Source organism: Passer montanus, unplaced genomic scaffold (genome assembly GCF_014805655.1).
Source record: "Passer montanus isolate IOZ18808 unplaced genomic scaffold, ASM1480565v1 scaffold11, whole genome shotgun sequence".
Taxonomy (NCBI): domain Eukaryota; kingdom Metazoa; phylum Chordata; class Aves; order Passeriformes; family Passeridae; genus Passer; species Passer montanus.
In genome coordinates this window covers 3,112,744-3,235,471 of record NW_024357613.1, presented here as the reverse complement: position 1 = coordinate 3,235,471, position 122,728 = coordinate 3,112,744, and the positions used below count along the sequence as shown (strand labels likewise).

Here is a 122,728-nt window from a genome sequence, read left to right as displayed (position 1 = left end):
CTCTGAACTGAACAATACAAAGAGTGCCTCTTAAAATAAAAAATCCTCACCATTTCAGATTTTTGGCGCTTTCTTTAGATGCAGTTCTCTAAAATTTTGTTCTTCCACTTATGTCGCTCTTCTAAATTTAGCATCTGGGACTTTTGGTATGTTTACAGTGTCATATCCATGAATAATCCTAACAGATAATAGTTTGTTGATTTTAACTTTGACTGCTCCTTTTATTATTGCTGTTGATAGACAGCTGTTAAAAGGAGCGCTTGAAAGCGGGAACCACCAGCATTGAAACTCCTCCGATGAATCACTCCAACAAGGATGGATACATTTATTAGCGAGACAAGTGTTCTGCAGTTAGCGCATCCTTCTCTCTCCGGAGATAAAGAGCACTACCCGCGAACTTTTCTGAGCCTGTTAGCGCTGTGAACACCCAAGTTTGGGTATGGTTTGTCCCCTCCTTTACTGGAAGGATAATGGAGGCTTTTCTTAAAGGGTGCCGTATTTTAACACCCGGCCCAGCTGCTAAGTAGGGCTAGATTTCCGATGGATTTACTTGAACGCGTTACTTAGTGGGGCTAAGGAAAGGCAGCCATAAGGCAAGAGCAAGCCAGTGGAATCCCAAACTCAATTTCAGAGCCCTTGAGAAAATACCTTGGCAGTTTGAACTCCACCTCATTTCTGCTCTATAGTGCTGGCCTGAGGCATTGTAGCTACTAGGGACTCAAGCCCAGGAGGAGACCTGAAGGGCCTCAGCTAAGCATAAAGCAGCACGAGCATATTGTTGCAATAACAGTATTCAATGGAAAGGGAGCGAGCCAAGTTGTCTCCAGGCAATGCAGGTAGCAAGCTTAGATTGGCTTCCCAGCCAGACAAGTCCCATTTCTTTTCACCATTTGAACTTGTGCTATACACGTCATTTATTCAAATGTTCATCTTTCCCCCACTTTGTGCCTTTGGCTCAAAAACCACTCTGTGACACTGCGGCAATCTGTGAAAAATTCCAGGTCACCGGGGAGGGGAGTAGTGGTGCCCTAGCGAGAGAACTCTTCAGTAAAATAATCACCACTGCTCTGGAATACAATGAGCCATTACTGACTTGAGCAAACTGCAGGAGACTTCAGTCACCAACACCGATGTGCTCAGAACCCCAGGGAAGCTGAAAGCACTGTCTGCACTTGTATGTAGTTCTCGAAGGGTGGGTATGGCAGATCCCTAGACCTTCACCTGCAGAAACTCGAAGGTGGCAGCCCTCCCCGGAGAATGCCTTCTCGGAGTTAGTTCAAAGGATCCAGTCGGCTGGAGATTCCCCTGGGCAGGGGTGAGGAGCCACGGTGGCTGGCAGGGAGGTGGCAGCGCTTGTCCCTGAGCTGGGACTCAGAACAGCTCACTGTGCTGGTGCTTGGTACGATGACAAGGAGCAGAAGAATGAACCTAAATTTAGAAGCCTTTTTGCTTCCTGTGCTGCAAACATTTGGGATAAGCAAGAATCCAACTCGAAACCTTCAGCAAGGCTTCTTTCTTGTAGATCTTTGCAATAGCCCACAGCAGCACTCAGTAGGCAGAGATGTGGCATGAGATGTCAAAAGCACTTTCAGCAGGAACTAATTTTGGCAGTTTCATTCTGTAAAAAGTATTGCTATGGTACGAGTACATCGTCTGTCACTTCACCACATCTTGAAACTAGGCCACTGTGCAGCCAGACACAGGAGTTATGGAGCCCGGAAAGAAAGGAGATGAGAAACAGCGGGGTGTGGAGCCAGCTCCTTGAAACTTATATACCTTTTATGTTAAGACTCTAATGAGCAGACAAGCCCCTTGTGCAAAAAGAGAAGCCCACAGCGGTAACCAGATCCCCTGTGCTGCTCTGGGGCTGCCTTTCAGCGGTTCCTGTGTCGCTGGCCACCCTGTGTGTGCAGCAGGCAGGGGAGGTGCCCGCTGCCGCCAGGCAGCACAGGGCCAAGCGGCTGCTTTCTGCATTACAGCGCCATTTCTCCAGCCGAGTGTGGCTCCAGCCTTTGCTGGAAGGGTGCTTGTCCCCGGGGACAGCCAAGTGGATGGAGTCTCGGATTTCCTGCGGGTTCCTGCTCGGGTGCGGCTGGGCTGGACGGGACGGGCAGGATTGCCCTCTAGAGGGACGGCAGGGGGGACTCGGAACGCCAGCGGTGCCACGAGTCAGGCACTGACTCACCCAAATCGGGCAGATTCTTAAATTAGGCAGCTTGGAATTCACCTTAAATCATTTAGGCATGTATTTGATATAAATAAACTTCAAAGAGACTGAATATATTAGGAAAAAAAAAAAGAAAAGAAAGCAGGTTCCAACATTTTCTGTCTTGAAATAAAAGGGTCTGAAAGGCACCATTAAAAAATCGGTCCAATTAACTCATCTGATTTGCAGTAAAATGCGTCCTGCAATACAAAGTTTATAAAATGAAAATAGTTAATGGCAAATAAAGCAACTTGATAACAAACTTTGCACACTTTCATGGTCTTCACAGCCAGTCCCACTCAAAGGACATGTATGGACACATTGCACAGGAATATTTGGAACCTCTGTTGGCCCACAGGCAACAATACTGAACAAGTAACACGCTGCAGGCAATATCCATACATTGCTGTAACCCAGGCAGAGATAAACAGTGGCAGACATCTGAACTTTATTTATATTTTTAAACTTCCTGTGGCTGCAAGCAGTGTTGGAGGGTTCTGCCAGCAAAATACTACACTAGTTGGGAAACATTGGATTAGACTGCCAGTTAATATAATTGCTTTTTTTTTTTTTGCTTTTTTTTTTCTCAACAAACAGAATTTTTGCATGATACTCTGGGGATTTTTTTTTAATTTTATAGCAACACTGCTTCTTGTTCTTAGATATAATGATAGATGGCACTGGAAACTTCAAAATTTGCTGTTTAGCTAGACTTCACAGAGATGGGCAAGATGTAATTGTGTTGCTTGCTGAAGCAAGGATATCAAAATAGAGAATATATATAAATGGCATCTTTGGATTTTAAAAACAAGACGGTTCATCTCCAAGTGCATGTGGGTTGGAAATCTTAAGAGTTTAGCTCACAAAGAAAAAGTTTCTAAAAAATGAACACTCATTATATGAAAACCCTTTTCTAGCCTGAAGTAGGACCAGAGTGTCCTGGCAAGACAGCAGATATGTAACACTTGAGCACCAAAGGAAGAAGAATTTTATATAAAAGCTTAAAATAAAAACCAGATCGAAGCCGAAGTGGAAGAGCAGAACAGAAATGTAAAGGAGCTTCAAGAATAGAGTAACTCAACCCAGTGAGCAACCTAAATTCTCCTTCTGTGCTGCAGCAGTTTACTTAGACATCAGTTGCATCCATAACTGTTTAAAAACTGACAAATCTGAGCAACTTCACTCTTGGAAGCATAAGCCTCTTTTAATCTCTTGGCAATGAAATCACAGTTCTCTTTACTCTATGTTAGTTCAGCCAAGAACTGCGCCATTGTGAGCTATTTCACAGCTTTGCATTTAAAAAGAAGTAATGCTCACTTAATGCACAGTCATCCTATTATTGACACCATAACTAACTCTGAAGGATCAAACATTTATCCCCTAAAGGTCTGTTTGCCCAGTTCTGTTTTACATCCAGAAGAGGTAAACACAGCCTGGAAAGTCCTTTCTCCCAAAGACGTCCACATCTGCCAGCCAAGTGCAAACAGCACGCTCTCCTTTGTGTGCTTAACACTCGGTTCCATATCTTGCCCATTATATGGAGAAAGAATATTTTGGACCAGTTGCATAGTCTCATACCTCACTTAGATATGCAAGTTTAAGTGCTTGCAACAATATTCCAAAAAAAAAGAATTGTGAAGCAATGTGTAAAACCAGGTTTCTCGGAGAACTCCGATGGACGATTTAGCTTATGATGATATTATTATTATTAGTTTGCAAACAACTGTTTTTCTTAAATCAAAGAAGCAATATTCAGATTGTAGGAATCCTCTTTGTTTCAGGTCCCAAAACTGAAACAGCCTTTCAAGGTTTTTTGAGGTCCAGCTTCTTCTGTCATGGCCAACATATTATACGGTCCTTTTCACAAAAAATAGTCACTGTCTTAGAAGCAGCTAGGGATTCCCCATACTTGGTCTTTACCCTCACTACTGTTGGGAAGCTACTCCTGAACCTTGCTCTTTGGGTGGATAGGAATCTTCCCTTCTGAACTTGCATTAGTGTGGATCTCTGGCTCATGGCTACTCGATGCCCTAGTTATAACCCATTTAGTACAACCTAGTCATACCCTACAGCAGTGCCTTTGAGAACAGCCATGAATTTAAAAGGTGAATGCATTTTGTCCAGCAGGAATTTCCCTTTGATATTGGTGAAAATTCAATCTGGACTGAAGTTTTAATAAAAAGTGTAGCGGTGGGGACCTGGGTTTACAATAAGAAAAAATCCACCTGCTTCGTGTTTATTACTACAATAGAATGTGAAAGCAATTACTTTTCATAAAAGTTTATGTAAGAAATATTTCTAATCATTAGTAATGTGACCACTTTTAGCAGCATCAGTCATCTTCAAGAGATACTAGATGTTTAAACCCTGTTTATTTGTCTGCAAAGATATCTCAGCATATTCCATCTAAAAGCCATGTATATTGCTTGTGGTCTTACGTAATGTGAGCAGAGGTAGGGACATTCACAGTTTTTATACTTTGGATATAAATAAAGTTGTTTGATTAAAAATAAATCTTACCAATACAGACATTTTTCTGTAATGTTCTCCCTCTAAACCCATTTTTATGAAAATAATGATGCAAGCAACTAAGTGTAATTGTAGAAAATTATTGGTAGTGATTTGCATATGAAATACACACCTTTTACAGCTTCTAGTAGCATTGTTCAACGAGCTTATAAATAGTACAGCTGAAATGCTGCAAACAGAAAACAGTTTTCGATGGGCACATGCTATGAATGAAGAAATGTTCAGACACAATGTGCAACTTGGAGAGCTTTCATCAAAACTAGCCAAGAGGGAAAAAAGCCTCATTTCCTAACCACGCTGTGTTTTGGATAAGCTGGTCACATAGAAAAACCATCACGCTCCTCTACAGAGAGTAAAGCTTTTTAAAATAAGGGTTAATATTTTTTATGGGGGAAAAAAATATAACCTAATCTATTGGTACTTGTTGAGATTTTTCTAATGGCTTCTGCAAAACATTTAATTTCTATAATTTGATATTTAATAACTGCTAAGGTTTGAACCTTGCAATTGAGGCCAGTCATTTGCGGTAGTCATTGAAGGTATAGAAACGTCTAGTTTTAAGATATTGTTTTTGTTTCAAGTAAAATACTTCTGTGTACAATTTTAAAACTAAAAATTATGAGCATTGTTCTAATAATAAAGCAGAGTATTTTCAATCTTTGATATTTGGGGAAAGGGGTGAAGGGAGGAAGACAAAGTGGAATAGGGTAAAGAAGGAAATGTCAAAGTAAGATTTTTTATAATGTTGCTGCAAAATTGCAGTTCTCCTACACAATATATCAAAATATGCCTCAAATGGAATTTAATATAGAAATTTCTTAAAAAACATAAATCTGAGAACTATTGTTTCAGTTATCAGTGGACACCTGCCTGTCACTATTAGCCAAGAGGAGTGTTCTTGTATGATGTGATCCCTCTTTTCTCCTGCAGACGACTTGCAATTTCACCATGTGAAGTCGGTGGAACACTGCTTTCCAGTTTAGTAGGTAAACCGCCTTGTCGCTCTTTCTCTTTTGGAGAAAAAGGCTGCCTTGCCTCAAGAGAGGCACACTGACTAAAGCATTTTGCAAACAGGCATGAATTTAAGTCAACTTCACGCACTGCAGAGAGGGAATCTCCTACACAGGGGGGAGCCCGAGCATTCTCCGGCGGCTGGCGGGGGCTGGGAACGCGGCAGAGCGCCGGGAGCCGCGGGCAGAGCTGTGCGTGAGGGGCTGGACAGAGGTGACTGCGGGAGCTTTGGTGTAGCGAGGCCAATTTGTTTGTCACCTTCTTCTCAACTCAGAGCAAGCTCTGTACTTTATCTTTTTGCTTATTTTAAAGGAATTCGCTGTAGGAATTTTAGCTTAATGGCCACTTTCTCTTAGCTTAGAAAACCAAGCTTAGCCTAAAAGAGAAACATGTGAATGCTAATTATGTAAATAATTAATGCATTTTAGGGATTGGTTTCCAAAAGGTGGAACAAAAAAGGATAATTTAATTCAAAGACCGTCAGAACAGATGACTTTCAGAACTGGAAATATTCTTTCCTTTGAACTGCTTTGAGAGACTGAAAAGCTTTAGCTCTTTATTTTTGGTAAGACACTGTGCAGGTAAAAGACTTTGAAGACTACAAAGAATAAAAAAGTTTGATGCCTCACTCTTCTGTGAGATTGAAGTAGCTGACGAGAGTAGTGACAACCAGTGCTCTGACCCAGAAGCCACTTCCTTGACAAATCTGCAGCATGGCACAATTGCCTGAGTTAGCCTTTTGTGCTGATGAAAATTCAAATACTGCTCAGAAGAACAAGCCACGGGGAGATCTCACCAGCAGGTGTACCCCTGAGAACACTGCTCTGGCATCCTTAGCACTGCTTGGGGCAAGAAGCACTCCCCAGCAGCTCCAGAGAATGCCTCCTTAATGTTCCATTAAGCCAAAAAGAGCTTTTCAATCTTTTAGCAACTTCTGTCAAGTTCAACACTAGGTCAAATATGGGCCACGTGTGCATTCTCTCCTGCCAATACGGCAAGGCACATGGAGGGCTACATTAAGAGAAGCACAGCTGATCAGGTGTGCCAGGCCATCAAATCCATGCACTCCAATAAACCTGGAAATCCCTTTCCTTCCCTGGCCAGAGGCAGGATCCCTCAATTTCTGGATGGTGTATTCATCACCTGATCCTTTTTCTGCTAACCAGAACTTCCACACTGGGGTCAAAGGCAGTACCAGTCCTTCTGTGCTGCTGGGGAACTGCTCAACAGCAACCGGAGTGGTAATTCTCCTGTATGGGCCCTTTTTAGCCACTAAATTCCTCACAATTCACATACCCCAGCTTCCACTTTTGAGGGCTCTCACTGCCCCATGGAGATAATGCAGACAGAACCACAGCGTGACACACCAGTGTGCACATGGTACCTCCCCCCTGAGCAGAAAACATCTCCTTTGTCAGCCTGCATGGTGGCTGGTGGGGAGGAGGAGGAAGCCTTTGAACAGCTGGAACTGTCGGGAGTCCCTCCCCAGCTGAGGCACGGGCCTGCAGGAGTGGGTGGGAGAGAGATTCTCTTTGAATTGCTGGAGCAGACTGGCCAATCTACCCACAGCTGGGGCCCTGATGTCTGGCCAAGTCACGAGCACCAGGTGCTGGCATATGGTGACAGTGCTCCATGCAAACTTCCACTGCACTGGATTTCATTTGGGTCTTCAGATGCCTGGTTGTTATCCACGCTGCTGCAGATCACCTCCACCACTGCTAACTCCCCCACAGACTGGATGCTCTGAGTGGTTGTCCACTCTTGCCTTAACAGTTTGCAAGACCTTCTTCACGATGCTTCTTCACACTCAATGCAAGCTGCCTCCAGAGGCTGCTGATTTTTGCTCCTTTTCCAATCCTTTTGTTGATCCCCCATTCCCTTGTGAGGCATCCCAGCTGCTGGGCTGCCTTGCTCTCTAATTCCTCACGGTTGGCTCCAGTAGCACAGCACTGCAGCAGCCAGCTGATAATTAGCTCACCAGGCTGATGGCTGTAATATTTATGTGTATCTTGCAGCTTACTCAGGGCTAAGGAGTTGATGATTTCTGCCTTGTTCATGATTTCTGTCTCTTTCCCCTCCTGTTCTTGTGACTGTTCTGCTGCACAACAGGCTGCCTCTCCAAATCCTCCTCCTGCTCCCTCTTGGGAGAAGCTTTCTCCCTGACTGAGGTAATTTGCTTCTGCCTCCATTGTTTCTTTGTGATAAAAGTTGAGAGGTGGGTGTCTGGCTTAGCCATGGTGCTTTCTGTGTGTCTTCAGACACAGAGACCCTCTAAGGGTGCTGAAGAGTTCTTGGCAGCATTAGGCCAGGCCCAACACAGTGTGAGAAGTTGTGTCCCTTTAGCACAGCCAGGGCATCCTTTTCTCAAATGTACTGTTGCTTTTTCAGGATCCTGCACTTGTTTGGCAGTCAGGTGCCACACCATCAGAAGTAAAAACTGTTCTAGATACCTCACCACCCACGACCACACAACCTCAGAGCACATCCCTGTGTGATATTCCTAAATACTGAGTTAATCCTAGGAAAAGCTGGATACAGATTCTTGAGACACATTCTGATTACCCAGGAGTGTTCAAAATACTGAACAGTCATTGTAACAAGGTGGAAAGCAACCCTGCAGGAGGCGAAGGGGAAGGTGCTGTTGTTTCCTCCACAACTGTCTCTCAGAGGAAAGGAGAGAAAAGGTGTAATTGTTAATTATCTCCACAAGATGGTTCCCGAAGTACTGGGACAGCAGCAACGCATAGCCCAAATACCAGATTAGGCTCAGGGCCAGTGCTTTCATCATAGTTCTCCAAGGGAAAACACAACCAAGTGCCACACAGCACAGCAAACTGCAAAAGACAAACCCAGCCCTCAACATGCTCTCAATTGTTGTGTTTACTCTTGAGCAAGACAGGGAGTGGGTCCCTGCATCAAGAGTGAGTAAGTCAACATCACAACCAGCAACAGCTGAACAGGCATAAAAGGTTCCCTGTAGCACACTCTGGTAAAACATCTTATTATCTTGAGCCCTAAGTGTCCATCCTGGGTACCAAAAAGAATTGTGTTGGACAGCAGCTAAGCACCTCAGAGCAGCTCAGTCTGTGCCCCCCACCATGGGATGTACTGTGGGCTTTTAGCTCTGTACAGACAAAGGATGAATACAGTCCCTCGTGGAGGATTTCCTGGGCTGAGATGAAGCACATCTGGGGTTAGACATGCCCATCCAAGTTCAGTGTGCTGCATCCCACCCTCTGTGCCCAGCACACAGGAGCAGGGAGCAGCTTTCCTCTCTATCCAGCTGAGGCAGTGTGAGGCCAGGGGCAGGCAAAAAAGGGTTTTTTGTATTTGTATGATTTGCTGCTTTACTAAAGGAAATGCAAAATCATTCGAAGCGTGTTTACAAGCAGGTGAGGGAGATTTGAAGAATATAAAGGTAGTCTACTGAAGTGCCTTATGATTAAAGCATACTTCCCCTTGGTATTTCCTCTTGCTTCAGCTTAGTGAGCATGAGTGGGGGTAAGGAGATCCTCAGATGAGAAGAGAAAGAGCTTTTTACTGAACTACTTCTGTTCCTGGAGCAATTTGAGGCTACAATCCTAAAGGTCAAAAATATTGTGGGAAACTGAAATTGATGCCACCAATAAAAGACACAGTTTTAGTAGATTCTTCTAAAAATCCCTAACAATTAACAGAAAGAGAAGTGTCTCTACACTCTACCCCAGAGAAGAGCAAGTGAGAAAATTTGTGGGTTGAGTTAAAGACAGTTTAATAGATAAAAGGGGAAAAAATGAAAACAAAACCATGAAAAGCAATCACTACCACTTTTTTGACAGTCCCCAGCCAACAGACTCCTGGAACATCCCCCCTCCCCATCCCCAGTTTTTATTACTGAGCACGATCTTGTACAGCACAGACTATCTCTGAGGTGAGCTGTGCCCCCTCCTGCCCCTTGCCCACAGCCAGCCCCTCAGTGGGTGCTGGAGTGAGGAGCAGAGAAAGCCTTGGTAGTGTGCAAGCACTGCTGAGCACAGTGGGTGAGCAACGCTGTTTTAGTTACACATCCAAAACACGAGACTGCATAGGATACTGCCAAGAAAATTAACTCCATCACAAGTGGGATGCAGTAGATCAGGATAACTTTTTTATTTAAATTTGGTTTAAAAAGCAGCTGGGACCTTGTCCTGTATTTTGTGCATCTGTGGAATGGTGCAGCAATTCCATAGTGGTGATAAGCCCAGAGGAGCAGCCAGCAGGAATGTCTGGTTGAGTAGGTGGGTGACTGAAGTAAAATGGTGTGAATGCCTTCCTCAGTCCACTGGCCTCCCTCCCCCTGACCTGCTCTAGAGGTAGGTGAGGACAAGGAACCAAGGAGACAAAAATAAGACCATGACCAGACCAGAACAGCCCTAAGGTTACACATTGCTCAGAAACTGTGTGAGGAGTACATTAGTACACAGCAATGACTAGTTCACCCAGAGTCTGACAGACAAATACAATATTTTGCTTATAGGTTACCTGGAGGAAACAAGACAACAAAAACTTCTGAAGAATTACAGGCAAATACCTTAAACATAAGATTACTTGATAATATTGATAAGGGACAATTCACATTGTTTGTTTGCTATTTTTTAACATTAAGGTTTAATTATTTAAGAGCAATCAGAACATTGTGGTGATAAAAATACCAAAAAAAAGTCATTAATTTTTGGGGATTTCCCTTTATTGGTAACAAGTACAAATAAAAACTTGTATCTGCATGAAAAAATAAGCGAGGTGTACACAGTTTTGTGGTATGTTTGGTGTTTCTTTCACACAGCTGAGGTGAAGTGACTCAGAATATCTCCAGCAACCCAAGTTTTTTGCAGCCCTAAATAATTATGAACCAATTAACATAGATGTAAGACTAAGAAAAGATGATGAATGGCTCTTACTTCATGTAATATGTAAAAACAAGAGCCAAAGAAAGCTGAAATGTGACTCTGGTTGAACTTAGGTAGTTCTTTCAAGCACATTTTTTTTACAACTTCAGGGAACTTAATGGGTAACTGCCTGGAATAAACCACAATTCTCAGTGCTTCTCTTCTGTCTTCAGCCTTTCTGCTGCAGTAACAAAAGTAACTCAGGGAGAAGTTCCAGTCTTGGGAAGAAAGAAAATGCCAGAGCAGGAAAGAGAAAAAGTGTAAGTAAGAAGGGGTCTGGTGTTGAAGCCATTCTCCAGAACAAAGTGAGTCCTGAGTTCTGGATGCTGCTCCTAAACAAAGATTGGGACTCAATCTTATTATACATAAAATATCATGGTATAATGTGGGCAGAATGTACACAGAATATTATGTACACTACACAGGATATATTTTCAGTATATTTTTTAGAGAACAGAGTTTTTATTTATATTTTGCATTTGGTGGAATGCAACACTCTGATCTATGACAAACAAGCTGTGTGGCAGGGAGGGAGCACAGGGGGAAAAGGAGGGAGGAGAGAATTTAACAGAAATAACTCCACTTAGTGTTTGAGTGAGGGATGTAATGAAATCTGTTTGCTGTGCTAGCTGTCTCCAGATTGGGCTGTAATTACACCACAGAAGGAAGAAAGGTAGCTGAGTCTCAATCTAGATCATTTATGTAAACTCAGCCTTCTTGTCAACGGCATTCTCAGATTGCACGAGTGCAAACCACAAAAATCATCTCCTATGAACAAAACAGAGACGGTCTCAAATTGCAGGTTTCTGATACACCTTATAAGCTGTCTGTAATTGGACTTGAAAATCCAACAACTGAGGTTCAAAACTTCTCCAGTATTTTCTGCATTTTATTCAGTGCAATGACTACTCACAGAGGAGCATTCCTGCTTCCTTTTTGCCAAAGGCTGATGTCTAGCCTTACAAATTAACATTTATTTGGCTTAAATTAACACAAGTGTCACAAACATAGGAAATTCTTTTGTGTAAGACTCTGTTGAAACAAACTGCTGGATCCGAGGGAGGGATATTCCCTCCCCCAGAAGAGTTGGAAAAACCTCATTCTTTGACCCAGAGCAACATTTTACATAGGCACAGTATAAACTCCAGGCACTCAGTTCCCTTAACAGAGCCAAATTAATATTTGATTAAATATTTTAAAGCTCCTACTTACCATGCTTGACACATTTTCTCAGCAAGTTTCTCAAATACAGAACTCATTAGGCACAGGGTAATTTTACATTTGAATACATAAAAAGAGTGTGAGGAGACATAACTGCGTGCAGACAGAGAGGGATTTTCCCCCATTAATCCCCCAAACTGCCCTTCCCGTTGGAAAAGGGAATGTTAATTCCCGGTTTCGGCAGCTCACTCTCTCTGGGCAGGTTTGAGCGGGTTTCTCGTGACACCTGGATCTTCACGCCCTTCCATCCATCCCTCCCTCTGGCAGGAAAACCACCGGCCTCCGCCCTGGCGCCGTCCCCGCTGCTGCCCAATCAATACCGCCTTATTTCCTGTCCATTTGCTGAGGTCACGGAAACGGGACTCATTAATTATTTCTACCGGTGCAGCCTCAAGTGCGCTTCTGGCACGACAAGCGAAAACCGTCTGTGACCTTTTTTCTTTCCCCTCCCGAGTTTTGCTGGTGGCGGCGGCGGCGAGCGCGCGTTCCTCTGCCGGGACGGGCTGAGGGGGCAGAGGCGTGAGGCGGCACCGGGGCTGCTTCCACCTGTGGAGGCGTGAGGCGGCACCGGGGCTGCTTCCACCTGTGGAGGCGTGAGGCGGCACCGGGGTCCCGCCGGGCTGCTTCCACCTGTGGAGGGAGAGACGCTCGTCCCGGAGCAGCAGGTCAGGGAAACCTGGTCACGGCGTAGACAATGTTGGCCAAGGCGTCCCTGGCCTCCGAGGGAGGGAATCGCTCCAGGGCTGCCAGCGCTCTGTTTCCGTGGCAGCGGCAGAGGTCGATGGCAGAAGTGACACCTTTGCCAGCCTTGATCGCTTCCTGCAGCTGTTGGAAAACACAGGCACATCGGTGTGGGGGGCGTTTCAGCCGTGCACAATTATCTCTGGGAGCACAGGGCTTCCGCCGCCTCTTCCCGAGGTAAAGGCAAAGCCAAAGCCATCAGACAAAGCCCTTAAATCCTCTCAGCTGCTCTGTTTAGCTCCCCACTGCAGCGAAACTGTGTAATGGAAACCACACCACCCGTTACTTATCACCTGAAAGATGCTGATCTCCAAAGGGCACGCTTAAACTAAAAAAATAAAATTAAATTTTTAAATATCTGAACATTTCATACCTCAGCCACCGCCTGAGAGCTTTTGTTCGGAACTGGCAAAGCAGCCATTTGCTCACACTCCTGTTTTCTGCAGTGAAAACCTGCATTTTGTGAACACCCATTCCATCCCCTGCTTTCAGAAACCAGCACAGGACGACACAGGTGGAACGACTGTGTTTTGTAATAAGGGTTTCTATTTATAGACCATGCAATTACATTGCTCATAGTGGACAAAAGCAAATTTTGTCAGTAAAATGTGGTAAACTATCATACTGAACTCATGCAACCTCCATCTTATCAATAAGGCTAGAGAATTTGACAAAGGCTTGGTGACACACCATATGAGAGAGAATACTTTCATGGAATAACTGACATTTCATAGCAGGTTGCTGGAAAGATTTGGCACCTTAAAAACTTGGGTAAATGCTGGGTAAAATTTCCTATAAAATAATACAGACAAAATTGACAAAGTAAAGCATGTTATTTCACCCATACCTGAACTTAGCAGAACTCTAAACAGCTTTTATTAAGGACTTTTTTCTTTTTAATTAGTATTTTTTTTTGAACAGCATAATGAGACTGTCATGAAACACTATTATATTTTCTACTCTAAAATGCAGGTGTTCCCAGACCAATTCCAGCCTGATGCCTCATCCAAGAGCCTGGGAACAAAGGCCAGGTGGATCTTTGGGATTTGATTTTTCTAAAAGCTTTACAGCATTTCATGACCTTTAACACGCCCTACACAGCTTTCACAACTGTCTTACATCACTGCACCAGCTCTTTTAAAAAAAGGCTTTTCTTAGATACAGGTACCTACAGTAACAAACTATACAGGGTTTCCTAAGTCATGTTTTTCACCAATGTTTTCACAGCTCAGTGCCCAAATTATTTAAAAAATACATCACTATGGTTTCTACCTATCCAGTTTAAATCATATATATATATATATATATATATACACACATATCTTAAGAAAAATCCCTATATATGACTAGATTGTATGTCATCCCCTTTCTATACATACTTGCAATCATACGGAATGAATGACGCTTCTTATCTGAAAGTGGATTCATTATCTGTATTTAAAGATGAAATTAGCTGAAAGCATATTACAGTACTTGAGTGTTCAAGTCCCAGTTCATAAAAATTTTATTCTCCTCTTCAGTTGGAATCTTCCTGCACTGTGTGCTGGAAAGGAACTTGCCTTGAGGCATAAATGCATCACATAGCTAATTCAATATGTCTTCTAATGAGTGGGAATCAGCCACATCTCCAGGGCTCTGCAGCAAAGGTGAGGGTAGGTGAGATGAGGTGCTCTAGCAGTGTGCAAAGGTGTCCCTTCCTCTTCTTTGAGGCACAGCCTTGTGGGGCAGTAGAACCCCACACATCTTGAAGCAAACTCTGCTGATTTGCTAAAGCTTATTAAAAAGCATTATCATAAATCTAATACTCATGGAAGCATATACTGGGATGTAAACAGGAAAGACAATAGCTCCTAGAAGGTCTTCAAATTGGTGAAAAGCCAGAGAAGCTTGGCTTAGGCATATATATGTTCATATGTATGTACCATGACTTAGCTGAAAGAGCAGAGTCTGGAAAGGGGGAGAATCCTGACACAAGGGCACAATCCATTTACACGCCTGTCTTGTGTAAGCTCTCCAACACATGCACTGCTTTGAAGCCAATACAATCGCCAAGCTCGTGCCAAACTATAGGCAGAGGAAGCACTACACAAAAATCAGACTAATCCGCTGTTGAATGTTTCCCAGCGAAGCTCAAGGAATGTCAAAATGGAAAATACCTGCTTATATGGCAAGCTTTTCAGTTAGAGATCATTCTACGTAATGAACAATTTATAGGCCTCAAAAACGTACCTGTTTTGTATTCCGTTTGCAGAAGCTGCTGGTCAGCTCAAATAAGCATACACAGAGGCAAAGCAGACTGAACTAACCAGACTACACACTAGCTCTAGCTCAGCAGGGGTTGTGAAAAAAAAAAGGGAAAAAAGAAGTACAAACGACTTGCTGTAGTGGGAAAGTTCTTAAAGAAATACAGGAACCAACTCTGTAACAAACCAGGCTTCAGCAGCCCTGCTGCATGCAAAAGCCCCCTAATTTAAGACTTTAGTTGTACTCTTGGTTATATTACAGTTACGTTTTCAGACTCTCAGATTTTGAACTTCAATAATTTTATGTAAGAACTTCACAAACTAAGGCCACAGAAGAAAAAACCAGCCCTGCTGCATGCAAAAGCCCCCTAATTAAAGGCTTTAGTTGTACTCTTGGTTATACTACAGTTACATTTTCCGACTCTCTCTCTCAGATTTTGAGCTTCAATAATTTTATGTAATGAACTTCATAAACTAAGGGCACAGAAGAAAAAAATCAATGTATCCAGTGTAGATGCATTATTTTTAAATTTGGATAGGAACAGCTGATTTTCACAGCAAATGAATAGAAAAGCAACATTTACTGCTTCTACTTTTTACTTTATAAACTTTAGTTAAGCTGCCTCATTGATTTCTTCTAAATATAAGAATCTGCTCTTTTAGTCTCTACTTATATGGCGTATTTAATTTTGTGCATATTTCCACTTGTAGGAACAATTTAATCCACACAACCTTCTTCAGAATGATATTCAGTAATTAAAACTGAATACAAGTCAAAACACAGATTGTTTAGCTACACTTTTCTCCAGTTGAACTGCTAGATATGCTGGAATACTGCATTTTTGCTTTTAAGCTTTTGTTCAGACCATTGGCATTAAAGCCTTACTTCATTCTACAAGTGCCAAGACTCTGAAAAAAATCACCAACTGGGTTTTGGTTATTTAAATTCAGCTTAAAGAATAGTCTTGCAATAGTGCAGCCAAGCTGAGGCTCAGATGAGACATGATCTCCTCCATAACGTGTCTGCAATCTGTGCCCTTGCAGATAAACTCAGAACTTAACTGAGCAAACCCACACTGGCTCTGCTTTGAGTGGGAGGCTGGACCAGACATCCCCAGAGGTCCCTTCCAGCTTCCATTACTGCATGATTCTGTGGAGAGTTCAAAGTACCACGTTTCTCAGTCTGTTTGTTTTAAAAAGGCAAAGGGAGGGCTTCTCATCCATACCACAGAAGGGAAGGATTTGCCTTTCAGGCCAGCGGCTCTGGACTGCTGTTGGACAGAACAGCTGGTCTGAGGGCAGCAAGAGGTCAGAGAGGAAAGCTAGGAACTGCTGGATTTTGGAGACTGAAGAACTAAAGGAGTCAAAAACTAAGCAGGTGTTCAAGTACAAAGTCAACTAATTTCAAGGCTTCTCTGTTGAGACATTTCTGCTTCATGAGCCAAAGGAAAGAAGACTCACACAGCGCTGCCTGTAGGGAGCAACAAATCGGGGGCAGGGTGGGGCAGGAAGACTCACTGAATATGTGGTGAATATTTTGGCTGTAATAGACTTTATATGCAAAGGGAGAAAGAGAGCATTGAAATTCCTGATTTTCTTTTTCCTCCTCCAACGCAGGACTAATTATTTCAGTGGCAAAATGTCAAAAGTAACTTCAGATTTTTTTGACATTGTTTTAAATGGATGATCCTAAACCAGAAAATTTGTTATCTACTGAAATCTATGAATATCATTCATTCTCTCTGATCCTGAAGTGAGCTAAAACATTCTACATTTCTGAAGTACACAGTACTTGCTGAAATAAAAATAAACTCCAGAACTCAAAATCTAAATTGATCAATGGCCAAGTGATGGAATAATGCTCAAAATGTCTGCAGTGTTCTGCCCTGGCTTTCCTAAATTTGTTTTCCCTTCTGTGGAAACAGCAAGCTTAATAAGTACTGGTGTTTTAGACTGCTGAAACATTAACCTTAAAAAAGTATCGACATATTTCATAGGTAGTAGATCAATTTTGTCAAATTTTTTCTTTGTTTTCTAAAGAAGTACTTTGGAATGTTTCAGCATCCATTCTTGTGGCTGGACAGAGGGTTGAGCTCTTGCTTCTCAAAAAAACCCTGGACAACCATTTATTTGCATGACTTCATACCATCATAGGATATAATTTTTTTTAATGTCTATTTTTTAAAATGTTTTGTTTGCTATATGCAGCATGATATGCCAGCTGAAACTGGGGCAGTATTTATCAAGTATTTTCAGCGAAACTTTTTCTGTACAAAGGGCCCAAATGCCCTGCAGAAGCCTCCATTAATAGAGTAGAATTTATATCTTTATTCATCTGACAAACAGAAAAAATTTCTTTTTACTTCAAATGGAAACACCCACTATATATAGGATGAGACCAAATGTGGGGAGGGTTGTCCCCAACAGGAAAGGAACTGCTTACAGGGAACACTACTGTTACACAGCTCTTATAATACTCTGCCAAATAATTACAACCCATCCTGAGACACTGATTGATTGTACAGATTCTTTATTATTTTGGAAGGGACACTAAAGCCTTTCTATTCTTTCACAATGAATTTAACAAGACCCACTAGTTTTTAAATCTAAACAACAGCAGTTGTGAAGATTCTTTACCCAAAAGCATAATTTTCTTAAATCCCACTAATACAAATAGTGTTTGTTAATTCTCATCTTAGCACACACAAGCAATCAACTTCATATTTATGTTAAAACATATTATTTGCTTAAATGAAACAAAAGTTATGCTGGATTTATACCCCAAAGAAGTGGGAAAATACCCACTGATTACAAACAAAGATGCAACTGATTGTTGGTACTGGATATGCACCTTGATAATTCAGATATTAATTCCAAAAAAATAAGAAAATTGCTTCATGTGAATGGTTTTGAATGCTTTTGTACTGCTAACACATCTAAAAAGCCCCATTGACTATGCTGTGTTTTTTTATTACACGTAACAAAAGGAGCTAATAGCAGTGGTTGCTCCAAAACAAACAAGACAAATCTTCATGCAAAACCAAGAGTCATAGGCATCTACAGACAACAACCCTCTATTTTGAACTCTCTGCTGCATTTCAGAAGCAAGAGGGTGAGCAGCCTGTGGCCTACAGTCCCATGACACACCTCATGGTGACTCCCTGGCATGGTAACAAAGCCATGGGATGACTGTCCCCTACCCCATGGGCTGCAGACCCGCAGCCAGCATCTCTGGCTGGCACTGTGCTGTTGTTATTTATTAGCAGCATGGCAGTAGGCTACCACTGAGAAACCTCCTTGTAACCAAATGTGACCTTTCCCATTCTTCTTCTCTCTCTCTCTTTGCCACCATCTGGGAAGTCAAGACTTTAGTGCCATGCAGTGTATGAACAGCTGGATCTGCCCCATCCTGACTCATGCCTTCCAGCACTGTACAAACTCAGCTCCTGGTGTTGATGCAGTGCACAATATTTCATACACAAACCAAGAAAGTATGTCACAGCATTCCATGGCAGACTATGCCATACTTTCCATGCCAGTTTGGATGAAAGGCCTCTATAACAGACAGCAGAGCAAATGGACAAAGCTACAGTGGAAAAAAAAAAAAAAAAAGAAAAGTTTTGCTATGTCCTCTTTCACTTGAATTTATCTTTTCTGGATATTGCATTTAGAAAAGTAACAAATCATTGCATAGCACAGTCATCGGCTGCAAAATACAAGATTTATTTATTTAGTATTATAATTTTTCTACAACCTTGGCCAGAAAACAAGAATTACTCCTAGCTTACTTATTTCTGCTACTAGTTGAGCCTTTGTTACACTCCTTTAACAAGCTTGTAAAATGCCAAGCACCATTAAGGCCTCAGCTTTAGCAGAGAGTTTTTAATCAATATTATCAGGTAGTAACAATTAAACTGAGACTCTCAATTTGTTGTTTGAGAATTACACAGCTTATCTTGCACGCAAGGTATGTGCAACATGGATAACAGCTTCTTGATTTTAAAAAGTCTGAGATTTTTGCTACATACATATGAGTGGGACAGGAAAGTTGCTGTTTCTTTCCATCACATACATGAAATTTGTCCCTTACACTGGTACTTTCCCTTGTATTATCTGAGAAACACCACAAAAACAGCTGAAAGAATTTTTTCATCTCTGGAAGAGACTCTCAAACAACACAGCAATGGATCAATAATTTGTCTGGATGCAGTGTGATAGCATAGGAAAAAACAGAGTAAAACACTCAGACACTAATGTGACTAATAAATATATATTCAGAACACAGACAATATCAAAAATCCTTCTGATAAAAAGATTCAATAAAGCTGAGATGAAAAATCCCTAAAAAATTTTGCAAAACATAGCGACCTTATTGACCTGGCAGTCTCAGACCTAATCAAATTAACAGAAAGCATTTCACTTCTATATTTGTGCCAGAGACCTGACCAAACTTGCTAGTATGACACAGGCATTTTTTTGTCAGTGAAAAAAAGCAGGGGTACCATTTTCATATAACATGCACCAAAAGAACAATTCAGAATTCTTAAGCAGTCTCAAAATTGAAATAAAATTTTTGCCTTTTAAGAAGGCATGTTAAATGTGTGGAACTCAATTTCTCAAATGTATTTTCATTATTTTAATTGAAAGTGCAGCAAGCAAGCAAAACTTTCTTAAGTTTTCGTATACATATGAGTTTAACTAAGAAATAATATTTTTATCTCAATTAAGTGGCACTGAAGTTCATAATAAAAACTAAAAGAAGAAAAATAATCAAATTTTTCAGAAGTTCTACAACTAATTTTGGTGAGCTTCGCTTTTACAAAACTAAAGAGGAGATATTTTGAAGGCTCAAAGAGACACAAGATTTGATTAGGAATGTTAAAGTAACTGTATCAACGGAATAGAAAGATGAGAAGCGACTGTGATGCTGAGAAGAAAAGACTGTGCAATGTGCAAAAATGTGACTCTAGTGATGGAAGAGGAAAGACGACACAGCAAAAAGCAAAAAATACTAATTTGTACAGCACAACCTGCCCTCTAATTGGCTGTATGCACGTGCTGGTCAAGTCATTCTGCTGGGGACAGCTACAGGTTCCTGAGTTCATTTAGCATAGATATAACTAATGACCACTTCTACTTTAAACCAACAGACACAGGAAAGAGGGATATGATAGCCTAGGCTTTTGAAACTGACCTCTAAAAAAAAAAAAAGCTGGAAGTTGTTTGAACTCACAAAAATAATGCACAATTTTTCACTATCATTCACCTCATAATATCTGTGCTTGTGCAAGAGATAATTACCCAAAACCAGCAAAAATCATGTGCTTTCTGGTAGCAGCCAATTGCTCAAAATACAAAACTTGAAGGGTTTTCTCTCTTTCTTTACCTTTTATTCAAGTGTCCAAGTTGCCTAAGCATAATGTAAGTTTTTAAATTTCATGTGAAGGATCCAAGATCTGAAACAATTTCAGTCAAAATACAGAATAGTCTGACAAATGTTTGATTTAGTAAAGCAAATTTAGATGCTTTTCCTTCCCCTTTGCCTTTTCTTTTCAATGTATGGAAATTACACTGTGTGGATTTGTGAAAATGACAATTGTGGAACACAATTATAACAATTTAAAGGAGAAAACTCATTCTGGACTTGCAAAAGTAACCTAGCTTAAATATTCACAGGAGTGTCCCCAAGACACATCTGAAGAATAAATTTGGTGCCCTCAGTGGTGATTTAGAAGAAAGAAAACTGATACAACTGTGACTGGTGTAGAGAACAACCTAAAAGCACAATGATTTTAAATGGCAAAGTAAGTTGAGATCCCTCTGCCATTCTAAGAGGAAGGAAGGGCAGTGAGGTTTTTAAATAATCCAAATTGTAATTTTTGTCAATACAGAATAATTACAATAATCTGACCTGTACTTGTGTGTTAGCCTTCCATATGAGCAGCAATCAGTCTGAGCTGTAACACTCTTCAGGCCCCACTTCAAGAAGCAATTCTCAATCATGCAAGTGGCTCAGTAATTTATATGTATAGTTATATATTTATATGTTATTTCCCACTGATGCTGGAGAAAACTGACTGGACTTCATGATCTGCTTAAGACTCAGAACCAGTCAGGCTCATGCTCAGTGAGCTGGGGACACAGTGTCACCTCTATCCACCACGAGTGTGCTTCAATATTTAACCATGTGAGCCATCTCCTGCAGCCCCTTAAGAGTTTCAAGGTGTCCCAGCTACTTCCAGTAAAGCTACTTAGTTCAGGTCTGCTTTTATTGCAGAGAAGGAGCAAATACAGTCTTGGAAAGCTAGAAGTTGTAATGGGGACTGGAAGAAACCAAATTATTGTATGTGTATATTTTTAATAGATGGCATGGAACAAAGGAGAGATAAAAAAAAAATTAGCAGTGTACTCTACCAATAGAGAGAGACCACTGATAGGATCTAACCTGCAAATGACTCCAGAAAAAAAAACCAGCAAAAGCCATCAGAAGGCTGGTTTGAAAATTGAGTTTGGGGAAATAAGTGGGAGAAATGACAGTAAAAATAATAATTCAATAACTACATTATTAAATTACTATTATTAGATACATTATTAAATTACTATTATTAAATAGCTACATTGTATAGTTACAGTACAGCTGTCTATTTATGGCTTTTTAAAATCAAGAAGTTGCAGGAGCCATTCTCCCTCCCTCCATATACACACATACACCTTACAACCTAGCTTTAATAAGTACCTCTCAGCTGTCAAGAATATTCTTGAAAATATTTTTAAAAATATTAAAAATGAGATATAAATATAATTTACCAACCTTCTTATAGTCCATAATGTTTCCTTTTCCTTGTGCCTTAAAAAGAAAGAGATTTTTTTTTATCAGACACTACATATTACAAACCAGAATTACAAGAATAAAAATGCAATTAAATGAGCTACTACTTTGAACATAACTTACTTTCTTTAGGAATCTGATACAGAAAACCCTAAAATACAACCAAATGTGTTACCAGCTTACACAACATGGTTCTGTTTCAGATGAGAGCTGCAGATACTCAGTGTAATTTTTAGGCTTTTTTATTATGATTTGTAGTTAAACATTTGGTGAATCCAAAATGTTTCGGTCTTAAGAAATCTTGCTGTTTGCATTAATTAATCTCTCCCATGAGATTCTGTAATAAACTCTACTTCCTATCAGCAACAACAGGATTTACTTCCTTTAAAGAGAACTCTCTGTATACTTACACTGGCTTGCATGAGGCAATAGTCTAGAGCTCCCAAAAGGGGCTGCTGGACCCTGTCAGAGCTGTTACCAGGCTGGAGGTGCTTTTGATTTAAGTATCAGCATCACCTTTTGAGTAAGCAACAGATGAATACAACCTGTAATTCCTAATACATTCAGAAAGAAATACAAACAAATTTTAAATTCCTTATTGCCCAGATGCAGGCAAATATGCTGTCCAACTTTCTGAATTTTGTCATATAATGATGTAGAAGATGTCCTTGTCACTTGTGCTCTGACAGAACCAGAGCATTAGCACTTAACCAAACTGAAAACCCTCCCCTGAGGTCTGATCTGGATGTGCCATTATCACTTCATCCAACTCCAGCTTTTTTTTCCAGATTCATTGAGGAAAAAAAATAACCTGTTTCTTTCTCTCTAGCTTCCTCAAGGGAAGACCCCAAATCTCAATTCTTCTGCAATGTGTCTCCTGAAAAGATGTTGATTAGGACTGCTGCCTCTCCATGTCCTCTGTGGGGACTTCAGAGATCAGCCCAAAGGAGCAGAAAACTGGGCTAACGAGAAGAGCTGAGACCTGCACTGAAGAGGAACACCATGTGGCAAGCACAACTTCCAAGAGATGTTGCCAAGCTGGCCCAGACTTGAAAAAAACCCCTAATTTTTGTAAAGGAGGAAATATAGAATAGAGAAAAGAACTGATGAGAGACTAAACAAACTGAACATGAAGGAGAACAGTAGATAACAGAACTGATTCCTCTGAAGGATAAAGGGGATTGATCCACAAAACCCCTTTGATTCTCTCTTTAGTCTTCTCAGGAGCCAGCTTTTCTGGAATGCATGTTAAGAAGACAGACTGATAGCATTTGGGAGTAGCAAAACCACTGCCAATTACTGCTTCCTTATTTGTATATTCCCATCTTCTTTGATTTGTCAATTTTTATTCACCTGATTGGATCTTACAGCTTCTTCAAAATATATCTAGTAGTTATATTGTATAACCAGAAACATATTCCTTAACAAGTGGTTGCCTATATGCAGATTCACACTGCAGCAAAGAATCTGACAACATGCTTGAGGAAGATGTTTTTCAGCTGCAGCAATAGCAGGAAAGGTGTGCTCAGTGTGCCTCCTCCTGTGCTTATTCTCATTACCAACAGCAAGAATATTTTCTCATGACCTGCTCCTGTCAAGCACTCAAGTCAATGGCTGTTGTGCTCCTCCAGGCAGCAACCTCATACAATCTGTCTCCTAAGCCTTCTTTACTACAACTGCACCATTGCTTTCTTTCCTTTTTTTATCCTCACGGTAGTACTTTGACTCTAACTTTTTCTGACCCTCATCTCAGACACACAGATGGTTTTTTTACCTTTTACATCAGACTTGCTCAACTGGTTAAGCTTCTGACATGGCCTGAGTGCACTGCATGTGCTTTACCTATTAAAACCACACAAATCACATTGCTTGAGAGGGTGGCTTATGAGTGCACCCTTACAAGCACTGCCAACATGAGAAAGTCTCTGGTTTGAGTTCTTGGCCTACACTGAATGTCACCTAGTGAATGTGACTGTGGGTGATATCTCAAAGAGCATGTAGTTAATCAAAGATAACTTTCCTCTCTAAACCAGCACAAGTCAAGAAAGGCTCCTGGACTAGGTGCTCCCTATTGAAGTTGGTAGTAGTGGTAGCATAGTAAATACCACGTATAAAGTATGTGTATAATAAATAAATGTATGAAGTACAGCTGTACTAGTAGGTAGCAAATACTTTTGCATAGTACATGTCACTTGGCACCCCCACCCTTTTCACACAGAACTCCTTCATTGTTTCCATAATGCCCATTTTTGGTAAGCAGACAGACAGCACTCCTGGAGTCCTGCAACCTCCTCTGGATTCTGCAGATGGGAAACTGTTTCAGAGCTTTTATACACTGTGCTGTGGAAATGCCATTATTCTCCAACTGCAATATTCCAAATCCATTTACATTCAACTCTCATATGAGCCTTGTGACTGTTGAATTCCAAAAATCCTCATAATGCTTTATGAACCACTAGTCCCTAATTTCGAAGTGGCAATAGGATTGCTTCATTTTCTTGTCCCCCCACTCTATACAACTGTAGAACTGTAGATTCTGCACACACCTCCCAAAATCTCACAGCTGAAGAGACCATGTCTCTTGCTTGCAGTACCTGAAGACAGAACTAGGCAGAGGTTTATATTCCACATCCTGCACCTGATTCCTGCTTTCAAACCAGCAGAGAAAGGAGCCATCAGCAAGCACATCTTGAATGAATTTGCTTGCACAGAGCCAGCTTCTTATTGAAGGCAGCAGCCTTTCTAACAAACTGTATAACAACAAGCATGAATTTCCAAACGGCAGTCATCACTGTTGTTTAGACAGACAAAACATGTCCAACTGATGTGGGAACTCAACAGAATACTTAATTTTGGCCATTTTGGTGCTTCCTCCTCCCCCTTTCCCTTCTTGATGTATTCTACAGTTTTCTATTTGTGCTTCAGCAACATCTAGGGAGCTATTCATGGACTTGAACCCTGCTGTGGTACATGGCAGTTACCATGTAGTTATTTTATTCTTATTGCCTTCCTCATGTAAAAATTAGAGGAAAAAATAGGTAAATAAGAGAATTAAGAACAAGGATACCAGACAGCTAGATCTCCAAATTATTTTGTGGTGGTAAGAACGCCAAGCCCCATGGATCTTTCCCCTTCCATTGAAAATTACTATTCCCAGCATAATTTGGCAGAAGGAAATGTGTGCCTACCTTTCAACCACAGTGATGGTTGAAGTTCTCTACTTTAAGCTGCCAGTGAAAGTAGCTTTACTAAGACGTGGGAGTGCACAAGCAGTGCAGAGGAACACACATATGCTCCACGCAAATGAATCTGCCTGTTACACTGATACACAGAAGTCTGACAGAGCATGACTGTCAGGTCCCTACATTTCCCCTTGTTTAAAGTGTGGATGTGAGAGGTATTAAGCACCACAGAGCACAGGGAAACCTTTTTTTAATTTCTAAGTTCCTGTGCAGAATGAAAGTATCGATAGGAAGAAATAAACAAATGGCAAAACCAGGAAATTCTAAACAGAGCTTTATTTTACCTCTCTAATCTGTTTAAGCCATGCCTCCCTTCCACGGAATTCCTGATGAAGGATTGCAGGAGCAGAATTTAAACTGAAGGCCATGGTGTCACTGGAAGTTTCTTTAACAAATGGCTGCAGGTCCGAATGTAGCTGGAAAAGAAGAACACACACACGTTCAGTTCCCAGGAACAGTCTATACGTATCCACCCACTCCTCAAATTGAGGTCCACATCCTGATTCTACACCTACTCACCACTTCCTACTTTGACACTTGTACTCTGGTTGCACTTTTTCAAGTTTGGGGGAGGGATAGAAAGATGTTGAAAGCCTTGCAGTGGTGGAAAGATGTGGTAAAGAGAAGCAAGAGAGTCTGCAAAGACACAGATAAAGGACAGCCTGCGGAGCTGGGCAAGCCATGGGACACAGCCAGGTAGGAGACTGTGGAGTGGCAAGAAACAGAAAAAATGTAAAGGAGAGAATGATCCAGTCTTTTGTGGAAAGAAGATCAGGTTTTCATCTGTGCAGACTATTACATTCTACTTTTGAGTACCTGAGGAAGCAGATACAGTATGACCTTCCTTAGGACAAAGCAAATGCTACATAGCTAGAAGTTTTCTATGAAAATTATGCAATCCTTAATACACAACTATGTGTCAATGGTGAATATATTAATATTAAAGCATATAGAGAATATTAAGGATATTACTGCACTTGAAGTAATTTACTGGTAGAATTGTACTTAGTAATAGCATATAGTGGCATTCCTGTGGCAGTAAAACTGTGCTTTATAAAACCACTTCCTTCTCTTGTAGGAACTAGAAACTGCATAAATCAACCCAGCTGAGGCAGATGGGAGGTCTGTCTGCCTGTCTCAAGCTACATCTAACCTCACAAGTGATGCAATATAGCAGAAGCGGATCTGTGTCTTCTTCTGGACTAATTCCAGCTGCAGACTCAATGTCTTCTAGTGGAGGTCAGAGACCTGGTCCAGGAAATCCTACTGCTGTAGAGGTGTAGGATGCTCCTGTCCAGATATGGTGACCGACCTCCTCACGTTCTAGCTGCCCTCTATAGAAGTTCCATCCACAGCAGGTTATTCAGAGGGGATATGGCTCAGTCCATGCTGCTGCAGACAATTGAGACTCACAGCACAAATCTCTGCACAGCAGCAGCCAAGACCCAACACATTATGTACAGGGCAATGAGAGGCTGGAAAGCAGTGCTGCAGAAAGGGTCCTGGAGATCCTGGCTGACAGCAAGTTGAGCATGAGCCAGCAGTGCCCTGGCAGCCAGGAGGGCACAGCCTCGCCAGCCGGGCAAGGGAGGGGATTGTCCTGATCTGCTCTGGGATGGCCTCACCTCGAGTGCTGGGGGCAGTTTGGGGCACCACAATACGAGAAAGGTATGAAACTATTGGAGAGTGTCCAAATGAGGTTACAAAGACGATGAAGGCCCTTGAAGGGAAGCAGTATGAGGAGTGGCTCAGGTCGCTTGGTCTGTTCAGCCTGAAGGAGACTGATGGGAAACCTCCTTGCAGTCATCAAAATCCTTGTGAGGGGAACAGGAGCAGCAAGCACTGATCTCTTCTCTGTGGTGACCAGTGACAGGGCCTGAAGGAATGGCCTGAAGTTGTGCCAGGGGAGGTTTAAGCTTGGATACTAGAAAAGGTTCTTTCCCAAAGAGTGGTTTGGCACTGGAACAGGCTCTCCAGGGAAGTGGTCACAGCACCAAGCCTGACAGAGTTCAGAAGTGTTTGGACAATGCTCTCAGGCACAGGGTGTGACTCTGGGGGATGGTTCTGTGCAGGGCTGGGAGTTGGACTCGATGATCCTTGTGGATCCCTTCCAATTCAACATAGTCTGTGACATGTTTCCTCCTGCAACTCCTGTTAATGGGACAGTGGATTTAGGAATAATGAAGGAACAGAGAAGGCAGAGTTTTAAGCTGCTGCAGAAAGATGTGCTAGAAGGAAGTTAACAGAGCCTTTAATTGTAATGAACTCCATTGCCAGGAGTGTGATCTTGGTAGTTCACAAGCTCTGTTCATACCAACAGTTTCTGCAAACATCTCACTCCATACAGCAGTCAAATTTCTCAACACTCACCTGCTGGCTAAAGTCTACAGTATAAGTCATGCAGTATACAACAGAGCGCATGAGCAACACATCTTACAAGCCTTTCCTTCTATATTTAAGCTCCTAGAACAAAAGAAAAAGGTGTACCTTATGACTCATAGACATATGCTTCCCATACTGGAATGCCATGTCCTGGATCTCAGGGCTGTGCTTTGCTAGCTCCATTGCAGCCTGGCAGCTCTTGGCCAGCAAGGCACTGTGTGACAGGAAAACCTGCTCCTTCCACCTAGATATGCCAATGTCATCTGTGAGGCAGTTCTCCTGAAAAGGAAACAAAGGCTGACATGAAAACACCAAAATTGCATGTGTCAGCTCACAGAAGTTAATAGTGTGGCAGGGGTGAGTAACATGTACTACATAACAAAACAAAGTCTGGGTGCCGTGGTGACAAATAAATAATTTTAGGGATGAACAGAGGAAAGTATCAGAATAAATATATTGGCTGTTTCAAACAAAAACATTTTCCATTTTCCTCTAAAAAAGTACAGTGCAAAATATATGGAGCTGTCAATAGATTAAATATAAATATTTTTTTAATTACTGTATCATCACACTGAACATTAACAGCCAACTATAGCCCTCATGAGGGACTGGCGAGAAAAAAAAACCCACAACCAAAACTCCAAAACAAACCAAAAAAGCAAACCAACCCCTCCAGAGTACACTTGCATTTCAGCCCCTTCCCAGTTACCAAGAACCAACAATTCCAAACAAACTTGACAAGTCCCTACAATTTCTCCTTTGTAGTCAAGAAAAAAAAATAACTATAACAGGTGTTGAAAATTCTTATAGACTGCACTGAAAAAATGAAGGGCCATGAGAGAGGGCTTGTACTTCTTCTGCTCCCATATTAAGGGTGAGGAAAGTATTAAAAAATAAATAAAGTTGCAGGTTAGAAGTGTCAAGGATTAATTAAATTTCTCAGGAGCTGACAGAGTCAGTTATGTCTCTACTGAACTTTACCTCCTTGACTGTAGGGTCAGAGATGCTCAACCTGTCTCAAAATATTTTGTATCCAATGTATTTATTTGGATTACTTTCCACAGTGTTTTAATTAACACAAATGAAATACTTCCTCCCAAAATCGAAATTCAGCTGCCATTTCTTTGACTCATAAGGTGTTAATATGCTACGAATTCACTCATGTCTTCAAAGCTAGACATTACTTTAATCTGTCTCACATACTGTCATGCCTTTAGGTACTCTCTAAGGAGGGTGGAAAAAAAACCCTCAAAACAGAAAAGATCACAGCTGTTTTGCTTAGAAACAATAAAATCAGTAATGAGAAGCTACAGAAAAAAAAGCACAAAAATGTTTAAAATTTTGTAATTACTTACTTCACCTAAATCTGTACTGCACAGTAAGCCAAAAGATATTCTTTAACAGAGTAATATAAAAACCCCTCTTACACCACAAACCTTTTCCCTCAAAGTTATGTCAATTAAATTACTTAGAAATGAGCAAGAAGTAATTCTGTGTGACCCTATAGTTTTCTAGCAAGGTATTATCTGTCATGAAATCAGTAACAAATGAAATAGAATCCATCCGTTCAGCTCTAATTTTCCTCCCTTATGGATATCACCCAGAAGTGCTGTGTTACAAGGGAGAGGATAATTTGAGACTAATGGAAAAAGTAGGAGAATTCTGCAATGCCAAGTAACACAGAGCTGTATCAAAATGCCTTTGCTTTCAGACATACTATTAAGTTATACAAGGAAAGTGAAGAACAGTGAAACCACATGTTTGTTATTATGCATATGACAACTTACAAAGTCAAGCCTAAACTTTCCTCTGTTTCTGTATTTTTGTTTTAATATTTTAACTCAGCCCAGAGCATGTGCAAATTCCCATGACTGGCAAAATGTCAAAATGAGCATTTAATTCAAGTAGTTTCCCGTATATCAAGTCTCTTTTTTTTTCCATTTAGATATAGGTCAATTTATTTTAAATTTAAAATCAGGAGCTGTTGGAAGACGAAACACAATCTTTTCCTTAACAACCAATCTGCTCAGTGAAAAAACAGTACTTACTAAAATTCGCTGGATGATACTGAAAATTGGCAGTGATTTTTATAATCATTTGTTTTACATCAATTAAGAAAAAAATACTCTACAAAGGTATCCTGAAACAATTTTGAAGTTAACAAAATATTTCAGAAGACCCATAAATTGAAAATGACTGCTTTCTGTAGTCTTTGAGCAGCAAGAGAAGGGCAGACACTATCCAATATCAACTGAAGGAATTGAAGAAGCTTAAACAGTCATTGCAACTCAATGCATACAAGAAAATTAATTCCATGATTTGTTACAAAATATATTCCTAAACAAGTTTCAATTTCATTAACAGGATTGAAAATGATGGCAGAAAAAGTTACTGTCCACTACATGAACATTATGTAAAAGCTTCAAGCACCTAAAATGAGCATCTAACTTCAAAAAACCCACGAGAATTGAACACATTTTTGAAGACTGAAATCTTAAAAACAAAAGTATTGTAAATCTCTGGGCTACAGAAACAAGCCAGTCATAAAAAGGTATTATGTCCATATGGATGTGCTTCAGCATATGAACTTGCATGCCAGAATATAGCTGATTTTAATTAAAGAACTTCTTATGACCACATACCCCTAAAGCTTTTGCTGCTTAAGACAGAGGCAGACACATCCTTTCTTCAGCAAAATTTTCCAACAATGCAATTTTTTCCCAAGGTTAACTCTCATGTTATACATAAAGTGTCTGCCAACCACATCATATTCTTACAAGGGTAGGTAGGACAGTATCTAAACACTATTTTAAAAACATCAAGGGAAAACCCAAACTACTTCTAGACTGCAAAGGCTGTAAAATCTGATATCATGACAGCTCTTACTACTTCTAGAGAAATTTTCACTGCTTTGTAAGCTTTGTTTTGTTTTGTCAGCAGTGGGTATAGAAGTGGACATTAGCTGGCCCAGAAGACTCCTAAGACTTTCTTATAAAACCTCTCTAAAGTCAAATGAATTCTAGTTGCATTTGGCAGTGCTCAGACATTTGATTAACTAATGCTTGTGGACTGACCTCATTCATAAATTCTGTCACCAAGAAATGGGTGCAGATCACAAGCACCCCTGATGCTGTCAGAGGGGCAGGAATGGTGCATGGAGAGAGCTGAACCCCTCACCATCACTGGAAGAAAACAGCCAACTCTAGAGACAGTTTTCACAATGTCAGCATGAGTGCACAGGGAAAATATCCAAATACAGCTCTGTCAATCATCATTTCCAGTGGGAAATGAAGAACAGCTGAGGGTGCTCCCATTTTTCTATTGGCAAGGTCAATTACTGCTTTGTTAGAAATTGTCTAGTTGAGATTTTCTTTTATTAAACTACTTCCATGATTTAAACTGTGTTTAAAACAATCACCTCAGGAAACAAAAAACTTTTAGAAAATTAAACTGTAGGACAAAATATGTGATCACAACCATCAGGAAGGGCAGCTCTCAGTGACAGTACCAAGGATCTCCAATACAAAAGCAACACTTACAATAGCACAGTTTGATTTATCTCACCAAAGAAGATTCTTATATGAGGCTCAGCTGAAAATGTATTAAGGAAATATGAATGAAAAATATGTCTTAAAAGTGCACAAACCCATTTGCAAAACTAAGAAGGAGCAGAAGTCAGAGACTTTAAACTTCAGCTCTAGTTTGTAACACAACCTATCATTTATTTCCATACCATGGCGGCTCTTTCTTAACCATCTGCTCTTGCACAAAATGATCCAAATGTCTGAATCATTTATATCAAACATTAGTTCAGTTCTCCATGGGCAAATAATCCACAGAAACACATAGAAATATTTTTACATTGCATATTCAAAGTTTTAAATGAGGTAGTTCAAGAACTTATATTTTACATAAATACAATCCAGTGCAACTATGAATGACTCTACCAGCAGCAAGACCCTGTAAAACATTTCACACATGGTTCACATAAGCTTTCAGCAGATGTATTCATGCTTGCTGAACATGACAGGGCTTGTTTTATTGGTCTATTAATATCTGTCTTCACTGCTTTGGGAAGAACAAGGGTGTCCGAAAATGGGTCAATAAAGCAAGCTACTGACTACTTTTATCATGACACTGTAAAAACAACACCACCTGGTTTTAAAAGAAAAGTTTGTAAACTTATCATAAAGATAAATATCTCTTCACATCTGTTACTTTTAAATCTCTCTGGAAAACCTTAGTATTTAAAAGAACAAAAGCAGTAAATAAATAACATTGGTCTTCTTTCTAGCTAGGCTCTTTTTCCCCCAAACACATTTTCCTATTCTTTTCACAGATGCTCTTTACTGAAATTCCATATTTTATGCTTATCTTTAGTCATGCAACAAAAACATTTGTTTAAAAAAGTGAAAGCTCTGGCTCTGCTGCTCTGCTAAAAGGTGTTTTACATAACTCAACATATATTTGGTTTACTTTCTATAGTAAAATAATAAATCCATTACTTATAATACAGACTCATAGCAGTCAGTTGATGGACATGAGCAGTATTCCAAAACATTACTCCTCAAAGCAGGGCCAGGGACCAAACATCAAACAGCTCACTGCACTAGACCATCCTTTTCTGGAAAATAAACTCATTTTCATTAAAAACCCTACCGTGGTCTAAAATAAATTCCTGTTAATTCACTGTTTGATATAATGAGTACTCACTACTAAGGCCTTAATTTTTTAAACTCATTTTACATATTAGCTATGCACAACTTTCACAAAATTGCATCAAAAATTCCTAACAGCTCTTCTGGCCATCAACAGAACATGTTGGGAATGGTCCTGTCTTACACAATAGCCCCACGTTGACACTATAATGAGCTTAGTTAATGCACATTTATCACCAGCTACATATTCTGAAGACAAAAAAAAAAAATTGCCAAAACCCAACCAAGCTATTTCCCCTCAAAGTCCCTCATACTTTACGATTACAAGAGCATTCTAGAAGGTTAAGCACAGGAACCAAGACACTGAAATCCCTCTCTTGGTTCTGCTGTTTGGCCTTGAGCTTTCTTTTATCTCTTACCCCTGGCTCAGTGAATTGACAGGAATATTAAAGTAACTCCCCTTAGCATTTGTTAAATGATCTGGAATATTAAAACAGAGGAGGTTTATAAATATGACAGTATTCTCTGAGTTAGCAAACAATTTAGAAGTCTTCAGCCTCCTAACAGCTGGAAACAGAGACTCAGAGCAATGGGTTTTTTCTGTTAAAAACAGATAACCACAATCACAACTGAAGGTCTGACTAGACAATTTTCAACTTTGCGCTCATTTTTGCTCCCAAATTAGACCTAGATTTATGGAAGGCAAGTGGGAACTGGGAAGAATGTCCTTAATTTGTAGAATTTTGGGCTGAGAGGGGATTTAGCACAGAAAACTGCAATAGTTTATCATATTTCTTTCAGCTCCAGGTTATAGTCCAACATATAAGCTTAATATGGCTAATGCAATATCTTAAACCACAGCAGCTGTTTGTTACTTTGAACACGAGTGACAAGGCTTAACCTTCAGGCTGTGTCAAAGCCTACACTTCATAGTTTGTATTGTCACTTCAAATAATGATGAAAAGTTAAATATTTGCTTTTTCTTTCCTGGTTTCACACAGATCTAATGATTTACCTATGCAGAAAAGATGAAACATGATCAAACAGAATGTACTAAAATGGGACAGCTGTAGGATTGCACGTGGCTGTGCAGAGGAAAAAAAGTGGTAATGGAGCTGTCAAATAATTATATCCATTATACATATTCAGGAGTAAACCAGGTTAGTCTTGTTAGGTCAAATGATTCTTTGAACTTTCCTACTGGGTTATCCAAAGAAGACCGAATTTTTTTTTTTTTTTTTAAACATGAGCTTAGGGTCTCAGAGAAGAAAGGTTAACTTTGCAGAGATAATTTGTATTTTTGTCTACAATTCAGGTAGACATTCAGCGAAGTTCAAAACAACTTGGTGCTAAGTTAGTTCATTTTATGGTACTAAAGAGCTTTAAAACAACTGCATTAAGGACATTTAACATATGAAGTACAGTTTTCTTGCCTCAAGGAGGAAAAAAACCAAGGTGAGAAGACATCCTTCTGCTTTTCCAAATTTAGGACATTCCTAGCAATGAAAATACCATTACTAGCATCCCTGTGCCCTATTCTGAAAATGAAAAATAAGTTTGACATTTGAGATTTAGTTGTGGAGCAGAATAAAGCATTTGTCTTACCTCTGGGAAATGTAGTTCATAATTTTGTTTCAATCAAATTGCAATTAGGGAAGGAGGGAAGATGCACAAAGGACACAAATAAGACAGATCAACAACTGAGCTAGTCTATTTGCCAGTCTTTGCTAAAGAAATGTTCAGCACATGAATGGGACACTGCCTCAGCAGAAGAGTGCAGGGAGAGCAGCAGGGATATGTCTCAGCACAACATGGAACTAAATTTCTCAGAGAACTAGATAGAGAAAATTGAAGCAGATGCCACACCTTGTTGTAGGTCTCATCAGAAGCCACACACTACCCATTACAAAGGCTGAACTTCAGACACTGTCAGGTAAGTGTCTCTATTACGGCACCACGCTAATTGTGTTTTGAGTTAACTGGGCTCCCCTTAGGAAGGGTACAGTGTACTTGCAACTCTCCTTAGACAGAAATAGTCACTGAAACAAAATAAGTCCTTGCTATTTGTAACTGGGCCAGGGCAGGGTAAATGTCATGCAGCTGCACTTAAGTTTATCTCACACTTCCCCTTGCAATCCACACATGTGGACAGCTTCAGTAAGGCAACAGAAAATAGAAAAGGAATGATTAAGAAAGAAAATATAAAGATCTTCTGCAGTGGCAGTAACCCAAATGAGTCCACAAGATTTCTCATTTACAGAGGGGCCATGGTTTCAAGGAAATGCAGTTTCATTGATGAGATGAACCTGTACAGCTTTACCTCTATACCTGAAAAAGTAGAAAGTAGATGAGTGTTTTTAAAATATACCTGCAATCTACTCATATTTAGAAATCTGCTGGAATATGGAAAACAACATTTGAACTATACTTGGCAAAAATCTCAAAGATGTCATCTATTTTAACATATAACCCTGAGCATGGTCCTTGGCTGAGGTCAGTTTATACACAGGTTAAACACAGCAGGTGCAGAAGCACCGCCAGGTTCCCAACACTGTCCTCCTGCCACACTTCCACCCAGGATCCAGTCCTGAGAGGTGCCAGAGGACTCTCCAGGCATGCCATCCTTTCCATGCATCCCAGGGGCCATGGGCAGCTCCTGAGTGTGCCATTACTGCTGTCCTGGAGGCTCTCACTCAGCTCGGCAGTGTGATCATTCCTTTCCCTGGCTTCAGTCAAAATGACAGATACGCCTCAGTGAGGTCAGTTTTAGTGACATGGCTTTGCTGCTGCAGAGCAGGAGAGACACAGAGCGTCCAGGGGAGCAGCACCCTCCAGAACACAGCACTGCTGTCCAGTGCCCACTGTGTGTTGCTTGGTGCAGAGGCATCAGGGCAGGCATCTGCTGTAGCAGCAGCCCATGAGAACAGCATTTTACCATGGTATCAATTTGTTACATATGACAACACAGCAATAGTAAACCAGGGCTGCAATTTCAGTACACAACACCTGCTGAACCGTGAGATTCAGGTCTCCAAGGCAAGTGAGACAGCACCACTAGAAGTGAATCTATCTACCTCAGTGGACTTCAAAATCAATACTCACATATACAGAGTGCTCATCAGTGACTGAAAACTTGCTATGATGAAACCTGTAGAGGTCATGGCAGCTTTAAATTACTGATTTTATTGCATATGTTAAGACATGCAATAAAATGAAAAAATGGAAAAAAACTCTAGTTTGAAAGTAAATGAAAAAATGAAAAAAACTCTTTTTTGCTCCAACATGCAAGACTAATTAAAAAATGGCCTCTAGATATTCTAGTAAAGATAAAAATACCTACATCTAAATTTGACCAATTTTCATCTACTGTTCTTGCCAAACAATAACACAGAATATCTGCAATTGCCTTTGACGAAATACAAGATTATTTGTTGTGAAATACTGGCAGCTATTACCTTGGCCCATGCTGACTTCTGAAATATGTGCACAGTGACTTCTGATGGAGAAGAACACAGGGCTACACTCCTAGCACTCCAGGACAAAACCCAGAAGAAAGGACACGTCATAAATTTGGGAAAAAGCATTCTGTAAACCTCTTTGGGCTTGGAAACAAGAGCTTTGACATGAAAATACTAATGATGTAGACAACATAGTAATGAATACCTCTAAGAGAACCTTGGCTAGGAACCTCTGGAAGCATTTGGAAAGCCTGTAGTAAGATGTGCCTAGATCTCCTGGTAATGACACATGACAGTATTCTATTAAGCACTCACAAAAACAAAATACTTCCTCCTTGAGTATTTCTAGAAACTTCTATCAGAGCTTACAGGTGTCATAATGATATTACTGCTGAAACCCACCAGGACCAACAACTCTTGTGCCCTCTCCTTCCTTTTAAACAGGTGAGAAAGTCATTGTATTTACAGCAGTCACACATTAATATCACCAATTGCCTAGGGTACATAAATCTAGTTAAATTCTTACCTCAGATGATTTTGAGTTTTCATAATATATCCCTTGAACTAAGTCACCAATAGCACTTGAAATGAGTTCCACAACCTGTAAAAGAAAAGAAGAAAAAGCCTTACATCTTTAATTATCACCAAATTGACTAACAAAGCTACTGCCAGATTTCCAGAGAGATGAAGCAGGAAGAAAGCTAATTGTGAAAGACTTCAGGATTTACTGAGATATAATCTGTGATATGTCTCTGCTAAAACATCTACTACAGTAACTCTTCTATCAAAGTTTTAAGTTAATATAAATGAAAAACAAGACTTGTTTTTCCTACAGTGTGAACTATAGAGTGTATTCTCACAAGGACGTTCACAGAACCAACAAATCCCAGTTCATGAATATGAGACAGTACCTCATCTGGGCTTTGTTTTGTTTTGTTTTTTTCCTGCCAAGTAAATACTTCACAATACCTCTCCTTGGGAGCTGTTAAAATTCTAATCTTCGTGGCTAATACAGAAAAGTCAGAATCCATAGAAAGGTAACCTTTCAAACGTGATCATTTGGTATTCAGGTGCCCTGGGAATGCACTGTGGATGTATTTAGTGCATGGCCTGAGGCTCAGCTGTACCACATACACTGAAAGTCTGCAACACGGGAATGTTTAAATCAGATTTATCAATCTGTATTATCTTCAGGGTTCAGGCTTTTTATTTTATTCAAGCGAAGCCTAAAAATCTGAACTTGATCCAGAATGTAAAACAAGTAGTCCACGGTCTCCCTGGAACTACTGTAAAATTTAAAGTTGTGCACATGAACTGTCTTAATTGGAACAAAATACTCAGATTTATTGTAAAATTAAATGCAGGCATTTCAAATAAGCACACCTTAAGGCTACCTCTGGTTGCTCACAAAGTTTTAATTTCTTGAATGTTTAATTTCCTATGCATATGAGTCTGTATCTGATTCCTCTTTTTGCTTCCTAAAATTCAATGTAATTCTTATTGAATTAAAAGATTTAGTTTCAATTGTTATCATTCTTGTAACTGAAGACAAGAAGTCAAATGATAAAAGCCCTAATGGAAAGATATTCTAACATTTAGGCATGCTTTATTTGATAATAAAACCACATTTGTATGCTAGTTTTGAGTACTAGCAGAAAGGTTGTGTTTTCTTTTTTTTAAACACTGGTTCATATACATATTCATATACACACAGCAAGCGCTAACTTTAGAAATGGTGCTGATTAAAAGTCATGTTTTTTCTTGCAATGCATATGGGTTAATTTGCAAGACCTACAAAAACAGCCTGAAAAAAAAAAAAATCACATTGCCCTTTAGGAAACTAGACACCAAAGAAATATTGTAGCAATATGAGCTTTGAAGGAACTGAAAGGACAATGATCCTACAGTGTTACCAGATGTGTTGAGTTATTTAAGCCCCTTTTTTTTTTTAAGGTATCAGATAAGCCTTATTCCCAAATCCAGGAGGACTGAGTATCGCCAATAGGTCTATGAAAGTCTGTAACTAAATGCCCAGGATCAGATTGTATTACAGTTTATACAAGCAACATCCCAAGATTCTTCTGATGGCTAGGACACATAATACAGATCAATCACTCACTCAAAAATGTTATGGTTTGTGAAATGGTCTGAGCTCAGAGACCTACACTGGTAATACGAAGAGGAATTTACAAAGACACAGAGTCCTACTCTAAATGTCAAAGTGATAGTATGAACTTTTAACAATGCAGCTGGCTCTGGATAACTAGACCTTTTCCTCTCTTGCCTGAAACTCTAGACTGAGCAGGACCCTGTTTTGGGGTTTCTTTTTTCCACCTCTCCTCCCTCTTTTTAGTGCAACTCTACTCTCCAAGGCAATTTTAACTGACTTAATACAAGCTTGGTGAAACATTTGTGAACAATTGTACCTCTTCCTCTAAGAGTTTATAGAACATCCTAGGAGAACGACAGAACTACTATTTAGAATAATCCTTATTATATTAGATACCATTTAGTGACATATTGAGTATTATATGTTAGTGAGAATTTAGTATTAATATTACCCCCCTTATTTCCAAATATATATTAAAAATACTTCTAAGGTAAATGTAAGGCTATACAGATCACTACCAGGAATGGAATTCCAGTTTCAAGAGCACAGTGGGATGCTTGCATGAGGCTCTGTTACCTCACCAACCCTTATATCTGATCTCTTGCTTAACATCAGTGGCCTGGGGTCCTGAGCACTGAGGAAAGAAATGAGAAACGAGGAAACCAGGCAATTTTCCTCTGCATCCCAAAACGACAGAGGAAGAAAAATTATTACGGATTCAGTAGTACTCATGAAATGATACAGTGTCTAGCTCTTATGTAGCACTTTTCATCAGAAAATTTGAAAGCAATCAACATCTCCTGTTAAATTTATTCCCTACTGTTTTATATAAGGAAAAAATGGCTACAGTGAACTGATTTTCCAGAAAATCATGCAGTTTGCCAGCACAGGAGCAGCAAACACTATCTGAGCTGTCTTCATTCTCATTGCTGCCTTTCTGCCTGACCAGTGCTGACATTTCTGAGATGTAAGTCTGAGGAGACAGAAGTTAGGTGAAAAATGAAGTGCTCTCAACTGCTTCTCTTCTGACAGTTGAGCTCCATTTTGAAAAGGTTCAGAGAAGAGGGAAGAGAAGAAAGAATTGCCAGAATTAGTGCTTGAAAACAGCATCCCAAAAGAGACCAAAGACAGCCTATTCATAACCTCTCTTCCCACTGTTTTCCACTCCTCAACATGTTTTTGAGAAGCCTGGTTCCTCATAGGTACTCGGGATGAGCAGGAGCAACCACACGCTGAGAGAAAACAAACTTCCACCGTATTTTTCATTTTCCACTCTGCATCAGCATCTTCCAAAGTGCTGTTTTAGACTGGGTATTGCCCAGGGGATAACCCATTATTGCAGGTGACAAATGCACAGGCAAGTGATTCCATATCCTTTAAACACATTTTGCAATAGTGCTGCCAGTGCTTCTTCTTTTGTTTTTCTTTACAAGGAGGTATTACTTCAACACTTTTTCTAGGGATGTGTTCTTCTGCTTTTAAAAAGTCAACACAAAGGCCATCTGTTTAGGATGAATACAGGGAAAAGAGATGGATTGTTAAAGCTAAAAACTCTCCTACTACTTAGGCAGACTAGGTGTATAACATGATGTAAATTCTGGACACAACAATTTGACTGCTCATTCCACAGCAAGGTAGAACACATGCTCTGACCTCTCAAATTCATCCAAATATAAAATAGTTCAAAAGATGATGCTGTGTTTCAGTCCCAGAAGAGAGAAGAGCTCTATAGGAAGATGATGCTGTGTTTCAGTCCCAGAAGAGCTCTATAGGGCTAAAGAGCAGAAATTTGGTGAAACTTAATATACCCATTTCAGGTTGTTTATCAAAAAAGCAGAGCTTTAGCCCTTCAAGACTTTTTAATTTTACTTTGAGTCTAATTACACAAGCTCAAAATTTCTATATATTACTTGAAAAAATAAATATAAATGTTGGTAATTCACTTAGTTCACAAACTTACTCAGGACATCCAACCAATGAATGTCCTCCTTAATTTTCCTGAAATTAGAATTTAATGTAGTTTCCTGAGGACTTATCTATAAGAGCTCAGAATTCCCAAACCATCATACATGGTGTCACATGGGCTACCTGTTCACTGTTGCAGGTACAGCAGCCCAGTTCATGACTGCAGTTGCCTGTCAAGGAAGATTCAACTCTGTCTAGAGAAAAAGGCTTATTTTAATGGAAGTGAAGCTCCATGCTGGAAGAAATGCAGGGAAATCACAGAATAGAAGACATTTTGGTAGAGTACTTTCACCAGAGTTAAAAGATATGATTCAGACTCTATCAAGCACAGTAGAAAGAATGAGCCCCACTCATCCTTCACAAGGTTTTTAAACAACCTGGATGAAAAGACAACACCAGTGTCATCAATTCAGCAACACAAGCACTTTGCTCTCTTCACTCATCTTCAAAACACTTTGTGTAAAGTTTACTGCAACATAACACCACTTAAAGGTTTTTCCCTGGTTTTCATTCTAGTTTACAAAAGGAATGAATCTGAGCTCCATTCAAAGAATGGGCATTTTATTTCAAATTCAACAGCTGAAATGGAATTGATTACACAGACCACTCTGTTTCAGAGTAGTAACGTGGTGTCTCTCCAGACTCTACTGGATATTTTCAAGGGAAACATCACAGAAAGGATGAAGCTCTTGTGGGAAGACAGGAAGCAGCACTAGGAAGAACACAGCAATAGGTATAACTTTGTTCTTCATCTCTCACAGTTTCTATTTGACAAACTTCCTTAGCTTTGCCAAATTCCTTCCGAGAAGGACCACAAGTAATTCCTTCCATCCTTACGTTGAAACAATACCCTTTCCTCACACATCTGCAATTGACAGACCCTAATCCCTGCTGCTGATGTGCAGATTTGAAAATGTAGCAGGACTTCTCCACAGAAATAAAGAAGAAAATTAGATGGGTCTCCTGACCATTATATATACACAGATAAAAATTCCTTCAGCTTGCATGTCCCACCCCAAAGAAGCACTAGTTTGAGAAATGCACTGACACTCAAAAACTCCACAGAAAGTTGACCCAACAACATTCCAACACTAGGAAGCTAAAGACAAAACTCAGCAAAGAGCTGATTTTTGGATTTTGATTGTTCAATAATAACTTAAAAAAACCCCAAAAACCAGGGGGAGTGGGGGTGGAGTGAAAACTGTAAGGAGTTCCAAGAACAGTGAAATTCAGTTTTCTTTCCTGGTAATCTCCTCTTTAGTCATACAGGTAACCAAGTGTGCCAGCCTACAGAATGTTTTGTTTTTTTTTTAAAATCTAATGTTTATTGAATCCTATTGGATTTATTGTATGAAATAATCTTGAGCTTTACTGCCTTTTGGATCTGGCTGTCTCTTAGCAGTGAAAACACAGGAAGGACAGTGATTTGCCTTTCCAGCATGCTTTAAGTGGTCTTGGAAAACAGTTATGGTTTTCTTCATTCTTTAATGATGAATTAGTAGCAAACTGCAATATAACAATACAGTGTAAACACCCCACTACTTGTTAAGACGGTGCTTCTAAAACATAAAAAATAATCAGCAGATGTCAATTTGTAAATTGCTATATATTGTTAAATATCTACCTTAAGGTCAGCCTGCCTTAGGGATTTTCACCAGTGTTAAGTTATCCTTTTTATGCTGATGCAGCACTATCTACAAAATTGGATTTCATCAGTGTAAAGACTTTTAATGCATAATTCAGTCATTTTCCTTAAGCACAACTTAGCCAACAGATGAAATATAACTTTCCTTGTCTACTTCCACATGATACCTTACACAGTTTCTTAATACCTTTGCAGATCCAGGGCAGCAGATCCTTGCACTAAAGTACTGAACAACTGTTGCTGCTGCTGAGTGACCCAGGTTAGAGAAATACCTGATTGCTTCAGCTTGACCATTTTGGATGGGTAATTTCATTACAACTTTCTTCTACATAAAACAGTGAAAGAAGAAGGTTTGGTGACTACAGGGTTCTATAAACACCTCCCCATCCATAAGTGATAGAGGAGAGCATGGTTATAAAATGCTGCTCCCAGTCATGCTGGGATATGTTCATGTTGTGAACATATCCCAGTTTAATAGTTGTCATGCAGACAACTATTAAACAGGGATACGTTCACCAATGAATTCAGGATTAAAGTGAATAACACAAATTGTACCTGCAAGTAGCATCTACTATTTTGAACAGTCTGTACCTGAACAAATGTAAATCAGAAGACAAATTAGCATCTGACAGAGGGAATCAACTTAATGAAGCTGCAGATGTTTGTTAAACTAACAAATCAACAACTACTTTTACCAGGGGTAGCAGCAATCAGATTCTAGACTCCAAGTAAAATGCTTTGAATTTCAAAACACTGATATTAACAAGCAGTTACAGTCCATCGAGAAATTCAATATTCTTTCTAGCCAACAAGAAGTCAAATACATCAGCATTTTGATTAAAAATACAATTAACATATTTATATTACTTTTAAAATTTTATGCATTTTACCATATTATTACACTGAAACCGAGATATTAAGGCACTTTTATAAAAAATTTTATCATGGAAAGGTTCACTTTAAATAGAAGCTTTACAGCAATGAAAAGAGAAGGGAAGATATATAATCTATTGCCCTATTTACACGGCACATCTATTTTAGCCTCTCCTGCAGTACAACACCTGATGGGAAGGAATGCAGAAGAGGGAACCAAATTCTCCTCAACAGTGCCCTCTGACAGGATAAGGCAACAGGCACAAATGAAAACATGAAAAGCAACCTGGATACAGGAAAATAGTCTATTGTGACGGTGTCCAACAATGGATCAGGTTGCCCAAAGGGGTTGCAAAGTCTCCATTTTGGGAGGTACTTAAAATCCATCTGGACATAGTCCTGGGCAACTGTCTGTAGCTGACCCTGCTTGAATGAGGGTTTTGGACTTCATGATCTCCAGAGATCCCTGTCAGCCTCAAGCACTCTGTGACACCAGCAGCTTCTGGAGAAGGACCACAGCTGATTTTACATATTTACATCTGCAGCATCAGTAACAACTTTCCTCATCTTTGAAATAATACACTCAAGGTTATGCAGCTGGTGACAAATACTCTCTTAGGTAAAAGTTAAGTTTACTGATTGTACTAGGAATAGATTTCCCTATTATAAATAGCTACATTCTTGGGAGACTAAGAAAGGCCATGCAGACTAATCTTAGATTGTTATCTCTATTGCTAACAGCTTTGAATTGCAAACAAATCACCACAAAAATATATTTTCACTTTTTAAAATTCTATTGTCTGTTGAAGTCATACTCCAGGTGTACAGCTGAATATATACCAGCCACTATAACCTCCAGTCCTGCAAAACTGTATATTAACTGTCTCGTCATGAAAATCCACCTCTAGGAAAAAAAAAAAAAGTCTGTTTCACATAATATTGGGACAGCATTTCACCCAGTATAGATCTGATTGCTTTTTATTCTCCTATGCACTCTCAATAGGAATTTTACTATGTCTGAGAAACAGATTTTGAATAAAGCCATGAAAACAAAACTTTGGATCTTCCATTTCTTCAACTATAAAGAGAATGAAGCTGACATTGCAAATATAATTTCTGGAGGTCATCACCTTAGAATCATAGAATCATTACATTAGGAAAGACCTTTAAGATCATCAAGGCCAAACTAAGCCCAGGACTGTCAAATCCACTGCCAAACCATGTCTCTAAGCATCACATTTACACATCTTTTAAAGACTTCCATGCATGGTGACTCAACCCTGTACAGCCTCTTCCAGTGCTTTTGTTGAAGAAATTTCATCGGTACTCTCATTTCACATACCTGTTCAGTGAAAATTCTTTTTCATTTTATAATTTGTGTAAGGACTAAAGCTACTTAGCAATGAATTCCTCCATGATTATTCACAGCTGTGAAAGAAAAAGCTTTAACAAACATCTCTGTTTAAGAAATGCAGGCAGTGCCAATACCTACTGTAATTTAGTGGTGAATGAAGTAGCAGAATTGCTGGCTCTTGAGAGCCCTTCCCCACAGAACACATCTCATGCAGAATAAAACATCATATAACCAAAAGTTTTCATTGCTTCAATTTCTTAGAATAAATTTTGTTTTCTTTTGAATATCTATTTGCTACATATTCCGGCATTGATCTTGGATACATACTCTTGTTAACTGTCACAGAAAGATCAAATTCAGACATTTTTTAATGTTTGTCTTAAATCTTTCAAAGGTAATTTCTCTGAAAAGGGAGGGGGTTTCACTTTAGAAAAAAGAAAAAAGTTTCATTCCAAAATTTGGCTTTAACATTCAATTAAATTTGTATGTGTGTATATATACACACACAGAGAGATACATACATACACATATTTAATATGCACATATATATCTCAAGCCTGTAAATACTTCTGACTCAAAGTATTTGTGTTCACTACTAGACAACTGCCAATTCAGTGCTGTACATTAAGGGAGCAAATGTAAGTGGAGCAGACCCCAGCTACTCAGAACTCATTAGTGATTGTCTTGAGATGTTGAATGACCTTTGACTTTCATCAGATTCAGCCTTTCTTCAGTTGCTTTAGTTTTTATCTTCACTGATGTTTAGTCATCTCTGAAAAGCCCTCTCTCTCATGTAGATGGCATATTTGTATTTTCCAAAGCATTCTGTTAATTACGAGGCAAACAGCAGTTCTATAAGACAAAGAATTACTAAACCAGGTGTTAGAAGCAGCTGTGCAGTTTATCTCCAAGGAAGACAATATTTACCTGGAATAATGGCAGGTATTTGGTTAATGAACTCAAGCAGTAAACACTGACTTCAGTCTGCTGGGCAGACCAGAGAAGCAGAAGGACTTGACTGATTGCTACTATGAAGAAGGTGAATTCAAATCTAAGTTGAGGAGACAGTGAGATGATTCAGAGGCAAGAATATTGCTTGGACTTTGTGCAAATTGGTGTAAAGATCTTTGGTAGGCCACTGAAAATTCATCAGAACTGAACAGAAAACTTCCTGAGACTGCCATTCGCTCAATGTGACATTGAGGCAGAATCTCAAACACTCACAATTCTGTTCTCAACAGCACCATGCCTTGAAGCTTTAAAAATATTCTTGCAGTGTATTTTTGGGAAAGATTTTAATCTAGACTTGCTGATACAACCATACCTAAGATGACATATTCTGCTATCAGTCTCAGTTTCAGTCTTTCCATGTTCTGCTACAAGGTACTGTTTGTAAGTCACAGACATCCACGAGGGAAGTGGCAGAAATCACTTTTTTTTTAGAAGTATTTTTTCATGCAGAAGTGGGAGGACAGAAAACAGATTGAAATCTAAACATAAAATTTTCCAGCAGTGCCATGGCCAAGAATCAGAAAAATACACTCTTTTCATGCAGCCATATACTAACCACCATGGAGACCAACTTTGGGAAAGCTTAACAGAAGCATTAGCTTTAAAAACCAGTACAGGAGTACAGGTGCAAAAGGCCACTAAGGTAAAGGATAAACCTATTTGAGGAATGCACTGATTAGGAAGGCAAAGATAAGCAGTTTTAATCTCAAAATTGGCATTCACTGCAACGCAACAGGACTCTTACTGATCTAAAAGGAGACTGTTTCTAACATTATCACAATTACAGATTAAGTCTCATTTTTAGAATTTTAATTAATAAGTTAATAAACTGTGTCAACTAATGCTCTAATTTAACTTCTCTAAAAGATTACTTTTCAAAAATATAACCAAAGTTATTAAGGTAATGAAATTTTACAAATATTCAATTATATTGGTTATACATAGCAAATGTTAAATAGAAAAAAAACCTGTAGAATATTCAGAAAACAGAATGTTTCATTGCTCAGGTGTTGTTTTAGGGGCTACTTCTTGAGAACAATGGCAAAAGGTGCACTTGCCAAGAAACTGTTCCACAGACACAAGCATCAAAGAGACAATGAGAAGAGTACAATGCAGTAATTAGGAGACTCACTAGCATCATTCCACAATTTTAATGTCATCATCAGTGTCATAAAGGCTGTTGCCTCTAATGACAGCAGAAATGCCAGACAAAAGTTTTACAGCAGTAGTGTGGGAAAAATTTGATTACTAGGTACTATAGAAAAAAAATTTAGATAGAAAAAACTAGATACAGATTCCAATGGATTTTAACCTTTTATCTCTAACACACAAGATTCCCCCCTCCCCCCGCCCCCAATACTTTCACCAACTATTACAAAAATTGCCTTTTTCCTACTAAAGGAATTTCACATGGTTGTCAATAAAACTTCGGCAAATAAATCTTATTAAAAATCCAGTGTTTGAGAACATTTGGAAGAAAAACCAATACATGTCCATTAACTGAACATAAAGTTTGTTTCAATTACCAACTCTTTTATATTTTACTTTACAGTAAATGAAATCTAATTTTACCTCTCAAAGGGTATGTAAATTAGTACATTTTGGTGCCATCTAAATATAATAATTATAACAAATAACACTTTTCTTCATTATTATTCGTACATAATTATTAATTATTATGTATTTCTCAGCACTTAAGAGTGTGTTTGCATTCTCCAAAAAAAGCTATGCTAAGTTGTATGACAATATTCAGGATGTGTCTCAATATTTTAAGATACAGAACTGCATATTTAGGGTTGCCTAAGGAAGAGCTTTATTATGTAATAATTCAATCATGGTAGCTATGTTGCCCTGTGTCATCTCCCATTAGTTTAAAGGTTCAAAAACATTAGACTTCTTTCTTGGTTTTCTTCTCCCTCCCAGTATCCAAACAAAACAGTGTTTCTTAAGTGTACTTTTCTGTAAATCAGTTCAGAGCTCTTTAAACTCACCTGCATTTTTCAGTAGTGTCTGGTTTTGAGACATGCCCCTGTGGCATTCTACAATTCTAAATTAAAACAAAAATACTCAACAATATAGATATTATCCTACTCCCTATCTTGTCCAGTACATCATCATTAAGCAGTGCCTCAGGGGAAGGTACACCAAGATAGACATGATAAAGTGCTTCAGAAAAGCTCTTTAATCAGCTCTCTACATAAAAATCTGAAGGTTTTTTTTTTCTTTTTTTTCCCCTCAAGAAGACATCATTATCAAACTTTATAAACTGTATCTTAACCTAATTTGATCTAATCTGATCTCTGCTTCTCCCCACATTCCTGTCACCCAGCTGCTCTGTAAGCTGATAATTTTAAAGATACTCATCTCCAACAGCAGCCTGTACTAGGGAAGAAAAAGAAAGTCAATATGTGAGCAAAGACAAAGAGTTAAAAACAATTAAGAATATATAAGTGATTCGAAAATTATTATCACCAGCTTCAGTTTTCTATATGAACACTGTAACTGGGAGCAAACACATTACTTCTGGTACTCAATATTTCTCCATGATTTTTTATCCTGCCTTGTCTGATCAATAAAGCTACTGAATCCCAGTAGGCAAATTCAGAGTATAGATTTCTCTGTTTATGTTATGTAAAATATAACAAAGATATATGCTGAAAATATACTTAGCAGATATTTACGGTTCAAATCTTTCACCAGAGATAACAAAGAAGAATCTCTCTTTCAAAGTAACTATCATTGCTCTGAAAATAACTTATCTCCACTACACTTAAGAAGGAGGACCTTCTACTTACCTGAAACAAAATGCACCGTTCTGAGGGATGGTAATTTGAATCTATTACAGGTCAGTAGCTGCTAACAGCTGGCTTTACACTGGAAACTATTAACATTTAGTTCCCATTTTAAAAGGGTTTTTCCTGTCAGATTCCTGATAGGTTTTTTTTACAAGTTTATGTTCTCTTGACATCATTCAGGGAAAGAAAAAGTCTGATACAAGTAACACCTTTGTTACATGACATGTAAGAATTAAAATTGTGGATTCCAGCTGGCTTGTTTGTCAATGCTCAAAAATGTCAATTTAAATCAAAAGAGCAACTGGCATAATTTCAGAAAGAAGATGTTCTCCATATCCTTCACTGCACACCAAGGTTGCTTAAGTTCCAGACCGAGCCTTCCCCACAGGACCACAATTGATGCTACAGAAGTAGAAACCATAGCTTATGATAAACAGTTCTTATCTGAAGTGCAGGGCACCTTCAGGTGGTTGTAACAGGGAGACACAGGAGGACTTAAATTAGTAACTTATTGATGTTTATGTAAACACAAGGCTTATTTGATAAACAACCCACTTATGCCTCTAGGAATACATAAACTTAACATAAGGAAATGGATCCACTACATAAGTACTACATCTGTGCTACTGTTTATTTATGAACAAATAATACTTAATAAAACAATGCTCTACAATGTGGTCTTCTGGCAGAGCTCTGCATTGACAGACAAGATTCTTAAATCCAATTCCAAGCTTTCAGCCTGTAGATTTTGAAGTGTTTCTGTGAAGAGCTTAATCATTTCAAGGCACTGAATTACAGTGGGAAAATCGAGTCAATTCTTAAGATTTCAGTAAGAACTACAGAGAACACTACCATAACACATACTTCAGGTTTTTGGGATAGGCTTTTTCTTCCTTTGGGGAGGGTTTGTTGGTTTTTTTTTGTTTTTTTTTGTTGTTGTTTGTTTTGTATATGTTGGGGTTTGGTGGTTTTGTTTTGGTTGTTTGGCTGATTTGTGGGCTTTCTTTCTTTAAATACAAAGGGATGCCCTCTTATCAGTTTATGAAGTTGCAAGGAACGCATTTGCAAATTATTTTACCATTTTCTAGCCGTTGCACTAAAATGCACCATTTCAGCCTTCTGAAGTTTTATGCACCACTCTCTTTAGAGTGTAAGAGCATCAAAACTGGTTTTAATCATGTCTTTTAAACATCTCCTCTATAGTTTTTAAGACAACTGATGGGCATTTTACCCAAGGAAGCACCAGCTTCAATGCTGTGACAGGCTTCTTCCAACTTCTCTGTAACAAACACTGAAAAAGCACATTATTTGATAATATTATGGTCAGTATCCACACATCACTCGTGGTAAAATGCCCATATCCCACATCCACATGACATGTGACAAAAATGCCAATTAATGTTTGTTACTTATGCTATGTTTGCATCTGAATGCCACCCTAAAAATATTATAGGAAGTGCAGGTTACTTAAGCAGAAATCAAAGACAAAACTAACACTTTTTGCTACCAGAGTCAAAGAGGGACTTTTATTCCAAAGATTTGCTTTTAGCAGTTTCATCCCCACATCCTTGTCTAGGCAAACCAAGATAACAAATGTTAAAGACATACTGTCTTCAGATGGCAACGAAGAACCACCCATTAAACAGATCGTTTTACACTTCTTAATAATTTATTAGCACATTTATTTAAAGCTGCTTATGGTCACATATCCCACAGGATAGCTGGGAGGTACCCTGTTTTGTTAGACAACATAATTTACTTTTCCATCACTCCCATACCTACATGTTTACAATGGCTTCCACGTATATATTACATACCTCTTATCATGATCCTAGCATTGGAGCATTGCACACTCAAAATGAGAAAACCTACCAAAATAACTCTGCCATCCATATAAACACACCCCAACCCAATAAGTCAGCACATCACCACACACTACTGCATTGTTAGTTAAGCAGCAAAACACAAACATGCCCTTCCTTGCCAAAGGTTTGCCATTCCACTGCTGATATATCAATTACTGAAAGATCCCAAACCAATTCATCTTTGGGCTCAATTCTGTTCTAAAATCCATGAATTAGCAATAAACAATCTGCTACAGGATGCACTTCTGAAGTAAGGTTTTATCCATCTAATTTTCAATCAACAACATGATTTATCACTGCAATCAGCAGGCCAAGAAGAGCCACCACCCAAAAGGTTAGTTTATATAAGGTGATCAAAAAGTACAAAAGAATTGTTAACACATGTGATCTGATCAATCTAATGCTTTGTACTGTAAAGGCTTTTGAAGAAATTAGTGTTCATTTTCAACAGTTTTTATTACTTAAAAGATGTAGAACTTTGCCATGATTACAAAAATATAGCACTCACATGCATCTGCCCTTCAATATTTCAAGTCTCAGTTGATACCAACTTCTTATTCATAATTAATGTACCAAGATTTTGCAAAGCAGAAAATGAGAATGCTTTCTTCTGAAATGTTATGTGTTCAAAAACCAAAATTTGCAATGATTTTGTAATAGCACAACAGTAGAGTTTACCTTGCAGGAGGCCTTCTAACTGAGAATTAAAGCAATCCAGAGTCCTTGTACCAGAGATCAAAAACCAATAAAACCCAAAACACCACCCCAAAACCTTCTTTAGCAAAACTTTAGCAAAATAATGAGAGATACGAGCACTAGTTTAAAAGAAAACCCCAAAAACACAAACTCTGAGCCTTGATTCTTGTTAACATCATTATAGTAATATTCTATAACAGTAGCAAGAAGAGGAAAATTACTAGGAATTAACAACAACAATTCCTATATTTAATGTTATTTAAAAATCAAAGTGTTACCTAAGGCAATTACCTTGCAGCCTTTTAATATCTACAGGGAAAGCCTAAGGGAAAATAATTGACTTTGCTAATTTTACCCTTGGCAATTATAAAATAGCTCTGCATTTCATTACGACTACAGAATTTCACGTCTAATTGTCAGCCCCGAGAGAAGCAGAGAGATAAATGCATCATACACGAGCTCAGACATGAATTTAACAGACAATAAAATTATCCTGGTAGCAATGAGTTCAGTTATGTTAAAACCCCCTTTAATTTAAATTCTGGTCTACACAATAGCTGTGCATGTCTGTGGAGGTTATGGCTACCATGGTCAGTACCATGCATGATAAAATGCTGCTCATTTCATTAGCCAATTTGCTAAATGCCAGCAAAAAAAGCAGTACTGTGATTTTTACTTTTTACATCAAAGAACACAAAACATTATGAAGGAAAAAAGTCACAGTTATTTCACACTGCTAAAAAACAGATGCCAGATTTGAAAATTCATCATTTACAAAAGAATAAATACAGTATGTTTAAATCATTGCACCTGTCAAGAGATTTCTATAGCTTGTATTTCAATTTTTCTAACTTTGCTAGTAGGGTTAGACGTATGAAAAAGAATAATTTACTAAGTCAATCAGTTTCCATAATGGCATCCCACTTATCGTATGTAGAAGCTATGAAAGTATTTAGATGTCAGAAAAATGAAAAAAAGTGCTAAAATGTTTTGGCAGAATTTTCCAACATGCAGTATAATGATTGCTTAAAAAAAAAAAAAAGTATTTCTTTGCACTTGTGCTTCATTTCACTGTAGGCTTGTTTCCTGGCAAGTCTTCAGGGATTATACATTCCTGCTGCAATACTTAATGATGTACTAAATGCAAAGTAATAGTTGCTACATTTTGTAAAAGTTTCCTCTTGTGTTGAAACAGAAAAATGATGTAGTTAAGGTTAAATCCTTTGGTCTGTCTTGAGAAACTTACAGGGTACTAAAAAGAATGAACTGATACAAATTAATAATAATTACTAAAATCAATTACACCCCATTTTGATTATGGTGTGCACTATTTAAACTTTTTTTGCTAATACTTACTACAAGTTAGCACCATAATGGCTTAACCCACTATTCCAGCAGATTGACACCTAATTTTCTGTCTCTTCTCTTGAATCTCAGCTCTGTGTTAGAAAATGACACCACTTCTGAGAGAAACTCTCATACTCATGATCAAAGGAGCACAGAAATACTCTACTACCACAAGGAGATTTAGCATGAGAATCTAAAAAAAACCAGACTACTTAGGTTGACAATTACAACTATGATGATTATTGACAATTGCACATGACAAACATTTATTTTACATTACAGCATGGCAGCAATCTTGAAATGTATGAAAAGCACCTCTGCAAAACGTAGAGTTTCCATTGGAATGGCACACTTAGCTCTTCAGCCATACACACAGTTAGGTGCTACACTAGGCTGGCACAGGGATGCCCAGGAATCTCTCTCCACCACTGGAGGTTCTAAGAACAAGCTAGATAAATGTGGATCAAGAATTATTTTGTGTAGTTGATACTATCTGGCAAAAAGAAGAACTGACTTGGGAGAGGATCTCAATGTCTCCATCAGTCTCATTTTATAAGATAAAACATATACACAACTTGTTTCTCATCAAAAACATCTCCCTGTAATGTTTCAAACAGTTTGGCTAAGCGGTTGGACTGCAGCTGTCCTTTGAAGCCAGTACATCCACATTAGTAGGGCAATCCAATATTCAGGCACATCCAAATCCCTAACAATATGAAAAGCAAAAAGTCACCTGAGACAAAGCAGTAAAGTCTTTTGCTCCCCAAATTATCTAAGACAGAAAAACTTTCACAAAGCACAAAGTAAAAGAAAACAACAGACCAAACATGTCTTCACTGGAAGTTTTCCAGAGGTATTGTAGCCTGACATGTCATGAAGATACCATTGCATATGCCTTAAATTCACTATTTGACCATCCATCCATCCATTACTTCAGTGCTTAAGAATGTATACTAAAGATATCATCACAGTAATTCCATAGGAGACTGTTAAACACGTTCACAGCAGCAGCAGACTGCCAAATTTACAGCTATAACAGTCAGCCTGCTGATTTTTAAATGATGCTCCATATATACATACATAACTGCTGATTTTTTTAGGGGGTCTCTCTTTCAAAATACTTGCTAATATTTACTTGCTTTGGCAGTAGAGGATTTTTTTTTTACCTTGGTATTCTGCAATTGTGCAAGGCTTGTGCAAGCATTTGCTAGAAGAAAATCTCCACTCAAAACAGCCATTTTATTCCCAAACTGCATATCCTTCAGTGGGCCATCGCAGGACTTGAGCTCACCAATGTTTACTATGCCACGATGCACCAGAAAGGCAGTATGGATCAGCTCCGTAATCTCAGCCAGACTTCTCTGACTGAAACAAAGAAAGAAAAAAGCACAATTATGTTTGATGCTATGAATAGAACAGAGATTCTTAGTGAAAATAAACAAACAACTACATGTGCTAAACAGGTATTTTATTAATTATCATGTAGCTCTTCTGTGTGCTTCTAGAAGCCACAGCCAGGAGGTGTTAAACACAGAGAACTGTCACTAACAGTTTGCCTGTATTTCCAGGCAAACCACAGGTACCACAAGCTCCACTTGGGAGAATGCTGCCCTTTGTTTGAATTCTTTCACAAAATAAAGCAAAATAATCAATATAGTCCTCTATGGTGCTTTCTTTTTTTCTGTTTTGTCTACCAGAAGCTTGAGGGACACTGACATGAAGAAAATGCCAAGCAGAAAGTAATGATGGAAAGAAACAAAGGACATATCAGCAGGGGAGTCCTGAGCAAGCCAATCCAAACAATGTAAGAATGCTGCAGTCAATGACTGCTCAAATTAGAGTTAAATTAATAACAGAATACCTTGCAGTTCAATACTACCAAAGGAGATGGGTTCAGGCAGGAGAGGAAAAACAGCTTAAAACTGTGTACTAATGGTATCTCACTGGTGGTTTTAGTCAGAAGCAAAGGTGATGGTCAAGCAAAGGGGCCAATTTTATTGGATAGGTTTACAAATCACTTCTTACTCCAACACATAGCATGATACATTCTGGGTTTAGGGGTTACAAATCCCTGTGAGAGGCTTTCCACAGAGGTCATTCCATAGAGGCTTGCTCTTTATTTTAATTTTTTGGAAAAGGCAAGAAAAGTGTCATCATCACAGCCCTCTCTTCCTCCCCACTCCCCCAATTCAATCCTGTAGCCCTCAACAGTGACTGTCACTCTAAGAATCCCAGAGATGCCACCTCAGCTCAGGACAATGGGGTGCTGAACAGACAAAATAACTGAGCAGGGGCAAGGGGAGGAGGAAACACAGCAATGCACTGGAGCATCCTTTTAATGCTAGATACACACAGGACGCATTCTTACAAAATCTTCAGCACATTCACACCTTCTCTGACTCAAACATTTCCCTTTCTACCACAGAGATTTCACATATGAGCAAAATGCAATCCATGCCCACAATTAAACAGATTACTAAAGGCCTTAAAGTTCTAATTAATTAAACACAGTACAAAGGCGTGTTATGTTCTCTGTGCTTACTCAGAAGTGGCCAAGCACTGATTCATTGAGTAACCAAACTGATCCATATCTTCACGTACAATATACCAGCTGGTACATGCTCAGGTTAGATTCTGCCTCAGTACTAGCACAGCGCTGAACAAATTATTTCTGTTTCCTCTGGACAGTGCACATGTGTTCCAACTGCCCCAAACCACATTAATCTAAAGTAACCTTCTGCCCCAAATATATGTGATCTGTGAATAGTCCCAGCAACACCTGTTTCAGGGCAGTGGCCAGTGTCAATTAGCAAGAGAGAGGAGATGGGACAGTCACACGGCCTGGGCAGCACACAAAAGGCAGAGGAGCTGGAGGGAGAGCATAAATAGAGGTTCCTGATGTATTTTACCATACACAAAAAACCCTAAGCTGTTTTAAAAGCTGCCTTTATAATTCACAAGTTGTTGGCACCATACAGACAAAAACAATTCAAAAACCAAACAGTCATTCTCCATGTAGACAATAAATCTGAAGGCTGAGGCTGCTTTTCAAAGACGCGAGGGAGAAACTCACACAACGCAGTCGCAGTATTGTAATCACGCTTGGCTCGCTCTAACAAAGGGTTAATAAATTTTCAAGCTCGGAGAAAAAGACTAACAAGACATCCCGATGCTCCTGCTGTCATTGTCAGGGCAGCCCTTGGAGGAAATGTCCGTATCAATTCGGTTTATCAGATGGACAGCTGATCAACATGAAACAGACTTGCTCTGGGCAGACTGAGCCGAGCTACCTGGTATGAATAGCAATGAGAGCCCTCTGCTCCCGCCGCCCAGCTCTGCCATTCCCGACTGCCGCAGATCCCAGGACATATGGGGATCCCTAGTGACGAGCACATAAAGCTGCAGCTCACTCCGGCTCATTTCCCCCGGCTGAAAGCAGGCATTAATATCCTGAGGAGACCAGGCCCGCCTCTGTGACCCCCAACTATTGAAGCAAAACAACGACTGTCCTATTTCTTCATTTAATAAGCTCTTAATGAAGGAAATCAAAATCCCCTCTTTGACTTCAGCATCACTCTTCATGAAAAGGTTACACAAATACATCAGTGTCATGCTTTCCACATGCTCAGGATCTGGATGTTTTCATTTCTTTTTCTATAATCCGTTTGTTCTTCAAATAGTATTCACATTATTTGTGCTAACAAGAATCATATTAGGCAGATAATCTATGTCTAATTCTGATCTTACATACTGCTTTTCCACTCTCTCTCCCTAGCAGACTAAAAAATACAAGAATCAACGCTATTGCAGAAATCCCAGGCAATGCATTTTTTAATGCTTTTTGTGATAATCCCTAGAATATCCAGGCACAGTAACAAGTGCACAATGCCACAGGTACAGGAGGATCCTTGACATGACTTTGTAAAGACCAGTATCCAACAAATAAACACTGCTGTTACCAAGTTGCTGCTAAACGGCTGAAGAAATACTATACACGGCTTTCTCCATCTGAATACAATTCAGTGATCAAATAATTTCGTATTTGAAAGCAACCAATCCCAACATACAAAAAAATGTAATGTTTTAGCAATGGACTTAGAAAGAAGGCAATGGGATGACAAACTCTGACTGCCTCCATCCTGTTTTCTCTCCAGAGCCCACAGTCACAAAAAACCAGAAGTGGCTGCCACAAGAATTATCTGCACTTACCTTGGTACAAGGCAGTACTGAGAAAACAGTCAACATTTCTAAACACACGAAGTTCCCAAATGGAAGCGTGCTAAGAATCAGAAAAGCTTTATCACTAAATGCTGACACACTTCCACGCTGTTCACCTCTGAAGCAAGAATTCCCTGCAAACCACCACCAAAGTTCCTAATTTCAAGTCCTACTCTAAAAAGAAACAATAGGATTCTGCAAAACATATGATAAAAGAGACATGAAATAGTACAGTTGTATTGAGCTTGAGTTAGTACACCTTTCACTATCAGCTAACCTTCAGAACTACACCTGGCTTCTCAAGGGATGGTAGACTATGCAAAAAAAAAAATAAAAATTAATAATTGAAAATCTCATTTTCAGGTATAATATTTTATAGAAATGGGCCAAAGACTTAAATTAGCCACTAAAAACCACATTTGAAAATTTTTGAGGCAACTACAATGAACAAAGATAATGAAACTGATAGATCAAAAATTCTTTAAGAACTCTTATCATTGAAGCTTTGAATTAAAATGACTAACAGTACACACCCAAGATTTGAACATTTTCTTTGTGATTGTCAATTCAATAGTTTCCCTTCAATACAAAAAGGATTGATTTGGATGAAAAGCCTTACATTCAGGACTTTAAAAAAAATTAAAAGTATCAGCATCTATTCCATTTCAGTGACAACTATAATAATCTTTATATACACATACCTATGAATTTGAAATAAAAAGAAATAGCATCTTCAATGGAAAATTACATATGAAAAAGCATTAACTAAATAATTAAAGCAATTATTTCAGGTATTGACTATATATTTGGGTAGCACTTATTATCTGATTTTACATTTTTTGTGAACCATGAACAGAAAGAAAAGTTCTGTGAAGACACGAAGGCACTTAAACTACATTCACGTTGATCCTGTATGCCCTGGGTACTAGCTGGTGCTGCACCAAGATTGTTCACTTAGTTACACAGCAAAAAAGGGCAGTGATTTTTACAGTTCTTTTTCCCATTCATCTGTCAAAGTTAAAAAGCCATGATTAGAAGAACAATGCATAGTGAGTAACAAATAGCATCACTGTGTTGGAGTCTCATTTCCATCTTGTGTATGGTGTCTTTTACAAGAAATTAAATGGCAGGGGGAAGGTGTTTAGGCCAGTCAACATGTATGGCAGATGTTGTGATTTCACTAACAGGGAAAATTTTCAAGGTAAAGCAGCAGATTTGAGCAGAACACTAAATATTCACTGCATTACCATGACTCATGTATCTGTTAACCAGCAGAAAGCATCTACCAACTCCTATCCTTTAACAAGGTTAGAGACCAAGACTTCTGCGGTTCCTTCTGTCTTGGTCTTAAGATGTAGGAGTGTCTTCCACCTGAGGGATAAATCAAGTTGAAAGACATCCGGTCTATGAAGTTCATTGAGTATGATGTTTAATTGCATTCCTAACAATCACTTTATTTTTAAACTGGCTACGTATCCTACCACTTTCATCTCCTTCCCTTCCTAGTATCACAAAGTTTTTGAAGTAAAATTTCTACTAATGCTCCTTCCTGTATTTCTTTATTTATTTTTTAAAAGATCTTACATTTTCACTCTCTGTCACCCCCACCACCAACTATTGCTTAGGCTCTTTTCCATAATGTGTCTTAGTAAGATCTTCCCTCAGCCCATTATAGGATTTGAAAATGTTTTCTGATTTTTAGTGGGTAAACATTCACTTGAACTTGGCAAGCCAGTTTCCCTAAGCATTGTAGGTGGTTGACAGTGGAGAGTGAAAAGCCTGACTTGAAGTCAGGGTCCTGTGTGCAGGAATTTTGAAGAAGGGTTTTCACAGGTCTTGACTGCATTGTTAGGGGTACCACAGAACAACCAATTCCCATTTTGTACTCCAGACAGCAACATGCAAGTGAACCAACCTGTATCAGATTCTGCCTAGTGCCACTGATGTGCCAACACGGCCACCACTGTGTCACCACAGCGTAGCCAGGAGCCCTCCAGCCTGGGAGCCAGCTCCCCATAGCAGGCTGCAAGAATCCACACTTGCACCATCATCCCCAGCAAAACAAAGCCCTAACTGCTGAACTTGTGTCTGGCTTACTCCTACAATCAGCATCAGTGGCCAAAGAACAGGGATCATAACCTATAGCACATTGTCCTTGGGTTGGGTGGCCTCATCAGGGCAACTCCCCTTTCAACACAGCCTCAAAGAAAAATAATCTCAGCCTGGAAACAAAAGCATCAATTAAGGAAAATAGGTGAGAGAATCTAGACAAAGACATACTGTACACAGGTAAGGATCACTACCTCAAGTTCAGTTTAAAAGGAAAAAGTGTTAATCTGAAAAGCCAGAAGGAAAATACCACCAGAATCACTAAGTCAAACTGATGTTTTCCAGTTCCCAGAGGCAGGCACACAGGCTGGGACCAATAAAGAAGGGAATATCAAGAGGAAACCTGCTCAGTAAGAAGTACCTAGCTACTGCAAGATCCAGAAACCAGAGACAATGCAGCTATGTGAACAATGAGGAGCAGGCAGTCTAGGCTGACATGGAATCAGATGCACATGAATCAGATGCACTTGCTGTACAGACAAATCTTGTCATGTTGGAACTTTATTAGCAAGAAGGATACAAAGGACATTCTGCAAGGGATAGGTATTAAAAGAACAGTGAGATGTGGTGACAGGCCTAGGTATGTTTTTTAATCCCTACAAACCAGGACATATGAAACTTAAATAGCTTTGAATCTTATTTCAGTTATTATAGATTTCATAAGCACTAGAAACTGTTAAAAAGGGAAATATCAATTACTTTTCCTGTTCTTAGAGATCCTTCCTACCCTGCTAGAGAAGAAACAGACTCAAAACATGAACCAGTATTTACGTAAGTATTGTTTAAAAAATAGCTTTAGAGCTTAGGTTTTATGGGTTTTTTATTTTTTAAAGGAAGGATGGCTAGCTTAACCTAACTGAACAAACCAAAGGAAAAGCCATGAGTGTTCACCTGAAGATCGAAAGAAAAAATTATTATCTAGAAAAAGACTTCTTGGATTACTTGAATATTGATGCCAAAAATCAGTAATAAAATTTAGAGCTACTAATTTATAAGTGTATTGTCAAACTTACAAAATCACATATCATAATCACATTTTAAAATCAGTGATTATCCCTATGGGAAGAGTCACATTTCCAAAATGAAGTAAAGCTGTCAAATGCAATATTGTGTTTTTATAAAGCAATTATTAAGATTTAAGCTTCTAATAAAAGGCAGGTTGAAATTCCAGTTGGTATCTGTTATAGACTATATGAACAGCTATGCAGACTATATTAAGTACTTCATCACGTAATAGCATGAGCTAAGATGTTTACTTCTTCAAAGACCTAATTCTCTCGTTTTGTAAATAATGATGCAGATACTCAACGTTCAATTCATGCAATAATCTATGATGGCAATATGTCGGTATATTGACAATGTACTGACACTAGGCTGAATTTCTAAAAGGAATTTTGCTAGCTCAAGAAATGTTGCATTTAACCTGATTTCTCTACAATAAAGATTAATTTGCTACAAAGAGCTCATTTCAGACAAATTTAGGTACAAGTGAACATGAGTTCAATACATGTGTTATATGAAAACAATATAATCTAAAACAGCATGCAAACATTCTTTATAAATACGACAGATAATATTCACAGGCATGTTATACATTTGCAATATTTTCAATGCTGAATCAGTTAGATAAATTAAAAAAAAACAAACAACTGAATACTTTTTGGAAACTCCTTATGAAAATTTTGCTATATGACCAAAGAGCCACAAATCCCCAATTAAAAAGACTAAGCTGATTAAAAACTAAAACAAAAAGCAAAACAATTGTGGTTTAGACAAAGCTGAATCAGCTATAATTCCTTCCCTATCTAGCTTAGACAAACCAAAAAACTGATAGGAACAAACAAAAACCAGACAAGCTAGGCAAGGAAGAAAACTGATAAAGGACTGGATGAGAAAATGCAGAGATGGAGAGGGAGCTGAGCAACAGCAATTTAAAAACAGATATACTAAAAAAGCCTCAAAACCAAGAACAACTTAAAGAACTGCACTGGTCCATTATGTAAGGTTAGGCAGAAACAAAACTGCAGAAAGGCAAGGCACTGTAGAAAGCCCGTTATATTTTAAGCAACCTATTTGCACAAGCAGGTGTTTACATCTCTTAGCCCAGAAGTGAATATTGGTCATGAAGTGGGTAAGATTTTACAGTGAGCAGGTCCAGAGAACTTACACTCAGGAGACATGACAATAGAAAATTAATAACACAGCTAATAAACAGCAAAGAGAGTGAATAATCCTCAATATGGATTCAACTGAGCTGGTTCAATATGCTTTACTCAAGTTAAAATATGCAATGCAAAATAAAAAAAGATCAATCAGATCACAGATATGCAGGAGTAGAGACTCTTTCCAGAAGAAAGCACCCAAAGTTTGGAAAAGGGTGGAAGGAGGGTAAAGGAACAGGTCATTTGAGATAATCAGCTGAGATACAGAATGTGGCTGTGGTCAAATAGACCAGCAGCATCCACAGATGATTTAAGGGAAGAGTATTAGCAAAAGTAGTGTCTCTGTTAACCCCGAGTTTCTGATACCAGTAAAAGTTATCACTTGAAAACTTCAGTCAAGAAGAATTTGAGAAAGTATGAGTTCTCAAGGTTTTTGTCCTAACAATCAAAGCAAAGAAAACAGATGAAATGAGGAACAAAAGCTATTTTATGCATGGAGAAGGCTGATATTAAACCAGTAGATTTGGTCATAAATATTTAAAGAAAGTTTAAGCATCTATACTACAAAAAACCAAAGTCAACAAAATATGCTGATTATCAAGCAAACATAAGATCCAATAGCCTGAACCTAAGCAAATCCAAAAAGCATAAAGGGAAGGTGCCTTCCAAAATCTCTTAAAAAGAGCAACAATGGATTCTCCATTAACAGTGCCATTGAAGGAAACACCAGATGAACACCCATTGCATTAATATTAAAGTTTATTAAATAAACTTTAAATCATGGGGGAAATCCTATGTTTTGTAAGGCAGCCAATACAACTACCAGAATGATACCTCTCAGTTATTCATATATGAATGAACAGTGAAGGCAAGGAAAGGAAATTTTTCAGATAATAAACAGAATATGTATGACTAGATCAGCAGCATATGTTGGTCCCTCTATCTGAAAACTTACCATTGGCCAGAAGCCCATTTTCCTTTAAGGAGGTATAAATACTTTCAACATTGAGATTTACAAATGCATTTATTCCAGCCACCTTCTTCAGGAGAAGCACCAAAACCGGTGCCATTTGGCCCATTAGAGTTACCTCCCATTCCCAGTGCAGGAGCACACAAAGCCACCATCAGGCAGGGAACCTGCTCTATTACAGCAGGTATATTAATTCTGTCTTACAGTGCACAGAAAATTAATATTTCAAAATGTATTTGAAGCAAGTTCTGCAAGAGGAAACAACCTACATTCAAGATTCATGTCTGTCTTCACATATTCAGTTATCCACACTGGTAATGCAGTACTAACCTGGGAATACATACAAATATTCCCACTAAGAACAGGAGATAAAGAAAAACGGAGACCCTCTACAAAATTATTTTATGGATATAAGGGTGTGTATTTTACATAAGTATACATATTTTATTTAATTACAGTTTTCCATATAACCATTAGGAGGTTCTAGCCATGCAAGTCACATTTATTAAAGGCAGCATGTCAAATAAGAGTTGACAATTACAGGCTATATCAATACACATTATGCCAGATGGTAATGAGCCGTACACAGAGGGCCAGCCATCCAAAATAATCACACCATTTTCCACAGAAATGTTGAAGAGGTTATGGTTTATTACACAGTGCTCATTAGATATACAGTGGCAGCATTAGCAATTTTTCCTTCATTTTTGTCTCATTTAAGACTCTGCCCCCACAAGCCCATTCAAATTAGTACACAAGGTTAAAATCATTATGGTCAGTGGGAGAAAAAAAATTAAGTTTTATTTTTATTTTACAGTAATGGTAGATCAAAGGTCCCTGGAATCTATTATTCTCTCAATTATTATCTAACACAGGATACTAAAAGGAATGAAATTCACTTTCATTTTCTATGAAGAAAGATAACAGATTTTAAATGGGTAAACTTAGTATTTCTTAATTAATAACTCTAAGTGAAAACAATAGTTAGGTTGTGACACAAAGTGACAAAAGTCAGAAAACTAAAAGTTGAAACTGAACTTTCAGCCTTGGCTTTGAACTTTCTCATCTGCTTTTCAATCTGCTGCTTTAACGGAAATATTTAAGTGTCCAAAAGGCAACTCATCCTTCACAGCAGGTGGAAAAACAGTTGTCTCAAATACCTCAAGTGTCATCTCTGAGAAAACACCTATAAGATGATTTCAAGTACCTTTCTAGTCAGCTGCATATGTTGCCTTCCAGTCAGAAAATTACTATTGGAGACAATTATTTTCCTGCCTTTTTGTTTATAGATAGTATGGGGATGAAAAGATGCAACACCTTCCAGTCAGAAAATTACTATTGGAGACAATTATCTTCCTGCCTTTTTGTGTTTATAGATGGTATGGGGGTGAAAAGATGCAACGAGGCAAAAGTGAAAATTTGTCAGCACAAGCAAAGATATATTTATCGCTTAAAAATATGCCAATGTCCCCCAAACACCAAGTGACAGACAGCATTTGGAAGTCATAAAACTGTGAAAGAGAGGAAGAACTTAAGTACTGGACATGCCACCTGACAACCTGACTGCAGAGAATTGTCCTTCCAGTCCAAGCCCCTCTTTTGAAGCATGCATCACTTGGAAATCTGGGTCTCCCATCAGGCAGCCACCCAGCTCTCAAGGCCAGGGCAGCCTCACACCTCCTTCCTCAGCCACTCCTGCCCAGTTACTCAGCTCTTACACAAAACCTTGAATTATTCATTCAGCCAGATGGCAAAAGAGTGAAAAAAGTCAGTCTGCAGGAGATTATGGGAGAGAAGGCTGGGACACCTGGACTCCAGATCCCGCTTCACTAAGTTACCAGGAGGGAAACAACATTACAAACTCAGGCACTCCTGACCTAGATGTCCTATATCCCTCTGTTTAGAGAAATTTTTCGAAAATTCAGACAGAGGAGTACTTTTGCATCCTTCCAAATTCTTGAGAAAGACAAACCTGAACTTCTTGTATCCTCAGTGAATGCTTAGCCAGTGGCTAAAGAACATAAACCAATGTTAACAGCACATCTCCAGTCTGACAATCCACTTACAAAATGTCCTGGTTAAACTGACCAAAAAATTTTATCTGTGTTCTGAAATTGTTTGAAAGACAAAAGGCAAATTTGATTTAACAGAGTCTTAGAAAAAATGTTTACAAAATTAAAAAGAATTCCATTAATTCCAGGCAATGCCAGTCTTATGTAAACTGAACAGGTACTATGGTAAAAAACCCTGTTTACTGCATTTAGTTAACAAGAATATTTTGCAATAAGGTCATCCTACCACCTGCTCTTTGTACAATTAACTCATTTTAATACTGACAAAACCACTTATACTAACAAGGTGGCACTTCTGTAAGGAGACTCCAAGCAAATATGAATCCTGTGCAATGTGAAACAAATGCAAGCCCTGATTCGTTATACAACCCGAAGGGCCATCAGGCTAATTTAAAGGTCTAAACAGAACACAGTAAACATCATACAGAACTTTTATAGAGTTATTTCCCTGTGAAGTTTCTAGACAATTCAGACTAAGTTTAAATTCTGCAATGTTAATTCAAAAATGAATACCAGCAGCCACTTAAAAAAAAAGCTCACAAGAAAGCCCACCTCTGCACAACAGCAACTGGATTAGAAACAGCAAAACCACCACTTTTTCACTGAAACAAACGTATTATATTTCTAATAGTCAAAAACAAAAATAAGACATTAAAAACTGATGGGGTGAAAGAAGAGCATGCCAAGAAAAGAGTTTACAATGGAGTTAGCATGAAGGCCTTCCCTTTGGATGAAGTGAGCAAGTTTTAGGTATTGGAAACATGAGTCAAAAAAATGGCAAGATAGGAGGTGATCAAAAGCTTTGGCAACAGCTGTTGTAGCATGGCTTTAGGAAAATGTGATGGTAGGATACATGATGCAAAGACAGACAGTAAGACTCAGAACTAAATAACATATGTTGACCAAAGCCCTCAAAAGATGAGGTATGAACCAAAGGATTCATTTGTAGACTGGAAGACCTTGCTATCACCACAGCAGAAATCAAAAGGAACATGATGATGGAGAAAATCACATAATTTTTTATGGAAATGAGCAACATTCCTCCCCATATGAAGGCAGCATGTATCAGCCAGACTGCTTGTAGGCAACATCCAGCTGCCCATGCATCCAGGATTACCCATGTTTGCTCTACAGCCCCTCAATAACATGGATCCTCCAACTACAACTCATCATGCATCCATTCCATAAGAAATTTCACATCATGGTTTAAAAATAGTTTTGACTACTCTGTGGTTTATTTAGTTAAAATATTTAAATACCTGCACTAAAAGCAGCTAAAAAGATATGAAGGGAAATAAAAGATCTCACAGGTAAGTGCAAGAAATAGGCTACTAATAATTAATTTTTTGAACATAATTTTTCCTAGCTTTTATTAGTTTTTTCTCAGCCCTGCAAGACTGAAGCATGTCTGTAGTTTTATTTGCAATGACTATGGGAGACAGTTGGAACCATTGTTAATAGAAACTCCCGTTCCTGTGCACTGTCAGCTATTCTGAGACTGCCAGCTTGACTTATTACTTCCAGTTTTTCTCTGAAATCTTTCTGAAGAGTTTGTCTGTAATTGTATTCAATGTAGCTGAAAGATAAGGTGCACTAACCTTGACATTAAATCTCTAGTACTAATGACACCTGAAATACATGGAACCTTTTTATGTGAGAGCAAAAAGAAGGTAACCTTTTTTATGCCATGAAGAATGAACACTTGATAAATGAGCAGTCCTGTTAAGAGAATAGATTGTTCATATGTCTAACTGCACAAGAAAAAGGCATTAAAAATAAAATGTGAATCACTAGAATACAGTGTACCAGATAGGGTTGGAGTTTATTTTATAACTATATATATAATTTTTTATCATGCTTATATAACAATTACTGTGAATTCTGAAATACCCATAAATACCCAAGATACAGAGGGGATAAAAACATTCCAAACATATTGGTTGCACAACCACAGATAGCTCCTACTATGAAGTAAATCTGTTGTATTCTGAACAGCTGTAACTACATTTCTGTTAATCAGCAATTAAAAAGTATGGTTATCACAGGCGCTCTCCTCTCCCCTCCTGAACCTTCAGTGTTCTGAACTGAATAGGGATATTAATACCATACATTATTTTTTTTAATGGGAATACTTCACTTTTGCTTTTCACAAAGCAGAAGTATGCAGCAGATGGGTATTGCCTGCCATGTACAAGGAAAGAGACCAATAGCTAAAGGGAGACAGCAGACTTCTCAGAGACCTTGCTCCTTACACCAGGTGTGTTGACAGAATTGCCAGCAGGGAAAGGATAATAAACCTTTTGGAGCAAGGCAGTGACTGCTGCTTCTGGGACCATATCAGCACAGTAACAAGCATTTGGTGCTGTTGAGGTCTGCAAAGTTTTGTCATTATTATTCCTATATACTTTATGCAAATGGCGTATGGTGTGATATTGAGAAAAATGTGTCCTTTGATTAAAAAAATGACTTACTATTATACCATGGCACAATTTCCATCTATTTTTACCTTATTAAAATATAAGGTAGCTGAAAACTTCATGCTTTCATTTTTCGGTTCTTTCATCCCAGAATGATTCAATCTACACACTTTAAGAAGGGATAAAATGACATCAACCAATTCAAGCAACATTAACCCCAAACAAGTGATGATGGAGAGACAGCTATATGCTAACAAGCCACCTTCAAGAACAAACTTTATTTCTGCAGAATTCCTACCAGAGTCCACAAAACAGGATCCTTTCCTGACTGCAGCTAATACTGGAGCTTTGCTAAAAATTAATTTGCCTACTAGAACAGCTATGAATGTAGCTGGACTTTTGGCACTAGTTTTGTTGCATGGATATCAAAAGCCAGAATGAAATTTCAGCTATAAGAGACTAAAGCAAACTTTACATGCAGCAGTGTCTAGGTGAAACATAGCGATTATGAGAAAGAAATCAGAAATACTATACAGTAGAAAATATAATTTTTTTACATTTCTTCCCTTTCTGGCAATAATAGATGCATAATTTATTTAGCTGCATCTTCTCTTTCCACAAAAATGTAAACATATTTAGCCAAGTCTTTGGAAAAATTAAAAACTACAACTCCAAGTACTTAAATGGACTTCAGGAACCGGGCAATCAAGCTCACGAAATCTTGTATGTACCAAACATGCTCCATAATTATGGTGGCACTGCTGATCGTAAGTTTTGAATTGCTGCAAACCCTATAAAAAACCCATTGTCTTTCTGATTTCTCTTTTGACTCCATAAGCACCTTCTCAAATACAACACAGTGAGAATACCATATTGCATTCATGTTCTTGAAATCTTTATCCCTAGTTCTCCAGCTCCTTATTCCCCTTCTCAAATCATCAATCACTCTTATCTATGTACTCATACACCCACCTTTATACTGGAATATATTAAAAATAACCAAGTTTTCCTGTCCAGGAACAGAGTACCCTGTCTACACCACCAGCATATTATTGCTGCATTTCTTTTTTTTTATTGTTTACTCTAGAAGCATCTCAGAGCGGTCAAATTGCACATGAAATCTATAAAGGTTAAAGGCCAGATACCAATGAAGCCATAAGAAATATACATTCACTTAATGTGATTAGGGTCCAGAACATGCCATTATTTCAAGTGGAAGAGAAAGAACATTGCATAGTCTTTATACAGTCTCATATTTTCATATACATATACTCGTGGAGCTCTCAACTCCACCCTAGCAGATGAAAAAAGTTGTAATATCTTCAGTTACCTTATATCACTGTAATGACCAAATCATACTAAGAAAATAAATTAATTGGTGCAGTATGCCTTGTAATACTTCACATTGTTACAATTTTCCAAGAATTGAAGAGATTTGTATTGAAACTGGATAACTGCATTGTAAAATTTGTCAAGGGAGATGTTAATAGGACAGAAAAATGATTGGTGGTACTTCAGCATGTAGAAAAGCAAGGGAAATATTTTGGGACTGTAGGACAAATAAATTATATAGATACAGTTATTTAAGAATTTGGAGTGAAGCAATTGGTCACATTGATGTCATAGTTCTGATGGACAGGCAGTCCCCAAAGCTGTTGTGGTCTTCCATCACAGCACTGGATTGTACTTAGGTGATGATTGGAAATTTCTCTTCACAAATACTATTATATTTTTTGTAAAGGAAATGTGAAAGTTCTCAAGTATAAAATTGTTTCAAGGGAAAGGACAGTTCTGGTGAAGTGCTCTAGTGTGTGGCCATGCCATGTCTCAGGAAGGCTGTGCTTCTTTGAAAAGCTCCCACTGGGGTGAAAGCAGGGCTTTGCTGCTCCCACAGCTGCTCCTGACCCACTGCAGAATTCCACCAGTGCTGCTCTGGTTTTGTATGCTATGCTGAACATCGTGGCATAGCACACAAAACCAGTTCTCACTCCACACGCGGTGGGAGGAAGAAGCTCCAAGAAAAGAGATGGTTGGACAGACAGACAGGGGCGCCATTACAATTTTTCCAAGGTAAGTCATCCCTACCATGTTTTCTCTGACACTGAAAATTACTTTTTAAAATGGAAACTAAACACACTTAGTGATGTACATGCTGAGTTTACCTTGCTCAGCTATCTAGTGCTATAAAGACTTATTTTGAACAAGATTTGAGCTATATCTCTGAACAGTCTTTGATCAGCTCTAATGCAGTGCCTTTTTATTTATCCTACAATGTAAGGAGAAGACCTTTTCTTGTTCAACATATAATTGCTGTATTTGCACATGCTAAGTATGCTGAAAACAATAAAGTTAATGAAGAAAAGTACTGGTTGTAATGAATTAGTAATATTGTTAGATTTGTATTTGGAGTTGATTTTTATTGTTGTGGATGGAAGATGATCAATAGGAATATGTAATCAAGTTGTATGTGCTTTTCATCTCCTGAGACTCATCTTGTAAATGAGATGATGAATCTCACAGGATTTATCCTGGAGAGAAAAAAACAAAATAGAATAATTTAGAATAACTGCTTGGATTTCCTCTCACTAAAAGCTATGGGAAAGCTACCAAGGACTGTGAGACAAAATTACATATTTCTTTAAGATTATAAAAGACATCACTGCTCATATTTTGACATACTTTTCCCATTATCTTTCAAACAATTTTGTCAAGAGCATTGTACTTCTTAATGTACTTAGATATTGAATATTTTAGGACCATGCATTTTCTCTACCAGTTAATTAGCTAAGCTTCCAAAGTACTTGCTAGTTGGGATACTGTACCTTTGCTGAAAGCCAGCCTTCCAGAAGATAGAAATAAGATCAGTAAGTCCCAAAGGAAATCATTTTTATGATAAAGAGTCCTAATGTGCCCCAGTAAAGGTGAGGATTGATTGTTATGGCCTATTGTTACTATAATTAGAAGTCAAACACCAATTAGCAGTTCCATTAATAAGATTAATCTCTGCAATATCTGCAGCTGAGACCCTTGTCTCAGGGCTTGTGTGCAATAAGCCAGTGTGAATTTAAAGTGCAACAGCTACACCATACTAAAACTCCCAGGCTGAATACTTACATCACACAAAAGATAATACCTCTGCTTTCTTTGAGTTCTGAGTTCTTACATACACTGTTGGTCTTCCTACATTTTTCTCATTGAATACTTTTCATTTTGTTTAAACATCTTCTACCACAATTTAGCCGTCATTGATGGGGATAGGTGCAATGGAGCATGAGGTCTCCCAAACTTTGGTCTGCAGCCACTCCCTCTGCATTGCACCAGGTCAAGGTAAATTTAATTTAGTTTCCATTATTAGTAAACCCAGAAAAGTAGTAATGGAAAAAAAACCAAAAATCCAACTTCTTACAAATATGAAAGTACTCTTCACATGATAAAAATCCATTGTAGAGTTAGGAATCATTTTTTTACTTGAAAATGTGAAGGTAAGAAACAGTCAAATCCAATCTCTGAAGTTAACACCCTAAGCAGTTCAGAGTACAGAAATTGAAAGAAGGGCAAGATCTGAAATGAGGTGAAGAGTCACATACTTGTGCTCTTTGTATTTTTGTAGGTACCGAAATCATAGTTTGTATGGTCTTTCTTTGGTTTTATTTCTGTTTTACCTTTTACAATAACTTTCAAAGAGATTTTGTCCACAGATATACCTACACCATGCAAGGCAAAAAGAAGGCTTTTGTAAAATTTAATAGCAAACAGGTCAAAGCAACCTTTTAGTGTCATTTGCAGTCTAGGAATACAATAACCTCACCTCCTTCACTAAAATTTACTAATGTTTCCCATGGCTAATTTGCCAGGAGGCTTTGTAATGGATTTGCTTTTTCCTTACTTTCTTCTAAATGGGGACTATCTAATTTCTTTCCATAGATACCATAGAGAAACAAATCTAGATTAATGTGGAGACACATTCCAGTTGGAAAGCATTTAAACAACTATTTAAAATTACAAACATCTTTAAACTTGTCTGCAGTAGGAAGAATCCACTGACAAAACTTCATGGGTGAGCTGAGCAAGTGAAGATAGAGCTTACACAGTAAAAGACCTGCTTTCCCAGAGAGCATTGACCTGTTCCAGAAGCAGAAGGCAGCCCTTTGCTACTGGAGCCATCTACTCTAACTGGAGATGTGAGGCACCCCAGCATTAGCATCTCTCAGCTGTTTGGCTGCATTCACAAGAACAGGACAGAAGCTACTTGCCAATAACTGCAGCTTTCAGGCAACGCAGAGCCAAAGGTGCATATCCTCATGCAATATTTATTCTGTTTTTCACTCAGTGTGGAACACCTTTTACATCTTCTCAGTTTCCAGAGAAGGTGTGCTAACACCTCATATGCTGTTATGCTAAATACATAAAGCAGAATATTGCCATTTCAGATCCTTCTCACCCATAAAATCCCAGTCCTACAGCAGTCCAGGCCACAGGCATAAGTCAACCAACCAATGCTCATTTGTGCATATTTTTGCAGACTACAAGTCTCAAAAGCATATTATAATCAGCATATTACCTCTGAGCTTTTGACTACACCAGTCCATATTTATCTTTGCAGACTGAAGTGGTCCAAGGACCACCATTCACATAAGCCTGGATTCCCTGGAAGCAGCCTGAGTGCTCCTCACGCTTACAGCGATTAAAGACTGCTCTAACAAGCACAGCACCACCTCTGCTACAGCTGCCATGGCATGGGTTTTGGAGAAGAACAGACAGAGCTGCAGACGGTGAGCTGTCACCTGTGAGAAATAGAAGAGATTCCCAGTGTCCCCATTAATACACAGCAATTTGTCCCTAATACAGAGTGTCATATCCCTAAGACAGACAAGACCTTTACACTCTTAAAGCAAGCCACTTCTCACAGTCACCACTTTTAATTCTGAAAATCTTGGGATGGAAAGTTATTTGGATACTTCAGCTGACAAATGACCATAAAGACACCTAACAGGCTAAATTATGCCAACATCAGTGCAGCCTCTTGTGAGCTCCATAGCCATGAATGCACACCAGTGACACTATTAGACACAGAGCTGAGGCTACAGGCTGGGGGCAGAATGCTCACTCATCCGTTTAAAACACATCTTGATTATCACCTTGTGAAGAAGACTCTGTTCTTGAAAGACCTGACCTTCATGAAGAAAGCTAGATGAGTCTGACCTCATTGTTGACTCTGCTTTCAGAAGGAGGTGGGTCTACAGACCTCCTGATATCCCTTCCAACTTGAATTATCCTGTGAACCTAGATGTACTATCAGAATCATCTGGTTAACCCTAAAGGAGGTAAGTGGAAGGTCAAACTTTCTTTGAAGATGGCATGAAGCTCTTTGGAATACAGGAAAGGAAATTAAGTCTAGGCAAAGCTTTGTTTCCATATCTGGCAAGAAGCTGGGAGAAACCTAGGTGGAACTGCAGAGTGACAGAGCAGTATGTCTTCTGTCCTTACAGTCCTTAGAAAGACACCTACCCTCTCTGACTTCTTTTCAATCAAAGAAACATTCAGAGAAAAAGAAACCTAAGGGTGAATGAATCCTCTGGTTAAGATCTGGATTTAAGTTTTACGTGTTCCTTGGAGTAGGTTAGAAGAAAATTACTGTGATATGGCCACAATGACAAAGAGCATGTGAAATCACTCTGTGATCCTTGTGTGTGTGTGTGCACCTCCAAAAATGGGTACCCAGAAACAACTTAGTACGTTAGAAGAAAATTACTGTGATATGGCCACAATGACAAAGAGCACGTGAAATCACTCTGTGATCCCTGTGTGTGTGTGCACCTCCAAAAACGGGTACTCAGAACAACTTAGTATTGGAACATGACAAGAAAAAGACCCACCACCATAACAAGGAGTTGGCATCTGCTGCCAACTTACTCTTAAACTGGGCTTTCATTAGAAGCAGTATCAATGTTCTTCCAAAATAATCATTAAAACACTATGGAAAAGGTATCTATGTTCATGATTCCTGTCACTACAGTATTGCCACCACTCTTCCAAGCAGCAGGAAGGATTCTGATTCAGAGACAAGTGTTTATCCAGTCAGTACCTTCTTGTAGTAAAGCATGTTCAGCTTGCAAAGCGATGAATTCCTGGAGCTGTAAAGGTCAGCTGCATCATCCTGAGGAAGAAGGTGCAAGGACAGAGTCCAGTACTGGTAGCCCAAATCCAGCAATATCTGCTAGATTTGCCAGGTTATAGTACAGAACTGAAATAGTACTTCCTATACTGCAAATTCAATATTCCATATTGACTAAAAGGTCTTTGCTTGTCAATGGCCATAGGATCCACCAGTGTGGATGCCCGGGAAGATTTGACTGAAAAAAGGATTGCTTTAAACCTCTGACAAGCATCCAAGGAAATCTGCAGAGCTGACTCAATGGATGTCAATACTAGAGGGTATTTTTAAAATTGGCACTAATAGAGAAAAAAAACACCAACACAACAAAAGAAAAAAGGCAAAACAGAGAATCTGCAGAGCTGACTCAATGGATGTCAATACTAGAGGGTATTTTTAAAATTGGCACTAATAGAGAAAAAAAACACCAACACAACAAAAGAAAAAAAGGCAAAACAGAAGAAAATAACTTGCTGTGCTAGAGCCAAGGATGCTGAGGGCTGAAGAGATGGCCCAAGTTTGTTCTTTGGTGTCACTTACATTTTAAGCTGCATTACAGAGGCTATGTCAGGCATTCATTACTCAATATAAAGCCAAGGAGAACCCTCAGTCCCCAGGCAGTAGTGTCTGGCAGTGCCAGACATGCACAGAAAAAGATACCCCTTTGGGTACTTTGACAGAGGACCCAAGCCAGTCTTGGTATCTTCAACTGCAAGAATGCAGCTCCACCATGAAGCATAAAGCTGTCAGTGTTCAGAAACCACATGGTCCTGGAGTTTCAATTACAAACCTCACTTCCAGCAGCAAAGTAAAATAACAGCAAGCTGCATACTTCACTATCCAAGTGAACTTTGCTCTGAGAGGAGGCAATGCAGTGTCAGACTCAAGTATAATCACCAGCTAGGAAATGGATCTCAAAGCCCTCATGAAGCTCTAGCCTCCTGTGTCACATCTGAGGTACTCTCTGATACTATTAGCATGATAAATTATTGTTAATTTGATTCTGCCTAAACCCAAATGTGAGTTCTGCTTTCTCTTCAGCACAGGAGTAAGGACTTTCAAGGGAATATGGAATGCATGCTTTGCTTGAGCACAGGCAATGACATCAACTCTTACATGATACTGTTTGCATACTCTGTACTAAGCACTACAATTGATCCTTATATTTGCAATGCTTCTGTAGCCAAGGAAATATTTTCTTTAATGCTAAGAGACCAGCAGAAAGTTTTTATTTAGGAAATCTGTCCAGCAGCTGAAATTGAGCTGTTTATCATGCTGCTACTTCTCTTCATCCTCTTTTGGGATCACTGGTGCTGAGCTGGAAGCAAAGCCAGGTTCTTTTCCTTGCCAACAGGAATAAAGTCAGGTTGCTGCCAACACGATAGGGAGGTGGCTGTACAGCACAAAGCATGCCAGGCAGGCTTTTATAACACTTCCTCCCTTATCTTCAGCATGGCTCATAAGGCAACCAGCAGTTACTATGATACCCTTGCACACAATGACCCCCACGGCCCCAGATTAATGCAGGCAGATCACGACTCTTGCAAATTATGAAGTGCTAAAGCTGCAGGCAATGCTGGCCAGAGGCAGCACCATTTAACTACACTAGTCCTGCTCCTGTAACTACCTAAATTGTAATCCTCATTATTCTGGGAAAGACTGTTCTCTGGTAGCAGGCATTGGTTTTGTTCCATTGTGTAGCAGTCAAAAACAGATGCCAGCTAGAAAGCTAGATTATCTATTTTTATACATTTAGGTCAATTGTCCTTTGAATTGATATATCTAGAGAACAAGAAAATAGGATTTTTTTTCTATTCCAAATTTAGCTCTTAGTATCTTTCTGTTTTAATTTTAATTTTTGTATTACTTTATTGTCATTTAAGAATATGAAATAGTGAGAAGAGGTTATGCAGAATGTGCCAAATTCCAGGATGAAAAGGTCCACCATGGTTTTTTTGTGTTTTTTCAAATTAAATGGTTATCACAGTGTTACATCTTCCTGCTCACAGATTGTATATTTAGTGTAGTACCAGTTACAAAGGACTGATGTAACCTGGCTATCTACTGCAGGACTGAATATTTAAATACAGCACAAGAACTGGTTCCAACACAAACACTGGGAAAAGAAAGACTGGGCTAGTGCAGTTGCTGACAAGTACTGGAACAACTTAGCTCATGCTCAGATTTCAGAAATGCAATTAATTAATCACTACTAAGTATCCTAAAATCAAGTCAGCCATATCCCAGCTAATAGTCCACAATATAATGTTCACAGCATGTAAGTATCAGGCAGTGAGGATGCTCATTACAGTGCCAGAAATAATATTTCCAGCAAAACATTATATATAAAGATGAAGTAATTATATGGCATGGCAACAAAAAGAGCTGTATAGATTACAGCTGAGCTGAAAATCTGCGAGAATCTGTTTCCAAAAAATACTATCCAAAGCTGGAGACATATAAACAATAAAGGATTAAGCATATTTCTTTACTTCATATCACTGAGGGATATACTTTGCCTTTGATACACATGTCAAATATACACAAACCATATATAATTATATTGCAACCAAGACAGACAAAAATGCATTAATGGAAAACAACATCCTTTTGTTCATCTTCGGGAGAGGGCAGTTTGTAAAACACTACTTGTAATACATGTTAAAAATATCACAAAACCCATTTAAGATCACAGTTTTACAAGCTGCCTTTCTCTGGAGAAATGGAAATCTGAAATTAGACTTATATTTAAATAAGTGCAGTTGGAAAGTACCTTAAATAAAGAAAGAACACCAAAGCCAAAGCCCACAGTGACTTCAGTAGAGGGCAAGAACTGACCATTATGACACAAAATTAAAAAATGCAGTGGCATATTTGCTTGTATTTACACCATGCTGCAGGACCTAAAGTGTCATTGAACATCCATTCAAATTAACAACTCCACAGTCATCACTTTTGCAGACAGTAATGAACCTTAAGTGAACCTGTGTGGGTGTATTCAAAACTGCTTTGTTTTTGGCATACCTTTGTAACTCTGAACTAGATATGATAATGGGTATTGACTTGCTCAAACTTAGATTATTAGGCTAGATTTTCAGCTGGTTGAACTGGCATCATTCCAATGATGTCCATTTACACCAAATGGCTCATTATTAATTCAAGGTCTTATTTGCTCCTTAATGAATACTTCCACTAGTCACCTTCCCAACGGCAGCTTTAAATGCTCCAACTTTACCTCCATGGTCAGAATCATCATACTCAAGAACTTAGTTATCAAAAAAATAATGCTTTTTCTCCCCTTTTATGAGGCATACTTAAGGTAAACTTTTTTAATCATTTACAAAACAAACTAAAATACCTCCTGTGCCATAATTAACTAACTAGAATTATGCTTTCAAACAGCATCATTTGCATATAAATATAAAAATTTTACAACCCTAAGGGGACATTATGGATGAAACAAAGTAAGAATGGAATTAAACAGCCAAAAGGACAACACAGCTCTCCATAACAAGCCTGCTTTACAGCCTTGTCCTTCTTCTTACTTATTTCTGCCTGTACTAATTCATATATATTTTCCTTCTCTGTTATCTTAAGATACTACATAGATTTTAAAATTTTTATTTGTTTGGTCTTTCCAGTTCTATGATACTACCTCTGCATTTTGAAACAAATCAGGATACAAACATGTCACTAAGATTCTTTACTTCTTCTACTGTAATACATCTTCCTTTAATGTATTACAGAGGTCAGAAACACAATTAACAAAAAAATACAACAGTCTTATTTCCTCAACCAAGCAACACACAATTTTTAAAACATTTTTTTAAAAATTCAAAGTTTATAATTTTTCAACAGATCTCATTACTTACTTCAGTGCTCAGTGAGACCAACTGGTGCCCCACAAGGCTGGCATCTCACTCAGAAATTTCGAGTAAACAGGTATACCCAAATAACATTGGATGAAATCAAAATGAAAGTACTCTATTTAAAAATATTTTCTAGCATTAGGGTTTTTTTTATTCAGAGTACCTCTTAATGTAAACTTTCAACTAACTCTCTGGACCCAAATGTTTTCAATTTGGTTGTGCCCAAAACCCACAATTAGATACAATAAGAGTTACACAAAGAGTAGGAAATGGTTTCCACTGTGGAAAGCTTACAATAAAAAACTGAGAACAAAGCTTTGTGATTAGGTAAATGTTGATTTTCCTTGACAGGTGAAGAGGCCACTTAGGATGCTTTGATACCACCAAGAAATTGCCCATCAAATATACCTTATCATACATACCTGGAATAAATTCCACTGACCATGTCGTGCTGGAAAGAGAGCTCTGCTGTGCTGGGTCCAGCAGCTTTGGAAATAAGCAGTACGACCAAACCTCGCATCTGTAAATTGTTTCGGCTATCGTACACAAAACCCCTAAAACAGAAGAAGACAAAAAGACATATTCACAACCCATGTTCACTGGTTGTACCAAAGTGGAAAAAAAGACTTAGACCTCAGGCTGCCATCCATTTATCATGTCTTTAATATTCATGTTAGCAGGGAAATAAGTTGCAATTATGAATCATGATCTTTTGTCATCCTTTACCTGACACTTAAAATGAAATCCCACTGCTGCAGAGAAAAACAAGTATTTAGGGGTGAAATAAATCTTGATTACTTTCAAGGAGCAGCATGTCTCTTGCATTTCATGTCATGCACAAGTCAGGTGTACCCAGTGAGCCTGGCAGCTCAGGATACAACATGCTCACAGCAACCCTGACCAGAACAACATAAAAAGCAGTAGAAGGGAGATTCTATATAACTTCCCAAAGCAGAATTTTTTCCTAGTTCAGCCCCCCTGTACTTCCCAGCCACTCAAACCCATGAAAGAGCGCACTGCTCAGATCTCTGCTCAAGGGCACATGCACTGTGGTCATGTGGCATGCACCTTCATTTTTTGTACTGGCTACAGGCACTGAGGGATTTTAAGGAGGAGGGGGACAGCTGCTTGCCTTCAGCATTCTGTGAATCTGTAACTTGCATATTTCTATTCTCACCAAACACACAAATATGTAATTTGTTTCTTACCATGCTCCAATATACAGTTAACAGAATGCAGCCAAGGCAGTTATACAATTAAAACTCTATGGATTTCCAAAGTCAGAGCCACAATGAACATTAAGCTACCCAGGAAAAAGACAGAAAATACATATAATGAATAATACATAGTGTGTATGCATCCTGTACGCAGAATTCATAATTGTTTGTGGTGGTGTAAGTACTTCTCTGGCTTGAACTTCAGTTGACCACATGACTCACAACCACAGAAGTTATACAGATGATGCAACTGAATTAAAATATATTTCCTCAACACTATTTAAAACTCCATCATTTTTAAAGAAAAGTGGTTTTAGGAAAAAAAATGGGTTTTTCCACATATGTATGTGGTAAACTCACAGTGTATTACTAAAGGCAGAGATATAGCAAGAAATGAATAATGCTTCAATAAAACAGCAAATTATAGTGATACCCTGAACAATCAGAACACTTTGTTTTTTCATGTTCAATGCTCTACAGCTTGTCAAGCGACAGGATGTTACAAAAGTAGACATAAAAAGTGTTCATCACAGGAACCTGGAGCACTGGCCTTTAAAAACCACTGCCTAGACAGACACTAGAAGAGAAGCACTTTTACCTGATTCGGACTAGGTAAGGAACAGAAGGAAATGACCTGTGTTGAAAATGCTCAGTCTGTAGCAATAGCAAAAGCAAGTGTTATGGGCTGTTCAGGGGGGTTCCAACACCACTAGCAATGAATACCTTACATTCTTAGCAGAAAACTGTTAATAAAAAGTGCAGCTGTGGGTGGGAGGGAAGAACAGAACACAAGAATCAAGTAATAAGGAGCAATATGTCTATCATTGTTACACCTAATCATACAGCCTCTATGTTACATATGGTTTGGATGTAGTTTTAGACGGGATTTTCTATGAATTACCAACCAGTAGTCAAAGTTTAACTCCATTTTCAAAACATGTTGTGTTACTGACATGTAACATATCCACACTAAAGCAAACCGCATTAGACTTGAAACAAATAAAGCCTCTGGTGATCATCCTTTAGACACTAGAAACTACTGCAGCTACTTGACATGGCTTCAGGGGTCACATCCACATTCTGAATTAAGCTCCCCAGAGACACCCTGCACAAGTAACAGCAACACAAAAGTCTTCCAGATGGTGCAATTAGTCTTGATGGGTATGTGGCAGGAGACAGGTGCCTCCAGGGAAAAAAGTGAACTAAAAGCAACCCAAGTGAAATTGCACACACCGAAAAAGATACATCAAGCTGACAGTCTTTTGGAAAACCTCTGCTGAACAACACAAGCGCATGCATAGGGTACCCCAAAAAAATCCCCTCAATCATTAGCACAATTTTGCTTCCTCTTAAGTTTACAGGCTGGATATCTGCAAATGACATACTTCATCCTCGGGGGTCTGCATATCAGAAAAAGGTAGGAAAGTCAAACACCTCTAGGATTCCGTTTGGAACTCGGAATTCGTGGGAGGGAAAGGCATTTACTCTAGATATTATCCGTGTGACAGAGTAACCCAGTTGAAAACTGGCAGATTCACAGTTTTAAATACAGCACAGCGTTCAAAAAAAAAAAAAATTAAAAAAAAAAATCCATCCTACAGCACAGGGGAGAAGCGCCTGGCTCCGACACAAGCGCGCAGTGACACCGCCCACTCCCGCAGTGACACCGGCTAATGGCTAATGTGCTGCAAATGACACCTCCTACTACCAGGGCCCGTCTGCTGCACGGAATAAATCAAAAAAACGTTTCACTTAGTGCTTTGTGTATTGCTCCACATGTGCAGCTATTTCAGTAGAATGGTTACACTTTTATTAAAGCAAAAATCTGCTATTCATTGCAAGCGTCATTTGTGTTTAAATATTTAAATACAACAAAGATTTAAAAATTATTTGCATGAGACAAAACCACGTTCCTAGCCCTTTTTTCATAAACTGTGAATTTAAACAGTAGAGAGGAAACATGGAAACTGTAACAGTTACCATGAGGAAGAGCTGGACATAGGGATAATTTCGTGGTACCAAAAGGCAGCAAAAAACCCCCTGCACAGGCAACTGTAAAGTCAGACTCTGCAAGTGGGTGTAGCAGAAGAGACCATACTCGTGGGTACCAGTGCTAATTCAAATTTAATTATGAACAATGCAGAACAAATTTCCCAACAAAACTGATGTGATAAGGTATTTTGGGAGGGACAAAAGGGTATTTTAAATGTTTAGCTAAACGCTGTTAGTACTTCCCAAAAGCTCTGCTGACGGCCCAAGCAAGCAGGAGCTGTGGGGCTTGCAGCCCTTTCATCAGTTACCCCACAGGAGCCCCTCCACCCCCACCCAGGCATGGCTGGTGGGGGCTGAGGTGGACAGATCACCGTCCTCCTCACCTCCTCTGGTGATTTTTACCCTTCCTTTCCACGCATTCTATTGAAGGTGTCCCATTGACAAGATCAATCGTTTTGTTTCAGGCCATACAAAAGCCCCGTGTAGTTAACAAGGGGAAGGAAAACAGAGAGGAATTCCATTCCCCTACCTTCCCTGTTCAGCTGTCAAACAAAAGGAGGGGGGAAAAATGATCTGTCCACACAGCTCTAATAAAAAGCAGCTGGGAAAGTCTATAACAGAACCAAAATCAATTACACCGATGAAGAAGATTTATAAGCACAGGACAGTGTCATTGAAAGCCCAGGCCAGTTTTAGGCTGAATTACAAACTATTCTGAAAAAGAAACCCCTCAATTCAAACTGACAATCCCAGATGTGACAATATAAACAGAGTTTTCAGTCTGTAACATCTCAGGAAAGTACCTTCCATTTTGCTCAGTATAGAAGGGTTATCAGCATGCACTCATAGTTACAGGTGCAGGTACCTTTTAAAAAGAACACAACCCATTTTGTCAAAATTAATTATAACAGACAATTCTATAGCTATCACTAGAGGTAAGGCATGGAGCTACTTGGCAAGATTCTTGGCTTTCTTATTAGAAATGCAAGAAATACCAGCCTCAGGGCTTTTATCCAATTTGCTATATTAATGACTTGTCAGAAGTAAATAAGAGAAAACTCTCTGACATACTCATTTTTTAAATGGATGTTAAACCACTGTATTATTGATGTGCATATCTGAATCACAGGATTCACCATCTGACCACATGATCACACTCAAATATGAATATATTTAAACACTGAGAGCATTCAAAGTTTTACATTTGGTATATACTAACAGCGATCTATAGCAACTTGTTTTCACCTGCTACTCAAGTTTCAAGTACTTATTAAATATCCTTCAGCATATCTCTCCAGAGCACATAAAAAAGCCTGGCCCATTCCAACTTCCACAGCCAGATCTGTAGATGAGAATCAGCCTTGTCATGACATGTGCTTTGAGCGTGATTCAGAAGGGGAGAGGAGACAAACTCACTTCACATGGAGAGAACAGAATTAAAGAATTCAAATTAAATACACAGCTGACAAGAAATTATAGAAGGGGGATGCTCTGCCATCCACATGCCATCTCAACTCAAAAGCCCACTAGAGGCTGCAGATGAGAATGCGTGTTTTAGAAACTTATTCTTGGGTTTGGTCCACTAAACATTTCTTTGCATATAGAAAAGGAGTACTGAGGTTTGGGGAATTTCCTTACCTGAAAAACAGGCTTGTGAAAAATGGGATGGGGCTCATCACCATTATGTAACTGCCTGGTAATTAAAGGGTTTATCCAGTAAGTGCAGACCTGTGCAATGAGTCATGCTAGGCTTGCAGCAATTGATGTTCCTGTCCCATGTTGCAGGAATATGTTCTTAGACCAGGTTACAAGGGAGTCTTTAACAGCTCCTCTGCTCCACCTGCACCTGAGAAATAAGGGGTCTCACCCCATTAGCTTTGCGAAGCCAGTCACAAAGAAACACAAGATTTCACAAATGAAACACAAGATTTCACACACAAAACACCAAACAAAACTCTGGTGTGAAGAAGACAGGGACCTGTCTCTGTACTAGCTTTTCATCCAAAAGCAAAAAAATTAAAAAGGCAATTTAGAAGTGTGGCTTTCAGTTATGACACAAGGAAACTTTTTATTAACTTCAACCATTATGTGGTGTGATGCTTGGAGAGTTAAAAGTAAGCCAAAACAGTAACTTAAGTCATGTGAAAACAAGAATGGTTGTGCTCCTGTGAGAAAGTACTTGCCTGAAATTTATGGGCTCACAGCTTCATGTCTACAGGCAGAGTCACTGAAAAACTAATACAGAAAATGTTGTACCTGTGCTGTCACTTGGCTACTCTTACACTTAGGAGTACTTGGGAATGAATTGAAACCAAGGTCTTCAATAAAAAAACAGGCCCCAAAATGCTCAGTTCCACAACAGCTGCAGCATTTTTTGGGATGCAAAGAACTGTATGAATTTTGGTACCTTCTCTTCCATTTATGAAGTCTCAGACACCTACTCAGCTGGACAGAGTGACTGAAGACCAATTAAAATACAGCTTGTACAAAATTCAGGTGTTCAAGAGTCCCAGAAATCCACATAAGAATGTATCTTTAAAATATTACATATATTTTTCACAAACTGAACTATATGAACACAAACATAACAAAGGTGGTCTTTCTTGCTTTATCTTGAAGAAGGTTGCCACAGCGTAGCTTCTAGAACAGAAAGCTCCTAGAGGAAAACTCCTAGGGTCCTTTACAACTCAAGTGACTCCAGCTGCTCAATTTTCATGGGGTATTGCTTACAAGGAGAAATATTTCTTAAATAATGGAGAAAACTCCATCCAAAGTTTCATCACACTATTGTTTATTAAATGTGATCTTCACAGGGACCAGGAGCATGGAAAACTGCAGTGCCAGGTAGGAGGCAGGAGGCACACGGAGTTTGGTATCAATTGCATCATTCCCAGAAGTAAGTTATCACAAGATAAAGTCTTGCACATAGCTTTTTCAAGAATCTCAAGGAAAAGCCACAGCACCCTTCAAGATTGGAAGAGAGATTGATCTCTTTCTGAAACTGCTACATGCACTCATTTCTTCAGGCTTTAGTAGCTATCTCAAATATTGCACTACTTTGAGAAGAATATTGCAACAGCTTCTAAAACACAACAACTATCACAAAAGATGGAGCCTTCCAGGAAACTATAAATGTCAGAAGGGTAAATAAAATTGTGGAGATTCAAATGGGCAAGATCCCACAAAACCCAAACCTTATTCTTAAGTTTAAGAAACTACAGGCTTTTGATCAGGCATTAAAAAAATACAGGTACTTGGCCATGGTAACTTGGGAGTTAATTGTAACTGAGCACTTGTAGCTCCTAGAAATCAATACAGGCTTCGAATTCTTGAAATAAAAAACCACAAAGTTTTCCCTAGAGTCTGTAGAACCCTATTTAGACACTTGTATTAGTCTACCATTGAGTGCTGCTAGGTTTATTTGATTTCCCAAAAAGGAAGAGGTTATTTGAATCATTCCCCCATGAAGATCAGCTACATAGATGCATATTTTTTACAGGGGTTTTGATGCACTTATTTCCTTTAGAGTAGGATATTCCTTAGGATCAACTGGATGAGCTACTTTTAAAAATAAAACCAATAAACAAACAAATAAAACCAATCAACTAAAAAACCCAAACCAAACAAAAAAAGCCCGTACTTAAACAACTCCCATTTTTCTGCAAAACTTATGACCAGATGAAGACAAAGAAGAAAAAGATTTGTTTGGTGAGAAGAAGAGAACCAAATGCACAGGAACAGTTTGACACTTAGCATGAAAAAGGCTGTTTTGAGGTCTAAGATCTGAAAAATACCTACTATGGACACTGCAAAACTGCACTGTAAAAATAAAAGGCAGCTAAAATTAAACATTTCTCTCAAAGACATTGATTATTCAGTAAAATAATTATTTACTACTATTATTAAGTTTAAGTAATTAGTTTAAGTAAGTAATCATGAGATCTTATGAGTGGTAGAGGCAGGGCAAAAGAATGACAATAAAGGCACCACTCAGGAAACAAACCACCAAAATGTATTTTTAAACCAAATGCCAGTCTCCACTGTTTTTCCTGGTCAGGGACTTGATTTGAAATGTGATGTGGATAGCAGGCAAGCTAACGTCAAAAAATGCTGTTAGTATCTGAGTGCAATTACTTTGACCAGGAGTAGCTTGCAGGTCTGGCACCCTTATTTTTCTAACCACAAATACTTATACAGAAGGCTAAATTTTGTGTGTCTGATTTCTCCATCAATATTTGCTTTATTTAAACTTTGTGGGAGGTCTAACACCCCACTGCCAACCAGTATCAACAGGTGGAGTCAAGCACAAGACTACTTTTCTGGGAACAGGCTCTCTCAGATGCAGGAATAATCTGCTAAGTGAAAGGAATGAAAATATTTTGGAAGAGTTCAGTGAATGACAGAAAGATGATTGGCTTCAGAAGGCTAATGAATTCAGGCACCTCTGGAGGTTCAGTGTCACTTCAGCAATATTCAGCAATTGTAGAGCCTGTCATAAAAATGTATTTTGCATTAAATAAACTTTACTAGGAAAATGTAACAATGAAATAGGTCAACTCTGGGCCATTATCTCAGACTGAAAATGCTCACAGCTTGTTTTACAAATGGATGAAATAGAAAAAGGCAAAAATGTTAGGCTATGTATTGCCGTGACAGAATGATATAAAAAGTTCCTTTAACCTTCCTTACTGAATCAGATTTCTAGATACAACTTCACTGTTTTTCAACATTATTCAGATGAATGAATTACTAATATTTCTTCCCTAAAAACACTGAAGGCTCTTTACTAGCAGTGAGAAAGAGGTTCCAAATTTTGTGCTTCAATAGATTGCTCTCCCTTCAAGTAGCTGAAGCCAAATACATGCCAAGAGTGCCATAAACAAAAAGCTTTCTTCCAGGTAGAAATAGAAATTAGCTGGTTGAAACCCAACCAACAGCATTACTCCAAATGCAGCACCTCTACAGTGTCACTAGCTAGTAGAGTTAGGTGGTTATATACAGCAGAAGCCTTTTGTAAGCTGGTGGGGGGAAAAAAACACCTTAAAACACAGTGGATGATAAGCAGAAAGTGCAAGGCAGCAATAAGAACATACAGTCTCAAATAAGGGAAAAACCTAACGGTTTTTCAATAGTTCAAGTAATCAAAGCAAACTTTAAAAAAAAAAACAAAACAATTTCAAGCCAAAAGTGGAGACCACAGAAACACTTACACTGTAACTCTTAACAGTATTATGTTCATTTGCTGTTTTTCTCTAGACTTCTGATTCTAAAGAGTCTTTTTTTTTTCTGTGAGACTCAAGTGACCAACTCTGATAATTGAGATGAATCTGGGTTTTTACTTAGGTTAAGGAGTATTTTCAATGTGACCTCCACCCAAATTCCATATTTGTCACTCCACTGTGTCAATATCACAATTGGACTTGTTTGTCTGAACTAAAACCCCTCCTTTTACAAAGATCAACCTAAAACCCAACAAGTATCTGTCACCTTTTTGTGGATGATTGCTAAGCATCAAATAAGCTCATGAAATTACCAGCAGCATCCTTTAAATTTCTCAAGTCTTGAAAGAAGATACTGGAAGTATTTTACAGCAAAACAATTGTTAGGAAATACAAATCACTGGAAAACTTGAGATATTTTCAATTCTTTTTCTCCTCAGAAAATGGGAGACTTCGAAAGGCCTCAGATTTTAAGCAAACACTTGTGGTTTTGGAAATGTTGGTTTCCATGGCAACCAGTAAGGTCTTCTTTATATAGCATTATAAACAGATGGTAAAGACCAGTCATGTTTGCTTCTTTGCCAACATATCAATAGAACTGCTGTACTACTCTATCTCTTGTATTAGAGTTATTAAGTAACTTGGGTATTTGAGCAACAAAATCTACAAATCAGACTTGCTCAACTACTATGGGTTTTTCCATAAACACATGAAGACTCTCAACAGTAAAGTCACTGTAGTCTATATAGGCAGATTTCTTTGGCAAAGCTTTTTATAAATGTTTTCTCAGCACTAGCCACATAGGGTACATTACTACCACAAATATGAATCTGACAGGGATTAAAATAATGAATTCAAACAAGAAATAGAAATCTGACTGTTTACATCCACTGGTACTAAAGTGTACTTCAGAATTGTTTTGCATTTGGAATTATTCAGAGAAGATATTAGTGAACTGTAAACTCATCTCCATTACATCATAATAAGTAGAGATTATTCTTGCAGGTGATTTGTAAAAGAAAGAAAATCTCTTTGCATTTTAATCTTTCAGTTATAGCCATGGCACACAATACACAAGTGGTTTCTTTTCCACAGATGGTTGGTAGTATCAAGAGAATTTGATTTGGTACAGCACTCAGTTTGGTACTTCTCTGCAAAAGTCTGAAGTACCAACTGCTGGCAGTGCAAGCTAACATAGATTTTTGCTACTGAATTCAGCTGATTCCTCCAGTGGTTTAGTTGTTTAACATGTTTTGTGCCAAAAAAGAGGGAAAAAAGAAAAAAGTAGAGGAAAGGTAGAAGCAGAACTCACATCAGGTTTTTTGACTGCATGTCAGGAGTCCAAATTGCACAGTATCCTCTGTATTCTGACCAGATTAGAAATTATTTTATTATCAAAATACTATAAAGATATCAGTATTTCTAAACCAACTTCCTCTGAAATTCACGCTCTTTCCGTAAGAGCTGGCACATAAATTTCTCTATTGCTTATTTTTGTTAACTACTTTGTGGGAACTTTGTGGTTTGGTGGGTTTTTTTTCACTGAACAGCAGCATCTCAAGGACAAATGCACTATGTAAAAACATGTCTTTATAGCAAGTACAGATTTCCAGGTCCACTCCTCTCCAATCTGCTCCCAATATCACACCAGTTATCACTAATAAAAAACCACCACACAACCCAAAGTTCTCAAAACCCACTCAACTTCATAAAACAACCAATAATACATTTTGGAAATGTGTGAACTACTAAAGATGTGACTATATTTGGCAAAGATCAAGAGGATAACAAGCATTCAGTATGCACAGAGAAGCCAGAAATGTGCTAGGGTATGGATGAGAAGTCTCCCTGCACATCAAATGAGACTGCATTAAGCAACAAGTTCTACAGATAGATAATCACATACAATTTTTGTTGGTAGTTGTATGTTTTTCCATTTGGTACCAGGCAAGTCATACACAAATACAATTTAACAGTTTGGGGTTCCACCAAAATTCCAAGAGTTTCCAGCAGTGCTTAAGCTGTAGATACCTAACACTATTTACATAAAATTCCTAGGGTGGTTTGGTTGCACAGCCTGTTCAGAAGCACACGTTCAGATGACAAGAAGTCCCTATTGTTGTCTACATCTTCAAGGATCAACCCACTGGCCACTGCCAAGGTCAACATTCCAGCAATCCCAATACACCTTTGTCATTTCAGGATACTGTTGTTCACCTGCTGGCTACACCAAAACTCACCATTTCCATGCTCCACGTTTCATGTTTTATCATAAAACATACATCTAGTTTGATCTTTGATATATAAACTTGGTCAATAGCAGATTAATGAGGGTAACGTCAGGGAACTTTTAAACAAGTCAGATGTGCACCCACAAGTGCTGAACAAACTACCTAACATTACTGCCAGGTCACTCCATGATCTTTAAAAAGTCATGGTAATCAGGGGAGGTTCCCAAGGACTGGAAGAAAGCATCACTGCTACGTTCAAGAAGGGCAAGAAAGAAGCTGGAAAGCTACAAAGACAGTTGGAAGTACACAGGTAGAGTAAAACCTTTAACTAGTACTCCAAATAAATCAGGTTACAATTTAATACAGTCCCTTTCAAAAGGCATGGCAGTGCAGAACAAGCATTGCGTAAAGCACCTGAACTTTAGTTTAGCAAGTATATGGAACAGCACTAAATTCAGAATGGGGTGGGGAGTGAAAGACAAATCATGTTTTTATCACTGAAAAAGACTGCAAACTTCAGCGGTAACACAAACTTCACCTGTAACACAAGACAACTCAGCCCTCACATCAACTGCTTTATTTGCATTGGACATAATACAAAAAGATGGTCCCAATTCCAAGACAGAACACCAACACAAAGAATGGGCGGGAGCTGCTTTACTGAAGTTACAGAGTTATTTGGGAAATAAAAAATAAACCTGGGGTACTGACCACCCCAGTTTTTTCTAGACTGCCTGATGCCAAAGTCTGGAAGGCAAGTTAAGAAACTTAAGTCTGTAGGGATATCTGGAGTACACGAGAAAAAACTGGCAAGAGGAAGTAGTGCTGGAATGTGAAGCAAGAACCTAATTTCTCCCCACAACTCCCAACGATTTTGACAGCATGGCAAACAAGTAGAAGGCAGCACTGCTAACAGAGGTGTAAAAAGAGCCACTCTAGAACTGCAAAAAGAGAACACCTTACTGAAATGTCATTCTTGGAGTAGAAGCATGAGTGAAAAGAAAAATGAGAAATGGATGCAATGCCATCCTTTGTAAATTTCCTTTGAAGAAACAAATCTACCACTTCAGCTACCTACAGTACAAGGAAAATTATACACTATACATATCAGGCAGCCTTGGAAAAACCTACAAATAACCATTGGAATAGGAGAGGTGTAAATAAAAGAATCTTCTTTATGTAATCTGAAAATACCGATTTTTCAAGGTCCACCACCAATGGAAAACTAGAGAGCCCAAGGTGAAATGCCAGAACCAAAACTGCCCCAGAATTAAGAGTCACAAGGAAGGAAATTTAAGTCCCAGATCTGCTCCTGCCTCCAAGAGATACAGAAACAAATAAAGACATAGGAATACAGCACTGATATTATACACTTGCTGAGACAAAGTACAATGGGAGTGAGGAGAGAGAAACCTGAGACATTCACAAAGATAACTAACTTTTTTTTTTTTGCCATTTAGTTTGCATGTGGGATTATTTTTATTATTACATAGATTATCCAGGTATTTTACTCTAACCTGGCACACACCTTGCCATGCAGTTCACAACAGTAATAGTTTCTGCAGACAGTAACTCAGAATAGGACCTGCTTTTTCAACAGTAGCTTAAACAAATCTTAAAAATTTGTTACATGAAAAATGTCAATTCAAATTGCTACAGGAAGTCCATCTTATTTTGAAGAGTATCTATTTCTTCTTTAAAGACCTAAAAGCATCTTTATACTTAGTATTAATAATCTTAACTCTTAGAATCTTAAATCTTAAAAGATTTCTAATTTTTCTGGAATGAAGACCAACAAAATGCTGCTTTCAGTCATGCAATATAATATTATCCAAACCAAAAAACACCCTACCAACAAAAGAAAACAAATCTTCTGAAAGTAATTCTGTATGTATTTTACATATTCTTTAGTTATATCAAAAGCACACTGTTATTATTGTCAATGACAAAAAGCACCCATGTAAAGCTATAACTCACTTGAATCTATGAAAATTCCAAGGCTTTTTATTCGCCTGGGTGTACTGACATTTCGAGAAAAAAAAATGAGCAAATGCAATTCTAAAAAAAAAGAGACAATGATTTCCAGTGTTTCATTATTTTATCTTTGGGTTTTCCAGTTATATAAGCCACCTCTGAAATGAAATACAAATACTCTTTCATGACTGCCTCTTACAATAGTCTCAAAAAATTAAAGCAGAACCTTAAAATACAAATAAAGAGGAGATTCAGAAAAATCACCACCACCCTCTGAAAAACCAGAGATGTTCAAAAAAACCTGTAACTGTGGCAGAGATCTGGCAGTGCGACATCTCATCTGTGGAAAAAATTACACAAACATCAGATTTCAGTATGTTTTTTAAACTTCCGCTCCAAATTTATCAGGCACTATGAAACAGTTTTTCCCAAATGATACCTTGTCAATATTAACAAAGTGCTGACTTGCAGAATCAAGTTAACAAGTTACCTGCTAAAATCGGATTTTCCTCCACCAGTTTTCCAGCTGTTCCTTTAGCTAAACACCAACTATGCCAGACCTCACTTAGTTCACAAGCGACCATGGAAAAGAAGACAAAATCCAATACACACACTGCCTGATGTGCCGTGACTTGATCAATCACAATGATGCTAACGACATTCTGCTTATGACATGCAACTACAAATGTCCCCCTCAGTAAGTACATATGAATTTGAGAGAACTACCATCTCAGCACAGCCAGACAGCCTTGAAACTCCTGCTTCAATTTCTACATCATTCTCTAAGATTTCAGCAACAGCCATTTTGCACTGCTTACACATAAAATCATCTGATTGAGTTTATGCTTGATATGATGAATGAAAACCTCTACACATAATTTCAGTCTGGGAAAAAACATTGATTGCATGCTCAAATTTAAATATATGATGGGTGGGTGTCAGCCTGTTCTACTCTTCTGTTTGGCTATCCTTGGTCAAAACAATATCATGCATTCAAATAAAATTTGAATTTTATTCATTTCTTAGCACTACACTTCTTGCAATAGTGCTCCTTATCTAATGTGTAGATGTCTAATTACTAAGTTTATATTAGAACACAAACATCAGGGCAAATACTTCAGCAGAAAATCCTTCTCATACACTTGACTTTTAAAAATAATATACTTTTTAAAAATAAAGAGAGAGAGCAGGACGAAAGTGGTAAAGAACTTCTTTTGTTCTATGTCACCTTACAGCTGAAGGACAGAACTTAATTTTGGACATAGCCAAAGAACTTCCAGCAAAGCTTTCACCATAAATCCAATAGTCCAGCTGTATCTTTACTGCACTTTGCTGGCAAGTTCTTGAGTATGGTAACTGTGTTCCCTCCCATGCCAACAGCGGGATACATTTTAATACTCTGAGGAACCATATGCACTTTCCTTAGGATATGTTAGCACAAGAAAAAATGAAAAAGGTCGTTCTCATAAGTGAGCCTAATTTGCACATACAAGCTTGCAGCCAAGGAATATGTTTGTGTGCTACAACATTTTTCCCCCATCCCACTAAACATTTTTTTTTTCTGTACTGAAGCGTACTTCATCTGCGATTTCAATTTGCCATTGAAAAAAGCGTATGTAAGATGAGCTGCAAAATTACAGGATCGTAAATTTAAATGTCAAAATGTAAATGAAAAATGTACAGATATCCAAGAAGCATGCCACTGGAATTATACAGAGCTTTTAAGAAAAACCCTAACCCAGTACCACTACCATTATAATGTACAGTGCTCTCAACAATTTTCTTTGCCTATCAACTTTGCTTTTGCTAGTTGGCAAATAATACTTTTTAGCATTGTTAGATGCCAGTCCAAAAAAAATCGCAGTGATTTCATTTTGTCTCCTCACCAGACTAGGAGGTAGCCAGCTAGAATGCTAGAACCTTTCAGTGCCTCTAGGTCCATGCTCAGACATCTCCTTCCTGCCGATGAGGCCAGCCACAGCGGATCCTGAGGTTTCTAAAATGAAATGTGATTTGTATTTTGTGGTGAAGTACGAGTGATCAGAAACAAAGAGTAGGCAAAAAATGAAGATATTAAATTCTCCACTAAAGCTCAGTATCTGTTTCTATGCTTTATTGTATTTTGGCTACTCATTCCTCAAGAAAAAAAAGGTAGGAATTATAAATGTCCGTCCTTTCACGACAAATTTCTGCAGAGACATGCAAGCCTACTGTGAGGAAACTGAAAACGCTTTTACTTCATTGAAGAAAGTAGAAACTGTAAAAAAAAAATCTCAAGACACAATGAATAATTTGTGAATTATATCTTGTGACCCAACACAAGATATAATTCACAAAAATGTCTGTATATGCACTTTTGCCCCTCTACATTCTTCCTTAACACCTGAGCCTCTGGAGAGGCACTTATGTGGAAAGACAAGCATGAATCAACAGCCTCCTGCCACAAACATTATTCAGTCTCTCAGAAGGTAAAAAACACCCAAGAACACACACAGATAACTGTTTTCTATGACCCACATAATTCTTTAGATACACCTGTAAAAACCAGAGATTAAAAAAAAAGGCTTTCCAGTATATATTGAGGCTGAGCCTGACTTTTCTGTATATCCAGTAAGGCAAGTTTTCAATCAACCCCAACAGTCTAAAATACCTTACCACAACTTTAATGAGAGGCTGATAACACCACTGCAAACTTTATTCCAGATTTCACAATTACCATCCTCCTTAACTTTCCCAAAATTTACAGACTGAAAGAACAAACCTGGTTCTTTGCACACACATTCACTCCAAATGACCTCCACTCCCAAAGCAAACTTGTAAGAGCTTTGTTGTGTCAGCAGACCAGAGGTCAGGCAGTGCCTCCTAAGTTTCTACAAGCTCCCCAGCTTACTTCCTCTTTCACCACTTAATAAAATACTGAAGATCAAGCTCTTAGTAGCAAGCCACAAGGAAAAAAAAAAAACCAAAAACAAAACAAAACCCAAAACCAAACCTCAACCCCCAGAACCTTGAAACCAGTTACTAGCCAGGTCTCCTACTCTTTCAGTACTGGAGCAAGACAACAAAGAAGATAAAATCAAATGATCCTTCAGGCCCATGGTGTGATTTGCACACTTTTGCAAGACCAGCATCCTCACTACAGAAACAGACTTCTGCTGAGTGGTGCTACAGAACAGAATGATAGCACCATGGTGACACTTTTGACACTTTTCAATAAGCAGGATAACTCACAACAATAGTATCTCTGGAGAGAGCCACAGTTTTGCCCATCTTGGACAGGGAACAAACTTCAACTTACTGACAATTTGTTATATCACAGAGAAGACTATATGCTTACGTTAACTTACACAGAGCAAATATTCAGAGAATGATGTCCTTAAAGAAAAATATTTCTTTATGTGTGCTTCTCAACCACCACAAATACATATAGAATCCCCCGTTGCTCTTAAAACAAAGTAACTTCTGAGGGCACTTTAACATTATAGTACAATCTAGAACAACACTAAATGCTAACTAAATTTAAGGACAACAGTGGTTACCAGTTATATTCACTGAGCAGAACTTGGGATCAAATTAAAGTGTGTAGTCTTTAAGTAATCAGATTCTTGGTCTAGACTTAATGACTGCAAATGAAAACTCAACTGTCAAGGGTGCATCTGACAGCTATAGGTAAGTCAGCCATCTAAAAATAAGAATTTGCAAATGTTAATAGACTGTGTATAGAAAATGTCAATCCTGGTGCAAACTCTCAACAAGTGAAGTTTAATTAGCTCCCCTTATTGACCTTCTTAGAACTGACTCCACAGAGCCTATCTTTTGATAAAAGAATAAAAGCAGGATATTCGTCCTTCATATTGACAGAAATTGGGTGCCTGCGTTAAGAGGAAATTTCTAATGCCATCTAGAGACTCGAATGACAATGCCCTCATTTAATGTAAATGCTTCTTCCAGGCAACAAAAGAGAGGACATGCTAATTCTTGGTGTGTTACATTTGCTAATTTTAACATAAAATTGACTAAAATATACTGCCCTCGACCAGAGCTATAGTGCATTTCCATGCATTAGGACAAGCTCTCTTTCCAAGACTTCATATTAAGATAAGCGAAATAGCCCACCATCTTTAACCTATATTTGCAAATACCATGAGTCACAATGATTTTGCAGACTGGTGTTCCAATCTTATCAGGTCTATAATACTTGCAGCAGCAGAACCACAAAATTTTAAACTATTCTTTCTTTAAAATAATGCAAGAAGCATATGACAACATCTATATGCTAACATCTAAATATGGAACACTTCAATTCCTTTTTGTCAATCACTAATGCTGCATGAAATTTACCACACACATCTTCAAAAACCATAAAAACAAAGACTTTAGAATTTGTAACACTTTGAGTTCACTCTGAAGCAGAAGAGTACATCAAGCAGAAAATTCAAATGAGCTGGTATAAATGACAAGTAACATATATAATATGTAATTCCAGGTATATCCAGAGTCATCAAAATGTCAGACTCTGATGACTTCAATTACTTCAATTGAACAATTTATAAAACAGCACTAACTCCTTCTTTTTACATAATTTCCCTTTTTCATAATATAGAAATTATGTAGTATTTTTATATCTACATAGACTATGCTTGTTAGCTTCAACTATAATAGTAGCCATGAACATAAACACTTAGAAGAGAATTTTACTCTTGCCCTATATTCTGCTAATAAAACCACTGTAGTAAATATACAGTGTGCTAATGCAAAAATAACTGATCTTGGGACTTTAATGCTTCTTTGGAGTCAATGATCTTCTACTAATTTCAAAAGAAAAACGGTTTATAGTGATACTAGATTTCCAGTTTAGGCTGAAGTGCTTGTGACAGTCTCTTAGAATTCTCTATTTTTAAAAGGAAGTTTTCACTGTAACTTATGAGATGAGCAGAGACAGGAACAAATATTCCCCTGCTAACCTTTTATTTCCTTCCAATTTTGCAGAGATAGTAGTTGCATCCAGTAACTCTGACAGAGTGATGAAGCCTATATGGTTGTACTTCTTTGCAGGACTGATATAGTTGAAGGATAAAGTACCATTAATGCAAGAAAATGAGCTCTTTGCTCAAACTGCAAGGGCTTGGTGCTTCTGGTACACTGTCTTGTTCTTGGGGATCTGCTACAATCATGTTGTTCATCTGCAGCTAAAAAGAATACCAAAAACATTTGTTGCCTTCTATTATTTCATCTAAGAGGGTAGCATGACTACTCCAAGAACATGTACAAGACTACAAGCACAACTTCAGCAACTCCTGAATGTTGAAGGTCCAGTCATGTATCTTACTACTGACTCTTATTTTTAAACAAACAAAAAAAAATTCACACATATTTTTCCTGAATGGTAAAGATAAAGGGAGAGGAAAGACTTATTTAACTACACATCAACAGGACATTGTTCTAGCAAAGCACACAGCAACTCAAATTAGATCTTTCCCAACACAACCTAAATCTCTTTCCTGCCTCTAGGAAAGTGCCTTTTATAGCCAAGGGTTATGAATATCCAAGGATGTTGGCTAATGTTACAAGTCACTGCAGGTCAGTGATTAGCATCCCATTTCTGTGCAACGTAATTAAAATGTTAGTGATGGGCAGCAAGTAAGTGTGTTCTGAAGCGCTACTGTTGACATGGGATGTCACCATCCACACTAGGAGATTTTTTTTCAAGAGAACCAAAATGTCCATTACACATAGGCACAGCTAACATTCCACTGGCTTTCCTTGCTTTCCTCCTGAACACTATTCACATAATTCTCTATTGATCAGGGCTTCTTATATTGGAAGATCTACAGAAAGGATTAATTTTGTTAGGCATAGGGAACTACATACCACATCCTGAGTATCATAGGCACCAACTGAAAAAATGACAACTGTTTTCTCATACAAGAAAATGAGTAAATTGAAAGATGAAATTTACCACCAAGAGCTAAAGAGCAGTGATACGAAACATTTGCTGACCCAGGAAAAATGTTCAGCAAGCTGGCCTGCAAAGTGTTATCACAGTAACTTGCTCTCCATGTCAGTATAACAGTGGCAGCATCAGTTTTGACTTTTCCTTTCCCAGGGCTACAAATAACCACAAAGCCAAGATGTTCACAAGATGCTGCTTTGGGGACCACAGCTACAGGTCTTTAAACTACTCACGTCTGCAGCTATAGGCAAGCACCACTTAAGAGAGCAATTTCAAATAATTAGTCTGTTCAGAAAGGACCAGAATATGTCTAGAAAAACCACTTTTATTCCGTAAGAGAGTCTACACCCTACTCCAAAATAGTTGCTTGCATCATAGTTATGCCAATCAATTGCTTTGAGTAGATAAAGCATCATCACTACGGAGGTTCCTATTAAAAAAACCCATCAAAAACCCATTCAACTGCCAGAAAAGCATGCTGACAGTCTTGTTAGTTTTATGTGGGGAGTCGGGATTTTGAACAGGTTAGTTTTTCATTTAGTCAATGGATAGGCTGATCCTTCTATCTCCTAGGCCAAGGGCAAAATACTTTTTATTACTAGATGTACTGTAAGCTGCTATGTCAGCTGCTAAGTGCAACAGAAATTTTTCCTGATGTAAAAATAATGAGCAGAATTTGGACAAAAAAAACTATTATTGAAAGTATTGATGAATGCAACAGAGAGGCAAAAGCTCAGTTAAAACTTAAACTGGCCACTTCTGTAAAGGGTAATAAAAAATGTTTTTATAAATACATTTATAGCAAAAGGAGGGGCAAGGAAAACTTCCATTCTTTGCTATGGTGGGGAGTGTAGTTATCAAGGATGAGGAAAAGGCTGAGGTATATAACACCTTATTTGCATCAGTTTTCAACAGTAAGCCAGGTCATCCGCAGGACAACTGGCCTCCTGGGCTGGTAGATGGGGATGGAGAGCAGAATATCCCCTCTGTAATCCAGGAGGAAGCAGTTAGTAATCTGCTGAGCCACTTGGATGCTCACCAGCCCATGGGACCAGATGGGATCTATCCTAGAGTGATGAGGGAGCTGGCAGAAGAGCTCACCAAGCTGCTCTCCATCATTTATCACCAGTCCTGGCTCACTGGGGAGGTCCCAGATGACTGGAAGCTGTCCAGTGTGATGTCTATCCACAACAAAGACCAGAAAGAGGATCTGGGAAAAGTACAGTCCTGTCAGCCTGACTTGGTGCCCAGCAAGATTATGGAACGTATCTTGTGTGCAATCAAACAGACAGGACCTACCGGACAGCTGTGGATTCAGGACGAGCCACGATGGATTTAGGAGGGGCAGATCCTGCCTGACCAAGCTGACCTCCTTTTATGACCAGATGACCCTCTGGATGAGAGGAAGGCCATGGATGCTGTTTACCTGGACTTCAGCAAGGCCTTTGACACTGTCTGGAAAAGCTGCCAGCCCACGGCTTGGACAGGATCACTCTTTGCTGGGTAAAGAACCAGCAGAATGGCTGGGCCCGGAGAGTGGTGGTGAATGGTGCTGCCTCCAGCTGGCAGCCAGTCACACACACCTGATCCCCCAAGGATCCGTGCTGGGCTTTCTCTTGTTCAATATCTCTACTGATGATCTGGATGAAGGGATCAAGTGTACCATCAGTAAAGTTGCAGACAACACCAAGCTGGGTTTGACTGTCAGTTTGCTGGATAGGAGGGCTCTGCAGAGGGACCTGGACAGGCTGGATAGATGGGCCAAATCCAACAACATAAGGTTTAACAGGACCAAGAGCCAGGTCCTGCACTTTGGCCACAACAATCCCCTGCAGCACTACAGGCTGGGGACAGAGTGGCTGGAGAGTGGCCAGGCAGAAAGGGACCTCAGGTGCTGACTGATGGCTGACTGAACATGAGCCAGCAGTGTCTGGAGAGTGGCCAGGCAGAAAGGGACCTCGGGTGCTGACTGAACATGAGCCAGCAGTGTGCTCTGGCAGCCAAGAAGGCCAGTGGCATCCTGGCCTGTATCAGGAACAGTGTGGCCAGCAGGAGCAGGGAGGTCATTCTTCCCCTGTGCTTGGCACTGGTGATGCTGCACCTTGAGTGCTGTGTCCAGCTCTGGGCCCTGCAGTTTGGGAAGCATGTTGAGGTGCTGGAATGTGACCAAAGAAGGGCAACAAGGGTGGTGGAAAGATCTGGAGCACAAGTCCTGTGAGGAGTGGCCCCCAAGTCCTGAGGGAGCTTGGGATCACTGACCCTGGAGAAAAGGAGGTTTCAGGGGTGACCTTATCACTCTCTACAACGGAGGGTCTAGCCAGCTGGGACTGGTCCCTTCTCCGAGGCAACAAGTGACAAGATGACACAGCCTTAAGCTGTGCCAGGGGAGGTTTAGGTTGGACATCAGGAAGAAGTCCTTCACAGAAAGAGTGATTTGGCATTGGAATGGGAGGTGATGGAGTCACTGTCCCTGGCAGTGTTGAAAAGATTGGGTGTGGCATTCAGTGCCGCGGTCTAGTTCACAAGGGGCTGTTCAGTCACAGGTTGGGCTCAATCTCAAAGGTATTTTCCAACCTAGTTGATTCTGTTACTCTGTGAATGGGCTTACACTGCTTTTTCTTCAGCTATAGACCCTACATGACTCTCAAGAGGTGTTGAAAATACTTTCAAGTAGAGCTGTTTCAGATGAAAACAGAAGGCTGGGGGGTTTTTTGGGTTAAAAGGTAAAAAAACTGCAACAAAACTACAAGTGTTCTGTAGTTCAGACTTCTCCTACATTTTTACAGAAATGTGTTTCTTCAGAGTAAAACTGGGTATTTTCCAGACCAAAACTATGTTTTTAAAGCAAAGTCAAGGAACAGGAGAACATGGATGAGATTCTGGCCATATCCTTAACAAGAAAAAAACCCTGAAAAACTACTGTTACTTCACAGTAAAGCTAGAATGTTTTTCTGAATCTTTTCAGTTTTTCCCCAGGGATGCTGCACACATAACTAGTGTATCATTAAATCATCCATATCACATTATGAAATATCTTATATGTCCAGAGATACAAAGAATTTTGAAATAATTCATGGCTCACTTGCTAACACAGTTTTGAAGTCCAGTTACCAGTGAAGACTTTCTTACCTCAATTTTCACTTTGTCATGGCTGCATGAAAAGCTATGGCATAAATCCATTCCCCTTTGAAAGCAGTTTACTTGGTATATTTATTTCTAGCTACAAAAACTAGACTGAAGTGTTGGAGATTTTGAACCACACTCAAAATAAAGGCACAACCACACTGAGACTACCTGGCACATACCACCACTAGCTAAACTAAGTTATTTGCAAGTGTGGGGCTTAAAGCTTCACACAAGGAATTTCTTAATAACTTGTGAAATCAAATTTCATGCTGGCTACATGTCATTTTGCAAATTGAGAATGTAGCTGTATAATTCTTAGTTTCATTGCACAACACATTAATTGAAACAAGGTAGTGAAAAATCGTGCTTTTCAGCTACACTGGTGAAAAAATGAGCTTCAAAAATTTGCATGAACTTCTGGATGTGACTTGACAGTATAAACTACAAATTTTCCAACTAGTATCTCAAGCTGCACTGACCTTTTACTGCAGAACACACAGTAAGGAAAGCACATGCCATACAAAATAGACAAAAAAAAATTAAAAAGCTGCTACTCACATTTTGAAAGAGAAAGTTCCAAAAGTGCATTGCCACAACAACAACTTCAGCATACAAACTGACAGCTTATTTCTTAAGCCTATCTAGAGTACTTTCAGAGCAAATTAACAAATCTATGAATTTACAGAGTGCAGAAAAAACAAGTGTCTCAAAACTGGCTATTTCTTTGTTCTAAACTTTAAGCCCTGAGCACTGAATCCCCAATTCAGTGACCTTATTTGGAGTCAGTGAAGGAAACAACTTCTGAATTGAAATCACTTTTATAATGGCTAATAAAAATTACACAAGTTTAAAGAAATAGATGTGATATTTAAGATGTAGCTCACTCAACACCAAAAAAGCAAACAAAATTAAAACTTATGCTAGTGTCTAAAGTGAAGTTCTTAAGTTTTGACCCTGCACATTTACAATTCAGCTTCATTTTCTCACAATGTCAGAAGGGGAAAAAAGACAAAAAAAGCCCTCGTGCTGTTGATACTAATCTACTGATCCCTTTTTATTTTGGGGATTGTTACTAAAACTGTTTGGACTGTAAGTTACTGAAGCACTGCATAACACCGAGTTTTGGGGATTGTTACTAAAACTGTTTGGACTGTAAGTTACTGAAGCCACTGCGTAACACTGAACAGATATTCAGTGCTGAACTTCAGTTTGAATTTCTAGCAGGTGACTACCACTGCTGCAACAAGCACTTTTGGTTTGTCCTCCTTTTTTCTACCTCCAGTTCCTTGCTTCCCCCCTAACAGCAGAGGATGTAAACACAAAAACAAGTTACAAAGAGTTAAAAAGTTATTACTCAGCCAAGCTGTGATTCCCGTCCATTTTTAGCCCGAGGCAAACCTAGGCTAATTAGACTCAGGTTAACCTGCAATGAGAAAAGGTCAAGCTACATCGCATTATTTTGCATTTGCTTTGGGCTAGATGAATGCACATTATTCAGTGTTCACAGCTCATCTTATGAGCAGTAACCTCACTGCACACCCTTTACAAACAATTCTGGTTTTAAGACTCAATCCCATGTGTTGAGATAAAATACAGTTACAGTACACTACCACCGGCAATACAATGGCAAGAACCTGAAAATTAAGCACGCAGTTTTGCTTTCCCGGTCCTAAAAAACAAACAAAAAACAGACACAAAAAGCCAACAAAAAACCCAACCAAACAAAAACCCACCAAAAAAAAAAAAAGGCACCATTATTGTACAGCTAAATACATGCTAAAACCATGGAAGGAATTAACAGAATTTCCACTGTAAGCACCACTGGGAGATTGTTTAACATCTGCCCACCTCTTCTCATGTAGGATTTAAATTTACTTTGTTGTTGAATTGGTAGAAAAATGACACTGTTTTTGTACATTTAGATTATCATTTCAAGTGAGATACTCCTACAACTTGCACCCAAATGAAAACTGAAATTAATTTCACAACAGCTTGGAAAGTTCCACTTACTTAAAGAGAACTGACTTTTTTTTCCATTAAAGCATCCTTCAACTATACCAGATTCAAATGTCCATTTTATAAGTATTTTATTCTATATCAATCCACACATGTCTTTGGAGGTCCCAAGGTGAGCTCAGTAGTCCACAAACAGGAAATATCTCCTCTGCTCCTGGTCAGAGGTCTTCATTTTTCATTTGGAAAGCTTTGCAGAAGCCTTTTGAACAATATGCAACTGTTGAACAGCACAAGTTGCTGCAGAAAAATAAGAAGAAAGAATGGGAGAAGAGAAAAAAAAAGTGAGGGGTAAAAAGTGTCTTAAGGGAGGTGGTTCTTTGTCTCCAAAAGAAAATATCTTTTTACAAAAATGAATCAAAAGACCATCCCATCAGGTCACAGTTCTGTATACAGGGTCTCTTGGAGGGTTCTAGTGAAAGTAAGAGTAAATGAGAGTGGCTCAATTTACATTTTAACTAGGAATCCACATAGGGAAAGCCCCCTGTCTCTCTGGCTCTAGGGCCACAGAGCAATCTTCGACTTTTATCAGCCGATGCGTCTCTCTTTGGCTGAGTGAAAACTGTGCATCAGGAGAGTGGCCCTACACTAGAAAAACAAATTCAATTTTTGAATTTTTGTTTTAGGACATTCACTACTAGCAGGATTCCCACAGACACAAATAGAGTTAAAATAATTATTAAAAAATATAGAAAAATATAATAAAAAAGGCACTTCACTTAGTTTTTTCTTTTACAAGAAAAGACAAAGAGTGGAGTAAAGACACAAAGAAGCTAGGAGATGAAACCAAAACCCTGAACTCAGTCCAGGTAGTCTCTTTCACAGTTATGAAAGGAGGAATAATTCTTTTTTGTCAAATTATCTTACCAGAGTTGAAGAGTAAAATCTTTTATCTCCCTCTATCCTCTTGCTTTGGAAGAAAGTATCAAAATGTTGACTATTTAAGTTGCTACAAAAGGACCCTACTGCATGGATTTTTTAAAATATCACTTCGTTCATTACACTTCAAGCACAGCACAGAACAAGTAATGACTATACATGTATAGCTCACTTACAAAACTAATTATTGGTGCTAATAATGTCTAGAGCAACCCTCTGAAATTCATGCAGTTTGCCCAGTAGGTTCTTCCCTTAATAAGTGACGTGATGTGACAGACATTCAGCACAACACGTGAGGATTTGGCTACACCATTCCCATTGTGGACACTAACTCACTGCTGCACTCAAAACCTTCCCCACCTTGTCACTGTGAAGGACTAATTACATCACTTAAAATTGAGAGGAAGACTCTTCTAATCAAGGATCAACTTTGGCATCTGCTTTTACATTAATACCAACCTTGCTTTTCAGTATGCACACTGGCACATTCATAGGCAAATTCTTTCAAAGAAAATCATTCAAATTAGAGGAGAAATTGGGCCAAAAGTACATCTGTTTTCATTACAAGAACTTGCCTAATGGAATTAGTCTCTTCTCCACAAGCCCTTGGAAATAAATTGAGAGTAAGCTTGTATACATACATAAAGCTACAGAACAGTAAAGAACAGTACACATATCCTTAAAGAGTGAAACATCTTCTGCTGTGCCCAAACTGCTCTACTGATCTCAAACCATTTATGACTTCTACTTAGATCTAATAAGCAACAAATAAATACTGGGGTTTTTTTGGACTTTTAAAATATTCAAAAGGACTTTTCTTTCTATAAAGAAGCAGAACAGATGTCACATACTACAACCTGCTGTTTGAGACTGCTCTTTATCCCTGCGTGCTCTCTAAACACCAGTAAGAGTCTAAACAATGATGGAATCAAAACAAACAGGACACAAGTGACAATGAGAGTCAGCATTATCTTGCAGATTAAAATATTCAAACACAAGAAATGGAGTTGTGCTTCCATGGAAAACAATCTCATCACATCTACTCTCATATAAGCAGATTTCTGCCTCTCAAATGTGAAGAATGACAAAGTGCCCAATGGCAACATTCCTGTAATTTGTCCATTTAGCATCAGCACCATTTCTACACGTCTTTGTTTTGTGATAATGCTGGAGCTGCATCAGAAGTTCACTTCCACATTTTAATATAGATGTTTTATTCTATATTAAAAAAGTGCAAAATAAAAACACATAGCATTCCTTGGAGAACTCAAAGCCAGAAGTCTACTACTTTGATACACATTATGTACAAAGACTGCACGTACAATACAGCTAGAATTTCTATTTGTTTACTTTCCTCAGTGGCTTGTAGGAGCAGTAATTCACTTCAGGGCTTAATTTTTAGTCTGGTCCAAGCAAAAGAACTGATGCAGAACTGCAAAATTCTTTGAATTATGAAACATAATACTAAGGTTAATCAGGCCAGAGAAGCATACTTTTTCACATGCATATGCACATGTAGTTCTATTAAAGCTTTTTTCTTTCCTCTAAACAAGCAAAAGCTTACTTCAGAAGAAAGTCCTTAGAAGAAGAGAAAGGCCTTTCCTGGTTCTGCGACAGTGCTTCTGTCTGACTTTCATCGTCAGAACAGCCTCAAGACCAAAGATACACTTTCAGTGCTGAAACCATTTTACTGACCCAGCTTCGGTTATGGAAGTCTTAGCATCTCTTCTGTGGTGGTGCACGTATCTGGGGAAAAATCTCTTTTTTTAAGAGAAAGATTAAGAGAATCCCTCAATTTAAGTTCTACAAGATCAACCTGGATGCCTCACTTATGTCGGATTTCAACTTCTGTAGCAGCAAAGTCTTCAAATGGACCTCTGGTATTTCCATCCCACATCCACTTCCCTAGACTGATCCAAAATGATCCACTCGTACAAATGAAGTGACTACTGAACTTAAGATTCAGTAGGGATGCCTGCAGACCTCAAACTCTGTCAGCATGCATCATTCATCTCCCTCCTGCGTAGCTCCTCAAAAGGCAGCCATTGAGCTTACACAGCACAGGATGCCACAGGTGGTGCTTTCTGAAGCATTCATTCCCTATGCTCATTAGAAAGGCTGTCCACAGCAACAAGCTTTGATACAGACATTGAGATAGTAAAAACTAATTCCTCACAGACACAAACACACAGGCTTTTGTTTCCAAGCCCGTGATACTCCAAAAATCTACATGATTAATCTTTCATGTACAGCAGATATTTACCAAAAAAGTGCCAGTGAAGGCTTACGAAGTCCTTAGGCCCAAAGGGACCTACCTCTCTGGTGAGACCCGGCCTGGGGAACCTTCTGCTATGGACAACTCACCCCAAAGAGCTCCAGTATGCAAGAAAGCACGGCAAGCAGCCACAGCTTTCCCTCTGCAGCTTCCTGCAGCCTTTTACATGCTGAAATCCAAAAGGCAAGCACTCTGAAGATTAAGAACAGACACCTTAGCTTGGTGTGTTGCAGAAAGTCAACAAAGAAAGAAAGATCAGATTCAACTTGTGGCAGCCAGTGCTGCCGACATGACACACAACAAGACCCTACACCAGCTGGTGCTCCAGAGGAACTGCAGGCTTTGTGCCCAGGAGTATCACATTACAATAGTCAGGAGAAAAGTGATGAATAGATAAATAATTGAGGTCAGGTCAGCCTCTGACAAGGGAGAGTTTTCTGTCAGAGAGAGGCAAGAGAAAACACTCTTTTGTGAATGCTAAGCTCTTGTAGAGCAGATGGGGATGCTCCCGACAAAGCCACATGCCAAACACATGGCAACTTTGTAGTGCTTAACAATTTTCCAGATACCATCACCATTATCACCTCCATGTTACCCACATTTGGCTTCAGTTTACACTCCCTCTTTCCCAAAACCACAAGTTTGATTCTTCTTGATTGTAATTTATATCCTACCCTTTCAGGTATACATCATTTGCCTACTGCCAACACACACATCTACAGTCAGTTTGCCTACGGGTCTGTAGAGAAAAGAATTCCCCAATACCAGAGACCTAGCAGGGGAGCTGAGATTTACATCTTTATTTCTGGTATGCACCTTTACACAAATGCCGATGGAAGGAATACCAGGAAAATATTTAGGGTCTAGCACTTCTCTCTGAATAGACAACTTTCAAAAAGGAATCAAGGCCAAAGAGCCAGTCATCCAAAAAATGATTCCTAATGGATGTGTGTTTTTACATGACATTTCTCTCAAGTGCAAAGAAAGAAAGCCTGGTTAAGCCACCTGCTACTGCAGAAGCAGAAAACCAAATGTGTGGAGAAACCTCATGACACAGTGTATTCCACCAAACCTATGCTGCTCACAAGCTGAAAACGAATTGACACATACATTGTTGCATAACTCAGCATGACAAAGAAATTGTGTTTCTTCAGGTTTTGTTGAAGGTGACTCTTTTCTTACAAAACGCTACAAACTGTCACTCAAATTTCTATTCCTCTGCTCTCTCTGCCTGTTCCAATAGTAATCCTGCAGATGGCACTAAGGACTAAGAAATTTCTTTCATATTTTTCTTGTCGGAGGTCTTTTATTCTATATTCATTTCATGTTCATTGAATTGTACCATAGAGCTCATTTTTTAAGCATCTTGATTACTTCAAATAAATAAAAGTTACCATTCTCTTACTGTACCTTTAAGAACACTTAAGAAATTTCTAAAAAAGCCCCTTTATTCACCAAATATTAGGCATCTGTGATAGATAGGATAAAAATAAAATAATGGATGGATAACTGTTGCCATCTTATTGCAAAGGTTTCATACCTTCTCAGGGATATCTCATGGGCAGCTCCTCACAGCACTGACTCCTCCTGCTCTGCACAGCCAACAAACTCCATCTTATGGCTCAACCTGCTCTTTTATAGTACCCCTCCTAATTGGATCCAGCTGTGGATCATTAAGGGCAGGCTTGTTCTTAATGCTTGGTAATTAGCACAGCTGTAACTCCTTAGGGGCCAGATTACCTTCACCACTATCTCTATTCTCCTACATTTTATCTATCCACAATTCCCCCTTTTTCTATTAATTACAAAGTTTTTGATTCATTGCCCAAACTTACATTACATAATCAGAAACCTTTATATTTATATCTCTAGAATATTGACAATATCCACAGCTGTACAACTTTAGAAGGTAACTCACAAGAATAAGTTAAAGGCTACATATAAAGATAGCAACACATCAACAGCCACATAACTTTATCAACAGCCATGATCCAGCATCTATCGAGTGTACCTACGCTTATGGAATATAAACTTCTACACTTATGCCTAACCAAAGATTCATAGTTGCAATTCACAAACAAAATGCACATGTTTCATCAGCAAACAAATACACTATAATAAATAATAGAGTTACTCTTTCCCCAGGACCCACTGCTGTTTTAATAATTCTCTTCTTCCTTCTACAGATTTTGTTGTATTAGTTGATCATTCCAAGCCTCTCTTGTCTTGCTCTGTTTTCCATTCTTTTAAAGTCTTCTAAAGTGATTTCCAGGTGGCAGCCCAATCTGCAGCTGCCTTGCCCCCTTTTTGACACCACGGATAACACCAGTAATTTAAGTAAAATGCCATTTAACAGAGGAAACAAAGCCTATTATTGACACATAAGACTGAATGACAAATAAACTCGCATAGCAGACAGAAATGTGACTTCAAACTGATGATGATGTACTGTTGCTCCTTTGAGACACCCAGAAGAGAAATTAATTCAAATTTCATCTTTCATGCTTTCTATGAAGCTATTCCTATAAAACTTAAAATTCACTGTTCCCATAATCATCTGTGGCTCGATTATCTCACAGGATGCAGCAGACTCATCTGAATTGGAAAGATACTTTTCTTCTTGCTCAGTGCACCTTTTTTAGCTAGACAGATGGTACAGCAGTTTCAGAGCAGAAAGTTAAGTATCTGACAAACAGCTGGAAGATTTTAAGCATCCCACTTACCCTGCCTGGGAGGGCAGCCATTCTCATCTCCATTTATCTGAGATTCTTCAGACAAGGTATTTAAAAAAGAGCATTGAAATGCATTCAGTTCCTAAGGCAAATTAAATTTCAGAAAACATACAGAGGTGACTGAGCATGACCTCAGCTATCCTAAAAAGAAAATAGATCTGTAATCTTCTCTTTTTATGGCCAAGATAAAACCAGTTGCTAAAATATTCAAGGCATACTTGACACCTATTCACCTCACAAGGTTAGAAGGCCTGTGAACAGACACATCCTTTCCTACACTGATCTCTACATTAACATGAAATGATCACGAAATAGAGAAGGAATCCTCCTGCCAGATGCCAACAGTTGAGCTCCCCTACTCAATCACTGAGTGAGAGGTAAACAGAGAACATCTAGATAGAAACCTGAGCTCATTATTTAGAAGTTCTCTCCATTCACTGCTTGCAGAACTACATCATGTCACTGAGTGAGAGGTAAACAGAGAACATCTAGATAGAAACCTGAGCCCATTCACTGCTTGCAGAACTACATCATAAACGAAACCAATGTGTAGTAACAGCAAAGGACAACTACAATATGCAAGGCTATCCACCCATATTTTGGAATCAAGGAGAGAAGGAGAGAACTGTTTAAGCTTTTTTCATTTCAGCTAAAAGAGAAACCAGCAGACAGGTGGAGGAACCTCAGGTGGTGCTGCAGAGTTCAGAAGCTCAGCTGCTACTTCAGATGCAGAGACAAGAGTGTCCTTACAAACTGCCAGCACAAAGGAAAGTAGTCACTTCTCCACTTCTCCAGAACATGGCAGGAACCTAAGGAAGGCTACGGAATCTAAATATCATGCACTGAGAGTGCATAATAAGCCATCTCCATCAGTGAACTAGATCAAACAGCAAACACACCCAAAATGAAGAAAACACCTGTTTTTTGCCTTCTCCTGTTTTAGGGAGTTACAGTAGTTCACAGAAAGGTCAGATGAACATCATACGTAGCCAAAGCACAGGAGGGACAGGCAAGAGCAGGGAAGAAAAGAGCATCCCCTCTTCCCTCCAGCAGCAATGGCCAGCAAACCAACCCAGCTGCTTTGAAACCACAATGCAAGACCTCTCTGGCCAGCTCTGCTTCTTGCACTCAACACAATGAGCCTTAAGCCTCTTGCTGAAACAATCCTACTGTATCTCTTAACAGCCAAGCAAAACAAAAAGATCTATGGCTTGCTTTCTACGCAGTATATCCAGAAAGATTTTCAGTTAATAAAACTGTTTATCTACAAGTTTCTCCTGAATCATTAAAAAACACACTCACAAAAGTGAGCTTGTTAATCATGTTGTTGTAGATGGAGATTTTTTTTCTGCTTTAAATTTTATCTTCCAAAAAGAGGCAATTAATAATACAGCAATAATAAATACATCTTATGTATCACTCCTATACAGAACAATTAGGATTGATACTAAAATGAGAAAATAAAATTTGGTTTTTTTCTGAACTCTAATGTCTACATGGGTCATTGATAGACACAATGGCCTGACAGAAACAACATTTTCCATAATAATCCTCCATTTCAGTACAGCTTTCATTTGTTGTTCACAAAAATCACATTTCTTTGTGTTTTTCTTGCTCTCTCCCATTTCTCCTCTTCCACAGAGTTCTTTTGAACTAGAAGATTGATAAGCAAGAATGTAATAACTAAGGCAAAAAAATAAAAAGGAATAAAACTAATCAGAGCCCACTATAACCAAGAACTTCTCTTGCCAAAGGAAAAGCTTTGCAAAAGTTTTAAGTGAAAGAATTGTTACAAGAGCCAATAAAATATTTCAGATGAAGAACTAAATCCCTCAGCAAATCATGAGTCTAAAATTGAAATCAATTCACTATAAAATAGAAAGCTAATGCATTAAATATTTTTAAGTCCCGACCAACTAGGAAAGACTTCCAATTCTTACATATAAGTGTATATTCAGCATGCTAATGTTTGGTCATTTACATATTCAGACACTACTAGGACTTCTGTATTTTTAATTAAAAAGGTTCTTCTTCCCTATAGGTCTTCTAGCATATTACTCATGCTCCTTTTGAATTAAAAAAGTTACATGGCATTCCTTTATGTATCATATGTTCTCTGAAGAGCAGTATGAAAACCACTAAGTATTTCCAGCTTTACTTGACAGGTACATGCTGATGCTGAAGAAAGGCTGTCAGACTGTGCATGCACAATTCAGACATGCACTGCAAGACAAATGAAGTTCATGAACCACTGTCCATAAGGGGAGCTGCTTGTCCACTGAACTACATCTTTCTGTTGTTTTCAATTTAAAGTTATGAAAAGAGCATGTATGGTTCTTAGCTCTCAAAAGCACTACACAGCCAAAAAACCTCTTGGAACCACCGGAACGCTCTGGACGCAAACTGGAATTGTTTCATGTGTCTTTAACAACCTCACTGTGATGAGCCCTCAGTGTGCACACACTCCACCCTGACTCCTCTTCAATCTGCCTTCTGTAACACACTCTTCCTTTTCCTTCTGAAATCGGTGGGTTTCTCAGCCTCCTTGACTCCTTCCTCCCTCATTAACTGTTTCTCTAATAATTTAGTGGTAACAGTCCAATTCCCCACTCGCTAGAAAATCTGTCAGGAGGCTTTTCCTTTGCTTGAAAATCTACTTTGCCCCTGGCTTGGTACATTTCATCCAAGCTGCCTGGTGCTCTTTTTGCCATTATCAAGCAATGAACTGAATCAACTTTTGCCAAAACTGAGCATCAAACTTCTTTCCCAGGAGACCTTATGCTTTTTTTCTTACTCTCTGTAATATATTTCAGCTGTTAATTGCAATGAACTGAATCAACTTTTGCCAAAACTGAGCATCAAACTTCTTTCCCAGGAGACCTTATGTTTTTTTTTCTTACTCTCTATAATATATTTCAGCTGTTAATTGAAAGCAATATAATTAGTAGCAAAATAGATAACAGACACCTAAAAAAAAGCCAAAACAAAAAAACCCCAACCAAACAAAAATAAAACCAAGCACCTTTTCAACACTTTCCTCAGTAAACAGAAGTCTGCATCTAATGCAGTCAGACTATTTGCCTCAGGCAAGCAAGACCTCTGCATGGTATGTCATCATTATTTTGTGCTTTAAAAACCATCAGTGGGCATGCTTCCTTAAAATAGCATAGAATATTGTTACCTGGAGATTACCTCCTGCCTCAGTCTGAAAATGTGTTAGGACCACTTGTGCATGAAGCAAAAAAAAAAAAAAAAAAATCAGGTTGGATGCAACTTTTTTCACCTATAACACTATACATATGAAATAAACAAATACTTTTTATTTTCTTTTTTCATAGGATGACAATAAAAAGTTCCCATTTACTTAGCATTGACTTTGAACATCTCTATAAATAATGTTTCCAGTATTTTACATCTCAAAAAACTGCATTTCTATTAAGGACCTAGTAATATTGAGTTTGTAACAGCCAAAACAATTTTATATCATTTGCAGTGAAAAGATTAAGCATTTTCCAAGTTAACTTCTAGTAGTGTTTGAACTAGAAGAGGAATTCACAATAGCAGATAGTAAAAATGTAAAAAAATAAAATCACCAAAACATCACAACAAAACTGAAGTTTATCAGTTGTACAACATCATGGTTAAGTTGCAATCCCATGCAATTACCCACATTTAAGTTTTTCATGAGCTTTTCAGTTAATATTTCAGCTCTTGCACCCTGGCAAGCAGAGGCTCCAGGCTAGGGCACTGACTATTTTTGCCTTCCCAGGCGGATTTCCACAACACAAGGGCTGGGAAGCAGAACATGAACACGGGTTCTGATCTCAAGGCACCTGGGGCACTATGCTCCTGCCATGTTCTGAGTCCATACCCCTGCGTGGTGCTGTGCACATCAAATTGCCACAATTTGCCCAGGACACAACAGCCACACAGACAGAATGAAGAACCCAGCCTGGGCCTCTCCTGTGAGCAGTCAGCACTTGAACCACTGAATGCTGGCAGAGCACACCAAGTTCAACAACTGAACTCATCTAACTTAGCATCCCACTTTCAAAAGATACAAAAAATTAAAATATATAATAAAAATTTAATTACAGGATAATTTTGCCCTCTCCCATTGGCTGCAGGCATTGAAATCTGGTATTCTGGAAGATTATTAGAAAACTGAAAATACTTGCATATTAAAAAAAGTATGAAAATGGGGATTTTAAAGGAGACTCTTTTAGTGATATCTCTCCCATATGATACTGTAAGAATGTTCTTACAAAAAAGTCTTTGCTAGAGGCAATTTCTCCTCCCTCTTGCTCTTCAAGTAGCCTCCCAAAAATTCTTTCAAGTAATTAACACAATTATAGGCACAATGATGAAAGCTAACTTAAAAAAAAAAAGAAAAGGGAAAAAAAAGTTTAATGGCTGAACTCTTTACCCTACTTTATTTTGTGAATGTATCTTTTATTGTAACTTAAGACACTACAAAATAAATTGCAGCTTGGCTACAATAGTCACACATGGGAAAACACAATTTAGGTTTGTTACTCTCTCTTTTCTTCATAAATCAGTCCGGGTCTCAGTTTAAACACATGCCAAATATGACCTAAATGTATCACATCTTCAACAAGTAATCATACACGAGAAGAGGAAAATAAGCATTGGTTCAATCCTCGCAGCCCACAAGCCAACGATTAGGTTACCTTCTTGTAATTGTATCTAGTTATATACATACATGAGAAACAGTTTAAGCAAAGGGAATACATGCCGAGATCAGGATATGAAATTAACACCAATAAACCTGGCTCTGTATTTTGCACATTTTCTACAAAATTTCATACATCCAGTTACCAGTTATCAGTGCCTCGTTTGGTTTTACATTAAATTTCTGTGGTTCTCAACAGCTTCAGAAAACAATGTATTTCAATGGGTCCTAATCTTTCTCTTCCACAGCAGACAGGAAAATATGTTTCTGGTGATATCTTCTAACTGTCCAAGCTGATCCCTGAAATGCTGGACACAAACCAGAAATCAAGAGCAAAATAGCAGACTTGTTCAATGGAGCAGGATAAAACAGCCTATTAGAGAATTATGCAGCAAATATTATCCCTCTCCACTGCTAACATAGTAAAAGCTCCTAAGGGAACAGCTTAACTCACCTGTAACTTAATTTAAAATTTAAAGATTTAAAGCCTAAAGTAATTAATTAAAATAATTTAGATCTCTTGTGAAAGAATAATTCATCATTCACAGGGGAAGAATTAAAAATTCTTCACATCAACAAAAGATGACGTTTTTGAGGTAATCTAATGCAAAATTCAATTTTAAAATAAAATTACATCAGGTATGGAAACTCAATAGGCTACCCACGCCATAACAAGCCTGCAGGCTTCTGCCTTTTGTGTCCCAGCAGCAAAAATAAATATTCAGCATTCTGTGAATTCATAAAAATCCTAAAAGGGAAATGTAAAGCTAAAAGAGATCTAGCTCACTCTTTCTTTAACACTGTCTAGAGCTAGACTAGCTCTGAAATGTTTCTTTAGCACACAAATGAGGAAAGGGGTTTCCATTCTTGATATAGAAGTGTAAAAAACATCTCCAAATTACTCATAATAAGGCTAAGACTCAGCATGTATAAGGTCTCATTATCTCCTGTCTTTAACAATACATGTTGGAAATTATGAAACAGATAAAACTCGCACAACACCACCCTTCAAAGTGGAGGTTTTTTTGTTGGTTGGGATTTTTTAAACCACACAACTACACTCTCCCAGATATTAGCAACATCTGCGCAGGTTTCACATTTACATTACATTCCACAGCATGGCAACATTAATTTTATGTAGATTTAAAGTACTAATTTGTGTTCAAACTTCTTCAATGTATTTTCTTGTTTCTCTAATGCTTATATTTATAAGAAGGGCTTATATTTGTTTGTCTCCAGATGGAACACATGGGGAACAAATCTTGAAAGCAAAGACACTATACAACATCAGAGACTTTTGCTTTTGAATGCCTTTGGAAAAAAAAGAAGACTGAAAATTGTTTCATGAGGATTAGTGACAGCAGTTGGTAAGCATTTCAGTTATTCATGGGCTTAAACAGATTTCCTACACAATGTCAGGACAATGGTTCTTCCTCTCAGTAACACTCACCGTTATGGCTCCTTGTCCACCACTCCTTTTACAATAGCCATGAAAACCAGGACAAAGGCTTAAATGGCAGATTTCCTAAGGCAAGACAGTGTGTACATGATTCCCAAACTGCTCAGTAAGACTTGTTTACCCAGAGCTCCATCACGTGAGAACATGAAAACAGCTTTCAATATTTAATACCTACAAGCACACCAAGGTAATCTGAAGCTCTGGTAGCACCCAAGGACAATATATTAATCCAGACTTGATATTTCTAGGAAGTAAATAATCTAGCAATTGTAACAGAAGAAGGAAAGAGAAGGTAACAATTATTGCCATGAAGATACCTCAACCCCCAGTTGCAATGCATGTTTGCATCTTAGCAGCTATCTGAAAAAGTTTTTTCCTAAATTAACTATTAGGAAGATGGAAAGAACACTGGGGATTGAGGATGAGACCTGTGAAAATTAGAAATCAAAGCCTTCAAATGAAAACATATTTAAAGGAGCTACCCACAGAACACCTGTGCAGGCAGAGCAAAACAGCCCATCCCATTTCTGCGTCCACACTTTGAATCCAACACAGAGCTCTGCTGCATTCACAGTTATGGATGTACACTGTGATTGTGAGCTGCTTCCTTAAGAGAATAAGCCCGGCTCAGCCCCAAGGAGCAGCTCCTCCAGGCTTGGATCACCATGCACACAGCATGGAAGTGGAGGGATGAGGGATGCACATACTCCCACTGCAAATCTCGATGTTGCTCTGGGAAGCATCGGAACATTGTTGCAGGATGGCATCCACCAACAGTGCTATGTTTGCATTAATTAGGAAAAAAACCCCAATCTCTTGAAGTTTCATTCATGATTTTCAGCTACTAAAATTTTATAATTCCCTGACAAGCCCTGGTACAAGACTCAGAGAGGTTCAAGGGAACCCTTAAAGTCTAAGAAGAAGAAAAGCAATCAAAAAGGTGAATTTTCAGTAGGTATCTTACTTGAAAATAATTTCAAACCACAAAAAATTAACTTCAGCCCTCTCAAACTGTCACAGGAATGAGGATGACAAAAAAAAGAAAGTATAACCTCTCACATCCCCTCAAACAAAAACTGTGTTAGGACATGTCCAGCCCTGTTCCCCCACAAAAACCCACAGACAGAAATGTGATTCCAAGTGATTAACAAACAAACAAATAAGGCCATGTTTCTGTTGCTATAACATAACACACAGTACTTTTTTTTTTCTCTGATGTAATTCTTATAACATTATTTTGGAATCTGACTATTTTAAACTTGGTTGCTACGACACGTTATAGTCATTACATGGATTCATTTCCTACTTTCCAACTGGCAAGAGTACTTGTTTCAGTTTTATGAAGTTATATCATGGACAAAAGACACATAAAATATACTGTAAATTCTAATAGTAGAAACGCCTTTAATACCTTCCATTCCTTGAATAAATGCGAATTGGAAGGAGGGCTTCTCCCCACAATTACTCTAAAGGTCCCCATGCTTCCAGCTTTCTCAGGTTTTCTGAGCCTTATTTCTGAAAATGGTCTTTTCACTTTATTACTCCTACTGAGAGACATCTGATTTCTTGCAGAGCCTGTCAATGACTCCCATACTATCTAAACTTACAAATAACTAGAAAGTGACAAATTCTTCCAGTGGACAATAAAACATGGAATACAAATCCTCTCTGGTATTTCTGGTTTTAACAACTGGGGATGAAGAACAGATGATGAATTGGCCCATTAATGCTTCAGCATCACTTCCATGAGGCAACTATGAGGTTTGGGGAAGACTCGTTTTTCCTGTAGATTAATACTGAATTACTGAAATACAGTCATACCAGACAGATCACATTCAGAAGCCAACTTCTAAAAGAAAACCAAATAGGAACTTCATAATGTAGCACTAAAATCACCAAAATCCTTTTAAAATATGCACGCAATATACCTTCATCTTCACAAACCACATTAAATAGAAAACATTTGGGAATCAGAGACTGGAAGGTCACTGGGGTAAAAACTGTACTCTTTTATAACAAGCATGAGCATAAGATGCACTGATGTATCAAAATAACCTTTAGTTTCTAGCTTATGAAAATATATGAATTTCCATAATAGAAAAACACAGTGGCTCTGTCATATTGAATCTTCAATCTCAACACTAATTTAACAGGAAAACAATGGGTCTTTACAAAAAACCCCACCCACTAACAAACGTATGCTAGAACAGTCATTTTTCAAATGTGCAAAAGAGGCAATTTTTCCACTTGTGGCTTTGCTTGTGTCTTTGGCCTAACAATTTCCATTCAGCTCTTAACAAGTTGAACTTTCTGTTAAATCTGATTAAAAGCAGTCTTACCAAATCAAATAATTATGGTGCTTCTACTAGTGGCTAATCATTCATATGACAACCAGCCACAAAGAGTGTTGGCACAGACCATTTACCCTCAAATTGCCCTAATCTGGACTATGCATTTGCAGGATGGGTCTACAGAAGCACAGCCTGCTACAAATCCAGTCCTACTTTATGCCTGAAACACAGAATCTTTATTTCTATACTTTTTTTTTTTCAAGGTGCAAGAGGTAATCTATTTCCACGAGCAATGACAACATATAGATGTATCAACCCTTTGATTATGATTATTTCATGGTGAGTGCTGAACAGGCAGTTAATGAAAACGAGCTGTCATACAATTAACTTTGCACCATGAGTGTGAAGATCTAGAAAAGAAATAATGGGAGCCATTAGGGAGAATGATATTTTTCTTTAAAGAGTACAGATTGAATAAAACTAATTAATTGTACATGTTTAGTGGCAGCTATCAAGTCAATCAGTTCACACTTACAGGATCATTTAACCAACGAATAATCAAAAATAATCTACACTTAATCTTGAAGAAATCTACTTCTAAAGGAAGTACTTTTCGAAACAATTGGAGATTGTTTCAAAAACCCTCCAGCCTTAATAGAGGGTTTGCCTGTTCATATTTTTAACTAGAAAAATAAACCTGAATCAGCAGTGCCATGGTATATGACTTCCTTCTCTAGCTGGCAAAAAGGAGGGGAATGAAAAAAACTAGATGTAACAAAGTATAAACTTTCATTTTATTAAGAAACGGAGGATTACCTTCAGGACTTTCTTTGTTTTTCCCCAAAATGGAAGAGCTGCCATATAATAGAACCAACTAGTGCTATTTTGAAGAAAGAAATTGGGGGAATAAGAAAGGAAATGAAACAACCATCACTTCTAATTTATGTGGAAAAGAAATGAGAAAGATGAATGCAAAAGCTGGAGCTCCTGATGTTTCTTTAGGAATAGCTGAGGATTAAAGAAAAGATGACTATGGCACACCTGAAGAACCACCAGCAGCTGGAAAGGTCCTAGAGTTTCTCATTTAAATTAAGTATTGAGGCAAATTTCTAAGCCTCATCTATCATTATAAGTAAAATCCAGGTAGTTCACAGCATGTGTTTGAGAAAAGCTCACATATATAATGAGTCTCAACAGTTTTCCTACATGATCAGTTTTTCTTTCCTTAAATGTAATTCTTTCATTCAGCAACAGAGAAAAAAAAAATCAAGCTAAAGTGATTGTCAATGTCTGACAACTGACAGGGACAATTCAAGGACAGCAAAGCAGCTGATACAAATTTTAAACTTATTTTTTGTAATAGATCTGATTTTTAAATTCACAGTGTTCCTTTATAGTCTATTAGGTTTGTCTCTAGCAGGAGTTCCTTCAGGGCAAGCAATGCAGACAGTCTGCCTACCCTGAGGGAAACTAAGACACTCAGATGTGGGGTAAAGGAAAGATATTAATAATTTAAGACAGTGGTCTGCAACCCCTAGGACAAAGCAATGGTGTAAGTATGGAAACATCTAACTCCCAAGCTCACATTTGTCCTCCCCGAACTTGTATTTTCCTCAACAGATTTACAGAGTGCTGCAGAGGACGCAGTGTCACCCATGTTTTCTGGAGGAGCTCTGAAAATGCTCATGGTTAATGGTAACTCCTTCCACTGCCAGGACCTCCAAAGCAAGGAGAGAAGTCAACCAGGAGGCTGCAGCAACAAAAGAGGCAGCACAGAAGGGAAGAACACTATTTGTAAGCTACAAAACACAGACCTCAGAGAGAGAGAAAGCCCTGGGTAAAGGACTTTTTCCACTATTCCTGTAAGGTAAAGAGGTTAACTTAACATTGCCAAATAGAAGATTCACTGAGTGGAAACCACTTCCAGTAACCCAAATATTAATTTTGATTATTCTTTGACATGGGTTCTCATTTTCATTTTATAGAAAGGCATATTTGGCAACTCTCTTCAGTGTTACAGAAGGAATTATTTTGAAACTATTTCCACTTATTTAGTACTCTTTTCCTGCATTGAACAAACATTGACCTAACAGTCATTTCACTAGTACATTAAACTTGGTATTCAATACTCACATGCATTATAAATCAATTGTATTTGAAAGCAGGAAAGAACAGATGTGAACTTTAAGAACTACCTTCATTGTAGGCTACTGCGTGCCCAAAGAGAAGCAAAGTGTTCTCTAGGTGTGCCACACTACGTCTTTTCAAGGCTGACTGGCATTTGGATCTGGGCATTATACATTCAGTTTCTCTGTCACATGCTTGAGAACACAAGCTTAAGAACTCCGACAGTCTTTCATTTAAGCAGACCAAGTTGTACTGAAAGTTCTACTGAAACCTTCAGACTCCCTATGCAAAATACCAGAAATTATCAATATCACAACAGCATATTAGTTTTCACTGTAAATAATTCCATCAGAAAATCCCAAACAGAATCACCACCTACTTTGAGTACACTTTGTTTACAAAGACCACTCTACATGGTGAAATAATATGTTCTTCATAAGCACAGAAATCTGGAATCAACATAGATATTTAAATGAGAATCTCTGCAAAAAACCCACAATTATTCAAGTGCACAAGAATTTAATTAGCAGCCTCGCTTTTGCACCTTCATACTGCAGATTTCCTACTCAATCCTACTTTGCTTATGGTGGCAAAATATTCATCAAAACTAAGTGCTGAAACATACAATTAAACATCCTTTACATAATTTTTTCTACACAAATACTGTGAATGAATGAGAAGCCAAGAACTCAGCACCACTACAGCTGAAAACCCATGATCCTGACAATGGCTACCTTGACTTCTTGAGCGAGGATTTCCAATGCAATGTGTGTGTGTGGATAGAGAGAAAGGTAGATAGATAGATAAGACAGACAGACAGGCAGGCACACATGACTGGCTAGTATGTTTTACCTTCCAGACTGAGATTATCACTGTCAAACCCAACAAAGTGTAATGTTTAAAAGAAAAAAAACGAAAGTTAAGATCCCTTAAACATGAACTGTGAACCTGAAGCCTGAATGTACAAATATTGATGCAACTCTTATCTACTGACAGCTCTTCGAAAGAACAGCAATATCTGATGGATATGAGCATCTAAGTAGATGAGTGTAATATTTATTGTTGGTGGAGAAAACTATTAAAAATCATACACTAGTGAAAGTAATGCAGGATGAGAAATGAAACACAACATTTGGGAGAGAGAACAAACAGCACATATATTCTACCTGATTACAGCATAAAGGAAGAGTGGGACCTGCAAAAATGGATTCTCTCTTCCTCTTAAATGTACAAGACAGTATTAAGTGGTGGCTGACTCAGAACCAAAGTGAAGGCCTCAGGGACAAAGAATAATATGGAAGTAATCATAAGGAAAATTTCAGTCCATACATGAACGTGCAGTGGTTTAATTTATTTCATGTCTTTTTACCTTCCAAAGTTAACTTTACCACATTAGCTCTTTGTGAGTTCGTTCAGCCAAAATACACAACAAACTGGTTTGGGTGTCTAAGAAAGGTTTACTTGATGGGGAGTATGGTAGCAGAAAACCTTAGGGAGTACCAGCATTTCAAAGTTATGTAACATGAGGAAGGTTTTTGAAGTCTATCACAACTGACTGTTATGATTATCATAAAACCTAACTTAGCTAAGAGGGGCCAGCATTCCTTGAAAGACAAACATTTCTTGATGGGGTGAGTCAAACCAAGAAGTTAACTCTGGTGCTTCAATCAACTGGAGCTCTCCTGAAAAAACCTCCGTTTCCATCAGCTGTACACAATGCTTTGGGAAATAGTCTTCCAGGACAAACCCAGACTTACTATAACCAGTATATTTTGCAAATAGTATCAAACATATCAAGCAGGAAAAATATTTCCGCATTTCTAACATCACCACTAATTCTTTCTGCAGAAGTGTCCTGAATGCCAGCTGCGGTGGTCAGTGCTTCCAGGAAGTCAGACACGTTTCTGCAGTGAACACAGGAAACGACGCTGCTGCCACATCATAGCCAACTTCACAGGCATTCTGACCAAAAATCACATCTCTCTACTGCAAAAATATCTTTTACAAAGTGTTACAGCAGGCTGAAAATAGAATAAAATTCAGTGAAAACCAGTGTGTTTTAACTTCCAATCTAGCAAGTGCAGGAGAAGGACTTTATGGCCCTATGCCCGTAATAGATCAAGCAACTCAGTAAAACTTAAAAGATTGTAGTAGAAGCTCAACTTTGGCCAGACCTTTTGCTTATCACTTTGAGTGTCCAGCTGCCTGCTGTTTTCAGAGAAAGGTACCTCATTAGCCACCGTCAAGTAAATAGATGCTATCATTTTTCTGGCTCAGAAAATAAAAATTAATTAACATTAGAAACAAGTTGCTAAAAAGCTACTTATAGTCACTCACAGCATCTTCAATCATAAAAGAAGGACAATTTTAAGGTCACCATTCTGTTAAGGCAAAATGTGAATTGGCAATAACAATCCCATCAACAGCAGGCTGGGACAAATGCCTATGTCTACACTGAAATCGGTCACCTGCGTAGGAAGGCAGATGCATGCCACACCTGGAGTTACAAGATGTGTTACTGAACAGCTATCTCAAGCTGATAAAGAAACAGAACTATCAAGAAGCCAGTGTTATCAGACATCCTCAACAAAAAGCATGTCATCTTGAAAGTGCTCTGGATCACGTTCTTGGGCCTTAAAATGTCCAGAGATCTACACCAAGCAGGCTGCAACAGAACAAAACCTGGTCTAGCCAGTCTTTTTATTTCTGTAATAATCCAGGAAAACTGTAACCATGTCTACTTAAGCATTTATCACCAACAAACAATTCTGACAGAACTAAAATATAATCATTCCTCCCGCAGGCTAATGAGAGAATGGCTGGAGCTAAATGGTATCCCATAATAATTTTACGTGTATGAAGTGTTCCATTTCATTTAGCGATATTATAAAAGTGATGCATTGGCCATAACGTTTACTGTTTACAATCTGCAGCAAGCTATACCCTTCTCAAGGGAGATTAAGTAATCAAGAAAATGTTATTCACACTATGTATTTGAGAAAAATAGATCACTGTGCCAATTACAGACTCTTTCCTATACTAAGAAGGATGTATGCTAGCCCAGAAAGGAGACAGGAAAGAGAAAAGACAGGAGATCTGTTTGCTTCTCAAGTGAAAAGGAGGTCATACAATCATGCACTGAAAAAGGTTTGCTTTAGTCCAGCAAAGCCTGAAGAGGAAAAAACCAAGAACCACTACTTTTGAGTAGCTGCTGGAGACACTTCATTATAGCAAATCTTAAAGCTCTGAAAAACCATACAGTGACTCACAGGACTACAAACAGAAAGATCCAGAAGTAGTCAGAGTACTGTTTTGTTTCCAGAGTATCCATTAGAGGCAAATATTTTTTTCAATGATAGCATGTCTTTACAGCATTCTTTGTTAATATTGCTTATACACCATTTTCCACTGAAAGAACACAGTGATCGATACAGGCTGCAATGAATGAAGTGCAACATCTCCAGCAAACAGATGCTACATTATTCATTTCACAGATAAGTAAATGCAAGTATGAAAAATTAAGTGACTTGCTCTAGTCAGAGAGCCAAAAGCACAGCTGTGAATCTAATCCAGATACCCCAGCTTCCAATGATGCATTAACCACTAGACATTAGCCTTTCTAAAACGAAATGTAACCTTTTCCTCACATTTTGCCCTCCTTCTAACAAGTCTGGCAAAGCTAGTACAGGGGTTGTTCACGTGCTGACTTTTAAGAAACCAAAATCTTAGAAATAAACCAAAAATTATTAAAAAATAGGCTCAACTTTACCGTCTGGATTACAGAACTCCCAAATCCATCACTGTAGGGCTCAGTTACCTGTCTCCACCCTTCCAAGAGGAGGGTCAGCAATAGATCTCAGATTTAAAGCTGCTGGCCAGGCACAAGCTTGGTGGGAGGTATCAGGGTCACACATCATCCCAGAAGAACACCTGCTGCAGTCCAGATTCACAGCAGGCACTTACACCCAGGAGCTGCCAGTGCTGCATCCAAACAAGAGGAAGAAATGGATGGGATCATCAGGGAAACGTATACTGGCCCAACAGCTGCTCCTCCACATGTCCTGTCTCACATGCAGATACCTTTCAGCTGCCTTCTCCAAGGCTCTCAGCACAGGCATTGCATTGCAACAGCCTAGCGAGCTGCAAAGCTTGGCAAAATGTTAAAAACACTCATCAACACTCTGGTTGCACTAAAGGCTTTCTGTGTGGTGGCAATTACGTCCTATGCTGTCTCAGCTCAGAACTTATTCCATGCAGACAAGCATGGCTAGAGAACCCTCTGCTTTAAGAAACCCTTAATGGTCTCAGGAAGACTTCAAAAGCTGGCAAAGCCTTTAGGCAGGAAGAGAGGATAGGCACAAAACCACTGATGACAAAATTCCACCAGTCAATGGTGATTAAAGAAAATTGTTTAGACCTGACAGCAAGCAATCAATTTGATTGTCACCACTTATAACCTCAAAAATAAATGAGGAGAAACTTGAGAAACAGCACATGCAACTAATCAGTTTTACAGCACATATTTTTCAGTAGTTTCCACAAATACAAAAGTCTCCTTAAATGTTGGAGTACTTCTCAGATATATATAGCATTTATTCACTCAGAGTCTCAAAGATTAGAGTTCCAGAACATATCAATCACTTAAGTATTTTTTTTAAAAAATCACCAAATAAAATATTTTAGATACCCTTGCTTTAAAACATTTGTCTGAACACACAACAGGAAACCTTTATTACTTTTTAAGAATGAGGCAGATTTAAAAGTATTTAAAAAAAAATCCTAGTATTTAAAAATCATGACCTGTTTGCTAAATTGCTGTGATAAATCAGGGCACAGATCTCCGATTCAAAACTAAAATCACTCACATTTACATTGAAACATACAACACTTAAATTTCAGAAATAAATTATCAAGATAATTGAGAAAGCATACGGTCAAATTTCACCTTATTGCAACATCACACCATAAAACAAGGTGAGCAAGGTACAATTTGTGCATTACTGTGGGTGTACTAAAACTTGTCAGCAGGATATTAACTCTTCTTACAACACAAAGGTCAAGGCCATTGGAAATCCACCTGCAACAAAGTCCTTGGAAATAGCAGTGAAACCAAGTAAGAAGATCCAAAGTAAGGGCATAGGGTTCCAGTTTTATGTGAGTAAATACTTTTTCTTTCCAGCGCAACACATGAGTTTAGTAGTGTACTCTGAAACATATATGAGTTTTAAAAATGAATGTGTTTAATCCTGCTGAGCCTGGGCATGACTATATATCCCTACTAGTGTTCCACAAGCCACAGGCTTACAGAATTAACCCTGAAGCAGCCCACTTAAAATAATAAAAAACCCCAACAAATCCTTACATCACAGCTCCACCACAAAATTTCCAACCATGCCCAAAACACTGCATTTAAATTTAATTCACAAACAAACCAGCAACTTTACCACAAATTGCACAGGCACTCTGAAGTCCCACTTTAGCACTGCAGGTCTCTGGGACACTTCTGTGACTTCAGTGCAAACTTAAAAGAGCCCAAAGCCATTGTTCTTCACTCCTTCTATTCCCTCCATTCCATCAACTGACCTTACAATGACAGAAGAGCATTTTCTTCTTATCCCTCCCCTTTATCACAAGCTTCAGTTATAAAAAGTTCAACAAAATCCCCTCCACCACTATTTTCTAACGTCATGTATTTTCCATTTTTATTAACAATTTCATTTGTTTCTTGCAGAAAAGTCTACTCAAGGCCAATGTCTAAACCCTCCTTCCTGAAAGTTAAGTTTCTCTAAAAAAACTGTTTGCCCCCTGTACACACTTTGTTCCCTTAAGACAACCAGATTTAGAGACAGAGAGCTTGAAAAACAAATCTTGTTTTTATATTATTACAGCACTGTGGATTTGCCAAGGACCACTAAAAAGCTACAATTTCCATTCCTAAAAAGAAAAGCTGAACATCCACTTTAAACAAATGCTCATTTTTGTCTTACACCTGTTAAAAAATACTGTGCATACTAAACTTGGATTCTATTAATGTTGCTATAGCTGCAGTTATAGCAAACACAGACCTACCAAACAAAAACCACCAAAAACCTCAAAACCAACAAAAATCACAACCAAAACACACAAATCCACAACCAAAAGTCTTCGGAAAATTGCACTTTTATTTTTTCCTTCATTTTGGTAAGCATGTGGAGTTTTATTGTATAAAAAACCCACTGCTAATCAGTTCTTGTTTTGCAATCAAAGAAAACCCTGCTCAACAATCCCAATTTCTGTTTATTGGCATGAATGCAAGACTTCCATTAGTTTGCCTTAAGAATGAAAGAGTAGATACACAGCTTAGCAGCCCTAAAACTCTCAACAACACACAAAAACTCGCAGCTCCCAGCTGGATATTCCAAGCCGCTTGGTAATAAAATACACAGTTCCGAGCAGGGTCATTCCGAGCTTTTGCACTGAGTAGTCGCTCTGCTTTTTTCCTTGCAATATACTTCTTAATTATAAGGGAATACAAAGCTGTTAGCGAGGTAACCGCACTTTCCAAGGGAGTTTTCTTTTTTTTTTAATTCCCCGCACGGGGGAAGCGCCGCACCTGGCGTCACAAGGAAGCAACTTCGGAATGACAGCGGACAACCGCAGGGAAAACCTGCCACGCCAAGGAAACGAGGATCCCGGAGCGGAGCAGCCTTGCCCTGGGGACACCCCTACACTCAGGGCACGAAGCGCAGAGCTCGCGGAGCTCCGCCAGCCGCCGCAGCCCGCCGTGCCCCGCGGTTCCAGCAGCGCTTACCGGGCGGTGTCGAGCAGCGGGTGCTTGGTGCCCACCAGCTTGCGGACCTGCATGGCGATGTTGCTGAGCTCGTCGCTCAGCAGGCACCGCAGGCTCATGAAGGACGTCGGGTAGCCCACGATCTTCTCGGCCTCCGACACCACCTGGCTCCAGGGCGGGCCGCCCGAGGACAGGCACCGCAGCCCGCCGCCGCCGCGGACCCCGCGCCGCACCAGGGCGCCCCACATGCCGCCTCCCCGGGGACGCTCCGCTCTCCCACTACGAGCTGCGGCGGGGCTGCACACGCCGAGCGGTCGCGGACGAGCCCCGCTGCCGGAGGAGCGCCGCGGCTGTGTCCCGGCCGGCCGTGCCCGTGCCCCGCGTTCCCCCCGGCGGCGGCGGCGGCCGGAGCGGGCTCATTGTGCCCTGGGGGCGGCCATCTTGGGCGTCGCAAACCGCGGCGCGCCGTAAAGCGAGGGCGGCGAGGCGGGCGCTGCGGTGCCCGCTGGCCTCCGCCCTCAGACAGCCCGGGCGAAGCGCCCTCGCTTCCCTTCCCCCCCGCTCTGTCCTTATCCCTGCCGGAGCCGTGGCGGAGGGTACCGCCGGAGGGGGAGCGCTCCCCGCGCCTGGTCCGGGCTCCCGGCTGGCCGGGAGCGCCCCACAGAGCGGGATGTGCTCTGCCTGCGCCCGGGGTGCTGCAGGGACCAGCGGGGCAGAGAGGT

At 38.8% G+C, this 122,728-nt stretch overlaps 1 protein-coding gene across 4 annotated transcripts; it reads right to left on the bottom strand.

Moving 5' to 3' along the window:
- Positions 1 to 9,863: 9,863 nt before the first annotated feature.
- Positions 9,864 to 122,479, bottom strand: PDSS2 (decaprenyl diphosphate synthase subunit 2). 4 transcript variants are annotated; one of them, XR_005629613.1, is made up of 9 exons: positions 122,028 to 122,477; positions 75,479 to 75,610; positions 52,252 to 52,450; positions 35,951 to 36,025; positions 27,414 to 27,587; positions 25,211 to 25,342; positions 21,667 to 21,702; positions 12,455 to 12,696; positions 9,864 to 12,417 (listed from the first exon to the last, which is right to left on the bottom strand). XR_005629613.1 is itself a non-coding variant. In XM_039727247.1 (9 exons), the coding sequence occupies exons 1-8, from the start codon at positions 122,252 to 122,254 to the stop codon at positions 12,538 to 12,540; spliced, it is 1,134 nt and encodes a 377-aa protein (XP_039583181.1). In that variant the 5' UTR covers positions 122,255 to 122,477; the 3' UTR covers positions 9,864 to 12,417; positions 12,502 to 12,537. The 4 variants fall into 4 exon arrangements, 3 of the variants coding, with proteins under 3 accessions (XP_039583181.1, XP_039583192.1, XP_039583186.1); XM_039727247.1 differs by having other exon boundaries at positions 12,502 to 12,696; XM_039727258.1 differs by lacking the exon at positions 9,864 to 12,417 and having other exon boundaries at positions 12,554 to 12,868; positions 122,028 to 122,478.
- Positions 122,480 to 122,728: the final 249 nt, after the last annotated feature.

Bases quoted from the DNA above. Each gene is read 5' to 3' on its own strand.
- PDSS2 (XM_039727247.1), bottom strand. From the start codon at position 122,254: ATGTGGGGCGCCCTGGTGCGGCGCGGGGTCCGCGGCGGCGGCGGGCTG. The intron at 75,611-122,027 runs GTAAGCGCTGCT...CTTCTGTTTTAG, and splicing joins CCGCTGCTCGACACCGCCCG to GGGTTTTGTGTACGATAGCC. The intron at 25,343-27,413 runs GTACACCTTTTT...CTTCTTTTCCAG, and splicing joins ATATGTCTATGAGTCATAAG to CTACATTCGGACCTGCAGCC.